This window comes from Amphiura filiformis, chromosome 16 (genome assembly GCF_039555335.1).
Source record: "Amphiura filiformis chromosome 16, Afil_fr2py, whole genome shotgun sequence".
Lineage (NCBI taxonomy): Eukaryota > Metazoa > Echinodermata > Ophiuroidea > Amphilepidida > Amphiuridae > Amphiura > Amphiura filiformis.
In genome coordinates this window covers 54113620-54257798 of record NC_092643.1, presented here as the reverse complement: position 1 = coordinate 54257798, position 144179 = coordinate 54113620, and the positions used below count along the sequence as shown (strand labels likewise).

At 37.8% G+C, this 144179-nt stretch overlaps 4 protein-coding genes across 9 annotated transcripts; 2 read left to right on the top strand and 2 right to left on the bottom strand.

The window, feature by feature from the left end:
- The first annotated feature begins 1131 nt into the window (after positions 1–1131).
- Positions 1132–47393, top strand: LOC140172746 (VPS9 domain-containing protein 1-like). Its single transcript, XM_072195877.1, has 14 exons — positions 1132–1417; positions 3909–3981; positions 9372–9470; positions 17087–17555; positions 18769–18937; positions 26736–26798; positions 31018–31158; positions 33249–33480; positions 35044–36258; positions 39929–40058; positions 42241–42464; positions 43687–43771; positions 46244–46348; positions 47269–47393. Exons 1-14 carry the CDS (start codon positions 1313–1315, stop codon positions 47348–47350), a joined length of 3192 nt encoding a protein of 1063 aa, XP_072051978.1. The 5' UTR covers positions 1132–1312; the 3' UTR covers positions 47351–47393.
- Positions 47394–52048: 4655 nt separating this feature from the next.
- On the bottom strand, positions 52049–67400 carry LOC140136196 (histamine N-methyltransferase-like). 6 transcript variants are annotated; one of them, XR_011856626.1, is made up of 5 exons: positions 67297–67400; positions 60555–60773; positions 59170–59499; positions 54968–55378; positions 52335–52469 (listed from the first exon to the last, which is right to left on the bottom strand). XR_011856626.1 is itself a non-coding variant. In XM_072157906.1 (5 exons), exons 2-4 carry the CDS (start codon positions 60760–60762, stop codon positions 56827–56829), a joined length of 894 nt encoding a protein of 297 aa, XP_072014007.1. In that variant the 5' UTR covers positions 60763–60773; positions 67297–67400; the 3' UTR covers positions 55266–55378; positions 56808–56826. The 6 variants fall into 6 exon arrangements, 5 of the variants coding, with proteins under 5 accessions (XP_072014003.1, XP_072014004.1, XP_072014008.1 ...); XM_072157906.1 differs by lacking the exon at positions 52335–52469 and adding an exon at positions 56808–57182 and having other exon boundaries at positions 55266–55378; XM_072157902.1 differs by lacking the exon at positions 54968–55378 and having other exon boundaries at positions 52049–52469.
- Positions 67401–85274: 17874 nt separating this feature from the next.
- LOC140136195 (carnitine O-acetyltransferase-like) lies at positions 85275–88530 on the bottom strand. Its single transcript, XM_072157901.1, has 2 exons — positions 88454–88530; positions 85275–87633 (listed from the first exon to the last, which is right to left on the bottom strand). Exon 2 carries the CDS (start codon positions 87407–87409, stop codon positions 85841–85843), a length of 1569 nt encoding a protein of 522 aa, XP_072014002.1. The 5' UTR covers positions 87410–87633; positions 88454–88530; the 3' UTR covers positions 85275–85840.
- Positions 88531–94795: 6265 nt separating this feature from the next.
- On the top strand, positions 94796–116489 carry LOC140172745 (uncharacterized; the record flags this gene model as incomplete). Its single annotated transcript, XM_072195875.1, has 13 exons — positions 94796–95775; positions 96476–96796; positions 102895–102979; positions 103644–104142; positions 104669–104730; positions 105960–106047; positions 107237–107384; positions 108033–108170; positions 108828–108981; positions 109955–110069; positions 110583–110821; positions 113511–113719; positions 115611–116489. Coding segments are annotated over 12 exons (3033 nt in total), but the record flags the coding sequence as incomplete, so codon positions are not given.
- Between the last annotated feature and the right edge of the window lie 27690 nt (positions 116490–144179).

The following is a 144179-nucleotide window of genomic DNA, read 5'->3' as shown; positions in this document are numbered from 1 at the left end:
AGCCATTGTTTCTTTCTCAAAATTGAGTTTTTATGATATGTTTGTACCTTGTTATGTTTTTTATAAATACAAGGAATGAAAATCCAGATTTGTAAACTCCAACTGCAATATTTTAAGGATTTTATTTCACGATTCCACTCGTGTTTGAAATTGAAAAGGAAAGAAAATCTTTGTTGTACCAGCAAGGTACACGCGCGCAACAACTCATCGCATTGCGTATCGCGCAATTTGTTAACGCACAAATAGGGGACGCATACGCGACGCTTATCTGCATGCGCGGCGCATCGTATGGAAACATCACGGAAGCACTGATTTCACAAAAACCTAGTGGTCAAATGGCTCCGTTTTAGCTGATAAAATGTGGGTTTTTTCTTTTTCTTTCCCCCGATTTAAATATCAAGTTATGAATGGATTTCGCTCAAACTTCTCAAGGGGCTGTGGATTTACCCGATGTTCACGTAATATAAGTTACAAAAACGAAAACTGTCGATTCTCCTGTGAGATTCGATGAAAGTGCAAAATGTGACCACTTTAAACTTCAACGGCCATTATTTCAATGTTCATTTTCTCGGTAAAATGACGATTTAGGTACTACGATAACTCAATAAATACAGCATCTATAGGTAAGCAAATATGATCATCGTAAAAAGCATGATCGACTCAAGAAACGGTTTTCTCATTTTTTTATATTTTGGTCTATTTCCGATTTTGGGCATCATTTTGTGCAAATAGGCGCTTTTGAATTTTAAAAAGTTCATTTTGAAGCCTTATATGGTCAATATCTCAAAAAATAAGGCCAATATCAAAAAAATAAAAAACCGCTTTTGGAATGGAGCCTCAAGATTGAGCTAAAAACAAAATAAAATATTTTGGAAAGAGTGTTTTTTGTTATGATGTACCTAACAAATATTGCCAAAAACTCACTTTTTGTGATTTTCTTCAAAATTGTTGTTTTTACCCCAAATCTGTATTTATATTAAGATTTATTGATGTCTTGCCTTCATAAAATGTATACTTTTATATGTTTTTGCGAATAATTACAAAGTTATTGCACTTTTACTACATGCATGTCTGAGAGTACACAGCCACCTTAAATTGAGAACAAAAGGTCATGAAATACAGAGGGCGCCCTATATGTACACAAAGTGACCAAAAATCTTATGACCACCAATCATGCTAAACACCTAAATTTCATGAAAATAAGGTTCAAGAAATGTTTTTCGACTCACAGGGAGATGTGAAATAATCAAAGGGACGATTCTATCCTTTTTTGTGGCATTTCATTGACCTAGTGACGAAGAGACAGTAAAACATGGCAGCAGCTGGTGCAAGTGTTGGGTTGTTGGACAGGGAGCTGATAGCTTCAATGAAGGGAGTGAGAGAAGCCATCAAGCTGGATTCTGATGGGAAACAGAGAGTGAGTAAATTCACAACATGATACAGTGCCATATTGTCACTTGTTTATTTCCATTAAAAATAAAGTATTAAAAGATTTGTGGTCACTTTAACACTAGTCTTCTATAGTGAATTTGGTTTGTGTAAAAAATAAGTTGGGACCAGTGGCAGTGCCAGTGGCAGTGCAGTGTTCGAAATATGCCTCAAAAGGTTACAGGCAACGTTCGAAATAGGGCCGGTCAGCCGGCCATTGGCCTGTAACCTTTTGGTCTGGCCGGTAACTTTTCTGACTGGCATCTATTTGCCGGCCCGGCTGGCCGGTAACTTTTTAAGGTCAAGCCCGGCTGGCCTGTAACTTTTTGAGGCATATTTCGGTTATTCCTTCATGTAATTTTACACGAAATTAGGGTTAGGGTTAGGGTTAAGGTTAGGGTTAGTTTAGGGTTAGGATTAGGGTTAGGATTAGGGTTAGGGTTAGGGTTAGGATTAGGGTTAGGATTAGGGTTAGTGTTAGGGTTAGGATTAGGGTTAGGGTTAGGATTAGCTTACACGAAATAATTACATGAAGGATCGACCCATATTTCGAACACTGGTTACAGGTCAGCCGGCGAAACTCTAAAAAGTTGCAGGCCCGGGTAAAAAGTTACCGGCCAAAACTTTTTAGAGCTTTGAAATAGGAAGTTACAAGCTGGGACACATATCAACATAATTATTTCCGTCAAGTTACAGCAAGTTCAGTACACAACAAACACAAAACGTTTTTTAAACGTTTTAAACATGTTATATTTTGTGTTTTGGATTTTGGTAAAAACGTTTTAATAACATTAAATGTTGGGTTATATAAAGTTCATGAAAACGTTTTAAAACGTTTTGTATGAAAAACACACAACAAAAATATTTTTAAAATGTTTTCAAAATGTTATTGGAAATATTTTCTGCAAACAAGTTATCAAAATATGTTTATGAATGTCATGAAAAGAGTTTATACCCTTTATATAACCCAAAATTTAAACGGTTTCTGGCAACCTATTCTAACCTTTTGCGAATGATGTCAAAAAAACGTTTTGTGTTTGCTGGGTAGTGACGTTTTAAACCAAGGAATTATTTGTCATGATATTTAAAATGAATTGTATAATTATAATTCTGAATACATGTAGGTACTTTAGGGACGTGTAGGCTACTACGTGTAGTTTGGGAGTCTGAACTTTAACATGGTTCCCAATTTGAGAAAAAAATCCCTAAACATGCAGGGTCCTGATTTGAAAAAAAATTGTCAAAAACTGTTTAATTATCCATTTTTTAGGTTAAAAAAATCAAACATGGGTCCAGATTTGGGAAATAAGATGGTCAAAAACGGTCGAATCAGCTGCATTTTTTAGGTTGAAAAATCCGTAAATACGGGTAGAAGTTTCAGATTCCCAGCGGCATACCCTGTCAAAATGTAATTTATGTCTATAGCTATTAACTTAAAAACAGCAAATGGACGTAAACTTGCGAAAAATCATAAAAAGCGCCCTCATGCTCAATTTTGACCCAAAATGCCCATTTTTAAGGAAACGCAATGTCCAATTTTCATGCAACTTTCAAAATTAGGTATTTTGAGCTCATTTACATATATTTAGACACCAAAATCATAGCAACATGCCAGAAAAGGACTTGAAGGATTTTGTACTCAAATCCACTCCCTCCACTATAATAAGGTATGGTGACACAAGAGGGCGCTGCACACTTTTTTCTCGGACACCAGGCCAAAAATTTTGTCATTTCATGTTGAGAGTACTTGCTATATATATATATGTATAGAACATAAAAAAACAAAAATAACCAAAAAAGTCATTGGCTTCGCTATAGCCCACTGGTACTTTGAGTGGCCTATTTTGAACATTCTAAAGTTGAGTTGAAGTGCAATTTAAGCAGCATGTGATGTGATTACCCATCATAATCAGCTGCATTTTTTGGCAGGCCAATGGAGGGGCAAGCATTTCTTGTCGTGCAGCCCTCGAATTAAGGATCTGAAGGGGCACGGCAACTTTTTTAGGGTAAGTTGAAAATTGCCTTGGATTTTCACTGAAAAGGCGAGGCAGCACAGCAGCTTGTAATATTTCAAGAGGGCATCATGGCAACTGTTGAAAATTTGAGAAGGGCACCAAGGCAATTTCTCAAAAGTGAAGAAAACACACAAACATAGATAGATGATTTTTTAATGAAGGGGCAGGGCTGGGGCACCACGGCAACTTCATTAGAGGGCACGACAAGTGACTGCCTTGGGTAAAGGACATATTTTGTGGGCATGGCAGTGGGGATGGGCACCCACGGCAAAATGCCATGGGTGCCATGGGTTAATTCGAGGGCTGTTGTCGTGCCATTTGGGGGCTTATAGTTATTGTACAGCCCCCTATCATTGAGCAAATTCAAAGCTGGACTTCTCGAGTTAACTTGTTGGTTGAAATCTGTACAAAATATTTGTACAATGTACTTTGCAATTAATGCATAAATTTACATTTTGTTTCCAGGAAGCATATCTTCAGTATCTCAGCTGTATCCAGTACATATCACACTCTCTTCTGGAAGATGCTAAGCTCAAAGGTATACAGTTAAACACATTTAAGGTGGTACACCTCCTGATCAATTTTTTGACTTATTTTGCATTTTCTCACAAAATTACTACACACTGGTAACAAAAGTTTAAAATGTATATTATAGGGGCAAGGAATCCAGTTACTGCACTGGAATTTCAGTGACTCAAGACAAGCTGTACATTATTTAGGATAAGAAAAGAGGTACAGCTAGAATAATATACCTCATTTCTTAACATATCATAATGAAACACTTGTCTTGAATCACTGAAATTTCAGTAAAGTAATTGGATTCTTTTAATTGCCTCTATAATATACCTGTTGTTACCAGTTATTTTTTGAGAAAAATGCAAAATTAGTCACAAAATTTATCAGGGGTGTATGTAATTGTAGTACCACCTTAAATACGCACATTAATTTATCCTTTTATAGGTGACATGAATTCTGTAATCTCATTGGTCAAACACCATCTGTATTACCTGCATACTCCTAATGACGCAACTCTGGCAGGTAATATATTTGGTGCAGTGTTCCATTCAGCCAACAGCCTTTGGCTTCATGGAATACAGACCATAGATATTTTTCTGTATTTCGCTGGAGTAACAAATATTATAACCCTAGAGTAAATCCCAGAGGGGCCACTTGCATATCAATCATGTAGTAAAAAGTCTCATTTAAAGAAGTATTTCGTGATCCTAGCATCCTCTTTTTATGATATTTTTCAGTAGATATCCACGAAAAAAATCATATTTTCAAAATTTCAGTTGATACGATTCTGCGTTTGTGAGTTACGCATGATTATGTGTATTACACTGCTCCATAGATAGACCACTGTTGAATTACGTTCTGGTATACCAGAACAAAATTCAAATTTGACGATATCTTTGTTAAACGAATTAATCTACAAGAAATATTTTGTACATAAACATAATACATTATGTAGCCAGAGGTTTCCAACATTTGGTATAAAAATCTCAATTTTTTTTTGAGAAAAATGGGGGATGAGGCTGTGGATCACAAAATTCCTTTTTAAGGTACCGGTATCAAATGAAACAGCCAAAATAAAAAAAAAGCTTACTTTGCACACTCACATGCATGTAGTAGCAAGACTGTGGATCCAAAATGAAAAAAAAAAAAAGAAGTTGAAATGAAGGTCAAATTCTTCTCAAAAAACTCCTCAAAATGTGCTTTTTCAATGGTTTTGCTTGTTTTCAGATTCAGATTCAGATTAAATCTATTTCAAATTCGTGGCCCGTAGGTCAAATTACATGAAATATTACATATAAAATAAACATAAAACACCATAAAATTACTCAAAGAAATTAATTGCACTTGTTGAGGCAAAATCTCACACTCACACTCATACATCTCACACACCCATACATCTCCACCCCCACCTTACATACACACACCCCAACTATCAGCCCTCCATATACACACACCCACACACACCACAGATGCTCTAAATAATTATGTTATTTATTTATTTATAAATTAGGCTAATAAAGTTAATTGTCTGCATGTAAATCCAAGTCCATTTATATACAGAATGATATAATTTTTCATGTATATTAAAATTCCACCCACACACTTAGAACGGGAAATAATAATCAGGCAAATGATCTGCTGTAGGAAATTCAATTATTTCATATTTTGACAGTCTGTAGATACATGCAGGTTATTGAGTAGTCTTTCACCAAGGCATTTCTTGTCTTGTGTTGCCCCTATAAGGGGAATTACAGCCAGCAGGGAAAATAGCTGGGTTGTAACTGGACTCTACTTTTGTGAATAGTAGTATATGGGAGCCCAGTTGAAGTTGATTTTGTGTTGTGTGAACCAGGAGCTACTTGCACACAATCAACACTGCTACACGTATATGTATTCTGCCATGCGAAATTGAGGTATTGAAACTTTTCACCATAGGAAAGAGTTTCAGTTTAAAAAGTAGCTCCTGGTCATGTTATACAAGAGATTAACTGATGGAAGTTATTTGATAGGCAAATAGGGCCTAGTTTTTCCCTTAATCACAACATTAAATTGGCCTCTGGTCACAGCTAGCCGCAGTCTGTGGCGCTCACAGACTTAGCGAGCGCGTAGGGCGAGGCGTTGACGCAACCTCTCTGGATAGTATATATATAAAAGCAACAGAGCCCGAAAGTAGTGCTAGTCGCAGCTAGCTTTGTGCTCAGTCTTGCTTGTATTTTGATGATGTGTAGAAACATAAACCAGAAGGGAAGCTCACTACATGATCAACTGACAGAAGACAAGGCCACCTCATTCTTTAAAATTGACAGAAATCAAACAGGGCCTAATAATTGAAGAGAGCATTCACATCTCAAGACATAACACAGTGCTGCATCATGTATTTTGTGACTGTGCAGTTACCTGGAGGATTAGTCATATAGGCCTACATTGTATGCTGTTAAGATTCAAATACCATGTACATTGCACAACTTCAGATAGAACCATGCAAGTAGTGCTAGTGAATGAAGTCTCAAAAAAGCACTGTAAACAAGTATTTGCAACAACTGCATGATCATGAAAACAGACCCTTTTATGTGAATCTTTGGTTACGCATATGATACCCCTACAATGTAGCTTGTCAATGACAAGTGACCCCCCCCTCCCGGACATATTAGCTTGTACAGTGGTCATGGATATGGACACGTGTAGCATGTGTGTGCACAATATTTGATCCAAGGGTAGACATTGATGATTCAAGATAGTGCACACTGCTGTAGACTAAATGATAATTGGTAATAATTGGTTTGATATTTATTATAACAAGTTTACCTTTCACATGTTTCAATCCAATTCTTCAAAAAAAACTTGCTAATGGGTTAAATTGGTTGTAGCTACCCTGGTTGGTGCATAGCCGGTTGGATGTAACCAGTACTGATGCTGGGAGGAAAATAAAAGTTTAATGTTTTAGTTTTGAAGCTAATGATTTTTCATCATAAAAAGGCAACCCCCCCAATTTTTAGGGATAATACCCTGTAGCCTATTCCCACATCCCTCACGTACACTTCACCTTAAAAATTGTGGCCCAAGCCACGATCTAATTGGATAGTAAAACTATCTTTAACTTGGGCTAGTTAGCTACAAACCTGTTCTTGGTTCTATATATTTTGCATGGGGAGTATGCAATATGTAACATGATCTGGTCCACGGGGGCCAAAAGCGGCAAATTTGAAAGCGGGATAAAGGCAAAAATATGGAGTAAAAAAACAAATAAAATACATTAAAAAAAATAGACCTCACAAAATGTCAGAACTAACTTAAAAGAACCAAGTATGCTAGACCTTTGGTGCTTTCAGTATATGATAGCCTAATGTTTGTGTAAGGGGCCGTCCATAATTTTGGTTATTTTTACTTACGTACAAAGCGCACGTAAGGGGAGGAGGGGTAAAATCCTAGGCATGTGTACGTATAAGAAAATGGCGATTTGTTTGAGTAATAAAAAAATGAAAGTGACAAATTATGGTATTTTATGGGTTTTTAATTATGTATTTCCAAACCTAAAATTGTTCATTTTGTTTTAACAATTTCTATATAACATGCCATCTCTTTAATTTTGAGTCTAATATGCACAGTAGTCCTATTTTACATTATGCTTAATACCAAAATGCATTTTAAAAACTATTTTCTATCTGCTTTTGGACCAATGGCAGCAAAGATATATGATCTGATCCCGGGGGTTCTTTAGTGGAAAAGAGAGTATTGGATGTTCAGCAGATTTTGGGGTGCATTAGTCATTTAATTTAGATTCGGGCTGCATCTTAAGTTTTCATGAAAATATGGTTTAAAAAGAAAGGTTTTTTTTTTCAGTATTTCTCAACTTATCTGTAAAAACATTAATCCAGAACAAACTGTACTCCTGGAACACTAATATAGCCCTAACCCTACTCGAACCTTTAACCTAAACTATAGCCACAACCCCAACCCAACATCTCAATTTTGCTATTAGTAGTACTCGTGGAAATCCTTCACCATTTTATTTGTACGTAACTCGAGGGAGGGAGGGGGTAAAAAGTTACACGCTTTGTAACGTAAGTGAAAATGGCGAAAATTATGGAATGGCCCCTAAGGTACCGGGTGTCCCAAAAGTTACTTAACATTGTGAATTTGCCATAACTTGAGTTGGGTTAATAGTGTTGTTACAAAAATTGCACAGTATGTAAATAATTCTTTTAGAAATGTTATGATACCAAACATGTGGTCATGACCCTTTGGCATGAAATTAACGGATATCTACCGTACCCTAAAACCCACTGTTATAAACGCAAAACAAGTCTCGTCATTTGAGACGTGATAACACGATATAACGTTTTGTCGTTTTGAAATCTGTTTTGTTTAATTTTGCTGTGTTTGTTTGATTCTTTGTTTGTTTGTTTTCAATGCGTAATCTTCATTTTCTTTTTATCTGGATTTATATGGAAAGCGGCTTAAGATCTTTTCTGAGGATTCGATGAACAGTTGTACGCGGTACGTTGTTCTCCATTGAAAGTTGACATACTGATCGTCTTGGGCTTTTCGCCACCACTCTTCGTATGACATCGATGTTTGTAGCCGATCTTCCTGTTCGTCCACGTCCTGCCCGAGATAGATCATGAACAGATCCAGTTGATAATAATTTCTACACTAGTTGCTGGATTGTATTTCGGCTGGGTGCATAATTTACATTAAAATGTTCCTTAAACTTTGCTTGAGTGAGTTTGTCCGACTCTGTCTCGGCAAAAAAACCATACCATCTGAATTTGTTGATCTATAGGAAATTCATCTTCACTTAAACGGTTTTAAAGTAAAGTTTAATATTGTCAATATATCCTAATTATAATCTCAAACAGCAGTCTCGCTTACGCTAGGCCATGTAATCCATGAATGTTCTTACCTAAATGTAGCGTGTGCAGTGAGTGAACCAACTCTATCATTCATGTGCTTGAACAAAGAATATATGAGCTTGCTTTTAGGAGTTTGATACACACATGTGTACAGTCGCACAGTAAGGTCAAGGGGTCATCAATAATGCTGTTTTTGGTATCATAATAATTCTAAAAGATCAATCTATGTGAATATATGTTCTCCATTTTGGTATGAAGTAGGAAATATTTGAGATATGGCAAATTCACAATGTTAAGTTACTTTTGGGACACGCTGTAATAATTATTGTACTCAATTTTCAAAAATGCCTCCTTTGGCCCCCAGGAGCAGATTGTGTCACATATTATGGAAAGAATGGTTGGGATTAGAAGCCATGGATGAAACTTCAATAGCCAGATTGATAAGGGATACTTTTACACTTTTAAGTTTCCTGCATGTGTTTCATATCTTAAAATCCAACAGTGCTGCAAATTACCATATTTCAGAAATATGAAATATTTTCTTTTTTATATTACATAGCTTCCACAGGTAACACTGTGCAGTCAAGTGCTGCCCAAAAGATGGTCCGTTTGGTGCAACAGTGTACAGAGAGATCTGCTGCTCTGTTTGAAACTATCGGTAAGTATTCCTAGGTGTTTCTGATTTAGGGAAGGTAGAATGAATAATTACGGGATGGATCAGTGCCTATAATACATTGAGAACTTGTACATCTTAAAACACACATAAATTAGGGGTAGGTGGACTGGATAACACAAGAAGGGCCACTGGTCATTGACAAGGGGGTATCATATGTGACCACAAAGTCTCAAAAATACACCCTAAACAAGTACCGTATTTCGTCAAATAAACGCCCCCCAAGAAGGGCGTTTATTCAAGGTCAATTTTAGAACGATAATTCCGTTAAAATCATTAGGTAAACTTAAAACTCACGCTAAAATGACGAACTATGAACTAGAAACACTGACTTCTGGTTCACTTCCAGGTTTCCAATCCAGATTTCCGCCAAAAAGTGACGCTATTATCGACCATGTTTGCAACTTGGTAAGCTTACTACACAAGATAGCATGGAAATATCGGCATTTTTTAAACATCTTGGTTGAAAAAAGTGGTGGGGGCGTTTATTTGAGGGGGGGGCGACTATTTGACGAAATACGGTATTTGTAAGGTGTGAAGATGCACCCCTAAACATGTAATGCACATGTGCAATTTCTTGAGGACATAAAATTCCTCAACCACAAAGCACAGTGGCACAAACATGGAGTAAAAAAAGGCCATACATGTATGGGTTGAGTGCTCAGTCAGAAACAATCGTGATCGACACATGCTTGGGACAGAACAATCAGAACTTTTCCTCGCCAAATGATGTTGTACATGTAAGGTGATGTCACACACCAACTGGAAGTTACCAGTCTTCAAGCTGTTTAACTTCACATCCCAGTTTAAGGTCAGTAGTTTGGTCAGTGGTACTGACCACGAGGTTGGTTGTTCCAAGTATGTTGAAAATCTGGTATCTAGACAATAAGAATTAATTCACTCTCTCAATAAACAGAGAACTGAATAATAAAGTACATTGAAAAGAAACACCTTGTACAAGGGGGACAGTTGAATATTAAAGTGCTACACCTGCTCTTTAACCAACCCTCAAACCAGACCATAAATTGCGTAACTAATAAAGGTAGCAAATTTTTGAGGGTCAAAAAAGAGAGTCCAAAAGTGTTGATCAGCCAAAAATGGGCTCCTAAATGGCAACATGGCCAAAATGGACCTGGCGTCAACACTAATTGCTCAAAATCTGACTATTTGTCTATGTTTTTATTATACAAGGATGCATGGCTCAAAGTTGAGTTACTGACCACATGATCGTTACCAAAACCACCTAAAAAGGGGTCAATTTGAGGAATCATCCACTGACAAAATTGTCCGCGAAATTGGAAAATTAGGGGTAACAATTGTCCTCGATATGGATAAAAAGGGGTCATGAATTTGGCTGGTACCACAGAATTCTATATAATATTAAAAATACTGTGACTTGTGCATGTGTGTTGAAGCCTTTATGCTTGAAATGTTAAAATAGGGGCAAATTTGCAAAAGTGTCCTTGGAATTATAAAAATAGGGGCATTTCAAAGTACCATGTGTCCCTGTTTTGGAGTCAAAAAGGGGGTAAAATTTCATGAAATGTCCTTGTGATCAACAGCGAAAGGGGGTATTTTGAACTTTTGGTAATGGTCATGGGTGTCACCCTCTGCAGGGGAGTGTCCCCACCAGGTGACCACCCCCCAGTGTGTATCCAGCCCTCAAATTAACCCACGGCACCCATTGCATTTTGCCGTGGGTGCCCACCCCCACTGTCGTAATGCCCTCAAAATAGGTCCTTTACCCAAGGCAGTCACTTGCCGTGCCCTCTAATGAAGTTGCCGTCGGTGCCCTAGCCCTGCTTCTTCATTATAAAATTATCTATCTAGATGTTTGTGTGTGTTTTCTTCACTTTTGAGAAATTGCCTTGGTGCCCTTCTCAAATTTTCAACAGTTGCCATGATGCCCTCTTAAACTGCTGTGCTGCCTTGCCTTTTCAATGAAAATCCAAGGCAATTATCAACTTGCCCTAAAAAAAGTTGCCATGCCCTTCAGATTCTTAATTCGAGAGCTGTGTGTATCGTCATTTGATCAAGTGTTGTCCAATTTTATTTCAATTAACCAGGAGGATAAAGATCTTGACCTGTTTATTTATATTGATATATTTTCATCAAGGCTTGTTAAACTACATCTGCAATCCAGACAGTCTCTGTACAATATTACCAACTATAGGCAAAGTATCAAATTCTCGATCATGAGAGCCAACTTGGATACGCACAGGTATTTGTGTCGAGTGTACTACGCAAAGCCCGGTGCTTACGGCGCAAATGCAGCTTATGAAAAATGACCAATCACACGGTCGTTGGTAGGCAAGGTTGAGGTTCGGTCATGTTGGTCGCAGAAGGTACAACCTCTCATGATCGAGAATTAGTTATTTTGCCTACATTCTGGCGAGTTCATTATACTCTTGCATCCCTCATCCAAAATTAGGAAACTAAAAAATGAAAGGAAAGTGGTTGCCAGTTGCACTTTACATGTACATGTGTATGCATTTACAAATTGTAGTATCGGTAATTAACCTGTAAATTGCGGCAATCTAGAATTAATGGTACCTCACAATGGTAAAATGTAAAGTGTGCTATATGTGCTCAGGCTTGTGGATCAACGTCTAGGCATTGTGCCTGTGAGTAGTGCAGCGCACTATAAATCACCATGCTTTTTTTTAAATCATGGTCATCTAAACAATCTCATCCATATCTGTGTAAACTATGTTAATGATTAGTTTCATTGAAACTTGAAATGAAACAGCATTTCCTGGAATAAAGCTTTGCATGCTTGTGGCGATGTTGCTTTTTTTATACATGTATGGGGCTTCAAGGTGTAAAAAGGAAGTAGGTCTCTAAAATGTGACAACATTTCTTGGAATAAAGTCTTCGCTGTTGGAACATTTTAATAGACTTTAAGTAATTAGCTGTAACAAGGCTCCAAGTCATTCTTTTCTTTTTTAAAGTTCTTTTTAAAAATACTAAATGAGGCAATATTTCCTGGAATTGCACCTTAGCAGTTACAGGACCTTCAAGAGGAAACTGTACTTTGTAAGCCTAAGTTGAACTATAATTAGACATTCTGTCAGTTTTGGACAAGGGGACAAGTTCTTGATGAGTAGCTATACAGTATGTACACTATACAGTGTCAATCTTTCCTGCTGTTCTTCTCTCATATCTACTTCTTGGCAACAGTGGCAGAACTAGACATTTCATTTGGGGGGAGGGGCAAGGGGGGAAACATAATAAATGAGGGGGCAGGTATCGTTCATAAGTGTGTCAACACCCTCGGCGCACTGGGGGACACGGGGGTTCTGAGGAGTCCTTGGATCTGCTTGGAATGTGTCCCCGGAACAGTGGCGTAGATTTCTTTTTGACATTGGGGGCATGGGGTTGGAAGTATTGTCTTGAAGTATAGTGAATCCAGCACATTTTGGCGACTAAAGAAGTTTATGGTACAAATGTGTGCAAAGCGTGCAGAAAATGTTGGTATATTGAAGCTGAACTGGTGACATATGGTACAAAAGTGGAATAAATGCAGGGTTTTTAGGGTAAAGTGACCAAATATGAGGTTTTAAGAATTCCACAGCCTACTTTACCTTTTTCATTTGGGGGTGCAAGTAGGGGGCAAGGGATCAAATCGGGCATTGCCCACGTACAAATTGAAATAATTTGTACATTGGGGGGCATTGGGTCTGATTGTTATGTTATTTTCTACGTGCCCCCTACACCCCTCCCCGTGCCCCCTATGACACTGCGCCACTGCCACTAACAACACTTACGACAACTACACGTTATTTTAGTACTTGAGTTTCTAATTGTAGCAGGGTGGGTATGATAAGCAGGACCAATTGAGGTAATATCAACATGATAGTGGCTATTGAACAATTAACCAATCAATGACCTCCTTCCTTTGACGACATATCTTTGATAAATACGCCATAATAACAACCTGCAAAGCTGATTCCAATTTGTGGGTTCTGCCTTGTACGTCAAGTGTTTCTGTTATCAGGATCATAACATTGCGCTTTATTATGTCGTTGGGCAGGAAAACCTCGTATGTGCCTCTGGCCCCTGAACATGTTTAAAACAAAACTGCCAACAGGTTACATAAGAGGTATTGCTTTAAACATGTTCAGGGGCCAGAGGTTTTTCCTGCCCAACGACGATTTTATTATGAACACTCGTTTAGTTTTGCAAAAAAATCTTCCAAAAACTTTGAATTAAGAGGAATATGAATTTATTTCATTTCAATTAAAACATGAAAACAACAAGTTCCTCATTTGTAAACAAAATCAAATAAAAAGATTTATAATCAGCAGAAGAAACCACTAAATGCTCCTTTAATCTGGTGGATCCACCTTAAACTTCCCCAGGTTGTTTGCTAGTTATAAACCACTCCGGGAAACCACTACCAATTATCAAGTTGCCTCTGATGGGTTTATTTTGGGATATTTTTTGAAATGTCGATCACCATCTGGGCTCTGGTCAATAACATTGGATCACCAAAACAGATAGTTTGTCAATTAATGGTGGTTTGACCCTAACTGAACCAGCAAAATTTTGGTCTCCGTCTTTGACCGCTGTCTCTGAAGGAATTAATTAATACTGGTCAAACTATTGATGATTGAGTGGACAATTATGTTAAAGTCAAACATATGGTGGCTATAGTTTTATTTCTATCTGCAGTGTTTCTGACTGTTTTCAGATACAAATCTGTGACGTGTGTTGCATTGATAAAAGTCTGTATTATCTTTTTAATGTGCCTATTTCTAGCAATATCTGATGGTACAAATTGTATTTATGTCCTGATTGAAAGCAATAAGAAACCATAGTGAGGGACACAAATTATAAACAAAGAACAGAATTTCTGTTTTTGCATTTGATAGTACAGGAGCAACTTATAGGCAAGTGATTATCACCTCATAATCCTATTACTTAGATAATCCTATCAGTAGGGGGGTGTGATAATTCAAAAATTTTATGAATTGCTGCTGAAAATATGGTATCGACTATACTAAACAAGAATATGATCATTAAAAATAAATTTAAGTAGATGAACCCCCCTGTACATGCCCCCTGAAGATTTGGTAACAAGGTTGCGAATTCGGCAGCCTTGCACATGCTTAATGTAGTAGATTATCATAGAAACTGAAAGAAATTGTGATTCTTGAGCCTGTTTAATAATTATTTTGTATTGTAAATGCTGAGTTTGATACAATATGTTGACAATATCATAAACAGCTTATCAGCTGGAGGATAATTATCACTTTTTATTTGTCTAGAAGAGAGTGCAATGCTTCATTGAAGTCCGTTAATCCAGCCGCAGTCTGCCTTAGACATCACATTCCTCAAATAGAGGTTCAGATCAGATTTTCGGCATTATATTTCACACACAGTTTTCTATGATCTTTTAATTGCAAACATCACTTGATTTAAGAAGTGAAAGACTTGTGTCCCTTGCATATCTTCAAGATACAGCTGCAAGGTTTTGGATCGGTGGCTTGTCAGGCTTCTCTGGATCCATGGAAGATAGGCCTATGGCATACTCACCTGTAAGATCACATTCCCCAAAGGTAAAACTGTCTCCCTTCTGCTTCTGAAACCCGGAACAAGACATGATCGATCATCTTTATCTTTGTGGCTTCATATATGAGAAAGATTCTGCTGTACTTTAAATGAGTAGGCCTGTCACAAATGTCATTATCATACATGTACTTGATTTGCTGGAGTCTGTCCATTGACACAAAGGAGAATGCTAGAATGTTGATGATCATTGCGCAATTAGTCATCATAAAGTTCATAAAAGGCTGGTATCAGTTTTTGAGTAGGTTGTAACTGTTGAAGTTTAGTTAGTGAAAAATATGGCTCTATAATTATGATGTAAATTAATCAGAGCTCCTGTATAGTAAGACTATATGGTTTCAGGAGTCCAGATCCCAGAAGCACTGACAATGCATGCAAGTATGTGTTTATATCGGGCCTACTTTTGAAGATCTTCTAGATAGCTAGAGTTATATCCTATAGGCCTATGTTAAGTCATTAAAGCGTTTGTCCTTCAGGCTCACTGGGAAATGTGGATGTCAATTCACTGGACTTTCCTTGTTCCATGATTTATTAACTTTGTATGCAGCCAAGTGCCTGTTGAGTCAAACTGCTCGACGATGAGGCAGTAGTTGAGTAGAATTATTCTTGGGTATTATTTGGGTCTACCTATTCTGTTCCCAATTACGTGCTTGGTAAGACTCTTAGGTCCGTATGCACAAATGAGTTAGACCGGGTCTAAAGTTAGACTTGGTCCCAGAACAAGGGACATTGTCCTTTACATTTTCTTAAGCTATTTATTTTGTCTTATTTTTGGACTTTGCATGTAAATCTTTAGAATTTGCTAGCTACTCTATGAAGTAAATAAGAGTAAAAGAGCATTCCTGATGGAACTCAATTCCACTTTTGTGCATACGGACCTTAGGGCCTACACCTAGAAAAGATGGTCAGACATAAACCCAGAATCCATCATCAATAAGACTTTCTACACCTTCACTATGAGCTGTTTGATCTGTAATGACAAAGTCTATCTTTTCATTTTAAAGTGTTTTAGCTCCACTTGCTGCTTCTAAGATCACGAAGATAGGCCTGCTCACTTTTTACACCACACCAACCTATAGGCCTAAATGTCCAAAATTGCTCAAATGTCATCATATGGAACTAATTTCACACTAGCTAATCAAGAAGACCACATACACAACCCATAGTTTTAGCGAAAAGCACTTTAATCAAGTGTTTACAGCCAAGTTTCAACTTCCATTAATGTCGTCTGCTACACAAGCCCGCCGAATTCGGAAACCTTGTTTCAAAATTTTCAAGGGGCATGTACAGGGGGTTAGAAATCATTTTGAATAAAATTCTTTCATATTCTTGATTTCCAATGTTGATACCATATTTTGAACTGCAATTCATATTAAAAAGTTGAAATTTGCAAAATAACACACCCCCCTACTATCAGATAATCCTATTTAAACCAACTTTAATCAGTAACTTTTATCAGTCATAACCTTATAATTCTAATCCTTACCCTACAACTAATCTAACCCTGAAACCCAAACTTAATCGCAACCCACGAATGTAACCCTACACCTAACCCTATTCCTAGCCCTAACCCAAAGCTAGAACCTCTTGGGTGGCACCAGGTATAAAAGTGTGCATGGTCTAAGTGCCTGTCAACTTTTCTGAATTGCTTGATGTGAGATATATTGTCAAACAGAGTGTACCGGGACGGACAGAGTGGACCCCTGATTTTTGCCGCCAGAGCGGCCGGACACCTGATTTTTGTCACCAGAGCACTCAACATTCTAAAAAGTGTGGGGGGATAATGCCGTGAGCATGTGCCCATATCATGCATGCGACTCATGCCGAATGTGTGAGAATTGACAGCCCTAATGCCTAGGAATTTGCACCTGGACTATGCAGTGTGAACTATGTGTGAACTTTAGTAAAATCATTCCAATGTAACTCCACCCTGGGAAATTAACGTCACATACTGAAATAGAAATATTGTACATTTATATCAAGAATTCATCCCTTAATTATTATTTTCTTCTTTATTTTGCTACTGACAGATGAATCTCAACCAGCGGTGTCCTTGCCAAAGTTGATGCCATCAAGCACCACTGTCTCACCAGTAACTCGTTCACAAACACCGCCACCACCAACATCTCAGGCATCCTCGTCATCAAGCGAACATTCCCAAGGCCACACCACCCTGCCATCCCAAGTCCCCACCCTACCAACTAGCTCAGTACCCCCCGATCCCATGGTACCACCCACCAGCTTCACTGCTATGTTTCCGCCACCACCAGCACCTCCCCCACCAAGTTACGAGTTCCCCCCGGTACCATCAACTTCGCCAATGCAAATGCCTGCCAACTCACCGGTTCGAATCCCGTCTGGAGGAACAAGCCCCCAAGGAGGACACATCGGTGATCAGCCACCAGCTTACAGTCCTAAGCATCGGGTGTCTGCTGGTGGTGCAACTGCAGCAACTGGTCATTCCACCAATTCACCAGCAAAGACAGGATCACCAGTTCGGTTAGTATGTCGTCTGTGGTGTTGCTTTATTAAAAAGAGATGTTGAGAGATCTGTTGGGGACCAACAAAAATCTGTAAAATTTTCAAATGCATAAAAATGGTTGATAAATTGGGGAAATAGCATTTTCTTTTCAGCAATATCTACAAAATGTGGTAAATGTCTCATTTAAGACAAACCATCGTGATATGCTAATTAGGGTCAGGGGTTACTAACCCTAAGCATGTGAGCATAATGTGAAATGTACGATATTACTACTTTTTAACATTTTGATTATTTCAAGCGTCTACTTTTAATAGACACATAAATTGCTGAATAGAAAGTTTGTAATCTATGCCCAATACAATTTACCTACTCAACGTTTTCCTGATGCTAAATTTGCAATCAACATCCGTCACTATGTAAAACACCCTGCGTTTGACATCCGTCACTATGTAATGCACCCGACGATATGAAGTTGATGAGATAGGTAATCTTTGATTGAAGATTCTACCTTCCCCCTTCCCCTAGCAAAACAAATTTCAAAATAGCCATGCGTGATACAATGTGTTTATTTACATTGAAGCACCCGTACACTATGGACCACAATGGCCTCATCCCAATGGCATAGTTCAATAACCCCATTAAATCAATCATAGTGCAAAATTTGACCTCAAATTGCAGAGTATGAATTTTTGTACCCACATTTTCAAAGGTCATTCAATGAATGTGCACATGTATTGCGGTTAAAGAACTCTGCCCTCGTAGATGAGCATGTTGTGGATCCTATGGGTAAGAAGGATAATGAACTCCCTAATTAACACTTTAACCTTTGCTTAATTCACCTATTTCCCCTCCTCGGGCAATTGCAAAGAAAACACACACACAATTGATAGTACTACAGTAGTACTTGTTCCGCAGGATGTACGTACATTCTCGCATTGTATAACTGCGAAGGCCTTGCCAAATTAGAGTAACAGTATAGCAGTCTGGCAACCTCGATTCCAGCCTACTGCCACCTACATTTTGTAGGTTATATCATATCTGTCAGTTGAGAGTAAGTTGAGAATTTCCTTTTTAACTCTGTGACGTGTGGCACACACTTGCAGTAACACCTACACACGCAAGAGTGGATCAGTAAAAGCAGTACTTGCTTTAATATGGCCGGCCGGATGGATGGTCAAACTAGTACTTCACCTTAACTAAAGTCAACTTATTTAATGTTTCACCGTAACTGTTCACACACAATATCATGCAGATCTTACAATTTTTCTCAAAATTCTGGCGCAACAGGAAAGACCAAGGGAGTCCACTGGAGGTTGCTTACAGAGAGAATAAAAAGTTGATGGCGGCCTATCGAGCCCGGTTGGCACGGATGCAGAGCAAGAAGAACAGAGCGGCAATGGTGAGTCAACTAACATGGGGGAGCCATGCATGGGGCATTTCAGTTCAAAGTCTGTATGCATGTGTAGGAGGGTATGTACTTGGAATGGGATACAGTGAATGTGGTCAAATGGGAAGAGTTTAATTTTGATTTCTTTGAAAATAGAACTATTAACATTTACAAAATATATACTTTTGGAATGTGGCATTGTTTCATTGTTCATTGTGTGACTGTACTTCATGCTGCATGTATTTCCAAGAATATATCTTTTATTATGCAGATATGGACAGTGGCGGTGCCATGAATTTTTTGCGGGGGACATGGGGGTGGGCAAAGTGAATTTCAAGGGAGGGGAAAAATCAACAAATTTTGGGCAAAATTGCTTCAAAAAGTGGACATTTTAGTAATTTGGGGTTTTTACTGGGGGCAACAGGGGGAAAGAGTTCTGACTGGGGGTAATTTCCCCCATGATCCCCCTTCCATGGCACACCCCCTTCCATTCGGGGGAAATCAGTCATTCGGGGGAAATTAGAAGGTCCCATAGAAGGAAAAATCTCTGAGAAATTCAAGGAAATCAAGAAGAACATCAAAATTGGCCGTTTAAAGCGCTAAAACCCCAGAGCTTCGGGGCTCATTATTGTTGAGGTAAGAATACCTTTATACTGGTACAGCAGATGGGCATGGGGTGAGAAGAGTGAATTTACACTCTTTTAGGCATGATATTCACTCTTTTGGAGTGATTTGCGCTGATGAGTGAGTTTTTCATTCTTATTTTCATTCATACATTCTTGTTAATGGCAACTGTCCGCACCCACCTCACTTAAATTCGGGGGGGATGAAGTGCATTTAAAATTTTGGCATATATTGAAGCTAAAATTGTAAATACGGTGCAAAGTGGAACAAATTTGCATCAAGAGTGCAAAAAATGGCACTTTTTAGGCTAAAATAGCCAAATATAAGGTTATGAAACCCACATCCAGGCATTAACATTGGGAGATGATTGTATGGACCATCCCCCTTATCAAAATATTGGGGTGATTCATTCCCCTACCCTGGGATCTACACCTATGCATCAAAGTGTTTCTGGTGTACTCAGAGTGAAGATTTTAGTTCTGTTCAAATGAGTTAGATAATTTGAACTTGGTGGCAAGATGCTGAGATTTTGTCACAAAAAGTGGTTCGTTTTGACAAGTAGGTCTAGTGGCAGGTAGCCATGTCTGGAAAATGTTCAATTTGAAGGGATATTTTGCTTCCCCAATGAAAACACGTACTTGAAATAATGGGGATAATTGCTCCTTCTCTGGATACATTCAACTTAGTTCAACACCTCAAACCAAAACTATAATTGCTCTGCCATCCAACCGCTGCGCAAGTTGGTGTGATGTATCTTCGAGATATTTTTGCCAGCAGCGACTTCAGATTCAGATACATAAAAGTGACAGAGCTCATAAGTAGTGCTAGTCAACTTTAATATGCATGCTCATCATTGGGAAGTTTGTAAATATTTTCAAAACTTAAATCCAGGTCTGATTTATTGTCAGATTAATTTCATATGGTTCTTAAAACCCTAGCAAGTAGTCCCACAGGGTTTTGAACCAATTATCTCATGCATGTTTGCTATTGACAAAGCACGCTAACCCACTGCCCCATACTATTCTATTTATATCATTTCACTTCGGCTCTCTAGAAATGAACATGTAACATGCACTAAAAATACATTTTGTTAATTTGTTGTGGTCATATTAATCATCAATCTGTTATGTACACCTTAACTATGGCACAAACAAAATGACTTAGTGAATCTCTAGCCTATTGCTTCTTACTATGTCATTACATTATAAGGTAACACCACAAAAGTTCTCTTGTTGACCTTGCCCACTTGGCCCTATTTTAGCAAAATCTTTGGTCAGCATATTGAAGTTAGAAAATACAGCAAAAAAAATCGAAAAAAAGTCTAGAATCAAGGAAGAATAATTTTTCTGGCTGTTATTTGTAGAAAAATATTCACCCTGGATAGAAAATACAGCCAACAATGTCTTTTTCTCCAATTTACAAAGACAAAACACAAACAAACAATGAAATGACCACCCAACCCAATCCAAAATTTCCACACAACAATATTTTGTTGGCATAATCCAGTGATAGGCAACTTAAAACTGGTTTGAAATTATCTGTCAATATAGTGAGAGAGTCTCAAATCGTTCTTTTCTTGGTATTTTTTTTTTATTCACCTATTTTTTCCACCATACAATGGGCGTAATGGAGTCTTCTTTCCAAGTGTGGACTGACCAAACACCCCCAATTGCGGTCATTGCTTATAATGCTTTTCAGAGGGGTTCCTCTTGAGTTCACAGGTCATCTAGGGAGGGAAATTTAAATGATTTTCTCAAGTGGATAACAAATAATATAGCAAGTAGATAAACAATTGCTGAACAATTCTGGGCAGCTCAGAACATGTTTGATCAAGAAAAATTCTGTGTACAATTCAGAAACACCGTTCTGGAAATGCGGACATCCACGTTTTTCCTGTGTTTACAAAAGCACACACACCCTAAAAATTAAGGAAATTAAATTATAAAACAAAAACAGAACAAAAAGGATACACAGTCAAACACTTTTCGATGAAATATGATGGCACTCCACTTTTCTTGTTGTAAGTAAATTCTTTTGAATAAGCCTCTGTTATCCTTGATTTGAAGTTCTTTCACCACTCCATAGTCTATGATTGTACAATGTACATGGCTTAAATTTGGAGTCTTAGAATTTCAAAAGTCCCCCAGAGACGTGTCATGAAGTTTAACAGTGGAAATCTTCTAAAATAGGAAATTCAGTATTGATTACTTGCACTTTGTAGTTGATTTTTATATTATCATCTTTGAAATGGGAATAATTGTCAGAACCTTATATGTAGACACTAATACCAGACCTGCCAACTGTCCCTCATTTGGGGTTTACCAAAGTGAAAATGAGTCCTGTTTTCTGAAAATTTCAGTGATGGCACATTTAAATGTAAGAACAGCAGAAAATTATGAAAATGTCTCTTTAAAATTTGCTATAGTATTCTCTTAAAGTCTATTGTGATAAATTCAGACCTGCAAAACCTTCTCTGAATTCTAAAAATATTGCACAACTTAAGTCTTTGAATCTGTCGGTACCTGGTTTGTGTACCTGTACAAGGTTTTGGTCTCAATGTCCCTCATTCTGACTTCGGTAGGTTGGCAGGTCTGTAATACATGTAGCAAAATGTGCTTGCACTTGGAACAGCGCATTAATCCAAAGGACCATTTTCCGGAGAGGGTTAAAGTTGGAGTTTAGGGCATTTGTGGTTAGGGTTGTTAGGGTTACATGATAGGGTCAGAGTTAGGATCAGAGTCAGGATTATGGTTAGGATTTGAACTTAGGTACCCAGTAATGGGTTAGTGTTAGACAAGGTTTTATTTAGGTTTAGGATAATGATTTAGGTTTATAACTAAGTTTCTGGTTTTTTTGGACTAATGACCTTTCAGACTAGAGTCAGGGTTATGGTAAGGATTAAAACTTAGGTAATAGGTTATAAATTAGTGTTAGGGCAAAGTTTAGGGTTAGGGTAACGATAAAGGTTAGGTATATAAAATAAGTTTCTGAGTTTTTGGACTAATGACCTTTCAGACTAGAGTCGGGGTTATGGTTAGGATTAAAGCTTAGGTAATATGTTAGTGTTAGGGCAAAGTTTAGAGTTAGGGTAATGATTAAGGTTAGGTTTATAAATAAGTTTCTGAGTTTTTGGACTAGTGACCATTTGGACTGTGACCATTTGGACTATCCCCAGGGGACTATTGATTGACCTGTTACCTAAATGATAACTGGAGTTGATTCACATCATTGACCTACTAAATAAAATTAGTTAATTTGCACCGTACCTTGTACTTGAAATATGTCAAAATGATAACCTTATTGCAATTATTTAGAGATTAGAAAATGTAAAGATTCTTTCACTTAGTTCCTAAAAGAACTTTATGGGCCATGGTTAGTGTTATTACACAATCATACATGTATGTATGCAGTCTAGTTATAACCCTGCAGGAAATCCCCATTCAGTCAGCTTCCTCAGCTTCTGCATATTTCAGAGCCACCAATTTTTCATAGGGCATACAATCTGCAGGGATTATATAATAAATCGGAATCAATGTGATACTTCTGTATTATATTATATTGCCGAAGTACCGTAAAAACTCCATAGTTAGCACATGTGCTTACTATTGAGCGCTTTTAAAACATGCAAACATGAAAAGCCTCATCCACAAAAGGGTTTTGAGAAAATCATTGATACACACAGTTATTTACGAACAAGTTAACCTGCAAATGTGTGTCTCAGCCCCATTAGCTCAGTTAGTAAAGCGCCAGACTTTGGTACAACTTTATGTTTTCAAAAGTGCTCAATAGTAAGCACATATGCTAACTATCGAGTTTTTACGGTATTTCTGGGGTGGGTGGGTTGGTATATGGGCTATGCCTCACCCAATTATTTTCATTTTCTGCCTCAGCCACATTATTTGGGTGCTGAGCTGGGGGAGGGGTTCTCAAGTTTGATTTGGGTAGGGAGGTGTTGGTGAGATTTAGACCATTGTGATACCAAAAGTCAAGATTTTTTGGCAACTTAAAAAACAATTATCCATCCATATACCAAAATTAGTTTAGAAAAAGGGGTTGATATGCCAAATGGCCCATGTTTGCTGCACATCCCCAGTTGTATTGAGTGCCCCCTATCCATGGATTTGGGTGTAAGAATTACCTAATTTTGTAAGTTGTATTAAGTAGTATCTGACCAACTTTGGACTGCATGGTGTCAACAGCCTGTTGTCATTTTCTTAAAATAGCAGATTTGTCATTAAATATAAATCAATTATTGATAAACCCAGAGGTATTATATCATCATGTTGTATATAAAGACTCATTCTTGTTTTGATGTAAGATTATTTCCTTTATTGCAAGATGTGTATCCGCAGTATTAATCTAATTGAAAATCTTATCTGATCGGTTTTGCTGTACATAAGGCTGCGATCACATAGATGTATACTATTCGGGTATACGGTGCACGTTTTGCAGGTGCACGCATATAGCTTAAATCAAGCAAGGCAATTTCATTATACCGGGTCACATAAGGCTACGATCACATAGAAGTAAACTATTCGGGTATACGGTGCACGTTTTGCAGGTGTACGCGTATAGCTTAAATCAAGCAAGGTAATTTCATATAAGAGGGCACTATTCGAAAAGGCAGTATACCTGCATATAGTATAGTATAGTATAGTATAGTATAGTATAGTATAGACCACTTGGCATGTGACGTCATTGCCCGGCAGTATGCGCGCGCATTATGGCAATTTCCATTGTTCTTTGCCCTGCAGTGTGCGTCACGCATCGTAGTCTGCTAAGGGCACATGCATTTTAAATCGCCCGCCACATTCAATATAGTACAGGAAAGCCATTGAACAGTGTAGCGGCTCGTTCGGGCATATCGATAGACGAGTCCCTCGCCTTTGTTGATAAACAGTGATGTCAAGTGATCTATAGTATAGTGGGAATTGTGCGTGTTCGATTTTAGTGCAGCGTTTACCGTCCTAATTTTAAAACTAAACCATATGTGGGTAAATTCATTTGTTTTAATAGATGCACTATATAATTCTGCACATTATGACACCTCATTGAATGCAATGTGACCTCAAGAAGTAAAGTTACAAGCATTTGATGAGACTAAGAAAATTGGTAAACTGACCTATACTCGCTATTCACTATACGAAATACGCTCATTCGATCAGTCTGAGTTATGAACTCAGCCTGATCGAATGAGCGTATTTCGTATAGCGAATACCGTATACTGTATACTTCTATGTGATCGCAGCCTAAAGGAAGATATTGTGAACTTCAGATAACCTTAAAAACTGTTTTTATTGGGGGTGTTGAGAAGCAACATTGGCCTTCATAGTCATGCCGCTGCCGCTTTGCGGCGTCCCGCTCCGCTTGTAGAAAGGTACAAGCAGCATAATGAAGCGTCACACCAATGAAGCGTCATGTTGCTCAGCAGCAGCAAGCTAGCACTTGTTCAGTGCCTGTATGAGACCATGACAACCCCTCTCTGACATTACAAAATCCACCAGTCCTCGGCGCTGCGCGCCTCGCTGCTCGGCGCTACGTACCTCGATCCCAGCTGAGGGCGCTGTGCGCATCGCTTCTCGGCGCTACGCGCCTCGATCCCAGCCGAGGAACTAGAGCTATAGTTCTACAGCAAGCGGCAGAAAGTACAAAACCAGTATAAGATGATCAATAAAAGATCATGGAATAAAGCTCACAAACCCACGATCATGGAATAAAGCTCATAATATCCCTCAATGAAATCTATAGCCCACTTATCCCCATATTGTTTGTTTGCTTGTATTGTGTTGGTTACCGTTGGTTTACTTGTGAGTAATTCATCCTGCAGAGAGGGCATACATAAGTAAGAATTCGTCACCCTGCTGCGATAAATGCCTAGTTTTGAGAACAAAGTAGAAAATATGGTTCAAGCATGCATTCAAACATATTTATTCACCAATCTTTACACAAAAACAAATGATAATGATAAAAATTAAAGGGTGATTACGTAACTGATGCATGCTTGAACCACATTTTGTACTTTGTTCTTAAAATTACAAAAAATGGCTTTGGCAACTATCGTAGCAGGGTGACGATTTGGAGATATATAATGGTAAGCAAATGTCATTGGAGTAAGACAACATTTAGAGATTGCTGTGTGAGCTATTTTACTGGCACATTGTGAAATTTCATTGTCAAAGTGTCCAACATCAGATGACCAAAACAAAAACAAAATATTTACCTTCTTAATTTTCAGCTGTTCCTACTGCAGCCTTTTTCAGTGAAATGACTCACTGATCGTTCACTGTTGAAGTGTGAGGTACTAATTGGGTCATTACCTTTGGTAACTTGTAGTGCAGGGGTGTCTATTCTTCCGTTATTCGCCCCCAAAGGGGAGGGAACAATTTTACCCCTTTGGGGAAGAATTTTGTGATTTGAAAAGAAGAAGGGGTATAAAGAGGAAAAACCACATACAAAAAGGCTGAATTATCAGAGTTTATAAATAATAAATAGCCTAGAGAAATGTTTTACAGTTCTGAATCTATTTTCCCTTCGAACCATTAGTCTTTCCCTTGATTTAATGGTCCAGTGTTACTCTCTAGACTGACCATCTAGGGAAGAATTTGAGGTTTGTATGGAAAACAGAATAAAACGAACTAGTCATTAAAGGAGTAGATCAAGTTATTGTAAGTTATGAACCAACATTTTCCCTTTTGTCCATCTCTGTGGGATTCAGTGTAAGGAGGAATCTGGGGAAGGATGTAGCCACAGTATGGTAGCGCGAGGGAATAATTAAAATTTTCTGGAAGAATAGACACCCCTGTTGTAGCGCCTTCCATCCACATTTTAGATAGGGAGCTCCCGATGGTCCGAGAGAGGAGTTACGGTAGACATCTACATCAGAGCCAAACTAACTATCTCTGAACAAGGATAGAGAACGCTATAAGTTAACCAAAGGCCTATAATCAGATTATTACGTCACACTTAGAGAGAACACGATAAGGTCATTCTGCCGACGAAGGCTGTAGTAGTAACAGCTTAAAATTACGGAGGTAAATATTGAGATCAAGAGTTAAAATCTTTCTATAATAGGTCCAATATAGAAGGCAAAGTTTGACTATAACCCCTATGGGTGCATGTACATAAGACTGCTTGGCAAGTCAAATGCTTTTAAATTTATATACATTTTTGTCTTGTTTATTTTCAGAGTCTAACTCTACAGCGTCGCCTAATGGAGAACATGGCCATAGCTAAAGCAAGAGAAGCTGCTGTATCCTTTGATATTAAATGATCTGGAAATGTGTAGATTATAAATAAACCATAAGCTGTTTTTGTTTCTGATGCTAACATGCATGCCTGATTCGTAGCCAAGTACGAGTTAAATATGATCAGTAAGATATAGTGCCAAAAAAAATAAATCATGTCAAAATTATCCTATGCATGGTGTATGTTTAAGGGTACTATAGAAAGTATGATTTCCTATTTTGCTGCTTCATTGCCTACATGCGTTCTGCTGAAGTCGGGCTTAAGATCGTTGTTGAAAATAAACATGGCAACTGAAAACTTAATTGGAAGGGGCATTTTGTGATCCACAGCCTCATCTCCCACTTTTCTCAAAACAAGTTGAGATTTTTATACAACAGGAAAGCTCTGGCTATATAATGCTTATATATGTGAAATTTTGGAAATAGGCATTTTCATGGATATCTACTGAAAAATGTCATAAAAAGTGGATGCTAGGATCACAAAATACTTTTTTAACCCTAACCATGCCAAATCCAACATAATCCAACACGGTTGGCAACACGCAGCCCCCTTTGCTTAAACCACCCTGAGGGGTTAGGATTAAGAAGGTCTATATTGTCAAAAGTAACCACCAGAAATTTGGCCAAAAGACACCATATGGAATGTTTGTAGGCTACAAGGTTTTTGCGCTATATTTGTGACGATATTTGGATGATCCCAGAAGTATATTCACCCACCTTCCCATGCCATAACTGTCAACCACCAACCCTACCCGGGCCCACAGCACCAGCCGGCCCCCTCAGCATGCCTGCCACATGCATGTGCACCCTCGCTTTTTTGCCCCTTGCCACACCATGCTGCACCATTCACCCTCCGCTTCAACATGCTCATTAACCCTAACTCTACCAAATCCATCCATCATACAACCCCGCCAGATACCTCCCCTTCAGCGACACAGGGGAGGGCAGCACATACCTCCACTCAAATGCATCAATATACCCTTCAGTAATGATCCTGGGAAATACTAGTTCTGTTAAACTTAATTTAAATTAGAATTTTCACTCATGTAATGTTGCCCATAAATCTCCTGTAAACATTACCATTTGTGAATATAGCTTCTTCAAAATGGTTGATGCATGATGTATGCAGTGTGAAAAGTGCAACCTGCCATCCGTTCCTTAACAGCAGCAGGTATGGTGCCTGGGACTTTTGCTGTTAGGGAAATTAGTCTAACTGTAAATATTAGCACCATGCACCCTTTTTAAGTGACAAGGTTCACCGTCGAGCTTGAATAGCTTAAGTATTTCCTAACAAGCGAAGCCTGTAATCATGAATTTCCACAAGAAGTGTTTTTATCAATCGAATTAATGCCTCTAAAACTTTTGACATGTACAGGACATTAATGTACATAATGTTACAGAACTTGTCATAACATTCAGCTATTTATGGTAGGTGGATAGAATCCAAGCTATTTTAAGCTTTGGCAACAAACCGCTGTTTTAGTTGATATCTTGGCTTGGGTGTATAATTAACATTGATGTAGAGTTACAGTGATATCATTGGCTCTGGCTTGGCTTTGGCTTGCGTTTAGCATAATGAAATATAACTCATAAGACTTAAAAACCGAAATGATGTAACTACATTGGCTCTGATTGTTGAAATCACAATCTTTAAGATCCATGTCAAATCGGACTAAAATGGATTATGTAGCTTGTTTACATGACACCAGTCTAACAGCTGGTGACAGCTAGAGTACATGTATGCCAAACTTTGAAGTAATGGCACACTGACTTGAAAGAGCTTTAAAAGACAGATTAGTGTTGGCTTATTGGCAATATTAAAGAAATGCTTACAATAGTATAAGAAAGAAGTGCATGGTGCCATTGTGATTTAAAAATTTGTGTTCGTTTCAGTACAGTCTTCTTGCCGCGACTTGATTTGTGATATTTTTGCAATTCTCATTTACCAAACCAAATTTTTGACATTCTTGACATGACAGGTTTGTATGTCATGGTCAACATATTTCTTCAGAGTAATTGCACAGCAGCTGAAGGGAGTATCCCATTATGCTTTGCGGTACCATGATAGAACTGAATGTGTCATAGAAAATGTACACAAAATCCCTCACTTCAACTTTAAATAACTCTCTTAAATCAGGGAAGCTTAGACTTTTGTTTGCAAAAATATGACCCCTGAAGTATTGTGAAACTATCCATACCTCTCAATATCTAAGTGGCTCTTGTTTATATTTTGTATACATTTGCTATGGGGCATGTAGATATACTGCAATGCATGATGGGATACTCCTTTCAGCTGCTGTAGAGTAATTGCATGATTTCAAATCAATTTCAATCCAAATTGATTCTCAGATGAGACATGATATTTATCCCACCACATTATAGGTGTGTCTTAAAGCCCGTCTTAAAGGTGTGTGTCAGATATTTTTCTTAAAATATACCGTGTTTGTATATATCTCATATTATGCATTGAGGCCTGTACCAAAATAATCTGCTTCGCAAGTTTTGTGTTAACTTGCACTCGCGGTTTTGATTTTGAAACGTATTTCGCTCTTTCATTCTAAACAGAATATATTTCAGGACTAAAATTTCACTGGAAAAATATGAGCTTTTGATAGCTAGGATAAAGTAAGGTTGTTGATCTGGCTGCACCCCTTTAAACAAAGCCAGAGCTGTTTTCTTATTGAGAATTCAGTTTTATTGTAGAAAGAAGTTCACAGTGCTGTTTACAGGGATACACATGTACCCAAACAAGTGGCCCAAATAGGGTTCAAAAACTCAAAACGTTGGAACACAAGATTACCCCAGAAAAAGGCAGAACATGTAATTTACTAGAAATAAGGTCCTGTTCCAAAAAGGTTGAGAACCAATGCATTCAGATATTGTAAGTTTGGTGCTTCAGTGTTAAGCAGATGCAAACGGATGTCAAATAAAGTTGACGGCTTGTACTGTATGGAATTAGAAGATTTGTACCGGCAGATCACGTTACACATAATTAAGCTATTCCAGTTGAAATAATCCATACACTCCCTTAATCGTCTATACTGGGAGGGTGAATTTCAAATGGGGTTATCTGAATGGGTGACTCCATTTGATATCTACACCCCCTTGTGTGGGAGGTTAAGGTCATATCTTCCATAGGGGTGTGTGGATTTTAATTGGAATAGCCAATTTTCAAATGGAGCTGAGTCACATATCACTTCTGCTTTCCCTGTGATTTCATATTCTATTATTACTGCTGTGCTAGATGAATCACAGGTTTGGATTTGATAAAAAGTGTGCTATAGTATTTTGCGTGTTTCCTTTTACAAATTATGCTTACTGTTTAGCATACTGCTAAGCCCGCATATTATTTTCCACAAAGTCCTATGCACACGCTTGACATCGCGCACATATACACAATGGTTAACAAAGCAAAGGAACCTTGCAACATATTATAGGTTGTATATAGAGGAACCCTTTGATTAACTTTGATACACAACCAGTCAGTGTACCATATCATGATATAAATTACTATCAAGCTCCTGATCAATAATCAAGTATACTGTAAAAGTGGTAATTTCTGTGTCTAATTTTTCGGATTTTGAGTACTTTGCTTCTTTGCCTTTTGAATTTTTGTAATAAGACCTATGCATTTAAGAACATATTCGCACATATTTATTTTTGTGGTAGCTGCGTTGAACACGAAAAGTGAAAATTAATGTTCCGCAAAAATGTCGTAAAAGTAGAACTTGCATAATAGAAATGTCACAGTTTTTGGGTTAATTTATACAAGGGAAACAGACTAGTTTGCTCAATATCGTGGGCAGATAATTAACACCCTGATTGATAATGAGCATATGGATGTAAATCGGGAGGAGGGGTAACTCACGTTTGGTGTAGGTACAAAAAAATGTAGGGTGGTGCTGCTGAGTGCTGAGAATCTGAAGGTGAACCCATGGTTATACTCTTGTATATACCTATTTTCCAAGAAATATGGACCTATCGGTGTACCAAAAGTCCACATTTTGACCTAATTGCAATTGTTTTTCCCAAATTTGTTGAAAATTATGACAAAATTACTCATTCTCATACTAAAAATTTGGCTTAGAAAATGCAGTCATTGATATACCAAATAGTTGAAAATGCAATGTTTGCAGCACATCTCCATATTGTACTAAGTAAGCCCCCTCCTCCCTAATGAAAGTGGCCAGTAATTTCCTTAACTACGTACCTTCCTTCTATCAGCTTGCCAAGAAGATACAAGAGAGACAACAGAGATTACAGGAAGAAGCTGCCAGAAGATTCTCAACTACTGGAGAACCAACAGTACAAGAACTAGAACTCAGAAAAGTCTACGCCAGCACCATGGAATTTGAAAATCAAGTGGTAAATATGAGATGACTGTATATTTTAATTTGTCTAATAAGTCCTGCGCATTGTTACTGCGCACGTCACAACTTTGAAGTGCGCAGTAGTATGTTCACTAAATGACTAACGCATCGCCGTGACTTCAAATGCCATCAAAACCTCCTGGTAGAGATATCTACAGGTTTGCCGGTATAATAGAGGCTGTAGTTCCCCCTAATACTTTTTAAAATAAGTCAAAAAATATTTTACGGAATGTAAAAATGTAAAAAGATATGTATTTGTTTTACCCCTGTGGACCAATTTATAGCGTCACACATCATTGCGTTCAGTCACAATGGTTAATTGTGTAAGAAAAGAGGCCCTTTTAAAAGTTGCACCTCAGTCCATAGCAGTCAGGTTTCCATTAACAAACACATAAATAGGCCTGGTCTACTGTATTGTTTGATGATTGACTCCTATGGACTCAGATGCAACTTTTAACATTGTTTAAAACAGTCTCTTTTTTTTACATAATGAGCCATTGTGACTGAACGCAATGACGTGTGACGCTATAATTTAGTCCGTATGTGTAAAACAAATACGGCTGCACATATCTTTTTACACATTTTCATTTTGTCAAATATTTTACGATTTATTTTTAAAAGTATGTAGGGGGAAACTTATAAGTTGTGGACCCTATAGGAATATAATTCAGGCAGATGGGGCAAGCAACTTTCTTCTTCATCAAAGAAATAGATGTTTCTGTCACATGCAACACGTGACATCTGGGATGGGACTTTTCACTGCAATTAACTTAATTTCCTATAATTATTGTCATTTGATTTGTGTAGTCATTGACATTTGTGTGAATTAAGTTTCATTGCGTCATAAACATTTACAATTTCCAGATATAGTGAACATAATGTGACCATCCAGCACAACTGAGCCCTGAAGTCACCAATCATCATTTTTGAGATATTCAACCAAAATATTCTGCTTGAAATTAGCTTTAAAATGATGTATATCATGTCTATAGTACTTGACATTTAAGTAGTGAAAAATCAATAAAACAGTCAATAAATCCTTTGTTTCCTATTGTTTATTGTTAAGTTCAATGGAAAATATCTCAATAGTGGCACTGGCGACATCCGGGCTCAGTTGTGGTGGATGGTCACATATGTGATCTTTAACTACACAAAGCTTCACATGCAATAGCCTCAAGTGTGTGTGAAACTCTATGGGAGGCTGAAAACAAAAAAATATGTTAGTCTCTTGTAGGCCACACGCATGTCATTTTGGGAAGCAGTTTTACTGCTTTTCAATTTTTTTGTTGTTTTACAATATGAAATCAATAATTCCTGTGAAAATTAGTCTATAATTTTCCTTACCATTTTCATATCTAGCCTACTCTAGCCCTGCACTGATTTGATTTTTAAATGTTTGTGATTTGAGGCATTTGTTTACCATAAAACTCAGCTCAAAAAACAAAATTAGCATGTTTATTTTCCCAATTATTTATTGAAGATTGTTTTATTCGATGTAACCATCAAAAGCTCTGTCGAGAGATTTTGTACTAGGTTAGAAAGCATGTACAGTATGTGTTTGTCAACTTAGCAATGGGCTATTCCAATTGAAATTCACACTACCCCAGTGGAAGATTTTGGAAATATCTTCCACAGGGGGAGTATGTTTTTCAATTGTAATTGGTCAGAGTTAATCATTTTGAAACCCATACTCCCCCTGTACTATGGCTTTGCCTTATCTTCCACGGCTGGACTGAGTATTTCAAATGGAAGTTACCCAACTCTATTCTATTCAAAATTCATACTCCCTCTGGGGAAGACTTTAGCTAAATCTTCAACAGGGGTAGTGTGGATTTTAAATGGAATAGCCCAATGGAGCAATCCAGTATTTTAAATAGGTTTCTTTAGATGGTTCAGATAGTACAAATCATGTTTCGCTATTTCTATCTACACAAAATCTACATGTATATACAGATCTCTCAAATTATTTTCCCTAAAAGTATGGTACAATAAATTTGATATGAGTTCAATGCTACTTTGGTGTGGAACAGCATCATACTTTCAGTTTTAACATGTATACCACATTCTTCTTATTTCTTACCACAGAACTGGTTACAAGAATGGCGGATCAAACTGCAAGAATCTCCACGTAACTTACAACTCATCCACGACCTGATAACTCTCATCCTTACATGTAAAGAACACCCGTTAACCCAGCAACTTCAAAGATACCAGTTTGCTGTCTACAAACTTATCTATCCACTGATACAGAAACACATAGAGAAGATTCAACAGAACTGTGTGCCATTCCACAATGTCAAACCTTTGGAACTTTCAGGTATGGATTCTATATCAGGGACATGGTTTTGTTTGTAGCTTTTTGGTACTGAAAGGTGTCTCCTTCAATTTCAGTAGATAGACAATTATGGTAATTGCAGGGAAGTATTAATTGGAGTGAAGGAATGATGAGCTACTAACTGAACTACGTCTAGCCAAAGTGGTCTGTATGGAATCTGATTTGTTCCCCTGAAATTGACTAAAGAAATTAAAAAATACAAAAAATGACTTGAGCAGTATTTGCTGTTACCAAGTAAACTATTAAGGAAGCTAGGACATTATTAAACGCTAAGATATTTAAGACCCAAAATATTCTAAATCATATGTCCGTACCTCAAGTCAAGACAAGCATTATATAAATTGCACTCAATTTAATTAAAAACTAAGTATTTAAACATTGAGAACTTGGTGATCCTGGCTGTGGTGGTTTATTGTTTGGGGTGTGTGCAGCTGCAAGTCCCCAATTGTTCAGTTGTTTAATGGTTTATATTGTGTGTCTTGGGGCGCAGTAGTCAGTGACTTCATATAGAGTATGCTGAGTCTTGTTGGTTTATACCTGTGTATAGCACACTATAATTATAAATCACTGCATTTAAAAACATTTAAACCAAACTTTTATAGAACTTATTTAAAATCAAATTTCAACTAAAGCTAAGTATCCAGATGAATGTCATCCATAACACTTGATAAATGCTGCCATGGATTGGATTATATTGGATTTCGGGAATTCCCGCCTATTTTCAGGTGCACCACTACTGCTCAGCAGTGTACTTTGCACGTGATGTCATGTCTTTTACTGATAACAATTTCGAGCATGACCTCACATTGTCTTGGTCAGGTGACATGTGCCATTCATTGGCCCTGACATTTTCTCTGATTAAGTGAAGGATTGTTTATAATGCTTAGCTATTCTTCAAGGTGCAATTCTGGGAAGTAATAGGTTAATTACAAGCCGATGTCATATTGCCGATCACATTGTCTTGGTCAGAAGACATGTGCCATTCATTAGCGCTGATATGTTCTCTGATTGACAGGTGAAGGATTGTTTATTATGCTTAGCTATTCTTCAAGGTGCAGTAATGGGTAGTAATAGCTTTTGTCATTTGTGATGCGGTCAAGCTCAATGAGTCGGATGTTGATCAAAATCAAAATTCAGTTTTCAATCTCACTACATGAGCTATCCTCCGAGTTTTATTTTGTTGAAAACCCCATCATAATTAGACTTTATGGCTCCAGAGTTATGGCCATTTTAGTATTTCTCAGAACAATAAAATACAAAGGAAGTTGAATACTTTTATTGCTTATATCTCAAAATCAATATCCACAACATCCGACTCATTTTGCTTGATTGCATCAGATTTTATACGCATTCATCATTTAAATGTGGATTGTGTTTGACAAATTTATTAATTCGATTGAAGGATCTGCTTCTTGGGGATTAGATTGTGCCAAGGGCTAATACATAAAACACACCACTGAAAATGGGATTAACCACCTTCTGTCAAATTGAATTAAGACTGCGGTAGATAATAATCTTTCCTTTCTATCCTTACATATTTTACAGCTGGTGTTGAGCCAAGAGTTATCCCTACAGATGGCTTTGTGACCCCAGATGACCCTTCCAAGACAATAGACGAAGATCTAATGAAGAGACTTCAGGCTCTTAGGGAATCAGGACCACTCGGAGTAAGAAATCCATCATCCAAGAGCTATGCTAGCAGTACTGACTCAGCTGAATCCATGTATGAAGATGACGACTTTGATGATCTGTTATCCGATGATGCATTAGTGGATGATGTTATACCAGAGGAGGAATCGGTTGAAGATGCGGAAAGAAATAATGGATCCAGTGATGACAGTAAAGATTCACAAGATGCTACAAAAGACATTGACAATAGTGATGAAGTCACCAAAGAACCATCAACAACTCAAAATGAAAATAATACACAAAGTGAAGAAAACAGTACTAAAGAAATTTGCCAGGATAGTTGTGTTCATAATGATGAGCAAATCTCGCAGGATGATGTGGTGACTGATGAAGATGGTAATATCGACAATATTGTCAGTGCAATGAGAGAGGAACTTGACGAAGCCTTGAATGAAGGCGATCAAGTACAACATAGCCTTGAGGAACAAATCAAGAGAGATATGGATATTGGAGAAGGCAAGGATACATCTTATCTTGGAGCAAATCCAGGACAGGATGATGAAGATGTTGATAGGAGGAGTAGCGCTGACTCTGGTGTACAGGAGGATAGGACTGACGGTGATGAATCTTCAGGAACCCACAGTGCCATCAGCCCTGTGGCTGAAGATATCAAACCTGATGTATCAAATGATCTCACTATTGATGAGAACATTGGAAGTGAGACACTAACAGATGGATGCGATGTGAATAATGTATCGGAAAGTAAAGATGTACAAGACAATGTTGATTCATTAAAGAGAACTGATGAGTACTTAGATGAATGTGATGATGTAAGAACTTCAGATCAAAATGCAAATGATGATGAGTTTGTTACAAAGGAAGATGGGATGATCACTAATGTATTGGAGAAGGCAGGCGGTGATGAAGTAAATCAAGAGGATAGTGAGGAGAATCTAAGTGTATCTGAAACTAATGAAAGAACTGTAGAACTGGAATTGACTGATGGGGAGAGCAGAGGGGATGTAGATGGTGCCTTAGAAGAGACGGAAGAAGAGAGAATTACAAGATTACAAGAGGAAGCCCTGGCTAGGCATCTCAAGACAATATCAAAAGATGTGCTGACATATATGGGTAGGTAGTTCTTGTTGAAAAGGTTTCCATAAAATCTTAGAACTTTTTTGCTGCTAAAAATTATAAGCATTCCAAGCCATTGCACTGTAGATTTGGATGGTTTTACATTCAACTGATAAGGATAGAATTTAATTAAGTACCATACATATAGCTTAATTCAAATGTGATTATGGGCATTAATCCCAGGGGGATATCCCCCCACCTTCGGCAGAATGACCCACTTTTTGACCATACAGGCCAATTGCCCCCCCCCCCCCCCCACACACACACACATTTCTGAAGCTGAATTGGCACTAATGAATGCGATTATGAATAATCTCTGCTTAAGTAAGAAATTGAAAAGTGGAAATGTACTTTGAAAGCAGCAGATTATGTTCAATTAAATTAATTACTAATTGCTTCGAGTTACTTGGAAATGACATTTGGATTGAACATTTGATGTGTATACAATTGTACTATATATAGGCCTTCAAATTTGAAGGCCTATGATTGTACCATTATATATATTGGTACAGTGTCAAGGAAAATATCAACAGTACCATATACAAACATAGGTGTTTTTGGGGGGGAGGGGGGAGCAAGAAAAGAAGGTCTATATCTGCTAGTAAGGTTCACTAGTCCTGAAGGATGCTAGTGTCCAAACCCTACAAACCTACATGTAACTCTAACTTCCAGACTAGCGAATCCTTTTTATTTTTCACACTATAGCCAACTTTTTTTGACTAGCAAGCCATAGGACTAGCTGTTAGTCTCCAAAAAGAATGAGATATGGAAAAGTGCTTTTTCTCAGGCTTAAGTAATGACTTTCTGAAAAAATATGATTTGCAGGTTAGTCACAGTGAATTCCTGATCAATGGTATATGACATTGGAATGAATCAGCCTCTCAGTTGGGCAGGTATGAAACTATCAGTCTTTCATCAGGTTCAAATTTTTACAGGATAAAAAGTTCAAAAATGAGTCAGGTTTATCTATTAGCACTATCTGTTTTATGCCCAGATCACTATAATCATCATGGCTTGCTTGAGGGTTCTGTAACCCACCTTTGCATAGTATTTTTGTGGGACCTGAGAGCACATCAGATACACCAAATTACATTCTGTATACGAGGAATATCCTTCTGATATCAATTTTTTTTTTTTTTATAACTCGCGATATATAATACAAATTTTATGGCAAATTATTAAAAATTGACATTTTGTAATTTAACAGTCTCCGAAATAAAAAATCTAATGATAAGTGTTTTATGCTGGGAGGAAAAGTCGACCATCATATGAAAATTTTAACCTTTCGTATTGAAGATATACATGGAAGTTTCCCAAAAGACTGTCAAGCTTTCGTTAGGAGTAGCTCTGACTTCTTCAGGACAAAGTACCTAAGAATGAGACATGTAGACCGCCCCTTGCCTACTGATGACTCTGAAAAGAGCCCTTCACTGATGACTGCCCCTTGTCAACAGAGAACAAGCAGATCTCACCTATCTGCTAATATAAAGATTTTGGTGGCTCTGAAAGAGCCGTTCACTGAAGACTGCCCCTTGTCTACTGCTTGTTCTCTGTTGACAAGGGGCAGTCATCAGTGAACGGCTCTTTCAGAGTCATCAGTAGGCAAGGGCGGTCTACATGTCTCATTCTTAGGTACTTTGTCCTGAAGAAGTCAGAGCTACTCCTGATGAAAGCTTGACAGTTCTAAACTTGTCCGACGGCGAACCCGCTACAAACCCACTAATTGTTATGAATTCCCGTTGTAAAAGCCTATCCCACAAAGTGGGTGCCCAAGCTCTTGAAGAAAAGAAATGGGGGATGGGAAGGGGAAATGCAGATGTGTATGAGTTACCAATGCACTTACCAGTAATACTTATTATGAGTGGTGTTGACTGACTGCTTTAATATAATATGCCAACAGCCCGGGGGTACTCAAGTTTGATTTTGGTAGGGACGTGCCACTGAGAATTTGAAAGTGGACCCATAAATATACCAATTTTTCAAGAAATGTGGACCCATTGATATACCAAAAGTCAAAATTTTCGGTCAAATTGAACCCAAATTGTCTTAGTTTTTAAACATTTTTCCAATTTTTTTTGGAAAATTTCGAAATTTTTGCTAGATTGAGGCAAAATTGGGTTATTTTACGAAAAAATTGAAACATTTTTGGAAAAAGGACCCATTCATATACCAAAATTGGCTTAGAAAAAGGGGTCATTGATATACCAAAAGGTCGAAAATGCTACCCATATTAGCGGCACGTCCCCGTATGGCCATTTGTACTAAGTACCCCCCTGGGGCCAACAGTCAGCATTCTGCAACACCTTGCCAATAAACCTTAAAACTGTGGGATTATTTATGTATATTAGCACCTCCCACACTGTGAATCAGTTGGCATGTATGCATGCACTTATATTTGGGTGAAGAAGTGAAGGGCCTTGCCAGAGTGCATAGCAGGATGGTGCAACCAGGACCCAAACCTGCAACCTTGTGATCATGAGTTGAACCTGTACCCGGTGCCCCTGTCACATTGACTTGCCTGTGGTATTTCTAGGGTGGTATTGAAAATAGTTTATTTGCACTTTAATGCCAGACTATTTATGTATGCTTATCTGGTTATTACAGACCTGTAGTTACATAACATTTACACTGCATGATAAACATCAGTATGAAGCTGGATTAGATATGTCAACCATACAGTACTCACCCAGCCACCTTTGCAGACATATTATCATGTAATCAGGGACCGTGATGTAATCAATTATAGACGTTCAGATTTTCAGGAAGTTTTTGAATTCAGTGCTAAATTTATTCTCACCATTAAAGTTATATTTGTCATAAGTCATATATACTGCGCACAGTATATTTCTTGTTCTTGTCAGGCAAGGAAATTAAAAGACTGAATTCAGATGCACGGTTTAGTAAAATTTATGCATTGTTATTAAACTTTTCTGAAGAGCTGTTTTATCAGTCCAATCAGATCATTACCAAATAATAATGTATAGATGAGTGCTGTATAGAGGCCGTCAGCGTGACGTCATATGCCGCCATCTTGTGGGTACACGTTGCGATGGTTGTTCAATCTCCATGCGTGAACAGCAAAATCACCGTGTTGATGCGTGATTACAGCGCCCTGCGCATGGTGTCCAAGGCATGAATACGTGTATCATTTGTACCCACAAAATGGCGAAAGGCTTACGGCCTCTATTGATAACAGGGCTGTCAACTTTTTGGAATTGCTAGGCGTGAGACACTGTCGTACCGGGGCGGAATTATTTTTTGCCGACTACAATTTTCATTTTGACCCATGATTATTTGAGCCACGGCGCTTGAGAATCTAAAAAGTGGGGGGGTAGGGACAACAAATCATTTTTACGATGCATGAGATTTTACTCATTTGACAGCTCTTTGTGTGATATTTACTACGTGAGACCGTGAGAAAATGACCAAATGCATGAGACTCACAGGCTCACAGCCAATGCGTGAGAGTTGACAGCCCTGTTGATAATGAGTTTTATTAGACATTAATGTTGCAAATAAACTTGCTGTTTTCTTTTTGGGTGAAAAACCAGATGTCATGTCGCTAAATTGTTGCTATGATATCGCTTCATACTTGTTTAGTTGACATTTTACAGTACTTTGCCTCTTGCTAACAAACTTTGTTTTCCTTCATTCTCTCCACCATCAGATAAACTACTTTCTATGTTGGTAGCTGTGTATGATGAGCTAGACAGTGCTGGTGCTAAGGAACAATGTATTTCAGTGATTGAGGACCACTTCTTCAAAATCATTTGGCAACCCCTGTTAACACTATTCAGGTACATATGAAGATCTTAAACATGCTCATAGTTCAGAAATATCTTAAAGAAACCCATCTACAAGCATATGCCTCTAAATGGGTGTTTTTGTTTTTAACGAAAGAGACGAAATGCAGACACCCTCCACAACAACATTATTTGGAATTTGAGCAACTAATACTGATACAGGTGTCTGTACAAACGCATATTGTAAGACCAATATAAACTGCTCAAATAAAGAAAGTCCGCAGTCATGTAAGCCGTCCTACATCAAAACCTGATCTTGTTATGAAAATTTGATTGATACGGTTGTGTGCAGAATCTTGTTAGCTCTAATTTGATACCAAATTTGATACCAAACACTCAAAAGTGACAAAGACTGATACCACTGTATGGCATTTGGTGCATTTTCAAAAGTTGCAAATCAAAAGCGATAACGCAGGTCGAAATTGCTTAAGCGTGGCAATGTGGTCAAGCTTGCTTGCCCACGATGAACCCATGTCGACTACCCCAAGTGCGCGCTTTATTCAATTGTTAATTTAAAACGCATGGATTGCTACAGTGCTTTGCTGATGAATACTAGGGCACGATGCGATCGATATGACCTAGCGGTTGTTTCGGGCTATGTCAATGGTCGCGCTGTGTCATTCACCTCTACAGCTCCGCGTGGTTCATTTTTAATTTGCAACTTTTGAAAATGCACCAAATTTCATATACTGGTCTCAATCTCTCTGAATTTAGAGTTTTTGGTGGCAAATTTGGTATCAAGTTGGAGCTAACAAGATTCTACACACGACTTTATCAATTACATGTTCATAACACGATCAGGTTTTGGTGTAGGACGGGTTACATGACTGCGGACTTACTTTATTTGAGCAGTTTATTGTAATATTAATGTAGAGGGTGTCTGCCTTGTCTTTTTCATAAAGAAAAATATCATTTAGAGGCATACAGTATATAAGCGTAGATAGAATTCTATTGTAGTTCTTAACCCCCAATATGTTTGTACACTCAATGAATGACCTATGATGGTGTTGGTGGGTACAACAACTCATGTTCACTCACTTGAGGTCAAAATTTGCACTTTACTTGTATAGTGGGGTGGTTGAGCTATGCCATTGGGAATGAGATCAGAACCCCCACTGTAAAAATCGGACCAGCCAAATTTGCACGCTACAGAAAATTGACACACATATGGGAGCTGCCATGGGGTGCTAACGGCAATGCGGGGGGTCGCCGGGGTGCTAACGAACGCATCGCCAGCACACGCGTCCTACACGATCAATAACGCGTATAGGCTGCATTCAAGTGTGCCGTAAGCGACTGGTAGTTCCTGATACGTGATGACAGGGTTAATGGCCGCTTCCACGCAGTAACATACTTCTGAACTTGCTGTCAGGGTCCTGATGAGATCATTATGGCTCATAGTGATATTGAGGGTGTAGTGCAAGAAAGGCCTATCTGTAATAGCTGTCATATGTGTAATGTATAGAATGCATGTGTACAATATGGAATGCAGAAATGGTCAAAATGTCTATAGGGTAGCTATTGCAGATAGAAATATTTTTTCACAATCCAGTAGATCTTGTTGATACATATTGGGGTTTTGGAGCATCAAAGGCCTATCTTCAGTAGCTGCCAGATGTCATATGTGTACAATATAGAATGTAGAAATGGTCACATGTCTATAAGGCAGCTATTGCAGATAGGCCTTTCTTGCACCAAGTCCCCCGATATGAATCCACTTTGAAATTGAAAGTCATATCCCAGTAGTATTGGAAACATTTAAAAATAGAAGAAGAGAAAACCACAGACAAAATTGGTAATAAAACCAAGGATTTTGAATAGTTCAAAAATGATTATTCCATTTTCATGCAATGTATATCATGTTGAATGTATTTTAACTACCTTTGTAAAGCAGTCTTGATTCAAAATTGCAACAAAAAAAATAGTGATTTTTGTAGTTTTGGGTATTTGTATTTTTAACACAACAAAATTACAGCACAGTGGCCTATGGAGCCTATCTAATCCACACTATCTAATCATTCATAATAGCAACTCCCAAATGCAAAATCATAATCAAGTGAAATTTTAAGAAGTAAGCTTTTCCTGAAAAGTGGATATTAGAAGCACAAAATACTCTGAGCAATAGCGAGTGTTTATAGTGATGTCACACTAACATTTTTGTTCTCTAATATCGTAGGAGAGTGAATGTCAGAAAAGAAGCTACGGCTGCTACAGCCATGACCAAATATCAGTATGCTGTCCCTGAGCATATTGGTGTCATCAAGAAACTCAGTCTTGCTCAACCTGAGGGCAGTGTTCTAAATGGTGGCAATGATGATAAATATCCATACTGCGAGGCGGTACAGGAATTGAGAAAGCTAACACAGTACTATTCCCCACTGGATAAGCTGGAATGTATAGGTGAGATATATTTCTTTGTAGTGGCAGTGCCATGGAGGGAAAATGTCCCCCAGTCATAACTCTTGTCCCCCCTTCCCCCAGTAAACAACAAAATTGCGAAAAGTTCCACTTTCTGCAGCAATCCTGGCACCGCCACTGTTCTTTGTCATATAAACTTGGAAACAACACTAGTCCCTAACCACAATAGCGAGTGAAATACCCATACTCATGCTGCTCACCAGCCTGATCATATATACGTTGCTGTGGGATGGAATTCCATTCTTCAACCAGGATTTGTCACAGGTCATTCAATCATTCAATGTGGTTGCATTGGCTACTCTGGCACAGACAGCACAACCAAGCTGGTCCCACGAGTGTTCAACGGGTTGAGGTCTGGGCTGATGACAGGCCATTACACTCTCTCTACTCCCATATTCTGTAGGTAGTTGTTGATTACCCTGGCTTTGTGGGGGCGAGCATTGTCCTCTTGGAGGATTGCATTAGGTCCGAGATTGTGAAGATATGGGATTGTAGCTGGCACAGAATAATGGTCAATGTACATTCTCTTTGAGACCCCACTACATTCACAAGACCTGTACTGTGAAAAAGGTGATTGTAAAGTCATTGTAAAGGGGAATAAATTAGATGTCCATTGATATGCAACATGAAACTTGTTGTTGGGCAAATGCTCTTGTATCTTGCTAGGTAAATTGCATTTTTGGCTATTTCATTGCTGTATTATTTTCATATCTTCATTTTTGTATTATAGTATTCTTTGTATTTTTTGTTTTGTAATTATTGTCTGATCTGGTCCTCTTGGGAGATCAGTACTTATGTATTGAAAGAGCTTACCAGAATAAAGATAGAATGAATGAATGAATGAACATGATATGAACGTGTCACAAATCAATCTGAAATATAGATTCTTGAAAAAACTTTCCAAACTTTTTTGAGGAGTTTAGAATAACTTGACTGTTCTTTGCCACCATATTGATATAATGTTTTGCAAGCTATTAACTTAATGGATAATAAAATAAATAAATATTTTTATCCTATAACCAGACGTTTATATGGGTGTGGAATGGTAAAAATTGTTGCCAAAATCTTCAGAAGTCACCCAATTAATTATGAAACCACAGATTTGATAACCCTGAATAGGAAAGTTGCCAGTTGACTATTGCCCAAGACACTTTATAAAGCAGCCCAGTTGCCCAGTTTATTTTTTGCTTTACTTTTTTTACAGTGCGTTCATCCCGCATCATTATCCAGTGCGTAGGAGACTATTATGAACAACAAGGAAAACCAAGACGGAGCTCTGAAACAGCCATGTAAGTAAACACCAGTACTATAATCAGGGGTGCGATTGGTGCTTTAAGAAAAAAAAACCAAGGCAATGAAATTGCGGAGTGAGCGGAGCTCTCGCCTGTTGGCCAGAGAGGTTTTACACACTTGAGCACCACTGGAGATGCAATTTCATGGGGTAAAATGCAAAAATGAGAAACTGTTAAAATACTTCACTTTATAGTATAAAAACATTTATTATCTGTGAATACATACTTCCAGTATCATATCATTCACATACACATGAGAAATTGCATCACCATTTTTGCACAGTACAGTGTGTCTATAAATCATCCAGTCAGGGTTCTAAGGAATTTTCATTTTAAAATTGGAGATTTTCTCATATCCGGAAACTGAAAAATCCGGAAATGTGACATCTCTGTTAAGCATTTAGCTCTTGGTCCAGGGCCACTCCAAAAGCGATTTTTTTTTTTTTTTTTTTAATCCCAAAAATCCGGAAATCCGGAAAAATCACACCCCTGTATAATGCTGGTTTCATACTTTCCTGCCGCTTGTCGCTTTGCCACTCTGACAACGATTTTGCTTCACTGCGCAGTCGGACCAGAAACAACAGATATCGATCACTCCTCCGCTTTGCCCAAGCGGCAGCATTGCTAGGAGTTCAATTCGGGAGCGGTGCCGCTCTGATGTATGAGAACATGATACGATTTTTGGTAATGCTGAGCGGCAACACCCGGGCGGCAACATTGGCTTTCATAGTCATGCTGCTCAGTGGTGTACCGCTCTGCATGCAGAAAAGAACAAGCAGCATGATGAAGCATCATACCACTCAGCGGCAAGCGGCACAAAGTATGAAACCAGCATATTTAAGTGAAAACGATTCTGAAAAGAAAGTTTCATTTACATTGACCTCTGTACAAAATGTTTAACAAAATTGTGCAATATTGCTGAAAAGTAGAATTTTTTGTAATTTGGGTTTTTACTGGGGCAACTGGGGGAGCAAGAGTTCTGCTATCCCTCCTGGTGCTACCACAGCCCATTTTTGAGTGGTTTTCGAAACATGGACCCATCTGACATTTGGTTACGCTTCGCTATCTCTAAGGTTCGCTATCTCTAAGGTTCGCTATCTCTAAGGTTCGTTATCACTAATTACGAAAAAGGTTCGCTATACCTAAGGTTCGATATCACTAATTTTGAAAAAGGTTCGGTATTTCTAAGGTTCGATATCACTAATTTTAAATAAGGTTCGTTATCTCTAATTTTAAATAAGGTCCGCTATCACTAATTTATTGAAGGTTCGCTATCTCTAAGGTTCGCTATCACTAATTTAAAATAAGGTCCGCTATCTCTAATTTTAACAATCCCGGTATCCCTAAGGTTCGCTATCTCTAATTTTAAATAAGGTCCGCTATCTATAAGGTTCGCTATCTCTAAGGTTCGCTATCTCTAAGGTTCGCTATCACTAATTTCAAATAAGGTTTGCTATCTCTAATTTTAAATAAGGTTCGCTATCTCTAATTTTAAATAAGGTTCACTATCTCTAATTTCAAATAAGGTTCGCTATAGCGGTCCTTATTTAAAATTAGAGATAGCGGACCTTATTTGAAATTAGAGATAGCGGACCTTATTTAAAATTAGAGATAGTGGACCTTATTTAAGATTAGTGATAACGAACCTTAGGTATAGCGAACCTTAATCGAAATTAGTGATACGAACCTTAGAGATAGCGAACCTTAATTAATTAGGGATAGCGAACCTGAAACAAAATTAGTGATAGCGAACCTTAGGTATAGCGGACCTTTATTGGAATTAGTGATAACGAACCTTAGTGATAGCGAACCTTCAATAAATTAGTGATAGCGGACCTTATTCAAAATTAGTGATAGCGAACCTTATTTTAAATTAGTGATAGCGAACCTTATTTATAATTAGTGATATCGAACCTTAGAACTAGCGAACCTTATTCTAAATTAGTGATATCGAACCTTAGAAGTAGCGGACCTTTTTTTAGGTATAGCGAACCCTTTTCTCTATTAGAGATAGCGGGATTCTGATCTCCATAGACCTTACACGTTAGTGATAGCGAACCTTAGAGATAGCGAACCTTAGAGATAGCGGGATGTCACCCTGACATTTTTCTGTGAAAAACAGAATGTCTAGAGATTTGTTATGAAATACAGATCAATACTTCAACATGGAATTCATATATATGTGACATGATAAAGGGGAATGAGTCACATGTCGGCCCTGGTCGAAAATGAGTTTTACTCATGTTTCTAATGAGGACATTTAGAGCTTTCAGAAACTGAAAACCCCATGTTGATACGAATTTCTTTTTGTGAATTTACGTCCATTTATCAATCGCTGAAAACAATATAAAACAAAAGAATTTTAACACTTCCTTTGCCAATATCACAAAATCAATATTAGCGACATCCGACTCATTTCCCTTGATCGTGTCACATATATAATATGTTTCTTGTTTTCTGTGATTACAGTGGTTGTGATGACCTGCTACCAATCTTAAGCTATGTTATCATCAAGTCAGCCATGCCTCAGATTGTATCAGAATGTAGTGCTATGGAAGAATTTATACATGAGGGGTGAGTGCAGTGTAAAGATTCAGAAATTTTCACCTACACTACAAGATCCCTATTGGGGCCACCTGCACAGGTATACCATCGCCAAGGTACTGCCTGGTACACACAGAGTACCTACACAGTACCAATGCTGCTACATGTACTGGACAGTACCCACCATTAGTGGTAGTGCACTACACTGGTATTTCCCTGGTACTGCAAAGTACCAGCTAAGTACCTTGGTGATGGTGTACCTGTGTGTGCACACATTAATTAAATTAGAGTTTTAAGCTTAAATGTAATAGCCAGAGTATGCACAATTGGCAAGTGGACTACGGAGAAGTCTATGCAGGCGGCCGCAACAGGAATCTGGTAGTGTAACTAGGCCATGGTAAAACCGGGGGAAATAAAATCTAGCCTATTTCTTTTTAATTTGGACCAGAATTTCCCAAAACATACAAACGTTTTTAGAAAAATCTGTGTTTAATTTCAGGGCCTCAGGTATACAAATGGTTCCCGTTTTTGGCAAAAGTTTGTATAAATATGGGTCCACTTCCAGACTCTCAGCAGCACATCCCTGTCCAAACCAAACGTGGTTCCTAGGGAAAAGCAAGTTCCCCCCAACACAATCCAAAGCCCCACCCAGTTTGTTTTTTTTTGCTATCAGGAGGGAAAGAATGAATAAAAAAGGAGCGTAGATGAACAAAGAAGTCAGGTACCCCCCAGGATTCAAACGAACGTGTGCGTTTATGACTCGGACTATTGTCATAGCATCACATGGGATGCATGCATGAGCAGTGGTTTTCCTTGTATAATTTTGTTAAATTTTTTTGTTAGGTTTAATAGATTGTATAAAAAAACCATGTAAGTTTCTATTTACTTCTTTATCAATTTCAGCAATTTACAATAAAGATGTTTTGTATAATGTTTTTTCATATTTACAGGTACCTGTTCGGTGAAGAAGGTTACTGCTTGACAACTCTACAAACAGCTCTTGGATACGTCTTAAAGTTGGCCAATGATTAAGATAAAGTACATCTCAAGAGGTCTCTTGAGTCACAACATCCAAGACTGAATCACATTGATTCAAGATGCAAGTTTACAGAAAAAAATATTGAGTTTGGTAACACTACTTATCAAAGGGTGTGACTCTTGGGCCAAATAAGAAGTAACAGCGGGCCATTTAGAATAAAGTAGTCCCTCCATGGTCACTGATTGAACTCAGTACAACAAAAAGATGATGTCTTAGCGGCAGACAGACGTAACTCCATCACCTGAAGAGTGTATGATTGACTGAGTTCAGGTGCATGCCCTATACATTTTTTAGTATGGATATATACCATGCATAAGTGATTTCATGCATATCACCAAGAAGTTGATGACACAGCGGCAGAAAGATGCATCTCCATCATCTGATGTGTGTATGATTGACTGAGTTCAGGTGCATGCCCTATACAGTTTATAATAATATTATGGCCATATATCGTGCATGAGTGATTTTATGCATATCACAGGCAAATTGGCAATCCTACACATGGATATTATCATTCCAATCCAGGGTTGGAGATTTTTTTTTTTAATCAAAAAAATTGATTTATTTTATTTAAATCTTTTTTTTTTAATTTAAATCAATATTTTTGATTTTAGTTTTTATTCCAAGAACTGCTATCTCCCATGATAAAGTCAAAAGAGACCAGTGGAATGCTATACATATGCGCAATCCTATCAGATATTTACAACATGTTTTTACATTTGAAAATTTCAAAGAAAAAATCTGGTAAAATACACAGGAAGATGAATTTTTAGCAATAGATAAAATTACATCATACAGGGTATTTTAATTGTATCCAAAAGGTGTTGAAGCATTTGGAATGAAGTAAAACAATCAATTTAAAACAGAAATTAACTTACACATGAAAAAGTTGATTTTAATTAGTGATTAAAAACAATCATTTGATTAAATTCATATCAGTCCTGATTATCATTCCAATGCTGAACCATCAAATCACTCCTAAAATTTGGCAAATATCTTAAGCACAACAAGCGCATGATGTCATTTGTAGTCAAAAGGCATGTGATTTTGTATCACAGCTCATTCAAGACTTTTTTGTTTTTGTTTGCTACTCTATTGAAAATTGGGATTTTTCTGCTGTCAGAACATATTAACCCTAACCGCCTAAGGGCTTTTTGGCGACGGGAAGGGAAAGAAGGAAGGAATAAAGAGAGAAAAGAAGGAAAGAAGTTGTTTGCTCTGGGTGGGATTCGAACCCGAGACCCCTCGCATGCCAGGCACTGGGTCGGCGACACTTTGCCACGGGTCTTGGGCTTCGCTGGCCAGCGAAACCGTGCCTATATATCACTTAGGGCGATTGCGTCATCACACCACGTGGGATGCGTGCACGAACAGCGCATATATCAAGTAGTATTTTGTAGTATACCGTCCTGTTAGGGTTAAGGAAGCCTATATTGAGTTTCGATAATGGTAACCTAACCCTAACCGCCTAAGGGCTTTTTGGTGACGGGAAGGGAAAGAAGGAAGGAATAAAGAGAGAAAAGAAGGAAAGAAGTTGTTTGCTCTGGGTGGGATTCGAACCCGAGACCCCTCGCATGCCAGGCACTGGGTCAGCGACACTTTGCCACGGGTCTTGGGCTTCTGGCTGGCCAGCTTAAACTGCGTGCCTATATATCACTTAGGGCGATTGCGTCATCACACCACGTGGGATGCATGCACTAACAGCGCATATATCAAGTAGTATTTTGTAGTATACCGTCCTGTTAGGGTTAAGTAAATGGATTCCTTGTACTAGATTTAACCTTACCATTGGGCATAGGCATAATAATTTTGTCAGTTGCTATTTTTAAAGTACGGTACATTATTTTGTTGTGCACTTAACTACAACTGTAGAACTATGGTTAATTGAAAAAATTATCAATTTTAAGCCTGTTTTATTTGTTCACAGAGACTGTTGATGCTGTGCTATTGTAATATGCTGCAAGGATTTTGAAAAAGATAGTATATAAATTCATTCATTAAGCTACAATTATTCTGGGCAATTATTAACATAATCATCAGTATAGTATATTCAATACTAATCCTGGTTCGATGATATAAATATCTACCAATTATCACATGGCAATTTGGAAACTGTTCAATGAAAATCTTCATCATGCCAGACTGTTTCTAGTGATGAAAATGAAAATAATCTCTGGTCCAGTCTTATGTGCACATGACAAAGGTGGATCCAGTGGGCCTGCCCTCCCAAAAGAAAAAAGGGAAGACTAAATGTTTCTTTGGGCCATTTTGACCTCTATTTTTGACATATTTTCTGGCTCTGAAGGGAGTCGTGCACAGGAACATTTGTAGTGAGTGTGACCCCTTTCAAAAACCTGGATCCACATGGCACATGATATGTGATATTTAAGGAGTTCAGTAATTGACATAGTGAATTAAGCTTTCAAAGCATATTAAGACACAAACACATAATATGTTTTATGAATATTAGGACTAGATATTGAAGAGATACCAGTTTCAAATTGTTTGGTTTTAGATGATATCTTGTATTTGTGACTTGTTTGAATAATGGGGGAGATTGATGATTATGGTACTTTTATAAAATGAGGAATGAAATCGTCATCTGCATCACATACTGTCGTATCTCAAAACGGTGCCTTGTAACTTTTTTTATTAGTGTCATCTAATTGTGATGAGCACTGTAAAATTAACTTGATAGATTAATTTTGAGATATTATCACATTATTACAATATCGTATTCATGAAATATAAAACAAGGCATCCTTTTGAGATACAATAGTATCTGATGCAGATTACAAACTTAAATGATTATCATTACCTTATTTAAAACTGGCCACTTGGACTGAGGTGGTTATTTCCTAGGGGTACTCAAGCTTGGTTTGTGTAGGGACTGCAGGTGATGCTGGGAATCTGAAAGTGGCCCCATCACAATACCATAATTCAATTCAAGAAATTTGGAACCATCAATATACCAAAAGTCAGTAAAAATTGTTGGCAAAATTTAACAAAAATTGTCAGTTTTTACCACTGTTTCCCAAATTGTTGGTAAATTCCTATCCATGCCAAAATTGGAATAGAAAAGGGGGGTCCTTGATAAACCAAAAGGTTGAAATTGTGACTCGAGTGTGCGGCACATCCCCGTATGGTCATTTGTACTAAGTACCCTAGGATTTGGACTGATACTTCTTCCCATTTTAGTTACTGATCTTAATACAAAAGCACTTATCCAGCATCAGGATTAGCTGGATCAGTATGAACTGATCTGTTATTGTTAACAGCCAGGATGACATTTTTTAATGTATCTCCCCCTCCTCCTCCTCCTTGCCCTCCCATTTCTCTCCCACACAGCAAAGGTTTTCAGCTATAATTAGGTACATATAGTTTGATCAGTCCATAATAGGCGGGAAATGTTAGGCTTTTGACCGCTATGCCGAAAAGTAGACCCACGTTAAGACTGCTATTAGTTGACCTGTCTGGTCTTCATTTTATGTGTTAATAGGACTAATTTGTGATGATTCTGGCAAGATGTCACAAGAAAATTCTCAAAATAAAATATTTTGATATTAATGATAATAATATACTGAAAAAGTATGGCCTGCCGATTACGAGCTGATCAAAGTATAGTCTTGATTATATCTGTCATGAAATAGGGATATTACAGTGTGCAACACTTGCCAATATAATAATGAATAAAAACTGAAATGTTATTCATAAATGTATAAGAAGCGCTTTTATTTGTAAATATACAGCGGTTATATTATAAAACTTACAACAGAGGTTATAAAAATGTGCTTAATTATGTATAATTGGCTGTCAAAGAGGACAAACAAAAAGATAGATGATGTTCTGTAAACATAACTAATTTTTGTTTTATAGCTGACCACTAAGTCCTTAGTCTTAAGTAGCAGAAACGTAATTGACCCCCTCCCCCTCCCTCCCAAATGAAACTAGTTTTGTTTATAGAATGTCATCAATCTTATGGTTTATTCCCTAAAGTAAGATTTTTATTTATGAATAAAGGATATAATAAAAGATTTGTTCTATTCTATATATAATATAAAATATAGATACTGCTAATCACTGCTATAGATATGTTTTTTCTGGAGTTGTGTTGTATGAAATGCTTGTAGTATAGTTGCAATGCGTTTGCTTTATTTGCCATGAAACTACCAAATACAAAAAAAATATTCGTAAAACCTGGCATTTTGTAAAATTAAAGGCCCAATCAGTGATTTGCTCAGCGGGACGATCGTAAAAATAATCAAAATTCAGATTTTGGTATCTTTCTCATTGTCATAGATGTGCTTACATAGCCTTCTAGTGGTTCAGCCGAAAGCTGCGTATTTAAGACAAAATAATGCATTTTACATGAATCTGTCATTTATAGAAGTCAATACGCCTAAAGGTCCAAGTTGTCACTGGAGTTGGAACAGATAATATCACCCATGGCTTTTGTCACCGGGCTTTTATCTTATCAATACTTTTATGGGGTGCTTACAATGAATAGCATTCAAAGCATTTTTTGTGAAATCATGTTGAAAAGCAGAATACTAAAACTGTAGCAACTCGGCAACAAAACGAGACCGAAGCCAGGCACTCATTTTGTCTTTTCCCTATGATTTCATTGTTACCCATTGAAATGTCACAAGAGCAAGGGGATTCTTAAAACAACGCTTGAGAGGAGCGTTGGGGTTACTAAATCATTTGTAAATAGTTTAGCAGAATAAAGTAGTTTTTCGTAGCGATATAATTACTGAACAACTGTGACACCCCAGTCACCCCTGAAATACCGTCGACCATCATCTCGTTTCTCGGTACATTTATCGCTCCCAAGAAACTTGAGAAACCTGTCTCCAAGTTGGTCATCGCTATTCTTCCTGAAATCAATGCAGTGTGCTGCAAAATCTATTAACAAATCTGCCTCAGGTGAAGGATTATCGGCAAAGCAGTCGGTCATCTCGACACGGATTGGAATCAAACTGTCGCAGTGAGCTATTCCAGCATCATCAAAATGCCGTCGCACATGGCTGATATCAACGTCCGAAAAACCAAAATTCGACTTGGAGCCAAGTTTAGGGAACTCTCTCATGATGTTACCAAGGCCGCTTGTATCTAGGATAAAATAGTGTGATTATTTTTTAAATATACAGCTAAACTTTCAACTGTAATTGCGAAACGTGATTTTTCTCCAACTGAAAACCTGGTACGATTGAAAGCCCTTAAGCATGACTTCTCAAACGGAAAAACAACTAGGTTTCTCGATATTAAAAGCCAATTTTTAATTGGTTTCTCAGTTAAGAAACCATTTCATGTAAAACCATTGATTTCTCCTATCGATAAACCTGGTTTTTTAATTCAGAAAACTTGTTTTTTCAAAGTCGATAAAGAAAGGTTTTCAAAACTTTTCCAAAATGATGAACTGGTTTGTCGATTTCTGAATAGGCCTATGATTATTTTAAACCATAATACCTTTAGGTATTATGGTCTCAGTTTTAAGGTTTTTTTACCTCTGTAATAAAACTAAGGAGTAAAACAATAATAAGTGGATTTGTTTCTATATTTCAAAAAGTATTTCATTAATTGAAAAGATTTTTGGCATTCATCATCGATAGACTCATAGCATCAAAGATACCGATTTCATACCTGTAATTTACTTCGTGCTTTTATGAGCACGCATTAAATGAAAAAATGAAAGAATTTAAAAGTTGCAACAACTTCTCGATAATACAAGTGCGATATAATCACTGAACAACTGTTTCACCCCAGTCACCCTTGTATTACCGTCGACTATCGTCTCGTTTCTCCGTACATTTATCGCTCCTAAGAAACTTGAGAAACCTGTGTTCGAGTTGGTCATCGCTATACTTCCCGAAATCAATGCACTGGACTGTAAAATCTCAAAGCAAATCAGCCTCAGATGAAGGATTCTCGGCAAAGCAGTCGGTAATCGCCACGCGGATCGGGAATACATTGTCGTAGTGAGCTATGGTAGCTTATGGTGGTTATACCGGCCTCATCAAAATGAGCTAAAATGACGCCCCCCCCCCTTCATCACCCCCGCTGCGGGCTTGGAGATTATTGAACCGTTGTAGTTGGGTATCTTGGTATCTTGGTGTAGTGTGAACTCACTAGTAGGCTTACTCATGTTTGGTTATGACAGTTATGTTATTATTATTTATACTGTGAGCACCTGACCGTTCAGCATGGATTATGTTGCTCTTTCAAGCCTATGTTTAGCAGCTTTTAGTATCACGACTCAACTGCTTGGAACTTCGTGATCTTGAAAAACGTCGGGGGAGGGGATGTATAGAAAGCAACAATGAAGATACAAGAAAGGCAATGAAAACAAACACACAGACACATAATATTTTGGCAACGTATTTACATGTTAATTAAAGACAATCTATAGTAACATGCATTACACTTTAGGAGGGAAAGTTATGGCGGTGGCGGGATAGCTTTGTGCCGAGTTTAGTTCTGGTGGGATGTCCAATCCAGGACTATTATAGGTCCTACTATTTTGCTTTGTGCAGGGTCGGGTGCGTGGGTGTGCGCCCATTACCCAGGCCCAATCACCCATTTCGCAGGGTATAACCCCACATTACAATAATTGTTCCCCCTTATACTCATTTGTAACGCTATGATGGCTGCACATCAACTGTTCAGTGCCAGAAGTGGTTAAGTGCAATAGCTGTCATGTATATGAGTACACTATAAAGTGCCAAATGTTCATAGGGAAGCTATTGCACTTACCCACTTCTGGCACTGAGCAGCCGATGTACTTGCATGCATATCCAGAAAATATACTCAAGTTAAAAGTTTATGTATTGTAAGACGTTCTTCGCCTGTAAATCACTCGCCGAATTCGGAGTTCATAGTCAAGGAAATGAACTGATTTTGTATTCAAACTTTTTTTAAAGTTAACATGGTCAAGATAATAAAATTACCATTTTGTCACAACATACTTTCAACGACTCTGTTACTGTGTTTTTGAAGAAGCGAACCCTTCTTTGGCGCGGTTCCCTGTTAGATACGGAAGGCTTTGCATCAGATACAATGATTTTAATCCCTTACCTTGAAGATGAGTGGTCAAAAATTTCATTGCCATCCTCAATACTCAGAATCAGATTTTAGTTGCCCAGGAATAACTTTGAAATATTATGGCGATCGAACGATCAAAACTTCAATTGAGATTATCGTGCCCACACAATCATGGTATATAATTCGTTGGCATTGATATTGCTGCGACGATTGTGTACGACGATGTTGGTGCAGAAAGGTAGTTTTTCGTCTAACTTGGGTCAATTAAGACATCTTTTAGTCTAGCCTATATGATAGGTTACTGGGTCTAAGCTGTGCAATTGTGTTCGTATCTAAAGGGGAACCTCGCCTTAGTTCCGTTTTTTTTTAAATATATTATAATGTTAAATATTCGGACAATCTTGCGTGCGATTTTCCGTTGCTCACGTACGTACACGTGCAAATGATTAGCTTTCTTTCGGGTTTTGTTTTTCTTATGTTACGCATGTCCCATCGCGATGCATCGGTAAACCGCACGCAAAACGTCGGTCTATTATACTGGCCCCGGTTTACTGGTCCTTATGCATTACCAAATAACAGTTGAGGTAGTGTCCAATTAAACGAACCAAAGCAGTTCCGAAGATTTTATTTTGGTACCACAGTTACTCCCCAATCACCATTGTAGAAAAATCTGTCACCATCCTGCTTGAAGTCGCTCCGTAGAAATGCCATCATCTTGGCGTTAAGTTCAGGTGAGGCATTTTGACGAAAATTGATTGTGTGCGTGACAAAGTCAACCAAAAGATAGCTTTCTTCAGAGGGTTCCGTTGCAAAAACCTTGGTCATGTCGTACGGAACATCCAAATTGATATCTTGGTAGGGAATGCCGTGTTTGTCAAAGTGGCTGCTTATGTGAGCTGATGTAGCGCCAGAAAATGGAAACTTATCTGAGTGACCCAAATCAGGAAAAGCCTTCCATGTGCGAGCCAAAGAACTGTTGTCTGTATGAATTAAAGTATATAGTAATAAAGTGAACATGATTCAGTTTCATGACTGATGGGATGTATTAAATTTGGGTATGACGCATTTTTTTTTAACTTCAAAAGCCTGGTGGTGTATAGTATTGAGATCAGATTCTCATGGTTTAAAATAAAAGTGCGTGATTCGGAGATGCGACAATTGACGAAAATTCCTTATTTGTCATTTTAAAAGGTGTAGATATGCCCATATATTCAAATTTACGGCTCCACAAATATCGCAAGGACACGTGATTGCGGTCATGGGAACGCCAGACGCAGCAAATTGCCAGGAAACCCTATAATTGGGGCTGGGGGTGCTACTGGAATTGAAAATTTAAACACCGTGTTTAAACAAGCTTTCAAGAACAATTCTCGAACCTATCTCGGATCTAGAACCTCAAAAATACTCGGCGCCTGCGACTGCATAAGTAACGTATGTTACGGAATAATAAACATGCTATTATTATATACACAGTACCAAAAATGTCAGTGTTTATTTTTGTGGAACTGTAAAGGTGCATGAATGAATATCTTTAAGCATGATACTGGCGGTGGCAGCATACGTTCAAGGAAGCAAAGCTGGGCGAAACAATTCGAGTTGCAGATGGATGTGCAAACTATTAAATGCACGATGAAGCAGAATTTGCCGTTAAATGCCAATGGTCGCACGGTAGGGCCTGAGACGAATATGTAGGTATATTCGTCTCAGGGTAGGGCGGGGTGTGCAAATTTTCAAACTGACAAATCTAGTTGAAGCATAAATAAGCAACATATGTCATCGATAGCTATACCTGTATACCATGTATACGACTATGTAGTTCGCTTATACTCTTAGAAAACAGTTAAGCTAAAAAGGTTCTCAAGCTGTCCTGTACAGCGGCGGCGTAGCGTCATAGGGGCACGGGGAGCACGCGTGTGTTCTCCCAATAGATTTGGATATCGATATCAATCGATCAAAACTTTAAGTGAGAATCGCGTGCCCACCCAAACATGATATAATAATTGCGATGATTGCGTACGCCGATGTTTGTGCAGAAAGGCAGTTTTGCGTCTGACTTGGGTCAATCAAAACATCTTTTAGTCTAGCCTAGCTATGATATGTAACTAAGCTGTGCAATTGTGTTCGTATCTAAAGTGGAACAGTGCCATTGTTTTTTATATTATTATATGGTTGGACATTCTTGCGTGCGATTTTCCGTTGCTCACGTACATGTTTCTAAGTTCGGCTCCACTGCGATTTTCCGATCAAATGATTACTTTTTTAGTAGCTTTCTTTGGGGCCAGTTTTTCTTCTGTTACGCGTGTCCCAACGGTAAACCGCACGCAAAACGTCGATCTATTATACTGGCCCGGTATACGGGTCCTTATGATGTATTGCCAAAGAGTTACGGTAGTGTCCAATTAAACGAACCAAAGCAGTTCCGAAGATTTTATTTTGGTACCACAGTTACTCCCCAATCACCATTGTAGAAAAATCGGTCACCATCCTGCTTGAACTCGTTCCGTAGAAATGCCATCATTTTGGCGTTAAGTTCTGCTGAGGCATTTTGACGAAAATTGATTATGTGCGTGACAAAGTCAACCAAAAGATCGCCTTCTTCAGAGGGTTCCGTTGCAAAAACCTTGGTCATGTCGTATGGAACATCCAAATTGATATCTTGGTAGGGAATGCCGCGTTTGTCAAAGTGGCTGCTTATGTGAGCTGATGTAGCGCCAGAGAATGGAAACTTATCTGAGTGACCCAAACCAGGGAATGCCTTCCATGTGCGAGCCATAGAACTGTTGTCTGTATGAATTAAAGTGGTAATAAAATGATTCAGTTTCGTCTCCACAGATCTCGCAAGGACACGTGATATCGCGGTCATAAGAACGCCAGGCGCAGCAAATTGACAGGAAACACTCCCTATAAATGGGGGTGCTTGGAATGGAAAGTTTAACACCGGGTTTAAACAATCTTTCAAGAACCAAAACCTCTAAAATACTCGGCGCCTCCGACTGCATCGTATGTTTATATGGATTAATAAACATGCTAGTATTAGATACACATTGCCAAAAAGTGTTTATTTTTGTGGAACTAAAGGTGCATGAATGAATATGTGAAGACCTGAGCGCAAGAAGACCGTAAGTCCACTTGGCCCCTCAACATGTATACACTAATTGCGTATAGTTTCGTATAGTTTGGTAATGTTTTATACATGTTCAGGGGCCAACACAAATCTTTCACAACCTTTCATGATGTTTTCACCCTGGAACATACATTAAACATTATAAAACCCTCAGAAACTATACGTAACTTTAGTATATACATGTTGAGGGGCAAAGTGGACTTACGGTCTTCTTGCGCTCAGGTCTTCATGTATACAAGCAGGTGATACTTGGGCGCTGCATACGGAAGCATAAGGAAGCAAAGCTGGGCGAAACAATTCGAGTTGCAGATGTGCAATCTACTAGTAATATTACAGTCATGCATGATGATGTAAATTGCCGCATGGTATAGGGTGTGCAATTTTTCAAGCTGACAAATCCAGTTGAAGCACAAATAAGCAAAGTATGGCAACGATAGCTATGCATGTATAAGCCTATGTAGCTCGCTTACACTCTTAGAAAAAAGTTTCCAAGTAGGGTCTCAAGCTGTCCTGTACAGTGGCGTAGCTTCATACGAGCAAGGGGCGAACGTGCCCACCAACAATCGATTTGGAAATTTAGAAAATCAGGCCCGGTGCACCCCCCCCCCCCTCCCTCCAATAATGGTCGATTCCCCCCTAGGATGACTCACGCCACGCCACTGGTCCTGTATAGAACTTTTCAAGGAACATAAAGGCTCTATAATGGCAAGAAAGAACTTACCTGTGAAAAAGGGTTTTGATAAAATTAAGCCAGAATGAACCATTTTGGGACCATTCTTGCAATTTCCTAGATTCCTAGCAGTCCTGTATGATATAGAACCCCTTGAACCCTTTTATCTAAAGAGTATGCAGTGAGATAAAGATGCGTCTGCCGCCACGTATCTTATCAATTGAATACATGAATACAAAAGCCACCTAAGTCCATAGGAAGTGATTTTGAGAGAAAAACCTGTGTGTCATTTTAATTCCTTCAGTTAGATTTACCTGGTTAATATGGTAAGTTTTACGTGCAAATGAGTGGATTAACCTGTAGGCCTATTAGGTATGACGATTAGCATTTCAGGGACTTCGTGGGGTTCATTTTAAATTTTGGACTTAGGTGGTTTTTTGAATCATATACAAAGACAACAATGTTAGAATGAGATTAGTAAGATAATACAAAATAAAGCACACAGGTATGTATAATGTTGATAAGCATTCTGCCATGTAATATAAACCACACACTTTCCTTTATTAAACCCATTTTTTGTTCAAAAGTCACTCTAGCAATGAATGTGTTACAAGTGGACTTTTATACATACTGGATTTCAATCAATGTGTTACAAGACTCAAATCATGGAATTGGGTGATTCTTTCATACATGCTATTTTTCACATGCTTAATAGACACAGAGAATGAATTTGAGTTGTTCTTTCATGCATATGACAGGCCTATGTATAGCAACAATACCCATGCTTAACTCAATTTGGCCGAAGTATGGACTTAGGTGGCTTTTGTATTCATATATTCAATTATACATCTCTTTACGTGATTTGTCAACTTTGAAAAAATCTTATTTCTTTAGCAGATGGCGGATGGGATTTTTCTTCTAAATTTAAAATTAAAATTCTAACGTGAAAAACTATATTTCTGTCGTTAATTTCTTACCCGATGTTAACATCACCACCAGCAACCCGCCTTCATCTAGCAGTCCATACAAGTAATCCAGCCACTTGCCTAGATCGTTGAAGTAATACAAGGAATGAACGGCACTGATAAAATGAAACTTGGACGTATCTCCATCTTTCTCACGTTTCTGTTGATACTCTTCTAGCAGTAGTTGCTCCCAGTGGTAGTCGATCCCTTTCAAATCTGCGGTATTTGCTGAGACGTATTCCTTGTATTTGCCGGAAAGCTCAGCCGATGGTTCGACCACGTGATTATCGATGCGCGGGAACTTTTGAAGGAGTTGTTTGAGAATGTGACTCTCCAATTCACCTGTGATATAATAAATAATTGATAAGTTAATTACAATCCCTTTCAGCACTGTTACGGGCAAAATGTATTGACACTATCTATTATTAATATATTCGCTGACGTATTGCACGTTAGTATCCATTGGTTACTGGTTCAAGCCTAGGCTCATACACCTATTCCGAATTATGATATACCATAGGCTTTGTGTTGTGGTCATTTCGATCAGTGGTTCATAACAAAGAAAGCATGTGCATATCCCAAATTTGGAATACGACCAAATATTTTGGAATAATGGTCATTCTTTAAGGGATCCAAAATGAGCGTTTATTGAGTTTCGACAGTATTTTTTGTGGGACATGAGAGCACCTCAGACCTATCGAATTGCATTCTGAATACGAAGCATGTCTTTCTGATATCAAATAATTTTCATTTTTTAAAATCACAATATAATACAAATTTTATGACAAATTATAAAAATTTGATATTTTTCAAATTTTTGATATATAACAGTCCTCGAAGTAAATTATATAAATCGAATGATATATTCTTAAAGTGTATGTAGCTGGGAGGAAAAGCCGACGGTCAATTGAAAATTTTGACCTTTCATATTGAAGATATGGATTTTTTCACAAAAAGACCTAATTTGTTTTGGTGTTTTGGGAAAAAATCCATATCTTCAATACGAAAGGTCAAAATTTTCAATTGATCGTCGGCTTTTCATCCCACCTACATACACTTTAAGTATAAATCATCAGATTTATAAAGTTTACTTCAAGTACTGTTAAATATCAAAAATATCAATTTTAATGATTTGCCATAAAATGTGTATTAAATTGCGAATTTCAAAAATCAAAATTATTTGATATCAGAATGACATTCTTCGCATTCAGAATGCAATTCGATATGTCTGATGTGCTCTAATGTCCCAAAATAAATACTGTCCAAACGTTCATACCCCAGCCCTTAAGGGGATAATTAGGTGTCAAGTATCCTCACAACCCTGGAACTTGCTTGGTTACCCGGGCACTTGTACAAGTTGACCCCCCCAGCTGGATATGATATAACACCGGAAATACCTGAGCCGCTGCCAACACCCAGAGTACGTAGCGGCTGTTCCTCTGAAATCTTCACTTTCAGCTTTGGCATGATATCTGTGGTAAACCCAGATTTACACCATCTCTCCATCGTACCAATCCTGTCACCTAGCTTGTCATACAATAGGAAGGCTTTGTTGTAGTGTTCATTGTCTTCGTAAATGTTTCGGAGTTGTCCACCATCCGCCATGATGATAACTTCTGCTGGGAAAGAATGGGTTTACCCGTGAAAAGAGATAATGATATCTATAATAAACGTGTGTGATGATAAAGCTAAATACTTAATCGTGAGATAGGTCAACCTAAACCTATAGTGTAATGAAATGTACTACTAAAGGAAAATGTTAAAATTGCTTTATTAGCTTCGGGCTTTGGGTTGTTTTTTTTATTTCAAAAATGTAATATATTATAAGGAACAACCTTTCACAATTGTAATTTGTTTGGGTTTTTTTTCGGGTAAGATTTTTTTTTTCTTATGGGTTAGAAATGTAATAAAATAAGTATATGATAAATAAGTAATATGATAACCTCTGCTGGTATAAGAATGGGTTTACCAAAAGAGATAACGATAACTATAATAAACGTGTGTGATGATAAAGCTAAATACTTAATCGTGAGATAGGTCAACCTAAACATATAGTGTAATTAAATGTACTACTAAAGGAAATTGTTAAAATTGCTTTATTTAGCTTCGGATTTTTTTGAGTTTTTTTTTTCAAAATTGTAATATATTATAAGGAACAACCTTTCACATTTATAACACAATTGTAATTTGTTTGGGGTTTTTTTCTATTTTTTTCTTATGGGTTAGAAATGTAATAAAATAAGTCATTATGTACAAAATTCATTCATGGACCTATTTATCAAATTTCTAACCTGCAAGAAAAAACTGTGTTTTGAATTTGAAAACTTTGTGAAATGTTTCTCTTGTAAAAATAAAATGAGGTAAAACATTAGGAAGCCACGTTAATGCATAATATCACTAAAATATGTCAACCCTGTTGTGGGGGAGGGTAAACGTTAGGCTGGGTTGGAGTTGTATAATTAATTAGCGTAAAAGGAGGGAATAGGTTAGAGTTTGCAATAGTTCGCAATTAAAGTATTTGAAGTTTGAGAGTACCATGGGTACAGGGGTGTACGGTGGCGGAAGTGGCGCCGGCGGAAGCGGCGCCGGCGGAAGCGGCGCTGCATAAATGTATATACATACAGTTTACAGTAATGCATCACTGATGACTCACCATACAGACTACGGTCTTTTCAATATCACAAAACACTTAATAACAACTGCGTCACTTGCTTGCTTACAGTTACACTACATAATTATCCTATCATGGATGTGTCTAAGCCATCAAAACATGTGGAAATGCCAAAATGTGATATCTGCGACAAGGCATTCACCAAGAAGAACTCTTTAAACCGGCATACAAAATCTGCTCATGGTGATGGATCCAGGTTCATCTGCTATGTTTGTGGAGCAAGCTTTACCCGAATGGACGGGCTTCTTAAGCATGAAAGGAAGCATGCGCCAACCATCTTGAAGTGCAGTAAATGTGACAAGGTATTTTCTCAGAAGGATAATTTGACACGCCATGAGAAAATGCATAGTACATGTAAAGAGCTATTTATATGCACATTTTGTGGAAAGACATTTTCTCGAAAAGATTCCTTGATAAAGCATGGAGATATATGCAGTAAACAGTGTCAACCTTCCTCAAGGTCCAAATATAAGGATCCTAAGTCCCACGGTCGGTGTAGAAATCAATTGGAGTGCTGCATCTGTGCTGAAGTGTTTACCAGAAAGAATTCCCTTAAGCGACATGTTGAGTCTCATGAAAAGAAGAGATATTCCTGTGAACAATGTGGGAAAGAATGGACTAGGAAAGATAAAGTCAAAAGTCATTCCTGTCCAAAAAAGCCATCTTCAACATCTTCAGCAGCTGCGCCTGGAAGAAGCAATAACATAAATCCTGATATGGGCCTCTAAATTTGCGATTTATTCCGTGTTCGTTCACATGATCGAGATTTTAGGCCATGGAAATTTAAGTGATCTGAAGACAATTTACTAAATCGCTTTTTCATTAACTACTGTTAATGTTGTGTACATGCATGGAATAATTTTCCGACACACTAGGGGCACCTTGCTTCTGTAAATATCACAAAGATGGAAAATATGTTAAATTTGAAGAGTATCGTTTCGACGAATTTTATTGAACCTCAATTGCCTTATGGCGAATCTTACAGGGGCCCCCATCAAGATCTGGTACTAGGACAAACCCAACCTCTTTTGTGTTTAGTATCGTTAATTAAGTAGTCAATACAATTGCCCGGTACAATTGAGAATACAATTACGCTTAATTAGAGTTACATGTTGTTGTTTTTCTTTCTCTTTCCCCCTTATTTCATTTTCGCTTTTGCTCGGGGCCCCTAAACCCTCGGGGCCCATGGACTTCGTCCACCCTGTCCTCCCGCTTGCTACGCCCCTGGTGGAAGTCTGTACGTGATGCTTAATAGGTCATCAGCAACATGTCTCAAGCGCTTAGCTGAATCTGTTGGTTGGTCATTTGTAATACAAGATTGGTGTGAACCCCTTCCTGTGGGAGGCTGCACTTCTGTACGCGCCATCTACTTCGTTTTTATCCCAACTCAACATAGAAACGGCGGTTATGTGGCGTAGGTTTTGCAAAAGGTCTGAAGTGAATTTGTAAAAGAAAGAGTACAATCATGTACTGTTTTACCCAAGGCACACCAAAGGAAAGGAAAGTCTTAAAATCTTACATGCCTTATTGCTTGGGCAAAGCTCCAAGCTGATCATGCATCATCAACAAAAATATTTGCGCAAACAAATATATAATAGATAACAAAAAGTGCTACCTTCCGGCGTTACAAGGCTTTGAAAGGCCAGTTATAAGGCCAAAACTTAATGCAATGCTGCCGCAAACTTTCAGTTAAATTGGTGCAAAAATTATGTTTCGTGGCATTGAATATGTTTCAGAAGCAAACACAACTGTTCGCATACATTATGGTGTCGAGTTACAACATGACGAAAGAAACTCTTTGCTCAAAGGAAGAAGAAAATTCTCATTTTCACAAACCTGAATGTTTGAAACCGGTATCAGAGGTGTGAGAGACCAGATATTTATTTGTTTCCAGATATTAGATATATTTTTTTCAACTTCCAGATATTTTTCCACACTTTTTGTGTACAAAAGTATGTATGGTTTAAATAATTTCAGTGTTGGTGGCAGCCTGGCGGGCCGTTTTAGTACTGACTTTTCCTAAAGTGTATGACTTCCCACCATCCATATACTAATGTACAATCGCAGTATGTTTCAAGAGTCAGCTGAAGACTCACTTTGTTCACTAACGATTAAAGTCTCATTCAGTGATCCCAGCACAAGTGTAAAAAATTGAAATTGTTTATAAATTGCTTAAAAGTGAAGGGTATGTCATTCAAATTGTCATTTGGTATTTTGGAAATGAAACATTTGGCAAAAACAAAGAAAACAGCAGTATTAACGAAGTTGAAGTCCCATTCAAATACATATAGCTAATTTATATAGGCCTACTGTCAGTATATAAATTACAGATTTATGTAAATGCCTTATTTTGTCTTAAATACATGGCATTTGGCTGAACTACTAGCAGGCTATGTTAGCACATCTATGACGATGACAAAGGTACCAAAATCTGAATGTTGATGATTTTTACGATCGACCGGATGAGCAATGTATTTCTCTTGTTTTTTGTGTCTCATCTAGTTTTGACATTTTGTAAAATGCTTTGTTCATTATTTGTTTAGTTTATAATAGCGCTATATAACTACGTGATGTTTTATATAAAAGTATGTGCAAGAATATTGTTGTTATTCTTTCACAGGTTTTCACTTATGTACCTGATGAAAGTAAATACAACTCTAAACGATATCGGACTTCCTGGTCCTTTGATCAATTTTTACAAATGAGGCGTCAATACATCTCCCGTAACAAAATGTAGATTTGGATATTGATGATTTTTACGATCGACCGGATGAGCAATGTATTTCTCTTGTTTTTTGTGTCTCATCTAGTTTTGACATTTTGTAAAATGCTTTGTTCATTATTTGTTTAGTTTATAATAGCGCTATATAACTACGTGATGTTTTATATAAAAGTATGTGCAAGAATATTGTTGTTATTCTTTCACAGGTTTTCACTTATGTACCTGATGAAAGTAAATACAACTCTAAACGATATCGGACTTCCTGGTCCTTTGATCAATTTTTACAAATGAGGCGTCAATACATCTCCCGTAACAAAATGTAGATTTGGATATTTATTTCATTGATCGACTTACGAACATTGCGGCTTATTACAGAGTAGTTACTTTTTGTGCTTTAGGCATGTTAGGTGTATACATGAAATGGGAGTCAAACACACACAAATTCGCACGAGTATAGAGTTTCATTTCATCAGCTGTCGAGTGTAGATCCGTCGGAACACGCTTTTCAATACAGAATAAATGCTAACCTCATCGACGTCATCGTGACATCATCCAAGCAGCAAAGTTCATTTCCCATTGAAAAAGCGTTATCCGACGGACCTGCAGTCGACCATTCTGCTAGGTATAAGTGAAAAGCTGCGAATTTATGTGTGTTTGACTCTATTCTTTCATGCTACACCTAAAGCACAAAAAGTTCGTAATATGCCGCAATTGTTCGTAAGTCGATCAATAAAATAAATATCCAAATCTACATTTTGTTACAGAAGATGTCTTGGTACCTCATTTGTAAAAATTGATCAAAAATTGAATTAGGGCCAGGAAGTCCGATGTAAAGCAAAGGTTGCACTTGACGAGACATGTCTACTCAGCAAACACACAAAAAATGGTTTTAACGTTATAAACATTGCGATAAAAATGAACACGTTTATAAATACGTTTTGGTTTTGGTCAACACTTATTGAAATTAAAAGTCGGATTATATAGGCCTAAAGGTCATGAAAACGTTTTATATGAAAAACACTACAACAAGATTTTTAAAAATGATGTCAAATGTTATTGCAAAATATTTTATTGCCAAACATTTACGCGAAACATTTTGTCAAGAAATAATAACATTATGTTAGAATGTTTTTCAACAAATTTTCAAAAATGTTTCTGAATACTAATAACGTTCTAGAACCCGACATAAATGTTTTCTCTTTAACGTTTTGTGTTTGCTGGGTAAATTTAGCTATATATAAAACTGATATAGCCCGGGTATTTACTTTTTGTACCGGTGTGTAATTTGCCTATAGATAAAGCATGCATATCTATTATGTTAGTGCTCACAGTTCACAACGTAATGAACGCCTGAACGATATACACAATTTCATAGTGCATTTCGAGATATGAAAAGGACCCATATGATTATTGACCCAGGTCTTTATAAAAAATGATGAGTGTCACCTCCGGGTAGAACAATATTTTTATAGCTTTTTTATTATACATTGTATTCTTTTTTCTTTCATTTTACACCATACGGGTGTTTAAAGCAATATTATAACATTTTCAAACAAAATAGATTAGCATTTCTTTGCCATAATATGTTAGCTTTTACTGTCAGATATATCCCCTTTTATTTTGAGTCGAACTACTACGGCAAAGCAAAGAAAATTGAATTTACTACCAGCGCACATGTCGCCAATACGTACCACTCCTTCGGTCATGTTGTGGTACGACCCTTTGTTGTGTATATCACCGTCCCGCACGCCGTGACGTACTGTGTGTTATGAACATCGTGTATGCGTTCGACTAATAATTCCATCGTAATAATAAAGCGCTGAATCAGCCTTTAATTCAAAATCACGGATTTTGACAAAACTACAGCACTTAGAGTCTTGATTTTTGCAGGGTATATTGGTTTAATAAAGTACAATTTAATCGTGTAAAAAAAGGATTTTTAAAAATTCAGTGAGGGCGTCTTCCTCAGCAAATGTGGTTATAATATGGCTTTATTTAATTCTTGGCATTTAAAGACCAAAAAGCGAGTGAGTTAAAGGCCCACTCAGTGATTTGCTCATCCAGACGCTCGTAAAAATCATCAAAATTCAGATTTTGGTACCTTTGTCATTGTCATACAATATGTATACATAGCCTGCTAGTGGTTCAGCCGATATCCGTGTATTTAAGACAAAAGGCAAATACATGAATCTGTATTACTGACAGTATATAAATTAGCTGAATGAGGCTTCATCTTCGTCAATACTGCTATTTTCTTCATTTTTTGCCAAAGTTTTCATTTCAAAAATACCAAATGACAATTTAAATGACTTATCCTCCACTTTTAAGCAATTTAGGCCTATAAACATTTTAAAAAGTTTTTTAAAGTATAAAGTAATATATAGGCTGATACCATTTCATGGTTCAGCAACCTTTTGTAGAGAACTAGCTGGCAGGTGATAATCAATGTCCGGGGTTCATGTTTGCTACCTGCAGGCAGAGCTATAGCTACAAGCATGGATGCAGATCTACTACAATACTACTGGTATTCAATTTGTAACATGTGCAACTACATGTATATAATCTTTTGCACTGCACTGGTGGTGTTGAAAATCCATTCACATATTTTATTCCGGGTTTTAACATCAGTAACACAATAACATTGGAGTTTAATATGGTTCAGTTTAGGGTACACTCAGGACCGTAAGGTTATGCTTGAACATTTTTTTAGTTACACATTAAGTTCGAAAATAATAATATTACTTACGCGGTTTTCCTCCAATTGCTTGTATAGCTCTGTATTATGAACTTGAAAGACGAACGCAGCTTCAGTTACTGGACCGGAGTACGAGTGTGGTGTCGACCCGTATTTACGTAGTCTGACCTGGTGCAATGAATATAAACTAGACATTTTGTGTTCACAGAACAAACACCCAGTCGTGTCGTTTCGTGCATGAGCTAAGAAATTGAGCTTGCATGGTCGTCTATTCAGAGGAGGGGTAGGTACGGTGTACCATGAGGGACATGCAAACTTCAAATCAGTTTTTGCAAACTTCAATCACTTTTTGCTATCACTTTTTGCTAACTTCAGTTTTTGCAAAAATCAGTTTTTGCAAACTTAATCAGTTTTTGCAAACTTCAATCAGTTTTTGCAAACTTCAATCAGTTTTTGCAAACTTCAATCAGTTTTTGCAAACTTCAATCAGTTTTTGCAAACTTCAATCAGTTTTTGCAAACTTCAATCAGTTTTTGCAAACTTCAATCATCGTTTTGTTTTTGCAAACTTCAATCGTTTTTGCAAACTTCAATCAGTTTTTTCAAACTTCAATCGTTTTTGCTAACTTCAAACACTTTTCCGCTAACTTCAATTGTTTTCGCAAACTTCAAACACTTTTCGCAAACTATAATTGTTTTCGCTAACTTCAAACATGGTGGGGGCATCAGGGGGGGCATGGCTTCTGGAAGTTCTGAGTGGAGGGAATTCCCCTTTCAGGTTATGCCACTGCTGGTTCTAGGGTCCAGTGGCGTAAGGGGTAATGTGGTGGGGGCCAAGAGCCAGGCCTGTAGCCCCCCCCCCCCGTCGCCCTCCCATGCCAAAGGCCCAAAAAGTCCCCTTTTGTACAGCGTATTATATATATTCTCTCCTTCACCAGTGTTCACGGGTTCGATTCTAGGAGCTCCTTCTGAGTCGGCCGAGGCATGAGTATTACAAACATTGTTTACAGGTTCACAAAAGCGTTTTGAAGTTGGCAAAACGTGTTTTGAAGTTAGCAAAAAGTGTTTTGAAGTTTGCAAAAAGTCTATTGAAGTTTGCAAAAAGTCTATTGAAGTTAGCAGAAAGTGTTTGAAGTTAGCAAAAAGCCATGCGTCCATGAGAGACAGTAGTCTCTACCACAGACCGATTCTAATTCCATGGAAAGGACCGGGGCGCGCTGCAGTACACTATGCAGGCACATGTAAATCGATACCCATGGTCTGGGAAGCTACACTCAACTGGGGTTACCTTTTCCATCTAACCCAAATGACTCACGCTCAGAGTGACCTCCACTGTCCTTGTACTGGGATGACATGGTTTTATATTTAATCCACAACATGCTCATCTATCAGGGAAACAGTTCTTAAACCCTAACACATTTGTACATTCATTGAATGACCTTTGAAGATTTGGGTACAAAATCTCATACTTTGCAACTTAAAGTCAAATTTTGCACTATGATTATGTAATTGAGGTTATTGGATTATGCCATTGGGATGAGGCTCTTGTGGTTCATAGTGATATCCTACCTAGGGATAGCCTTGGGGTTGTTGCCATACCATTTGTCTTTGAAAGGGTGTGAAAAGTTAGCAAAAACAGGGTTTGAAGCCGGTTTGAAGTTAACATAAACAGGGTTTGAAGTTAGCATAAAAAGGGTTTGACAAAAACAGGGTTTGAAGTTAGCAAAAACAGGGTTTGAAGTTAACAAAAACAGGGTTTGAACTTAGCAAAAACAGGGTTTGAAAGTTAACATAAACAGAGTTTGAAGTTAGCATAAACAAGAAATGTCTTTAAAAAGACAACGCCATGGATGAAGAGCATGTTTCATAATTTTGCATTGCAAGTACTTGGCCAGCTAGTAAATTTTAATGTTTGGCACAACTAACTGGGTGCGAAATATTGGCATTTATTGGTAAATACCACCAATGACATACTAGGAAATACTCAAAATGTTCATGTCGAAAGCTGAATTGGAAAATGTGTGCTAAATTGGTCTACATTTAATTCATACTTGTAACAAACGGCTCAATGGAAATCACATCCTCCGAGTTTTACAACAATCCAACAATCTATATTCAGATAACCTTAAGAATGTTTGCTGCTAAAGAGATTTCATATCAACCAAATTTCATGACAATCCAACTATCTATTATCAGTAACTGTTAACCTTGATATGACCTTGATGGTTTTGACCCTTAGGGCCTAATTGTGATTACATGCACCACGTTTTATGAAAATCAGACTATCGATGCGCTGTTGACATCAAATGCGCTTGACACCACTTTGAACATTCTGACAATCCAACACAATATATACTTAGTCGACCTCAAATGACCTTTAACAATTTTGGGCAGAATTGTTATCCACAATCTGACAATCTATACTCAATTCACCTCGGGTCACCTTGACCTGCATGACCTTCAACATTTTCCGCTTACTAACCCACCATGTCCATAACAATCTAACTCCTTCGAATTCCTCTCAAATCTTTTATTCATCTAAACTCCAAATTTCTGTCCTTTATTACCTTTTCTGTGTTTTACTATTTACCAATATTTAGTATAAAATCCATTAAAAGCATGGTAATTAATTTTAGATAAAAAAGGGTTTGAAGTTAACAAAAACAGGGTTTGAAGTTAGCAAAAAAGGGTTGAAGTTAGCAAAAAACAGGGTTTGAGGTTAGTAAAAAAGGGTTGAAGTTATCGAAAACGATTCAGGTTAGCGAAAAGTGTTTGAAGTTTATAGCGAAAAGTGTTTGAAGTTAGCGAAAATGATTGAAGTTAGTAAAAAGTGTTGAAGTTTGCAAAAAGTGATTGAAGTTTGCAAAAAGTGACTGAAGTTTGCAAAAAGTGATTGAAGTTTGCAAAAAGTGATTGAAGTTTGCGTTTTTACCAGGGAGGGGGTGGGGGCAGTGGGCATATGTCCCCCAGTCGAAAGCCCCTGATTCCCCCAAATGCAACCAGGTAAAGTACAGGTTCAATGTAGAGTATGTAGTTTCTGCCCCCATGTCAGTGCTCTCGGCCCCCACCCCCTACATACCCCTTTGAACTGCAATCCTTTGAATATGAAAAGTCAGCCGGCCGGGTTGACAGCTGTTGACACCAGGCCCCGGGCACCAGGCTCATTCAAAAAAGTTCTACCTTTATATCTCTGTTATTTTACGTGTCAGGAAATTGAAATAACCCATGATTATACTTTTAAATTCTGGCTACAAAATAAATGTTATTTGATTGAAGTGTGATTTTTGGTTGTTCTGCTGTGTTGGTTAAAGCTTACTTCATTTTTTTACACAAGATCACTAATGAGTATATCATTTACATAACGTTTTAAAACCTAGAAAATTTTACCTGGTTTTAAAATAAAAATGGATTCCTCGCCCTATTTCACTTTTTTGACTCACCCTGTATATTACAGGTGTTAGTAATGTGCCGTATCGAAGAAAAAATGCCTATTGTGATGTGCCCTGAGTAATTTAATTTAATTTGATGATTTATCTTTGTTTACAAAGTTACATGAGTGATGACATTTTAGGGGAATTCCCCTCTCAAATTGAGCAAAACAAGTTGAATCATATCTAATTTGGAATATTTGGAAGCCCCCCTTCAGATTGTAAAGAGATGACATCATGTATGGGATTCCCCTCAGGAAGTGATGTAATGGGATTTCCCCTCAGGAAGTGATGTCATGTGAAAGGTTAATGTTATAATTAAGACTTTGGAATTTCCCAGATTGAGCATAATGTGAAGGTAGTAAATGGCCCATAATAGAATGGGGTTTTTCCCATGCTTGATATATAAGAAATGTAAACACAATTATTGTCACAGTTGATAGTGTTGATCTGGGCTATGCTTACAGTCCAATTCCTTGAAAGAAAGGAAATTACAAACCAGAAATATTTTATGTAGTCAAAGTACTACTATTTACCAGTGTTGTCGGAGAAGATCTAGAATACGTCAAAGAACGTTATTCTTCCAAGAAAGGAAATATATTCTTCTGTCGACTTGCTGAAGTCTGGTATTTTGATTCAACGCAACTGTCAAAATAAGTGGGGACAACTGCATCGCAGTCCTGCTTCCTGAAGATATTGTGTGAAAGGTGGAAATAGCACCAAGTTTGGAGAAAGCAGCGCAAGGAGTTAAATTTGGAGAACTGCGCAAGGAGTTTAGCATAGGAGAACGGCGCAAGGAGTTTAGCATAGGAGGACGGCGCAAGGAGTTTAGTATAGGAGAATTGCGCAAGGAGTTGTAAACGTGTTTGGAGAACACCATTTTCGTGTAAGGATTTTATACGCATAGGAGTTATCAATGCAAGTGTACAAAGGACTTCGCTGATTGTCGCAGGACAAGTGAATAGGGATATATTACATCAGTCGTCCAGAACATTACAAGAACTTTATGATCACCAAGAAGAAGAATGCTGGCTAAGTACAAAATAGATAAAGAGTGATTATATTTGATTAATGTATATGTGCATTTGTAGTCATTATATTGTACCAAACGAAACTTGCTTTCAATTAAAGACTTAGATTTTGTTAGCTTAAACGAACAGTGTATTTGTGTTGTGCATTCGTGTGAGTTCGGGTAAAAGGTGATTTTGGCCTTGAGTCAAGTACGACTCGTAACAAAATTGGGGGCTCGTCGTCCGGGAAATACACTGTAAAAAAAGTTGGCATTTATATACTGAGTCTTGAAAGTGAAAGTACAGTATGGCAGAGTTTAAAGCAGAAGAGTTTCTTGAAACTATAGATTGGGAGAAGTTTGATAAGTTGAAGAAACCTGATTTATTAGCATTTGCAAAATACTATGAATTGGATGTAAAGCAAGCCAACAGAAAACAAATAATCAAAAATGCCTTGATTGAAGTTTTGGTTGATGAAGAGTATTTTGAGGAATCCATTTTGGACAAGAGAAAAGAGGTCAAAACTGAAATCGGGGATGCAGTTAAGTTGAAAGAACTAGAAGTTCAGGTGGAAATGGAAAAATGAAAATGCAATTGCAGTTGGACATGCAAAAGCTAGATATGCAAAATAAAGAAAAACAAGAAAGATTAGATATGGAAAATAAAGAGAAACAAGAACGGCTAGACATTGAAAAACAAAAACTAGCAATGGAAGAAAAAGCACGCCAAGAAAAGATGGCGCTTGAGCACCACAAATTAGAAATGGAAGAAAAGGAAAAACTAGCAAAAATTCAAATGGAAGCACATTTGAAAGAAAAAGAAATTGAGTTTGAACAAGAGAAGTTGGCTAAGCTACAATGCTGGCCATAAGTGTTGGGACGGTTTGATAGGGTAATGTAAATAAGCCCCCCACTCCCCCCGATCAATGTTGAATCCTACTTTTTTGGTCACACGCGCCTAGTGGCACCCAACATTGATTGGTGGGGAAGGGGGAGGATTGGGGTGTTAGGAAAGGCTTTAGGCTTGTCACCAAAGAAACCTCCATTTTATCACGCTAACAATAACGGAAATAAGGCCATAATATAGTGTACGTTTTCCGTAAGTGTCCCAACACATTTTGGCCATGGTTGTATTTGAAAAAAAAAAAAAAAATCATCTAATTTCAGTTTTTTGCTTATAACTCAAAAAGTAATTATGATATTGACACCAAATTTGGAGCAGTAAGAGATCCTATAATTATGCTTGACCACAAAAAATATAAATGGCTACATTTTAAATTTAGGGACTGGTCACTTAAAAAGTCTTAAAGCCATATTTTTGGCCATGTTGAAGTTCACTATTCGTCACTTTAACTGTCATCAAAAAGTTAGGTTTTAAAATGACAAATTATTGTTTCCACCAATTAAAATCTTATATTAAAGTTATAGAAGAAAATAAAAGTTATCACAACATCTCGTGATCAAAAAACAAATAAAGGAATCGAACCCATGCACACTTGTTTTTCCAATTTAATGCTGTCTACCTCAATTGAAGTAACGGAGTAAATCAACTTGTTAGCATTAATTTAGACTACATACAATAATGGATGAACAAGTACAGTGTGTTAGCTCAGTTGATGCTCTGCTTTTATTTGTGATCTTATTTATGAAAAAAAAAATCCTACACATTTTCATTTCAACAGAAATTCAGTGATATGAGAAATTATTTATTTTAAAAAGAAAGCAAAAAAAAAAATAAAAAATTAAATAGTTAGGAATTGAACTCGGACTTTTTGAGTACAAGACAGACAACTTATCAACTGAGCTAACATGTTCAAGTGACTCGTAAACTGAATCAAGAGATAGTAGTGATTCTCTTTTATTATAGTACATACCGTGACATGAACTCAAGCATGACCGCATTCATTCTCGTTCCTAAAGTAAGACTAATCATGAAATTTAAATATATTGTATGGACTTTGTATTAAGGATGCGACGGTAAACCAACGAAACACCATCATGACCATACACACATGAATGCATCCCATCGATAAACCATTGCTATAAAGTCTGATCATAGTCAATTGCTTTTATTCTAAGAATACGGTGGTATATCGTGGATTCATGGCGTTATGTTTTACAAATCGACACAATATTTTCACAACAATATCATGGATTACCGATATGATCATTTCAGAAATTCAACTTATTTAGCACAATATTGTCAATTTAAATATCATGATTAATTTGACACTTGTCAATAAACAAAACCATACGAACACCAGTGGTCTCCGATAGCTCAATTGGTTAGCGCGCTGGTCATCTCCAATAGACAGCGCGGGTTCGACTCCATCCAATTTTTTTTTGTTATAATTATTTCGTGACAATTTTCTTTCAAATTACTTTGCAGACGAACAAACTCCTTTTTTCAAATAAAATGCAAAATGTCACTATTATGTGCATTTATTGTGGCTTCTTAGTATTATATACTGCGTTTGTTGTGTTATATAGGTAATGTTGTATCATGAAGATCATTCACCTTTTGTTGTAACTTATCTCTAAATCATGAACTATTATATTTACTAGTATTCATCCTTAAAATCGAGCATGACCTATGCTGAATCCATGAATCACGGATACCAAAAATAATGTATATGCTTTGACCTGCTAATTTGCATCAAACAAAATGACCACAAAAATAATTAGAGTTTTACATACTAATTTAATGATTTTGGTGGTTATTTTGTTTTTATGCAAATTAGAATGTCAAAACATTACAATTATTTATGGTATCCATGATTGTTGGATTCAGCATACTCAAATTGACTTTAAAAACATAGATACCGTTTTAAACTAAAAAATGCACCTAAGACTTCTATTTCTCAGCAGGAAGTCGACTAGTCTAATAGGATATGAAGGTGAATAGTCAATGATGTTTGCTATCTTCTGAAGATGAAATTCTGATTTAGGAATTATGTGTAATGTTATAATAATTACTCTTTTTATGTGCTATGTTATTTTTCAAACGTAAGTTTCTTTGAAAGCGCTTTAATAGATTTCAGTCATAAAACGTAATTTAAGCCCACTCCTGCCGACTATAATTATATTTACACGATATACTTGTTGCAAATACCACATGCGTTTTTGATGCAAACGATGACAATTATTAAAGTTTGTTATTTTGTCTAAAAATTAGCTTTTTTTAATTTAAGTATTATTTTTTGTCCAAAGTCACTCTTCTAAAAGACTTCAATCAATTCCTGTCAACAAATATTATGTATTTCTGGCGACTAAATCACTACTCTTTCAAAATAAAACGTCATTTTATTCAAAATACGTAGTTCACGTAGGCTAATAATGTACAGCACGCCCTGTAAAATACATGATATTGCATATAAAAAGTGACCGTATTGTTATATCACGTGAGGAAAATCCAATAGTTTTTATATAAGTGAAAAAATAAACAGTTTCTCCATTTTCATGTAAAATTTGATGAAAATCCAAGCTATGGTTGAGGAGATATGGGCCAAAACACACATTTTAAAATTGGATTTTTTGTAGCCATAAGTGTTGGGACGGTTTGATAGGGTAATGTAAATAAGCCCCCACTCCCCCGATCAATGTTGAATCCTACTTTTTGGTCACACGCGCCTAGTGGCACCCAACATTGATTGGTGGGGAAGGGGGAGGATTGGGGTGTTAGGAAAGGCTTTAGGCTTGTCACCAAAGAAACCTCCATTTTATCACGCTAACAATAACGGAAATAAGGCCATAATATAGTGTACGTTTTCCGTAAGTGTCCCAACACATTTTGGCCATGGTTGTAGGTGACAAATACTCATCAAGTTTCTCCTCAAAGTCAAAGTCAGGCTTTGATGTTACAAAGTATGTAAAGCTTGTGCCTAAATTTAGCACTGGCTTCTGTGCTGTACTCTGATACCTGTATGATGATTTTCCAACTGTAGGATAGTAGCTGATAGTTCTGTACTCTGATACCTGCTACGCTCGGTGCTCCCTTCGGTCGCTATTCGAGAGGCGTTGCGGTTTGTGGAACGGGGCTAGTTCTACCTAAATTCAAAGAGAAAGAAGTTGACGAGTACTTTCAACATTTTGAAAAGGTAGCTACAAATTTGAAATGGCCTCCAGAGCATTGGACCCTACTGTTACAATGTAGTTTTGTGGGGAAGGCCAGGGAAACTTACTCAGCTCTACCAATAGAGAAGTGTAATGATTATGAAGAAGTCAAACAAGCAGTCCTTAAGGCCTATGTACTGGTGCCTGAAGCATGCAGACAAAAGTTCAGAGATTCAAGAAAGCAAGCAGATCAAACGCATGTAGAATTTGCTAGAGTAAAAGAACAAATGTTTGACAGGTGGCTTGGGTCAAAAGAAGTCAAAGATGATTTCGGCCAACTTAAGCAATTGGTTCTTATAGAAGAGTTCAAGAAATGTGTCCACGTTGACATTAAAACCCATTTGGATGAAAGCGCTAGCAAAATTAAGACGCTAAACGAAGCGGCGACAATGGCGGACGACTATGGCTTAACTCACAAATTGAATGCGAGTAGATTTAGTCATAACAGAAGTTATTCAAACAGGTTCAGCCATAACCAACCTAGAGCAAATCAGGGTGGTACACAAGAAGGGAGATCTCAGTCTAATCACAGCTCCTGGTCTAATTCACAGCATAGTGCTGGTGGTAGAGGGACCCCATGGAGTTCAGGTACCAGACCAACAGGTGGGACTGAATTTAAATCCCAATTAGTTTGCAATTTCTGTAAGAAACCAGGACATACAGTGACCACGTGTCGGAGCTTAAAAGCCAAACAAGATGCACAAAAACAGCAGCAAACTGCTAGTAATACTGTAGGATGTGCAGTGTCACTTGAGTCAAAGAAACAAGTCAGTCAAATCAAGAAACAAGAATTCCCACAAAAGGGAGGTGAGACAGACAAGGTGTGTGAAGAATTTGAACCATTTGTGTTAGAGGGAGTGGTATCACTTGGTGATAATGGTAGTCCAAAGCCCATTAAGATTGTGCGAGATACGTGTTGTGCACGGTCTATGATTCTGGAAGGAACTTTGCCCTTTAATGAGGATAGTTCAGCAGGTAATGCTTTGATCCAGGGTATTGGGATGGAAATACTGAATGTACCTCTCCACAAAATTAACTTGACATCTGACTTAGTTTCTGGTCCTGTAACCATAGGAGTTAGACATGAATTGCCAGTCAAAGGAGTGTCCATGTTGCTAGGAAATGATTTGGCAGGGGGGAAGGTTTTTCCTGACCCAATAGTCACAGATAAGCCCTGTTTACAGGATGATAATAGTGAGGAAGAGGAGATATTTCCTGCATGTGCAGTGACACGGGCAATGAGTAAGAAGGCCTCATTAGAAACAATTGAGGACAACCAAATTGATGACTTAGGCTACAATTTGGAAGACACATTTGTGTCAAAGTTGAATGAGAAAGAAGATAAACTTCCTTCTCCAGGGGATAAAAATACCCCTACAAATGACACAGCCTCTGAGCATGAACACATTGGGGAAACCATGAAAGACCCATTAAGTCATGACAAGCTAATTCTGGAGCAACAAAATGACCCAGAACTCAAAGAGATCAATCAAAGGGCATTGACCCTAGAAGAAGCAGAACAAAATTCTGTCTGTTTTTACAAACAAGATGATGTGCTAATGAGAAAATGGCGCCCCCTGATGTACCTGCCGATGAAGAGTGGAAGGTAGTGCACCAAATTGTGGTACCAAAAGTCTACCACACTGAAGTTATTAACATAGCACATGATAGTCCCATGGCAGGGCATTTGGGTGTTAAGAAAACTCATGAAAGAATTCTGAGACATTTCTGGTGGCCCACTCTCAGAAAAGATGTTTCTGAATATTGCAAAACATGTCACATATGCCAAGTAGTAGGGAAGCCAAATCAGAAAATACCTCCTGCTCCATTAAAGCCAATTCCAGCCTTTGATGAACCATTTAGTAGGGTTATTATTGATTGTGTAGGCCCCCTACCAAAGACTAAGTCAGGTAATCAATACCTTCTGACAATTATGTGCGCGTCAACACGCTTTCCTGAAGCCTTACCCTTGAGAAATATTAAAGCAGTGACCATAGTGAAAGCTTTAACCAAGTTCTTCACATTTGTGGGGCTCCCCAAGTCCATACAGTCAGATCAAGGATCAAACTTTACTTCTGGAGTGTTTCAGCAGGTCATGTATCAATTAGGTATAGAACAGTATACCTCAAGTGCTTACCATCCAGAATCACAAGGTGCACTAGAAAGGTTCCACCAAACATTGAAAAACATGATCAGAACATACTGTTTGGAATTTCAGAGGGACTGGGATGAGGGAGTACACTTGTTGTTGTTTGCTGCTAGGGAAGCTGTTCAGGAAACTTTAGGATTTAGTCCTTTTGAGTTAGTGTTTGGACACACAGTGCAGGCCCTTAAAGTTGTTGAAAGAAAAGTGGCTCAATGAGAAATCAGATATCAATTTGTTGGATTATGTCTCCAATTTTAAGCATAGGCTTAACAGAGTAACTGATATTGCCAAAGAAAACTTGAAACAGGGTCAGGCCAAAATGAAACAATGGTACGATAAACATGCCAAAGAGAGAGTGTTCAAACCAGGTGCCAAAGTTCTAGTACTGTTTCCAATTCCAGAACACCCATTACAAGCCAGATATCATGGCCCATGTGAGGTAGAGTCAAAAGTGGGTGAAGTTAATTATATTATCAAGACTCCTGGTAGACGCAAGAGCAGGCAGTTATGCCACATAAATATGCTCAAAGAGTATGTTGAAAGAAGTGACAGTGGCATTCCAAAACCTGTGTGTACAGTAAAACATGCTGATAATGTAGACAAACATGCCGATGTAGACAAAATCGCCAATGTAGACAAGAGTAAAGATGACAATTCTGATGTCACATTTGACCTGGATAAAGAGCTGGAGCACAAAGAGTATAATGTAAAATTGAACAATTCTGATGTGCTCACTAATTTGGACTCAAAGTTAGGTCATCTTTCTCAAGATCAACAAAGTCAAATTGCAAATTTGATTCACAAATTTGACAATATATTTCCTGATACGCCAAGTAGAACAAATGCTGCATTTTCATGATGTAGATGTTGGTGATACAAAACCAATCAAGCAGCATCCTTATAGAGTCAATCCATTGAAAATGGAACATCTCAAAAATGAGATCAATTATATGCTAGACAATGATATCATAGAACCAAGTAGTAGTGAGTGGAGTTCACCATGCATTCTTGTTCCCAAGCCTGATGGTTCATACCGATTGGTCGCAGACATGAGAGCTGCAAATGTTCATTCAAAGACAGACTCGTACCCAATTCCAAGAATTGATGATTGCATAGACAAAATTGGGAATGCAAAATTTGTTAGCAAATTTGATCTTTTGAAAGGGTACTGGCAGGTTCCACTCACAGACCGTGCCAAAGAGATTTCTGCTTTTTGTACACCATTTGGTCTTTACCAATACAAAGTTATGCCATTTGGGTTGAAAAACGCACCCGCAACATTTCAGAGAATGGTAAATCAAATTGTGGCAGACATAGAGGGATGTGAAGCGTATGTAGATGATTTGATTGTTTACAGTCAAACTTGGGAACAACACATGGAACAACTCCATCAATTGTTTAAGAAGCTGTCTGAAGTACAGTTGACAGTCAATCTGGTAAAAAGTGAGTTTTGCCATGCCACAGTCACATACTTAGGATATGTTGTAGGTCAAGGTCAGGTGAAACCTATCAAAGCCAAAGTTGAAGCAATTGAGCAATACCCCACACCTGTAAACAAGAAGGCACTCATGAGATTTCTAGGAATGGTTGGCTATTATAGAAAGTTCTGTCCAAACTTTTCAGAGATAGCAAGTCCTTTGACTGATTTGTTGAAGAAAGATGCAAAATTCATTTGGTCAGAACAGTGTGAAAATGCTTTTCACAAAGTCAAATCAATACTCATGAGTTCACCAGTACTTACTGCACCTGATTTTCAGAAGCAGTTCAAGTTGACTGTTGATGCCAGTGACATAGGCTGTGGAGGTGTTGTGATGCAAGAGGGTGAAGATCAAATAGATCACCCCATTTGTTACTTTTCAAGGAAATTCAACAAGCACCAGAGAAATTACTCCACAATTGAGAAGGAGTGTCTAGCATTGCTATTAGCATTGCTACATTTTGATGTGTATTTGGGTACCACAGTATACCCTGTGCTTGTTTTCACAGATCACAATACCCTCACCTTCATCAACAGGATGAAGAACAAAAACCAAAGACTGGTGAGGTGGAGTTTAACCTTGCAAGAGTACAATCTGGACATCAAACATATTAAGGGAAAAGACAATGTAATGGCTGATGCCCTGTCCAGAATTGCATAAAAAGGGCTGATAAACAAAAATTCCTTTTAATAGGGAACTTGTGTGACAAGTAGTCACTGTGTATGATGAGTTAAATACTCAGAGTTAATAATATGTTGAAGTTGATGTAAAAGAGGAAAACATTAAAGAAAGTTTTCATTACATTCGAACTTTCTTCTTTTAAGGAGGAGGGTATGATGTGCCCTGAGTAATTTGATTTAATTTAATTATTTAACTTTGTTTACAAGCTTAAAGTATTTCATGAGAGGGGAAACCCCCTTGTACGTGCAAGATAATGGTGTGGAAAGTCATTTTGGAATTCCCCAAATTATTGTAAACAAAGTCAGATCTATGTTTGGAACTTGGAAAGCCCCAGTTCATTATTGCACCATCAGGAAAACCCCCCAGGAAGTGATGTAATGTGAAAGGTGAATGTGTATAATTAATCTTGGGAAATCCCAAGATTGCAGCAATGTTGTGAAAATGTGATTGAAGTAATGGTTTATTAATAGATGATGGGTTTTTGCATGAGTACTGATATAAAAAGTTGAAGGCTTTTGTTGGGACTTTACAGAATGTCATGTGAGATTGAAAACTCCACATGTGTGTGATGGTCTTCGTGCTTCAAAAAAAGAAGTACATTTTAACCACTTTATATAGCCAATAATTGAGCTTATTTTAATACAGCAACGAAGAAGACAGCGAACACACAAAAGTGCTCTTCCTCATCAAAGGATTAAAAGTTCTTCTGTCAAATTGCTGGAGTTTGCTGGGTTTGTGAAGGCAACGCATCTGTCAAAAAACAGTGGAGCTGTGTTAAAGAAACCTGTTCCCTGTAAAAGGAGTGGTTGGTGAAAGAAACACCATTTTTGGAGAAAGCAGCGCAAGGAGATATATTTGTGGAGAAAGCAGCGCAAGGAGATATTGTGGAGATATCAGCGCAAAGGAGATTGGAGGAAGCATCATCATTTTCGTATGAGGATTTTATGTGCAAGGATTTATAAATGCAAGAGTACGATGGACTTCGCTGATTTTCGCAGAACAAGTGAATAAGGATATATTACATCAGTCGTCCAGAACACTGCAAGAACTCTAGAATCACCAACAAGAAGACCGCTGGTTAAGTACCGATATAATAAAACTGATTGTGTGATTTTATTGTAATTGTTGTTATATGTACCAAGCATACTCTATTTTCAATTAAAGACTTATATTATGTTAGCTTAATCAAACAGTGTATTTGTGTTGTGCATTCGTGTGAGTTCGGGTAAAAGGTGATTTTGGCCTTGAGTCAAGTACGACTCGTAACACTATCCTTAAGCTTAAAAGGACTACTAGAACAAGGAACAAGAGTTGGATTAACTTACCCAACAAACTGCAACATTGCAAAAAAATCCAACCTCACCTCTCTTGAGAACTGGAAATTTACTGATACACACTGGCTGAGCGAAAGCGTGAAAGTGAGAGCATAAAACGCCTTCACTGTGTAGGCCTACCCCAAATGATACGCCTGACTAAACCGATCCGAATCACTGCGATATTGTTAACCAAATCGCAAACAACATTACTGCTCTATTCTTCAGCGAATAGCTTCGTAAGAAAAAGTATTCGCTATTAAAATGCGCGTTTCTTAAGGGTTCTGACATTAACGTTTAGTGACGTTTTCACGTATTTTTTGTATGGAATTGCGTTCTGAATACGTGGAATGTCCTTTTGATATCAAATAAATCATACAAATTTTATGACAAATTATTAAAATTTGATATTTTAAATTTTTTGGATATTTAACAGTCCTCGAAGTAAACTTTATAAATCCAATGATATGTGCTTAAAGTGTATGTAGCTGGGATGAAAAGCCGACGATCAATTGAAAATTTTGACCTTTCATATTGAAGATATACATTTTTTTCCCAAAAAGTTTTTGGTGTTTTGGGGAAAAATTCTTGTTATTATCTAATGAAGGACCGAATGAACACAAAGCAGACAATAAAAATTCCCTTTAAAAGGGAAGGCCAGCCTCAATGCAGAAGAGGTCTTGTAAATAGTTTGGGTCACCGTGAAAGGCATTTTAGGATCACGCTTACATCCATGTTACATGACAGTTCACCAAACCATCAATGGTGAGAACATGCACACTGTAACAGCAAACAACATTAACTCCTATAATTCCTGTCAACTCTTTAATTCATTACTCCAAATTGTTCTGTATTTTTGTCTTTACTGCTTTTTACCCATGCTTATTATTAAAATCAAGAAATACACTGCAGTTGTTAGTTAATTCGCTATGTTAACTCAACTTACATGCACATTTTATTTTAAAATAATTTTATATTATTTCGCAATGTATAGTTTACTATAAAGTAGATAGTGGCAAGCACATGATAAAGGACTGATCATTCACTACAATCTTTACTTTTAAACTGTATTTTTTGAATGTGTTGATTGTTTGTCCGAAACTCCTGCAAAGCTATGGACATGGCATCTTACCTACTCCATTCTGTAATAGTCTGCATTGTGTGTTTTCTCAGTCTTCAATCATTTTGTTGAATGTAATTTTATGAATCAAATAAAAAAGATAGAAATTGGCCTCACTTTAGTTATGTGTCATTTTACAGTATTTATAATTTATAAAGTAAGACAATAAGTTATTTATTTTCTATAAGTGCATGTCAAAATATGGGATATATTGTTCAATATTATAGCTAGCCCCTAAAAACTTTATTTTCAATCGGATTTTTCCGTTGAAAAGACAAAACTGATGTTAAAGATAGCAATAATATCATCAATAACATTTTGAGTCAATTTTATCCATAAAACGATACAGGATAGGATAGATAATTACTTTGACTTCAATGTGGTCCATATAATGAAGATTTTGATTCTACAACATTATTAGATCTGTTATCAACATATCAATTATGCACTCACAGGCAACCAAACATCATGCTATGCTCAGTAGTCCACTGATATGACCTCGTGATCATTCCCCGCTTTGACCATGTCATTTTTTTGATATGCTGATTGCTGAACAAGTTTATGTTTATATGTGTAGGCCTAACCTATGATAACTTTTTAAGTCATAATTAATTCAAACATAACTTTGGCAATACTCAATCGTTTTCGTTCGTTGAAACGGCAAAACATACTTTCTTTTCCTTGCAAATCGAATTAGACAAAACATTTCCACCACGAGAAGTAAAAAAAATAATTCATACCAATAGAAGAAGGTTATAATCTTAGCTAATCTTTAGTGTACACAAACCCCATCTCAGAATTAGGTACCAGCCCTATGGGCTGGCGAAAAGCTCTCTCCATGCCGAACTCTCTGAAGCGTCCTTTGCAGACGACATTCTGTGACCGACCTTGTTGGTATCCAAAATAAACGCACCGCATCCCGTACTACTTGCATCACTAAAAATAAAACACGAGGAATAGTATAGCTAATTAATTGACGTTTGACTGGATCTACCAACTTAATCTTCCAAAAGAATAGCTCATTGATAGCTGAGCTACCAGATGATATATTGAAAACGCTATCCTAACTACAACGATTAACAATTATATGATGTAAAAACCGTGTCATAAGTCTCGCAATAAGCCTGCAATAGGTCCAACTACGGGCATTAAGGAGATAATCTTCCCTGTAAATGAAGCCATCATCTTCCTGGCGGTAGTCCGAGGCAAGGAGTCTACAACGCAGGTGATAAACTCTAGTATCCCCGATACTGTATGTTACGCCAAAGATACTAAAAATTTATTTTTATTTCTTTGGTTTACATCCAGGAACCCTTCAGCGGCGTCTCAAACAAATCCAAGCTATTGGGACTCCAAATGGATTTCTCGCAATTCGGCACCAACTCCGCACTGAGGTCCGATTTAACTCTCCTGGCAATCGAGGTAGCAGACCGTATCCGAAGCCCTACACCAACTGTCATCCAGATTATAGCACAAGAAATAAATCCTAAAGATCTCCAATACTTGAACAAAGAACAAAGAACTTTTGTAAACACACATGGTGCCGAAGGCAATCCGAATGGAAGTACGGTGAAAAAAACCCAATCAATTCCGTTAAATTGCCAGAAAAAAAACCAAGAAACTGTTGATGTGGCGGGAATATATCAATGTTGTGGTATTAAACCGACTGCAAGTTAAATGAGATCTAAAGGATGTCTCTGGCAATCACAACATCATGCCTTATATGTTAGAAAAATAATTATCAAGCACGAATTACAGGCTAATTACGTGGTTTTATTTAAAATAAACTCATATTGACCATAAAAAGGAATAAAAACAATCGGCTCTCAACACACGATATTCAAATTTCCCGCGCCGAAATTGTCTAGTGCAATGACGTCATGGTTATTTGTGCTCAATTGATTTCAGCATTCATTCTTTTGCTGGGAAGTCATTGCATTGGACAATTTCGGCGCACGGGAATTTTGAATATCGCGTGTTGAGAGACGGCTGTATTATTTTATGGTCAATATAAGTTTGTTTAAAATAAAACCACGCAATTTGTGCTTGATAATTAATTTTCTAACATATAAGGCATAAATGTTGTGATTGCCGGAGACATCCTTTTAAAAAAACCCACCTTTGCAAAGTAATCTAAAGCATGCCGCCAATCTCAACTTTTCATATTTACGTGCCTAAGATCAAGAATGAGACTTCTGAATCTGAATTTATGGCAGTTGGCTTTTCTGACACTTGCACTATCAAGCCTTTTTAAGGGGACAGGCAGAACCACTCAAAGTGGGAAATTTTAGACATTGTGTGTATTGTATCTTTAAATGTAATGATGGTAAGTACATAAAAGTATACATTTTCAGAAAGGAAATGATGCAAGGATTCCAACTAGCACGGCGGATTTCTGCAACAATGTGCAATGTTTGAGAAATCGCCAAAATTGATTTATTTTTCGGTCCACCATAACAAATTGCCCTAAATATCCAAATTGACAAAAATGGCATATTTGTGTTCTAAAGACACAAAACTAGAACCAGTTTTCTCAAATTGTTTAATTATTTCGTCGTTTTAAAAATATGTGTCAAAAAGGATCAAATTTTGACTTTTTTTTTTTTTCAATTTTGACCAAAATATTTGATATTTAAAGGTATATTTTTAAAACATACTCTGACATTGCAAACCTTTGTTCAGAAGTGTGATGACCAGGGAATGCGTGCATTTAGAACACCATTCACCTGACTATCCTGTTGCAAGGACATTAATGATGAAGTCTCTCCATGCTTGCACTACACTGCAAAAACTCGGGTGTTTAAAGTAACCGGTTGGAGTTAATAGAGGACCAAACCCAGGGGTGTTATTTTTAACACTTTTGGCCAGTTTTTGGGTGTTATTTTTACACTCTTGGTGTCATTTTTAACACCTGGAAGGTATACGTTCAATAACACCAAAAGTGCAGTGTTAAAAAGCAAAACCCCTGGGTGCGGCTCTCTATTGACTTCAACCCGTGATACTTTTAACACCCGAGTTTTTGCAGTTTAGTTCTGCTGGTACATTGTCCATTCCAGACGCCTCCCCTACCTGTTTCTTTTATTGCCGTTTGAACTAAGTAAGAGGCAGTCAACCTCAACAGTGGTGGGAGCAGTTTAATACTGCTGGATCTCCATGGCTCTAATGGTTGTAAAGCTCTCAATTATATTCTGTCCATCTGCTGTGAATCTCCTGTTCTTCAGTGCGACACTTCCCATTGGATTGAGGTAGATCTTCCCGTTTTATCTGTTGTTTATATAGGTCTTATGCCTTTTTGCTCTTATTCTTGGTCAGGATCCCCTCAATCTCTTCACACTGCTCATATCAAGCAGGCTACTTTCTAATGCAGCTGTATAAGTGTCTGCGAGAACGCCATTGGAAGGTTTGTACGTGGACACAGTGAAGAACAAATGATTGTCTTGGACATTGTAGTACACACCATAAGCATTTTCCATTTTGGGTGCAGCAAAGGTTCCACAAACTTGGTTTAAGGTAATCTGACTTGAAATGGTCTTGAACTGTTGTGTTTTGATGTACGCGGGATCCTGAAAGAACTGTGGTACGGGCTGGCCATTTTCTATAGCCATGAGCTTGAGTGCGCTAAGGTGGCGGTCTATTCCGTTACCAGTTTTGGTGAAGTTGGTGTATTGTCTGTGTGTCTTTATTGCATCGGTGAGAAATTGCAAAGTTGTCATATTATTGGGTGATACCATCATTGAGCGCACAAATCTATCGCTGGCTTCCGAGACTGCACGAATAAAGTCTGTTCGTCCATATCTGAACTGCCTAAGTGAAGCAGTTTCTCTTGAGGGCATTGCTCGTCCAAAGAGTCTAAAGTTTGTTAACTGTATTGCCATCTGGATAAAGCCATCTGGGCTTATACCATTAACTTTCAGGAAGTTTTTACCGTAGTTCTCAAACCGGAGGGTTGACAACTGAACATCTTTACAGTACATGTCAATGTGACTACCCGCAGACGCAATGGCTGCGTGTGACACGCTGTCAATCTGGAATGTTAATTTTGTTGGCTTTGCTGCATCTTCCAAGTGCTCTGCGTTTGGATTGAACGAGCAATGTTTTTTGGCATGGGTGAACGCGTGAGTAAGCATACGGCCTCTAGGGCCACCATCGGTGATTGTGTGATCGTATACCGCACCAACTTTACCATCACTTCCAACGAATAATTGGATTGTCTTGTAGAACCACCTGTTGCCACTGTTGTATGCACTACCTCCTCCTAACAGAGCATTTTGTGCTGGGTGTATGGCTGCATTGATAATGGGAGCGCTGTCGAGACACAAAAGAAATATTGCACTATTTATGGCATCAAAAGTTTTCTGGTTCGTTGGATTAGCTCTCAGTCTGCCATATTCTCTTCCGCAAGTGTCTCTATTCTCAGTGGTAAGAAGACCAACCGGGCTATCGGGTAGTTTGGTTGCTTGGTTGACATACTCCAGATGGTTGTACAGGGCATCAACAGGTATGGGAATTTCGTAGTCATTCAGAACGTTGACTTGGTAGAAGTGGTTGTTTGAAACTACAACGATATGACGCGACCGCGTTTGTGCGATTGTATCTTTTGTGACACCTGGGATACGACAGGTGCCAAAGAGTCCGTCATATTGCTTCATACACAGTGGTTGTCCTTTAATTGTATCTTGTGACAATGCTCCAGTATTAATCATATGATTGAAGTCAAGAGCACCAGCTGTAAGTGCAGCGGCGAATTTTATTTGGTCGGCATCCATCTCCTCTGAAAGACTGGTTTGGGCAGATTGCACAAGCACTATGAAATATGTATGGTCGGCGATCTTCAAGGTATAGACTCTGCACGAAATGGTCGATCCACCTGTCATCATTCATTTTATGTTCTACGATCTGCTGTAGACGCTCTCCAACTTCTCCTGGTCTGCCGAACTGCAGCGTGACTTTTCTGGTCGCATCAAATTCCTCGCGTGTGACGAGAGGCGCAATTGACAAAAGATACCTTTGGAGAGATTGATGTAGTGGTGGTGCCACAAGTTTGGAGAGTTGGGGTGCCATCTTGAGTGTTCTGGTCGCCATAGCAACAGCTACTGTGCGTCTTTAGGAAAGAGCAAAGAGGAAGGTGGCATTAGGTATCAATATGAAATGGTAATGGGCCATTATCTTAAAGAAGTGTCGTCCCTGATAGAGGATAAAGGGCTACTTGGCTGAATTTTTGTCATTTGTCCCAGTAAATAGATATCCAATTGTTCTTGTTCATCAACAAGTGGATAAAATTACATTGAAATTACGACTTATTGTCAAGTGTTTTCATCTCGAAACCCGACGCTATAAGGGGGACGGCACTTATTATATAAAAACAAGTCTTCATTGCCTCACTAATAAAAATAGAAAACTCTTAATTTGAGACTTTTTGTGTGTTTTTATCTTTATGTGTGACTTCAGGTTAAACTAAGTGACTTTTAATCATTTGTATTTTAAGAGAATGTAAAACAACCTCAATATTTTTCTCTGTCGATCATGGGATTGGGCTGCAATCTACAGCTGATCCATGTCGTGCAAAAAATGTTTTAAAAAATTGAAGATGTGTTTTTATGTGCATTTTTAAACTCGGTGCGGTTTTTAAAAACTCGATGCGTTTTTAAAAACTCGATGCAATTTGGAGGGTGGGGCGTGCCACAGTACAAAATGATGCACAACACACACACATGGGCTTGGGTTTGCATATACAAGCAACACCGTCCATTTTGTTTTTCACTGCGCTCATTTGTTGTAATGTATAATATAACATTCAATGTTTTTTATACCCAGTGGTGTTTTGCATTATTTTTTGCGATTTAATTCGCAAAATTAGCCGTCAAAAACGAAATGCGCGCGCTACGGGAAACAAACTTGTTTTTTTTTTAATTTGGTCTTACCTTTATCCTGTAAATCTTCTAGAAGAAAATCAAACAGCACTACCACTTGTCTCACAAATCTCAAAAATACATCCATAGTGGCTTCGAGTCAAAACAGCTACTGAGCTGAGCTGATTTTGTGATTTGCCGTATAGAATATGAGGGAGAACTGGTTGGAACCAGTTTAATTTAATAAATAGGTCAATAGCAGACGTTTTGCACGTGAATAACGCCTTCCGTGCAGCATGCAATTGTGTAACACCTATTCGTTCGATGGTTTGCAGGACGCAGAATCTAAAAAGTGCGGGGAGGGGGCCATAGGGGTGTCTATTCTTCCATTATTCGTCCTCAAACAGGCCAAAGGGGAGGGAATAATTTTAGCCTATTTATGGGGACGTGTTTTGTGTTTTGAAAACTGAAAAGAAGGGGAAAATAAAGAAAACACCCCACCCACCCAGAAAAGAAGAAGATCCAACAGGTTTCAATTAAGGCTGTCATGAAACATGTAATACTGACTTCTCAGCTTATAATTTATACCCAGCAAACACAAAACGTTTTCGACTTCATTCGCAAAAGGTTATAAAAGGTTGTCAGAAAACGTTTAAATGTTGGGTTATATAAAGGATATATTAAGGGTATAAAACGTTTTCATAACATTAAAAATCATTTTTTGATAATCTACTGCTCCTCAAACAAAAATGTTTTACAGAAAACGTTTAAATGTCGGGTTATATAAAGGGTATAAAAACGTTTTAATAACATTCCAAAAACATTTTTGAAAACTTGATACAAAACATTCTAAACAGAATGTTATTTTAGTTGAAAAACATTTTGCGAAAAATGTTTGCCCAAAATATTTGCAATAACGTTTTAAAAACGTTTTCATGACCTTTATATAACCCGACATTTAAATGTTATTAAAACGTTTTGAAAAAAAACATTTTAAGAACATTTCTGTGTTTGCTGGGTGCAAATATTTTAACATAATGTTATTTAAGTGTTGACAAAATATTTGGCAAATAATGTTTGCAAAAATAGTTTACAATAACATTTTTGAAAACATTTTAAAAATATTGTTGTAGTGTGTTTTCATACAAAACGTTTTAAAACGTTTTCATGACCTTTATATAACCCGACATTTTAATGTTATTAAAACGTTTTTATGTAAACCAAAAGCCAAAATATAACTTATTAAAAACGTTTTTAAAACGTTTTTGTGTTTGCTGGGTAAATAGCAAATGTGTTGCAGGTTCCGGAATTCGACTTTCCTTTGAACCAATTATGGTGAGACAACGCAGCCGAGTTTAAAATCTTTTAAATCTATTCATTTTTTAAAGTCTTACTTCTAACTAATAACATGAATAATAATAATATAAATAATAATTAATAATAATGCGAGTGCTTAATGCAATAGATTTAAACATGGGTGTCCAAGTCGTTTTAAAGACTGGTCATGCACTTCTGGGGGTCCTACCATCTTTTGCTATCTTCTGAAGATAGCTGGTTAATATCAGTTGCACGTACATGACGTATAGCTTCGGTTCAGGACACAATACTGCCTGTCGCGCTACTAGTTTAACCCAGTTTTCACTGTGCATCATATGGTATAATGCTTGACAACATTAATGAATTGGTGAGTTTTTATTAGTCTATTTACGACAAGCTGGTGAGCTGTTATCCCCATGTCCTTTTAGTCAGTTCACATAATGTGGTTTGTTCATTCATCACCTATTATATACTGCCATAAATAATTGTAGAGGGTGTATCAAAATAAAGTGAACAGTTTGAAACATGAAGTAGGCCTGACTACTATCCACCATCCAGTACCATTATGTTGCATTCAATCATTGAAGAAACACTCTTAAAATTATTTTACTCAACTTCAGTAAAAAGGTCACAACTCATGAGTAAAAATTACTCAAATTGAGGAAATAATACCCAACATTGAGCAGTTGAGCTCATATTGATAAAGGGTACTCAACATTGAGGTATTATTTATTAACGTGAGCTCAATGTTGGGTATTATTTACTCAATCTGAGTAATTTGCTACTGAATTTGCTGATTTGTGACCTTTTTACTCCAGTTGCGTGAAATTTAAAAAGAGTGAAGATAATTCTATTCAGTAAATGACCTCAGTGAATGACCTCGACATGTCATTTTGATTTGTCATTTTGAATAGAGACCTGGTAAGTAGTCTCTTTTCAAATTGCCAAATTTGACAAGTGTCTGATTCAAAAAATGAGTACCGGTAGATCGTTTTAGAGTGTAAGAACTGCTATATTATATTCAGTCTCAACATTATTTTGTACATCCCTATGGTGGGTATTTAAAAACAAAATCAAGAAACAAATTTATAAATACAAATTTACTATAAACTTTGTTTACACTTTCTACTAGCCTATTAAAGGAGTATTTCGTGATCCTAACATTGATATTTTTTCAGTAGCCTAAATATCCACGAAAAAAGCTTATTCCCAAAATTTCAGTTGATTCCGATTTTGCGTTTCGAGTTATGCATGATTATGTGTATTTCACTGCTCCATAGACAAAAACAGCACGAAATTAAAATTTCACAATATTTTTGCAAGAAATACTTCAAAAATGTTAGCTCATTGCCAGAGGTTTTAGTGGTAGGCTACGCCCGGAGCTGCCCCGTACTGTATTAAATCTCAACTTTGTTTGAGAAAAGCCTGTGGGGGATGGTGCTGTGGATCTCGAAATTCCTTTTAACAGTGTCATCTTTTACAAAGCTCTACAATTCTAGGCCAGCTCTTTCGTTCAAAACACCAAGTAAATCTTTTTGTGAAAATGTGACAAATTTTCTTTATTCACCGCGTTGTCTTTTTTAAAGACATTTCTTGTTAAGATATCCGATTTCGCGGCATTGTGGGTAATTCACAAAATCCAACATGGAGGCCGATTCACTCGGAAAACGTTTGGAAAATTCACGCCTCGAAGAGGACGGCAATTCAAGTGGGTGAGTATTAACAATGATTCTCTCTCATAGAAGAAAGGTGGATTTTCTTCAAACTTTGTTCAGATGAAATGTAACCGCAGTTTTATGCGGTGAAATGCATCTATTTGCAACGTGGTTTTGTCGTCGACATTGAAAAAGGTTCCGAATTTGGCACCCGACCACAAACGCATGAACAATATTAAATTTACATATTTGTACATTGACTTTAATTTAGCATTATTAGCAATATAATAATTATGTGATTTGCATAAAGAATAGATTTCTATTTCAATGTTTGTTTTACTGCTCAATTGTCGCCCTAGTTTTATTATTTTCGAGCCAAGCAAACAAAACAAGTCAAAGTCATGAAAGTTGAACGAAGAAACGGAAGAAAGTGCATTTCCATTTCAAACCGGGCATTTCAGTTCATTTCTATTCGTGCATTCACAACACAGGTACAGGGCGTTAGTCCGACACGCCGCTGGTCCGAAATGCCGCTAGTCCGAATTTGAAATCACAATCAAACTTGCCAACCGAATTTCATAGTAGGCCTACTGCATCGTAAGTTCACAAATAGTACAATGTATACCTTCTGACATGATTTTGCAAAATATTATGATTTTGATCTTCTTGAGAGCGGATGTCAATTGATGAATTTTGAAGACATGACGGCAAGCAGGGTTGTCACTATGTTTAGCGAGGTCACGCCACACTCGTGTGACGCGCCCTGAACTCCCAATAACTTTCGTAGCGACAGACAAATTGCAGGAAAGCGTGCCAATTTTAATTTAAGCTTCCTGTAATATCTATTGCACATAACGTACGAAGTCACAAACTTACAAACTTCAATATGCACTTCAAATACTGCAGACCAGCTGTTAATTATTACCGATCCAGTAGAATAACTTACATAATCTTCAATTTCATGGAACTCGCTGCTCAGAATTGCAAATGTCATTTTTATCTGTCAAATCCGCTGTGTATGTGCTCAGAGATTTTATGATATGCTCCATAAATCACAGCTGTGAAACTGACTTTATACCACTCGCCGCTTTTAAAGCTAGCAGAAAAGCGAAGCCTCCGGCTACCTCGTGGCATGACGTCACACAAAATTTCCGATGGCCGCCTTATTTATTTGTAACCCGATTTGTGATTGGTTGCAAACACCATTCATCGCAATCATTAGCCAATCAATGAAGGCGACGGCCTTTTACGGTATGAATTAATGTGACCCGCCAGTAAAGTACGTCTAACCTGATTGGTTTACCAAAATAATTGGATATTTGCTAAGCCAGTCAGCGTGCTCGATGCTTAACAACCTGGTCGAGAGTTTTTTTTTTTTTTAATAAGTTTAATTCACATGGTGATCCAGCGATCGAGTATAAATTCAGCATGACTTCTGCTGTAACAGGTGCAATAACAATACGTCGACACAATCAGTGACATTTACACAATACAATAATGAATTATTTATGACATGCATGGGCTGGATTTTGCGATCGAGGTAAGGTTTTCGGCCTGTCCCTGCGTGAATATTGTGACTTTTCAGCATCAAAGATACTTGCGATGACCAGTTTTTTGCGGACACTTTGATAACAGGTAACTTTTATAGGTCATAGGGTAGAAACGATAGTTGTACAATTGTACGAAAATATACATTTTGTTATAGGCCTAAAATGTTTACAAAAATATATTGGTCCGTGACGTTGCCAGCATGTATTCAGTTGTTCGACGATAGGTTGTCACTAGACTGGTCAGTGCCGGTCGGTAGTAACCAGCACTCAGGCAGACCAACCGGCACTCAAGGGAATATGAGGACTTGCCAACCGGCACTAAAGTAGAGAAATTGTACTTTTTACCCTAAAAAACAGCTGGAAAGTGACGCATGAGAGTATTTTGGACAAATATCATGGAAATTTAGCCGGCACTAAATTCAGTCTAGTGACAACCCTGACGGCAAGGTAAATTCTGCAGAAATTAGACACGCGAGCACCATCTCTTCCACAGCTTTCATTTGCTGGAAGTGTAACTGGAAGTCAAAGGTAGCGAATTGGCAATACACATGCAGAAACAGGCAAATCTGGTGTATACACGATGATCGTACTATACCACAAAATCTGACAATACGAGTGTGGGTCTGTACTGCTAGTCCGAAACTGGAAACCAGGTGAAAGTTTGAAATACGACCCAATGTAAAGTTCAATGACCTTTCCCCCCACCCATGGGACAATATTTTGTTTTGGGAACAACAAAATTTGTGTACTAGGGCTTTAAGGATTACGAAGAAATAGGATAGAAAAATAAAGCATTCAGGTGTGCGCATGGCACTTTCCGGATCTTCATAAAAGTTTGTTTTCAAATCGGGCTTTTTCCGATGATGTCGAATCTGGTCATGTGCTGGGCTCATATTAAAATAAATAATTAGGTGGACTGGCTGGTTTCAATTGGGCTACCAGGAACCATATGTAATATGGTTCCTGGTAGCTTCTTATGAAATTCCTTCAGCGGCAATGAGGCATGTGTGATTGTGGTCTGACTGACATGCCGCTACTCTAGTCCGAATCTAAAATACACTCTGCCAGGGTAATAGGATTCTCGGGCGGGACTCAAATTCCCGGGACTCACTCCTACCCTTAACTACTACCATTACCTACCCTCCTCAAGCCTCAACGTTTTATCAACATTGATTTGATGCCAATGTTTAAGGTGATAAAGTCATACAGGTTGTTGAAGTGAAGTTCAGGTAACATGTTTTGCCCTCAATTTATGATGCATGACAAAAATCCAGTTTCTTCTGGTGTGTCATGTGTCACTCCATCCTCACATAAGCTTTGTGTGGATAGCCAGTGGCATCGTCAAGCTTGCAGCTGAAGAGACAAATGATATCTTGTGAGACTACAATATACACTGTGTCTATAAACTAATCTCAAACTCTGTTTCTGCAACAACATGTTTAACATTAACAAGGCTTAGGTTGTTACAAGCTAGCTTGAAAGATACTCTAAATGTCTTAAATTGGAAAAATCATACTTCTTTTAATACCCTGGTTGAATGGGGAATTAGGTTTGGCTGACAATAGAAAACACTCAAAAGAAGGACCAAAATAAGCTCAAAGTAAGACCAAAATAAGCTCAAAGTTGGATGAATGCACTTGAATGTTGGATTAGTCAATACAGTCACAATAGGAAGAAGTACTTCACTCAAGAGGGCACTCAAGTGAAGTGGATGGAGTCAATTTGGGTTGAATAAGGATGATTTTTCCAATTTAAGACACTGTGTGTTAGCAGTGAAACATCTCTAAAATGACCTTTCCCATGCGTGAAACTAACAGATCAGTTTAATTTTTTTTTCAATATGCAGGCCTAGTGATTCAGATGATTCTATTGAAGCATTGGAGTTTTAATTTTTTACAGGAACTGCATCCAGCACAAAACCTGATGCAAACATTAGCACCGAGAAAGGAGAGGAGAGCCAGAGCAAAAAGAAACATAGTAAAAAGAAAAAGCGCCACCGTCATCACCGACATCACCATAGTAAAAAAAGCAAACATCACAAGCATTCTTCAGACAAAGATGAATCCCATAAACACAGACACAAGCATCGGCATAAAAAACACAAGAAACACAAGAGTTCATCTTCATCAGCAGCAGCACCAGCAGCCTCAACCGCAACTCCTGCTACACAACCTCCTTCACACTCTCAACCACCTCCACCTCCTTTACCTCCTTCTCCACCGCCTTCCCTACCTTCCCTTCCACCATACAGACTTCCTCCATTGCCTCCTATGGAGGTCCCAAGAGAGGAGGATGAGGAATCGGACATTTCGCTTCCTTTGGAAGACGACTTCAATCTTATGGAATTGGAAAAACAGAAGGAGCTTCTGCAGAAAGAACTTGCCCACGATTTAGGTTTAGAAGATGAAGGTGAACTGAAATTACAATCTGGTATGAGCCTGATTAGCAAAGGCTATGCCGGATCTGATGAAGAGGTTATATTGCTTGACAGTGATGGAGAAGCAGCTCCAAAGCCTGTCCCCAAAAAAGTTGAACCCGATATAGAGATCATAAACTCACATTCCAGTAAATCGAGTAAACGAAGTGCCGATGATAGGACTTCCAGACGAAGACATATCCGTTCACGAAGCAGTCGAAGCAGAAGTCGTGATCGTCATAAAGGAACGGCCAGGAGCAGGTCTCCTGGATCAAGGGTTAGTAGAGCAGATAGTCCAGAAATTATTGATGTAAAGAAAGCCACCAAAGACAGAAGTTTATCTAGGAGAAATAGAAGTCGCTCAAGGTCACCTCACAGGTCAAGACGTCCCAGGAGTCCTGATGCTGGTAGACCTGAAAGGAAGACTGAAGGTGACAGAGATAAAGGCAAAATCAAGTAAGTTGATTATATTTATATGGTTCTATCTCTAATCAGCAAGATCACAAGTAAAACACTGTCACTATTATATGTCAGACATGGGCAACCTACGGGCCGACAAAGTTTGTGCAACCCCAAAGACTTGGATTAAAAAGGGAAATTTAAACCTCTAGCCTGTAATCAGTAATGCAATTGTACATGTATGTCTTTTATACAAAATTGCTGAAATAGTTAGCTTGACCATGTTGATAGTGAGTCTTTAGTGACGGCTTTCAGAACTTTTGTACACATACAAAATTACAAAACGGTTTAGATGTTTCAAAATTACTCATGTTACGGGCACGCCAAAAAGCTGTCATTGTAAACTTGGTCAAGCAAATTATTTGGGCTTATTAGACTTTCGCAAGAATTACACAATTAGATGGAAAGCTTGAAAAAAACACACCAGAAAATGTCTTTTTTCTTCAATAATTCAAAATTTTGTGGGCTCTTGATGAACAAGCCCTAAATCATGCACCTTACCTGAACTGGACAAAAAAGTAGGCCTCTATTTAGGCGATCACTAGATTAACTACATGTATCCAACAAATCGCCATCGCCAATTGCCAGCATTCCTTAAAATATTCCTGTGTAAAGTGAAAATAGGACTGCTACAAGATATTTGTACAAAAGTTATATTTATTAGCTTACAAATTTGTTATCGTAATTTTTTTGACAGGAAAGTCATCACACTGGAAAGTTTACGCCGTCCAAGCCCCTCTGGTGGTCAGCGCGGTCCTGCATCTCGGGATGTTGGTAGAAGCGCCTCCCGAATAGGCCTCTATCTAGGCGATCACCAGATAGACTACGCAACAGATCGCCTAATCGCCTGCCGCCACTCGCCACCATTCCGCCGAGGTGGTAGGATGATGGGGCATAGAAATAGGAGTAGGTCTCCAAGGAGGAGGAGAAGGAGGAGTAGAACTCCGCCCGAGGACAAGTTTAAAGGAAGTCTTTCTGAGGGTTTGGCACTTAACAAGGAATCATCTTCTGATGAAGAGTAAGTACAGTGCACAGATTTGGGTACAGTGTTCGATTTACCTGGATTCGCATCGCAAAATGCGAGTCATTTTTGGCTCCAGCGAAGCTTAGGAGTCATCGTCATCAGAACCGTAGGGTTACACAATACAGTGTTGGTTTTTATGCTAAGGAATTTTTTGTGCTTGGCTTTAGGTTTTCAAATTGGTTTCTAAGTTTTGCTAAATTATTTTTTCATCGATTGCACTCGATAGAGTTGAAATTCAGTTGAGAAAATGTGATTTTTGGTTAAAAAGCCACCATAACGAAAGTTATTACTTGGTTCCCCAGTGTGCTAGAGATTATTTTGGTCTGTATAATTTAACCTTACGTGACAATGGCGCAAACCAACGGAAGTTTAACATTAAAATGTCTTAATTAAAGAAATGGAGCTCATTAAAATGTCTTATTAGATTTTAGTACTCTCAGGTTCAGATTCAAAAGTTATTTTGACTTTCTTAACTTTTCTTAACTATTTCTTTTCAATATAAATAAAGAAATAGTTAAGGAATATCAAAAAAATAGTCATGAAAATTGTCGAATCTTGAATAAATCGGAACAAAATGAATTTCCTAGTGGACTATTTTCCTTGCGCAAGTGCAAATTTTTGCTTTTTCGGTAACGCGGTTATCTCCCAATGATGTAATGCGTAATTATCCAATCAGTGCTGTCCTTAGAAATTAGCCCCAAAATGAACCAATCACAGACATCGTAATGAACAGTCTTTGGCAGTGGAACAAGTCAACAAACAACCAAGATGTCTGCCCCCACGGCCACATGAACACACATGACAGATGTCGCCGGCGAAATTGCACCACGATATTAAGTCGTAAACATGGTTAAAACAAATGAAATTAAATATGTCAAAGGACAGATTGTTACTCTATTTGGTAAAAATATCCCAAAGAGAGATCGCAAGGTGTCTGGGAGACTAGGAGTAGGAGCAGTACTACCTCTACGATCGATGCAACTTTCAAAGTCGGAAACCACTCAGTCATCATCATGGCATATGCTCATGCACATGATGCACTCATGGACTACATAGCACTGGTACATCATGGGTACATGTACATGTACGTAAACCCGGACGTAAACATGGTAAAGTCATAGTATTACTACTAGCCACTGAGTGAATTCAATCACCAAACCAAACATCCTTTTTCAACTGGCTTTTCAACAACAAAAAATAGATAATTACGATGGCCCAAATATTTTCTCAAACATAAAAATAATGCCCAAAGACAAGTAATAATAATATAATATTGAATAAATTATGCCCACATTACGCAACATCTATCTGTCTGTCAGTTTACTCCAGAACTCTACTTTCGAATTAGCCTCAAACATCATGGCCCTGTTCCTTCCTCACTAGGGCCCTGAATGCCATACGTACGTAAAAACGGGGCACCGTGAAGTCACGTCGCGGTGATGACGTCACACTGACGGCATCTATTTATAGGAAGAATTCAAAACACGGCGACGATAACAGTCACAAGTCTGGTCTTTTACATCATCAAATGTGCTCAAAATTTATGAACATGCACCAAATATGTTTTGTTTAAGTCACATCGTGAGGAATGGTCGGAAGTGTATTTATGAGAAAAAGTGGTATTTTATGTGTACCCTGGACCAGATATGCTCAGAAGTCTCAGACCTTCGTACGTAGAAGGACAGTGGAAATCGTAGTGACGGAGGTGTGAGTACCTCAGGCTAGTTTCGAATTTGTACACGTTCTTACGCATTCCATGCTAGAGTGCTTTGTTATCGTTTTTCAGGCAGACGACAGTGCAATTTTTTGCAGTTTGCACCGGAGGTTCATTCTGTTAATGTTGAAATTTGGATGAAAGTTATTTCGATGAGTCAACTGCATCTTTTGAGCAAGATTTGCCTTTTTTTGCCGAAGAGTGAAATGTAATTTTAGCAACATTTTTGATGCAATCGCCTGTTGTGATCGGCTGTGTTTACTTCTGAACTTCCATTACACGGTGTCATTCTTCAGCAAATCCGACTAGATTTTGAATGCAATGTAGAATGTGAAGCTATCGGTGAGCAAATTCTTATTTTTTCGGAGACTAGGGTCGCGTGTTCCTCAAACTTGGTGGGTGGGTGCATCTTGACCCGAGACAGAACAAGTTTGTTTTGGCAAGTGGGTCAAGGTCACCCGAGGTCATTTGAGGTCAAATTAGTAAAATTGTCATGGCAAGAATTAGAAACTTGGTGGGTACAGTCAACATTTAGAGCCAAATTTTTGGAAGGTCATTTCGGGGCACCAGAGGGCATCTGAGGTCAAATTAGAAAAAACTGTCCTATGGGCATGAAACTTGGTAGGTACAGTCAACATTTAGAGCCAAATTTTTAGAAGGTCATTTTAGGGTCACCAGAGGTCACACGAGGTCAAATTAGTAAAAACTTTTGGGCGGGCATGAAATTTGGTGGGTACAGTCAATATATACAGTAGAGCCAAATTTTTGGAAGGTCATTTCGGGGTCAACAGGTCATCTGAGGTCAAATTAATAAAAAGTGTTGGACGGGCATGGCAGGTACAGTCAATATTTGAGTCATATTTTTGGAAGGTCATTTTGGGGTCACCAGGGGTCATCTGAGGTCAAATGAGTAAAAAGTGTTGGATGGGCATGAAACTTGGTGGGTATAGTCAACATTTAAAGGCAAATTTTTGGAAAGTCATTTCGGGGTCACCAGAGGTCATCTGAGGTCAAATTAGTAAAAACTGTTGTATGGGCATGAACATTGGTGGATACAGTCAACATTTATAGCCAAATTTTGGAAAGGTCATTTCAGGGTCACCAGGGGTCATCTTGAGGTCAAATAAGTAAAAACTGTCAATGGGTGTGAAGCTAGGTGGGTATCGTCAACATTTGGGAGTCAAATTTTTGGAAAGACATTTCGGGGGGTCAACAGGGGTCATCTGAGGTCAATGTAGTATAAACTCTCGGACAGGCATGAAACTTGGTGGGTAAGTCAACATTTAGAGCCAACTTTTTGGAAGGTCATTTTAGGGTCAACAAGGGTCATCTAAAGTCAAATGAGTAAAAACGGTCGGACAGGCATGAAACTTGGTGGGTACAATCAACATTTAGAGCCAACTTTTTGGAAGGTCATTTTGAGGTCATCTGAGGTCAAATTAGTAAAAACTGTCATATGGGCTTAAATAGGTGGATACAGCCAACATTTATAGCCAAAATTTTGGGAAGGTCATATCTGGGTCACCAGGGGTCATCTGAGGTCAAATTAGTCAGAACTGTCTTATGGGCTTGAAACTTGGTGGGTACAGTCAACATTTGGAGTCAAATTTTTGGAAGGTCATTTTGGGGTCACCAGGGGTCATCTGAGGTCAAATTAGTAAAAACTGACGGATGGGCATGAAACTTGTTAGGTATAGTCACTTTTTAGAGTCAAATTTTGGGAATGTCATTTCAGAGTCACCAGGGTCATCTGAGGTCAAATTAGTATTAACTGTCATGAAACTTGGTGGTACAGTCACCATTTAGAGCCAAAGCCTTATTCAGACTAACACTATTCTTGACATAGGCCTACTCGCCTGTATATAATTATATTTTGATGTGTTTTGGCCCATTTGGACTCATTTCCACCCGTTTCGATCCATGTCGCTAATTCCCTAAATTGATTGATGTATCATTGTATGCTCTGCAAATGAGATAGCTACCAACAGTGTTCGAAATAAGCACTTATCCTCTTGTCCTCTTGCCCAAAAATCACTGGGGACAACCATATTGAGATATGAACTTATCCTCTAGACAACCACTATATTTTACCTCTTTAATATGACACATTTTGGGGACAACCAAAATGTTTTGAGGACAAGCAGAATTTATGCTTTCGTTGTCCTCGGGACAACGTCCATATTTTCCTTATTTCGGACACTGGCTACCAACCTACCAGATGTACCTGTTGGGGGAATGTGATCTGTCACATACTCAAATGATTTCACTTGTTGCCCATGCGACTCCAAGAACAATTACTTTCACTGTCACCAAAAAGCGCAGAGCCACAGCGCCATTGGTGCTCTTGTTTACAAACTGCTACTCAACTACACAGACCAGTAGCAAAAAAAGCGATCCAAAAAAAATCGGGGGAAAATGCCTACTTGCGACCGTGAACCACGCTGATATACCATTATTTGCAAGTTAACATTTGTCGAAGTCAAAAATGTTTCCATAAATTTCATTTCCAAGAAAATCATCCACAAAAATATGACCCAAAAGCCCCCAGATCGTGCTGTTTACGCCATTAAACTAAATACAGTATCCTCCCTTGTATGCAAATTTTTTTTTCATGACGTGTTGTGTTATACACTTCCATATATTACCAGATAACAAAAAAACATGCATATTCATTTATGACGTCATAGAAGTAGCAATGTTTATATGGGTGTATAGTTCAGTGGTGAGACGGAAATATCTTGTGTCCTTGGTGACAATCTTCCAAAATTACACAAGATTTTTAGGATTTCATAGGTTCCTCACATTATTTTAATGCTTCAGCTAGTAAATAAGTGAGTTTCCTCTACTCAAAAATGTAGGATTTTTCTGAATACTGAAGGAAAAATTTGCGTCTAGAAAGGGCACATGATAATCAGCTTAGGAAGTTTAGGTGCCGAATTTTGAACCACATTCGTTCTGCAACACTGCAATTGCATAACGTTGCCCCGGGACGTTGCCTCTTTACTATGTTAACCGTGCATATGGTAAAGTTTCACATCATCTAGTAAATTTCCTTCCAAATGACAAAATGACCCAGTAATATTAAGCTTAACTAATGTTACAGTTTCCCATGCATGGGTGGAGTATGTGGTAATTATTATTGCAATTTCAAAACATGATCATCTATCAGATGCATGGATCGGAAGGGCAATGCAGAATAAGGTGGATTTTCCCAGAAGGTGAGGCCTTTCTCTTTTCCAATAGGGGTCTAAAGATGGTACCGATGCAGTGTTTGATTTTTGTCGATTTTTTAAGCATAGTACCGGCATGTGAGAAGACAAGTATACAAAAAAATCGATAAAATATGGTGAAAACAAACTGCTACTCAAAATTTTGGAATTGCTACTCAAATCTGAAAGTGAGTAGCAATTTTTGCTACACAAAAAATTGATGAAAATCGAACACTGTTTGGGTATCCTCAGCTGAGAATTACACTATTTCATAAGGGATTTTTCCCAGTCTCATTTGGCTCTCATTTATGTGGTTACTCTATGTGAGTGTGACGCAGTCAAGTTATATCAGTCTATATGCCATCTTCTGATACAGTTTAGATTCTTTATAAACTTTGGCTTGATAATTTAGGAATAGGATTGGGAGGAATCTGTGTGAAATAAAGTGGGAAATGTAATGTGAATTGTCCTTTTTGCATAGTAATCAACATATTTTGCAAGTACTAAAATTGCCTTGAAATACCAGATGATAGCAAATAAATTGTCAAAATTACGAGGGTATGCTGCCTCCTGAACTACGCCAAGAGCCCCCAACCCCTGTGAACGCATCACCTTTGGCTTGGGACATAGCCTTCGGCTAAGTATTTTCAAAATTCAGTGTTTTTGATGAAAGAACATTCTCAAGCCAGTTTAATAGATTATTGGTTACTGAGAAAGGATAACTTTCATTAGATAACAATATTTTGTTCCATGGGTTGATAGGATGAACAAGTTTTAATCTTTACCCAGAGCAGCCAGCGTAAGTAAATGTGACAACTTCCATGTTTCTTTAAAGAGGAAGCCCTACCAGAGCAGCTGTTTTTCTGGGGTGAACTAAACCTGCCTGGTTATCAAATTAATCAGTGACAAGGTTATCTCTGAATTTGACAGATGCTAATTGATGCAATAACATTAAAACATCAATTACAGTCAAATTCAGAGGTAAACTTGTCACTGATTAATTTGATAACCAGACAGCTTTGGTTTACCCCAGAAGAACTGCTCAATAAAAAAAAAAACTCCATAAAATTCAAACATGTTTTCATCTGTATGTTACATTACATTTTGTCATTCTGCTTGATTGAATACTTGGTGTCAGTTGTTTATGTTTTCTCTCTATCTATTTGCAGGCTTGCCGATTATGAAATTGATGAAGAGGAAGATGAGGAAGCTCTGATTGAAAGAAGGCGTAAACAGAGAGAAGCATTGCTCCAGGTCAGTGGCATTGATTTCTTTTTGACATGAGGGAGGGGATATGGTTGGGAAAAGTTTCTTGAAGTATAGTGAATCCAGCACCTTTAGGTGACAATAAGTTTATGGTACAAATGTGAGTGATTATTTTTGCATATTGAAGCTGAAATGGTGAGATGGTGCAAAAGTGGAACAAAATGGCACTGCATAGGCCAATGTGGCCAAATACGAGGTAAATTTGGTCAGATACCAAGGGTGGTGGTTCTGCACCCATTCCCCCGTGATCTATGCTCCAGGTAAACAACAACGAGATGATGTAATGATTACAATTCCAAATGATGCAGTTCATTAACCTATATTATATTTAAAATATGACATCAAGTTCAAAGGTCATGCTGTAAGTAATAAGCATGTCCGAGATGTTAGTGCAAGTACCATTTACAGATCAAAGTACAGTTCTTGACCTATGCAGACCTACACAGTAATTGTAGATAATGTACCGGTATACTGAATTTTGCTGCTGTGCTTATCGCCTTTATGTCCGGAACCCTTCCATGTGGCTTTTTTTGATGGAATATATTTTGTTCCGATATAATCAATTGCATCAAAACGGTATACAAGCTAGTCATAACATGTAAATGTAATTTACAATCAGCTTTTGTGATTCTGTCCTTGCTTCCACATGCAGAAATTGAAAGCTGAGAGCGCCCCAGCAACTCCAGAACAATCCGCAGCAAACTCAGCCCCACAGTCGCCGATATTTAAACCAGAAGAGGAAGAAGAAAAAGAGAAAGCTGGTGAAGAAGTGGAGGACAAAGCTGAGGAACAGGAGGCAAGAAGATCCACTGCCAACAGCTCACCTCTCAGTAGAAAATCAAGCAGTGACAGTAGCGAATCATCCTCGTCATCTTCCTCCTCCTCCTCATCGTCGGACAGTGATAGTGACAGCGAGGATGAGGAGGACAGGAAACCTAGGAAGAGGAGGAGAGAAGAAGTACCAGACAAGAGGAGGCGAGAAGAAGTACTACCAGACAAGGTAACAAGAGATGAGCAAGTAGCAGAAAGGGTCACTCAGGTAGCAACTGAGGCTAGTAAACCAGGAAGAGAACCAGAGAAAGCAGCGGAGGAAAGTGGAGGAAGAGAGGAGATTGATGAGGAGAAAACGGAGCAAAAAGAGAAAGAAAAAGGCAAGTGAAGCGTTAATGAATAAATTTGCTGTAAACCTTTTGACAAAAGCGTACTTGACTATGTACAATGCATATTTACTGTAAAAACGAACTTGTCACTGATTGGTTGCTGACGCGATCTGCTGTTGTCAAGTCACTGAACTACATGTCGAATGCGTTGTTAGTTCTGCCTTGTCAATATCGCAGCTATTGATATTGGTCATGCTACGGTATGGTTCTTTAATGTGTGTATGACTGTCCCGCACGCCATGTACGTACTGTGTTATGAACATCGCGTATGCGTTTGACTAATATTTCCATCGTAATAATTAAGCATCGGTTCCTACGCTTTATTCAGAACCTCAGATTTTGACAAAACTACAGCACCTAAAGGGTACTGGTATGTTAATTTCATAAAGTACATTACAATCGGGTAAAAAACATAATTTTGAAAAATATTGAGGGCGTCCTCAGCAAATGTTACAATATGGCTTTCATATGAAGTACTTTACTAATTTTATTTGTATGTTCTTTTCCATTGTAACAGGCTCTGCTAAAAATGGAATGGATATGTTCAGCGAAGTTGACATGTTTGGTGATAAATATAGTGTAAGTAGTAGGGATTAGCTTTGTGATTTACTGTTCTCCTGAAGTTTTGTGGTCGCATGTCACAAGTTCGTACCCTAAAAAGGTGGAGGTGTTACATTTTTCTAAATGGGGCGAAATGAAAAATGTTATACTGCAACAACCCTGTGTCCTATAGAGCTAGGCGAGGTCTCATTTTAAAGCTGAAGGATGGGTAAAAATTGTGGAAAATATCAATGAAACAGAAGTTTAAACAAAAAAATGGCAGCAGTTTACATTTGAAATTGCGGGGGTGGAGGAGCAGGTGGGTCAGGAGCAGGTGGGTCAGGAGGAGGTTGAGTGTGCTGAGTGAATGGGAATATTTTTTTTTGTCATACCCAGACATGTTTTGCAATGAATATCTTTTAAACAATACATAATAAGGAGCTGTTTTAAGTATTTAATTGTGAGTAACACATCAGAGTATTGTTCTGAAACATTTAAACATTTTCAGTATCAGGACTTGTAAAGTGGTACGCTAATTTGCATGGAATGCACTTGTAATTCCTTATGTATTCTATTGTTTTCTAATATCGAATTTGAAAAAAACAGCATTTTGCCATACTTGGACGCTTTGAAGTGTTAACAAGTTGTCCTTAAAAATTAAAAAAAATAATTAATTAATTTGACATACTTTTTATGCACCTTTTATTGAAAGAGTCATTTATTGACTCCAAGATGTTCAAAATCATGTTTGGAACATATTCTGATACAAAATATTCCAAACATTCTATTTCAATGATGTGCAATCATGTACATTAATTAGGCGGAAACTGTCCGTTTTCGCAAAAACGGAACATATTTTTTCTTCAAAAGTCATGTTGATTAATAAAAAGGGTCAAAACCTTTAAAATATCAAAAAATAATTTGTTGGTAAGTTTGTGGCCTGTAACGCAAAATGGACCACCTTCTGACATGCGACCTTGTTTAATTTTTTCTTATAAAACCTTGCCTTCAATTCATGATCATTTTTGTTTTTAAAGTGGTGTTAATCGGTGGAAACTAAAATTGGCCCAAAAAGATGAGCATTGCATTTTTGGGTGTATATTTTGGGAAAGTTTCTCCCTTTTTCAGTCGGTACACCACCGTTTCCCACATGTTGTGCATGGGATACACTAGATAATCTGAGTAATTTGATGTGGCAGATAAGTGGGGAACGCACATGTATATTAAAGCTTACTCTACAGCACTGCTTTCTTGTTTCCTCTTTGCAGAGTCCAACTGTGCGAGAAGGTTTGGGTCAGACCACCCACGAGAATCCCAACCTGACTGATAACTGGGATGATGCAGAGGGATACTATCGTAAGTCTAACTTGTATTGTGGTGCAATAAATTAATTCCTTAACCGTGACCATGTCCAGTCAAGCAGGGGGGGGGGGCAATGCCAGCAAAACTCTAGGGCCCCGTATGCACGAAACAAATTTGACCAGGTCTAACTTTAAACCTGGTCTAAACAACAATAGTTTAGTGTACCTCTGGATTAATCATTATGCACCAGGGCAAAATAATCCGGAGGTTCTGGTTCTGGTTCTGGTTCTGGTTGAGTCGGCATTGCCAGACATGCTGTACTTCACCAACTTCGCGGTCAAAGGTCTATGCGCATTTAATGGCGTCGCGTCGCGAAAAGAGCTAATTAATGAAGTTTAGGTGCACTATTTTGCACTCCAAGAGTGAAAACAAACATGGTGAAGTGGGTACTCTTTGTTTTACCTCATTGTTTAGATCAGGTCTAAAGTTAGGCTAAGGTAATAAGGAGTTAGGGTTATGGTTGTACTCTGGTGATGAACACAAGAGGTTCGGCCAACAAATGCCATAAAAAGCATGGTCTAGTTCTACGGCCTCTATAAACAACACTTGCAAGACAACATTTAAAAATATCTGGAAAGGCCGCCATGATGCCATTTGTCCTCATTGTGACAGAAGTGACAACCAGTAATCGTCTCCCAAGATCTGTACTCCCTCCAATTTTGCTCCTTGTTCAGGAATGAGAGAGGAGCACCACAATCCAACTAAATCTAACACCCATAGAGCTCCCATTGATCAAGATAGGCACAGACTTGGGCAACACATAGCTAAACCACCGGTATGGTATAAAGGCTAATCAAAAAACTTTAGAGGGGGCTTGTGGTATTTATACAGTAAGACCAAAATATTTGGGAAGTGAACAAGCTGTAAATCCATGGATTGTAGAAAATATTAATTTTCAGCCAAATCTGTTTCAGAATCAAAATTTATGTATTATGTACCATAATGCATAAAATAGTAAATTACTATGGTGGGTTGGCCCAAATTTAAAGTTTGGCCACCCTGAATAAAGCAATAACGTGCAGAAACAAGGACATTAGTAAGACCAGGCTGTGTTTGTGTGTGGGTGTGTGTTTTTGTACAGCCACTTCAACCATCAAATTTGGAATAGTTATGTATCATGAAAATACTGGAGTTTGAAAAAAGTGATTTATTAGTTTTTACATGTGTATTTTCTTGTACACAGGTGTTCGTATTGGTGAGACTTTGGACAAGCGTTATGCCGTCTACGGCTATACAGGACACGGTGTATTCAGTAATGTGGTGAGAGCCAGGGACAGTGCCCGGGCTCAACATGATGTCGCTATCAAAATTATTAGGAACAATGAACTCATGTAAGTATTACAGTAGCTGCACAGCCCAGATATTTGGGAGTTGGTGTAAACAGTTTTGTTTCATCCAGGAATTGGAATCTGTTGGAGATTCTTGGCCATGATGTGATTTTGTACATAAAAGTCCTACCTAGAACCTGTTTACCCACCCATATTGCAAAGGGAGGTTGTGAAACAGCTGACTCAATGCGCCGAGGCTGCTGTTTCAGGGTGAAAAATTGTATCTATAGATAGTGTTGTTATAGTATTATGCCGACAGGACAAATGTCCTGATATATGGCGACATAAATTTGGAGATGTTGACATAAAAACACAAAATTAAGGATTACCAAAAAATCTCGGGTTGAAGTACTGGATTGAAATTTTACCAATGTTACTGCTACTGATCGCCCGAATGAGTGGTATGTGAATTCCCAACCAAGGGCTTTGAATATTCAATCAAATTAGGGTAGGTTTCATTATCTTTAGCCAACACATTTCGATGACACCTGGCACTACCCATCCTGAATTTATATAGACATCAGGATTTTGAATTATTCAGCCATGTCTTCATCAAAAGAAAAGTAGTTCAAGGATAATGATGTTCTCTGAGAAGTTGTAAATTCTGATGCATTCTAAATTAACTGTCTGCGTGTTTCTTTCTTCCAACAGGCACAAGACAGGTTTGAAGGAACTGGAGTACCTCAAGCGTCTTAACGATGCCGATCGAGATGACAAATTTCACTGTGTTAGACTATTCAGACATTTCTTTCACAGAAACCATCTCTGTTTAGTTTTTGAACCACTCAGGTAAGGTCTAACATGCTTTTCTTCCATACTCACACAGCTCTGCTTGATAGGATTGGTGCTTTAAATTGGCATTATTGTTGAAAACTTATAGTAATATTGTATATAAATAGGCCCGGCAAAAAACACAATTTTTAAAAGCAAAAAAACAAGATCAATAATCATAAAAAGAGAGATTTCCCTGTAAAATGACCAACCCCCTAAAAATAGAGGGCAGTATTTTTTGTCCAAGCAATCCAATGTAAACATGGCACCTAGAGATTGTGAATCGACACTAGAGGGAAAATGGAAACAGTTCAATTATTTCCACCTCGTAGCATTTTTTGCCGGGGCGTATATATAGATTAATAAATGTGTATCACCTATTGAGAAAAATTGGACTCAATAATGAAGGCACGCTGAGATATTGATGCATTCAAAGCACGCAATTATCTATTAAAGAGTTTAAAATGCATTCTAGTCAAATCTTGTGTATGATCATTTATTTGCAGAAGGTCTTGATTAATTATAGCATAATTGAAGTACTAAAGATATTGATTCTTACAATTATTTAGAAATGGTATTGGTTATTAAGTTATCATGACTGTCAATTTTCTGTCGTTATTTACTAGAAATTAATATGATTGTATATAGATTTTGATACGATTCTTTATTCTTCAGCATGAATTTACGTGAAGTTTTGAAGCGTTACGGCAAAGACGTTGGCTTGCACATCAAGGCTGTCAGATCCTACACCCAACAGATGTTCTTATCATTAAAACTACTCAGAAGGGCTAATATCCTACATGCTGATATCAAGCCAGATAATATTTTGGTAAGGTTTCCTCAATATATTAGTGATAATAATGAAATCAAAATGTCATGTTTTGTGGGGTTATGTCTATTTTTATTCAAGCAATGCATGCCTGCTTTCAATATTTAGTCTTCCCACACATTGGTCATATGCACGTATTAGGCCCAAAAAAAATTGTTGTGTTGCCCTCAAGTGGGAAAATGGGAAAGTTGGGTAGGACGGTCGGATTTAGATTTTTTTTGTTTTTTGGTTTTTTAAACCTTCAGTTTTTAAAAATCCCCTCAAATATTAAATAATACTTCTTCAATTAGGAGACATTTGTCAATTTTGACTTCTGGATACCTGTTAGACATCAATTAAAGACTAGTCTCTCAATAAAATATTAATTTAAAGTGAAAAACTTTGATTTTTTTGAACAAATCTGTAAAAATCATCGTTCAAAAAAAAAAAAAAAAAAAAAAAAAATTGCTCCCCTGATTTTCCAGGATTTAGGGTCGGGCGGTTGAGGGCAACACAACAATTTTTTTTTTTGGCCTTATTGATGGCTCTGTACCACTGAAAATGTTCCACTGAAATTGCTATACAACATAGGTTGGTTTGTTGCTGATGACACAGCTTGGTTTATGTTTTGTAAACACATTCTACACTTACTGGCAGAGAAGAACGGCACTTGCTTACATTTTAAGAGTGTAAACATGTAAGTAGGGTTGTGATTGGCCGATTACGCATCAAAGGGTTGCTGAACGCAAAGCGGCCCTCATGAAGGGAACACAAAGCCCACCATATGTCGCTTTAATATTAACACGCTCACATCGATCATGCAGAGCAAGATGGTGTCATTCTTTTCTGAAAGACAGTATAGTTATTGGTGTCATTGTTGATGTTGTAGTCATCGTTGGTTGTTGATGTTGTCATTATTGATGTTTTTGTTGTTGTCATTGTTGATGCTTTTCCTTTGTGAGCACATTTTGAAATCAATACTGTTCCCTTTCAGGTGAATGAATCCAAGACAATTCTAAAGCTGTGTGATTTTGGCTCAGCAAGTCATGTGGCAGATGCAGACATCACTCCATATCTAGTCAGTCGTTTCTACCGTGCTCCAGAAATTGGTAAGGACTGTCAATATAACAATCATAATCAATAAATTGACTATCCAATGATTTTGATATCGCCGATTTAACTTTCTGAAAAGAAAATCGATATATCCAAGTTGCCAATAATGAAAAAATTAATGTATGTAAAAATCAGGCATATGCAGTGTGTTTGCCTCTGCTGTTAGAACAGACTCATTTTGAAATGTCAAAACCTTTGGAATCAAATAACTTTTGCTTTACTTTGCTGCAGTTGAAAGTTTATATTCCATAATTCTACTTTTTGAAGCTTTTAGTGACTTGGAATTTTCATAATTTCCTTCCTGTATAAAAGAATAGGGCACTGAGAATTTCAAGACATTTGTTAATATTTTGAAAGTTTTGAGTGATTGTGTATTCTTGTCCTGGATATTTTGAAATTTGGGATGCAGTTTTTTGTACGCTGAGTTCCATTATGAATTGAAATACGTTATAGTTACCACCAATAACATGAAATATGAATGCCTAATCATTTCATGATTACCTCCCCAGTTATTGGCGTCCCGTACGACTACGGCATAGACCTATGGAGTACCGCCTGTACCATCTATGAACTCTACACAGGCAAAATCCTCTTCCCCGGCAAGACCAATAACCACATGTTGAAACTGTTCATGGATACTAAAGGGAAGATACCCAATAGGATCATCAGGAAAGGCATGCTCAAAGACAGCCATTTTGACTCCAACTGCAACTTTAAGTTCATCGAGGTAGACAAGGTCACAGAGAGGGTAAGTGGTCAATAATTTTCTTACTCATTTCTAGAAATCCCGGAATTTGTCCAAATTTTATAGGTGTGTATATAATGATTAAGACATTTTAAGCTTTGAAACTGGCATCAAATTTGCTTTTATAGCATGTACTTTTTAAAAATATGATACAGTTTGTCAACTTCAGATATTATTGTTAATGCCAGTTCTGAGAAACGCACCAATAAATGATGTTTTTTGGATACACTTAACTGAATTGGGACTAGTAAAAGTCAACAACCAACTATTTATTAAATATTCAACAACTCTCCCTATACCTTTATACAGGAACCAACTGTTAAATGGTGAGGAATCCATACTTTTCAGTGACATATATATATGAACGCAAATTAACGGAAGTGCACATAAACGCATAGTTTAGGTGGAAGAAGGGCCTAAAATCAACTTCTAATCAATGTCTGTTGATCAGAAAATGGGTAGAAAAGCGATAAACTATGTTAACATATTCAAAAAATGTCCCTAGTGGTCTGTAGTATTTCATACCACCTAATTCATAAAAATGTTCTGTTTTCAGATAATGTAATCATGTGGTAAAGCTAAGCGTTCATTTATACTCCATTGTGCAAAGTTAATTTCATCATGTTGAGACCATGTGCAATTATACTGGCCATATTATTGGTCTCAAGACCTATCTGAGTTGGTTATAAAGAGTGGGTATCATGCATTAAGCCACTCAGAGATATGGTAAGAATAGTCAGTAGGGCTAAGTTTAAAATTACTGTGAGATCTAAAAAGCTCTATTTTTGATCGGTTACTCTGATGAGTTCTGTAGTGCCCATGGAGTTAAGGGATCCAAAATGAGCGTTTATTGCGTTTCGACAGTATTTTTTGTGGGACATGAGAGCACCTCAGACCTATCGAATTGCATTCTGAATACTGAAGCATGTCTTTCTGATATCAAATAATTTTCATTTTTTAAATCACAATATAATACAAATTTTATGACAAATTATAAAAATTTGATATTTTTCAAATTTTTGATATATAACAGTCCTCGAAGTAAATTATATAAATCTAATGATATATTCTTAAAGTGTATGTAGCAGGGAGGAAAAGCCGACGGTCAATTGAAAATTTTGACCTTTCATATTGAAGACATGGATTTTTTCCCAAAAGACCTAATTTTTTTTGGTGTTTTGGGAAAAAAATCCATATCTTCAATACGAAAGGTCAAAATGTTCAATTGATCGTCGGCTTTTCATCCCACCTGCATACACTTTAAGTATAAATCATCAGATTTATAAAGTTTACTTCAAGTACTGTTAAATATCAAAAATATAAATTTTAATGATTTGCCATAAAATGTGTATTAAATTGCTAATTTCAAAAATCAAAATTATTTGATATCAGAATGACATTCTTCGTATTCAGAATGCAATTCGATATGTCTGATGTGCTCTAATGTCCCAAAATAAATACTGTCCAAACGCTCATATTCCAGCCCTTAAGGATTCTCCAGTTAAATTGGGTCATGAAAGAAAAACCTTAAATAATCTCATTTATCCATGGATTCATCACATGATTTGCTGTAATTGAATAATATGCCAAATACAATGCAAGAATAAAGACCAATCAGTCAGTTCTTGGAAACTTGGTGGAACATAGAATCTGTTTGTCTTCAGGATGTTTGTCTTCAGGATGTTAATCATAAAGATTCTTGTCATTTGATTGGCCAATTACAATTTTTGCTATTTTTAGCAAAAAGGCTATTGCACTCATGTGCAGCTACATGATAATGCTGACAAACAAGAGCGTGCTGCGCTCTCTGCGACCACCTCGACTTGCCAATTATAGGTTTGTGTGTGTGTGTATGTTGCTTCTAAAATAAATATAGATATTTTGTGATTTATTCTGTTTTCCTGGTGATTTCTAAAATTAAGTGGAACAAAAAGACTGATCCATTCCTCTCAGGCTGAAGTCATGTTTTTTCAAAATTGAGATATTATCAGGTTTTTAAAAAGTAACAAATTCCCATTCTATCAGTCCAAACCCCATGTTTGTAACTGATTTGGTTGCAAAGTTACAATATTTTTAACTATGGCTAAGTATAACCCAAACCTATTTCTGGCTAAATCTCAGTTCTGTATCTGCCAAAATTAGCCTGAGGGGACTAAATCGGGTCACATATAGAACAGTAAAAATGGCATTCTGCATGGAATGTGCTACATTTTGTTTCTGTAAGATCTGTGCTACATGGAATTGGAGTGTGCTTGAGTTTTGATAATAAGTAGCGAACTTTTTTTTTTAAAGATTAAAAGGTACAAAAAATGAGCTGATCAGATAGGACTGAGAAAGCAGATTTCCAAGACAATTTGTTTTTCTTGGCCTTCTATTTCAAACCAAAGAGAGTACTCATATTGACCTTTTACACAGTCATCTCAAAATGGGGTTCTACCCACAATTGCAAGTTGTGTGTGTGTACACCTTTCAAACGCATGCATTAAATATCGGGTATGGTTTGCCAAGTCTTCTGACCAATTCCTTGAAGAGTGCAAATAACAAAAATGCACTTTCAGCTCATGCACTTTCAGCTCATGCAATTGCAGGGAGAACCTCATTTTGGTAACAAGATGACGGATCCGTGCAAAGGGTCAATACTCATCAACAATTGATGTTAACAACTTTTCTTTTTCCCCCTTCTGACAACCAGGAAAAGGTCACCATCATGTCTGTGATCAACCCGTCCAAGGATCTGATGGCGGATCTGATCGGCTACCAACGTCTACCCGAGAACCAGATGCGTAAGGTGACCCAACTAAAAGACCTGCTGGACAAGTGCCTTATGCTGGATCCGTCCAAGAGGATATCCATCAGTGAAGCTTTGAAACATCCATTTATACAGGAGAAAATATGAATAGGGTACCTACCTATGTACATGTATATATAAAATTGTGTACTTATTGCTTACTAGACACTGACAAACATTGGTTCTTGTGAGGCGACGACAATCACGATTTCATGATACAAATTCAAGTAGCAGATCCAAACACAAATTTACTTACATATTTAAATCTATGGATGAAAGTCTCTTAACTTTGTTTAGTTGTACCCATTTGACCTTTAACCTGGTAACAAAAGACTTGTAGCAGAGAAGATGAGAAATGTACAAGTTGAAAACTGGTCGTGTCTTGGAAGCAAAATCTCTAAATCTTAATATTGTAAGATGATGATCCCATCATTCCAAAATGTATTAGTATATTTGCTCTGGAGCTGCCATTTGAAACTTTGATCATAATTGTACCAGCACATATTGACGACACGGTATAGGAGACATGACTTGTACAATGTATACTTATAATCTTTAGCGATAGTATTGTTGATAATTCTTTATAATGGAACACTGATTGTTTTGCACTGTACAAAACATTATTTGATGGAGATTGCTTACAAAGACAATCTAGTCGTGGATAGTAAAAGTAAAAAATGATGTTGTTTGAAAACGTATCTGTTCTAAGAAAGAGAAAGGAAATTTTGCTATCCAAGGTAAGTTGGCTTAAATTTGTAAATACCCAAGATAAGGTGAGTAATTCAAGTTTCAGACAGATTTTGATATAAGATTTTTATTGCAGTTGTACAACTGTCAAAGTTATTCCAATCAAGTGAACTCTGTCATGCGTAATACAGAGAAAAGAAATGTTACATTATGCTGAATGTGCTTTTGTTTTTTGGATCAAGTGCTAAAACAGGGTTTGTTTTGGAAGCAAATGGAAACCCCTAAGTGGCATGTACTTTATTTTGCTGTTCTAAAAGGCTATGCTTGAAATGGTAATATTAATTTTTTATTCCATTTACAAATTTTTTATTTTTATTTTTTTTGCCAAAACATCAAAAAAAAAAAAAAGAAATGCGCTAGATGGTGAACTTAACTTTAAAAGCTACATGTGCGCTCTTCTGAGACAAATCCAGCCCAAGCTTGGGATGGGTCTGGAGACTTGGCAATTTTTTGTGTGTCTTTCAGAAATCAAACCTAGATGATTTTAATGATCTGTGTTCTCATGCAAAATAAATTTATGAAAAATGTTTTAAATAAAATGTTTGTTGTTTAATTATGTAGCATTGGTAAGATATATTCTGCTCAAGTTTGTTCAGCTTATAATTGGCGACAAAAATGAGAATTATAACATTGCGTATTGTTATAGAATGGCATACACACAGAGTACTGATGCTAGTTTGCATTGCGTAATGCATGACTGGCGTGTGCTTCTGTGAATTTAGGCAAGTGTAAGTTGGTAGTATTTACACACACAGTAACATAAACCAAATATTTTTGTCAATTATAATCCGAACAAACCATAAAACTAAGTTATTTTATTCATAAGTTTGCAATATGTTTTGGACTTGATTCATCAGGATTGTAAAAAGTCGTTAAGTTTACAATTTATGTAGACAAATCCAATTTCTACTCACTGTTTAGATAGTTTTGTCACCCAGGTCGGTGACTTCTTCATTAATGCGATGATCCAAAGACTTTCCCGCAAAATTTCTCATTCCTCGTGAGCACAGTTCTTTACAGCAAATCATACATGTAATTAAAGAATATATTATGCCTTTTTCACGGGTGATAGTTTCAGTGACCCTCTTTCTGATCCAAAGTGCTTCACCGGACATGATTGACAAAACTATCTAAACAATGAGTGGAAATTTTATTTGTCTACATTAATTGTAAACTTTTTTGCAATATGTTGCCTGTAATTAGCCATATGTAAACTAACATCATCTTTTCTGGATACCACTTTTATTGTTGCTATAGCGATGTGTGGAAATCAGAGGAGTGGTTGTTGAGCCGAGTACCTTAAAGTGATAAGGACCATAGCTAGGTGTAGCTGCACTCCAATGATCATCAATGACAAGTCAGCTTGGATTATCCAGTTGCAGGCCAGGTTCATATGGTACATGGTATTTTTATAGGTATTGTTTTGTTATTTCATACATTTCATTTACTCCGTGGTTAATGATATTTTGTAATTGAATTTTGATGCTGAAATGTTAATATTGATGTTAACGAAAGAATGCATTTTACTCACCGAAATTGTTCTGTACTGAGTCCGACTTGGAATTCTGATGTCACCTCAGCGCATTATTCTACCAACATATAATTTGAGGGGGGAAAGGGATTTGGTCTGTGTTGCCCTATCTGTTGCCTACCCCCACTTTATTAACCCTAACCCCCTAAGGGCTTTTCGGTGACGGGAAGGGAAAGAAGGAAAGAATAAAGAGAGAAAAGAAGGAAAGAAGTTGTTTGCTCTGGGTGGGATTGAACCGAGACCCCTCGCATGCCAAGCACTCGGTCGGCGACACTTTGCCACGGGTCTTGGGCTTCGCTGGCCAGCTGAAACCGTGCCTATATATCACTTAGGGCGATTGCGTCATCACACCACGTGGGATGCATGCACGAACAGCGCATATATCAAGTAGTATTTTGTAGTATTCAGGCGGGTTAGGGTTAAGGGGAGGAACCCAGCTTCAACCTGTAGGTTTTGTAGCATCCCTAAGGCACCAGAAACAAATTTGTTGGATTGACCATCGATGCTGCTTCGATGCTTGTTATTAATGAAGTAACAACTAATTAATGAGAATTAATGCTAAATTGGTATTGATCAATATCAATACATACTAAGATTCATATGTTAAGGGGTACTACACCCTGGCCAATTTGTGCCTATTTTTGCATTTTCTCAAAAACTATAAGCGCATTGGTGACAAGTAAGATATGTTTATTATAGGGGCAAGGACTACAACTACTGCACAAAAAATTCAGCAACTCAAGGCAAGTAGTTATTGATTTATTGATCAAATATTGGTTTTCCCTCATTTTTGACTGTAACTCCACAACTGTTGTCTGTGAAATAAAATTTCCAGTGCAGTAGTTGTAGTCCTTGCCCCTATAATATACATATCTTACTTGTCACCAATGCGCTATAATTTTGAGAAAATGCAAAAATAGGCACAAAATTCGCAGGGGTGTAGTGTAGTACCCCCTTAATACAATTAATAATGGTCAATTAATTGATTTCATAACTGTTAAGGATCGACCAAGCATCGATGGTCGATCGAAAGATCAATATACATTCGGCTTGCATGGTATGCATAGAAAAAGATGACCAAATTGTCCCTTGTCTACTCCAGTTATTTGAAAATTTCCCCATGTAAGATTTTGATCTGTTCAATCATTCTGATCAATGCAATTGGTATAGAATGGTATGTGCCTCGAAATTTGTTTCAGTCAGAAATCATGATATTTTCCAGTGTTATACAATGTAGCTGTATATAGTTAAAAATGAAACATGTAGTCATGGTATTACAAGGTAAATATTTTTGCTTACGATTAATTTGTACATTACATGTATGTACCATATTCAACTAATATTTGGTATAAATAGTTATGTTTGTTGGACTTTACTGATAATTACTATATTCTGTTGGTCAAAGGTAAAATGTCTTTGCCAAAGCATAAAACAATGTTATTTTCAGCTCGTAGGTTTGCCGGTAGACCCGAGTATATGGAGATAGTTTGCTACTATGTATAATGAATTAAGATGTTGGGTGGTTATAGTGAAATAGTGATTCATATTATTAGTTTTGATAGCCAAGTTTAACGGCAATGTAGGCGAAATTTAGTGGAATGAGTTCAAGGGCTTAAAACTTATTTTTTCATGTTCTCAATGAGTAATTTTTGCAAACACTTCATCAATTTAAAGTAGAAAAGAACGCAAATATCTAAGAAAATGTCAAAGTTGATAAAAGAAAGTGTTTCTTGACAAAGATATCCTATGGTATTTCATGTATATAAAAAAAACTTAGTTGCTCATGTAAATAGTAAATTGTGTTAATTGATAATACACTGTATGTAGTAGTGTAATGTGTAAGTTGCCAAGATTAGTGAAAAAAACCATGAAAGTCGGGTCCATAACCAGCGTTATTTTAACAGAGGTGCATGTTTTCAAATACATTTTTGAGGGGTATGTCATTTTACATATAATAAACTGGCCTCAAAAAGAAACTTATAATTTTTCACAAGGTCATATCTTAAAATCCTCTCCATAAAAATTAACAAAAATTGCACACAGGATTACTTCAATACTCTACTCTAAACACATGTCAGTAACCAAGCAGTTGTCCAACTGACACAACAGCAAAATGCACTGACATGGAACACCTTCCTGGACCAAAATTCACATCCCAACAGATTTCTTTTGTTGGGTTCTAATTATTCGCCTGTACATGAACAAAAACTACACACGGGATAACTTCAATACTCTACTCTAAACACATGTCAGTAACCAAGCAGTTGTCCAAATGACACTACAGCAAAATGCACTGACACAGAGTTTCTTTTTGAGGCCAGTTTATATAGAGAACTAGAAATTTACTGTTGGTCGAATTATTTTGGTTTATAATTTGTGGCCTTTCAGTGCACCCTTGGTTGTGACCTTGCTCATAATAGCAAGGGAAAAAGTTATGTTAGGCATTTTTGTATCATGCATCAAGAAAATTGTGGACGTCTTTTAGAATACTGTACCTCGGTACCTGTAGGTTTTCAATAGGGAAATTTTAAAGAATGATGCATTCATATCGTTATGAATACGGCAGACGGCCGAATCCGGATTCGGCTTTTGGTAAATTCATTTTACGCATGCATTACATTTGAATTAGAGAACAAGGGATCAATGCTATACCTATAGAGGGCAGCATATCGATTTTTTAACGGTTACCGTCGGTGACCGTACTGCGATGCATCGTCAGCTAACCCTGTATGCCGCCCTCTTTTGATTACTTATTATGCTGTTATCATCTGATCTCCGTTAAAAAATTGATATGCTGCCCTCTATTATGTACAGCATTGATCCCTTGTTCTCTAATTCAAAAGTAATGCATGCGTAAAATTAATTTACCAAAAGCCGAATCCGGATTCGGCCGTCTGCCGTATTCATAACGATATATACATTTGTAAATGATATATGGCCAGGTAATGTAACATATAGCCCAAATGACCTTTGATAAAATTTATATATCCATAGTGTTTGAAATATATCCAATGTGTGTTATCTTTGAATTGGGTATCTTTATAGACCACTTGACATTGTTTATCAACAAAGGTGAGGGACTGGTCTATCGATATGCTTGAATGAACCGCTACACAGTTCAATGGCTTGCTTGTACTATATGAAATGTGGTGGGCGATTTAAAATGCACATGCCCTGAGCAAACTATGATGCGTATGCACACTCCAGGGCAAAGAACAATATAGAAATTGCCATAATTTGTGCGCATACTGCCGGGCAATGACGTCACATGTCAAGTGGTCTGTAGGTATGCTTGTGATCAACTCTATTGACATTCTTCAGTCTTGCCGTAAACTATAATTATATGTAGCACAAAAAACTGAAAATACTGTTTTAACAATTATGTTGGCTGTAGCTATCGTCATACATGTATAAATAAATATTGGTTTTTGGTACAAATTAAGAAATGTGTTTTATGGCATCTTTTATCCATTTTATTGTGTTTCTATTGATAAGAGATGACTTGGAACCACTTGAAATATTAGGAACAAAAATGTATTCTTGGTTTTGTGAGAATTGCCCATAAATATACAATGTGGTTTTGACCTCATAGTTAGAATCATTGATAACGTTTTTCAAGTTGTTCCATGTTATCTCTTTTTAGCATTTGAATTATGTTGACTAACTTGTTGGCTATTTTTGCTTATTCCTTACACAGGACTACACAAGCAAGTTTATACTGCAACAGCTAGCCTGATACTCTTTGTATGCCTAGCTTATATCAGCTTCAATACATGTGTGTGTGTACAGGCATCTAAAGGTAGTGCTATTGTGAAGAGTGACTCACCAATAATAGTTATGATTTGGTTTAATTAGACCATAAATATGTTATAAATCTGCATGTAATAGATTATTGGGGGTTGTGGCAGTGGCATAGCTAGGATTTTTGCAGAGGGAGGGTGAAAGATGATTTTAGCAGGGACAGCATTTTGCGAAGATTGATAAAATGATCAAAAGAAGGCTAAAATAACATCATGGAGGCCAGCATCCCACATGGAACAACTTGGCATGATGTTCCACAGGGGAAAATGCCCCCTGGCTATGACACTGGGTTGTGGGGATCGAATAAGCAATTGCATCCAAATTTACTTTTGTAGTTAACGGCTAGAATTTCCCTGGGATGATTTTAAAACAAAGCAAGTTTTGCTGTAAAGAATGAATTGGATGGGGACAGAAGTGTGGGTTTGGTTTTTGTTTGTGGGGTGTGGAACAGGAGTATTGATATTCTCAATTAAGTTTTATTATATTTTACCCCAATCCACAATTACAAATGGGTTTTCTATCATTGCAAAATCAAATTTGTGGTCCTTCAATATGTTTACCATTAATATATTGAATCCTTGGAACACAAAAAGATTACCTACATTGGCAGACTGGTGGACAAAAAGTTTTAACTGGTCAGGTTAAACAAAGATGGTAATCCTTTTGTGCTGCATGTAGATAATGCAGCTAGCCTTTTTTGTGTTCCAAAGAATCAAAATTTTGGTGCACTTTGTGTTGACCTACTTAAAGTTAATACTTATTATATAAAGCTGATATGGGTCGCTAACTGCAAACTGATGCATCAGTCATGTGACTATCAAATTGAAAGTTCCTGTGTTCTTGCGTTGCTTATAAATGAGGAAAAATGTTATTAAAGCCATAATGTACAATTTTCTTCAAATTTTAGATTTGTTATTCTATACTCAAAATGCTGATATTATACTATTTTGCCTGAAGGCTTTCTGTCCATTTTAAGCTTAAATAACAAGAGAAAGTGAAAGAAACCCCACTGGCTATGTCAAAATTGCTTTGTTGACCTACAGACACAACAAATTTGGCTGATTCCATTTTGGTGTAAGTTGGGACATGTGCAAACATTACAAATATGCCAAAAACATTATTTAGTATGGCTTTTAGAACCCAATAAGCTACATGAAGTATGTATTCTCTGGATCTTGCTGGTTTTCATGGGCTAGAGGAGATGAAATTCCAACCCATGTTCAATTAAATCAGCATTTTAAATCCAGGTCAGTTTTTTGAGACCTGTTCACTTCAATTCTGTTCTTAGTTGAAAGATCCTTGTTAGATAAATTATTTAATCTATCTCTCAACAGAGCAGTTCAGCACCAGGAAACCATCATAAGGCATGCACTCCATGCTCTGCATTTGAGAGACGCAGGTGAACACCATGCACCACCAAGTAGGATAGCATCTCAAGCCCGCCTGCAGAGTAGCTCCCTTCAGGTAACAAGGTTAACATTTCAAAGTCACAAAAAAAATATGTTTCAACTGACCGCTACCAGAAGACCAAGTGGACCTGCAGATTTGAGCCTGATTTTTTTTGATGAAGTGGCAACTGTTTATGCTGTCAACTAATTTTAGTAATTTTTTATTGTTAAAAAATATGGGTGATGTGCCCTTCTTATCTCAAAGGTAAAAGTTACACAGAATTCCTGCTGGGAAACGTGTACATCACGAAAATGGTCGCTCATTATCTGAGGAAAAGAAAAAGTCACTGAAATGATGCAAATACACTCTTTATGATTGTAAGAGGAAAAAAAGACAAACATTGTAGTTAGTCATCATGAGGTGTAAAAGACAGAATTTTGCACATACGGCAATGAGATGAAAAAAATCCTCTTCTATGGGCAGATAGACTTTCCAAGTGGAGGCTAAATGACCCCAAAAGGCTTGAAAAATCTTTTTTGCAAACATTTGAAAATTTTCTGAATTTCAGTCAAAAGCAAAGTACGTCTGCCCAAAAAACGGCTGTTTTACTTGCATAGCGCTATAAAAAATCACCAAATGCAAAATACAGGTCGATCGGGCCCGCAGAACAGGGTTTTGTTTTTTCGTCGCCTAAGTCTATATTTTACAAGGAAAATGTGTCTTGTTACGAGGGGAAATTAACGTAGATCACATCTAGCAGCCTGCTCTACTATTGACAGTAAAACATGTAGATACAGACGGTGAAAAAGAAATAGTTTTTTTTGTTATAAACATCCATAGCATGGTGAAAAAAATAAGGTAAGTTTATTTCAATGGTTGTAAAAGCATGATTTCACTCACACTGTTTGATGATTGGTTATGAATTGGATGTTGTGAATTTCCATGGACTAGAAAATGGTTAATCTGCTTCAAACAGGTGTACATGTGTGGAATTGGGCTATTTAAAAGCCACACTCCCCCTGTGAAAGATTTTGGAAATATCTTCCACAGAGGGAATATGAATTTCAAATGGAATTTGAAACTCATTCTCCCTTTATTGAAGATTCAGGTTGAATCCTTCTCAAAGGGTGTATGAAATTCAAATGGAGTTGCCTAATGTGTTCGTTCCATTTGAAATTCATACTCCCCCTGTGGAAGATTTTTCCAAAAGCTACATGTACCACAGGGGTAGCATGGATTTTAAATGGAATAGCCCATTGAGGATGCTAGATCTAAAAGCGGGTCAAGTCACATTAAGTGCATTTCGAGACAAATGGCAAAAAAGTTGGTTATCTACATGTAATGTCAGTACAAGGTGGATATGTTCATCCAGTTTCAATGCGCTACTACATTTCACTATGAAACTTGCACCTAGGCTGTAGCAGAAACTGACTTAAGCTTCATTTTCATGATTTTGTGACTTCACCCCTTATAGATCTAGAGTCCTCAATTGCAACAGCCAAAAAGGTAATAAATTGCTTTGTTGAATGAAGATTGCAAATGAGTGAATGCACATCTCTTCATTCAGTTTTCATCAAATAATCTTCATTCAATGAAGTGATTTTGTAATGAAGGCACACTTCATTTTTGATTAAAGCTGCGATATATGATATAATTATGCAAGTTTTGAAGAATTCCATTTTCCAAATGTATCAGACCATCTTCCTTTAAGGGACATGTGAGGCTGCAGTATGGCTTAAAAGTTTGCTGTAACCGACCAGCTCTTCAAAAACTTATTGGATTATTATCGCGTCGGAAAGGTTTAAATCAACATTATTATAGAGTAGGAAAGGTAACATTTTTATTAAAAGCAGACCCTTCTTTGTTTTAATGTTTAGTACGGCAAACAAACATGTATTTAAGCCTTAAGAATAAAACCAAGATCGGTGCAAGTGCAGTAGCATGCAATACCTGTTATGTCCACAATTTCAACAAACAAATTACCTTGTTCAATAACAATGAACTAACAGAACTCACTACGACCAATGTGTTTAGGATAGCTTCTCGTCAGACACAGATTGTCAAAACCCATACAAAACTCAATTTGAGGTACAATTACCGTATAGGGTGCAAGTTTCTAGACTTGAGTCCAGTCCTCGTTTACAGGGTTGGGGTAGGGCAGTCTTGTAATAAGACTAGTAGAGTTGCACCCTATTTGGCAATGGCTCTCAATTTAATATTTATAAGGCAAAAAAAAAAAAGGTTTGTCTCAAAGCTCTCACGCGCATTTGTAAAATCACCCGATTTGACAAAAAAGAAATGCGGAAATTTTTTAAATTTTAGTTTTTTCCAGAAAAATTGGGTGAAAATCAGACTTTTTTCTCAAAATACCATAAAAAAAAGTCGGGAATAAAAAAAAAAAAAAATCGCATTTCACATTTGTTTTCAAACCACTCGTGAGCTTTGAGACAAACCTTCTTTTTTTTTTTTTCCTAATGAAGAATTTTTTTGGGGGAAAATAGAGGACATTAGGCTGTTATTGCATTCCATTGCCTTTCATTCTTGCCTTTCTCACTATAAAGTGGGCTTGATCTATTTATCTTGAATATCTGTACTGCTACTTGACCTTTTCATATCACCTCAAAGTCCTTTACTTTTCTTCTGCTAGCTTCTCTGATGAAGTTTGAATCACTCTACTATATTCCTAACAAATGAAAAAAGTTTTATTTGGGTATAAAAGCCAACAATTAATTGCAACAGAATCAAACTCCCCTTGTTCTAAAATATCTGTGTGTGCACAAAATGGTCCATTTATCAATGATCAATAATAATACCGCTTTCGCTACTCCAGTTCTCAGATCTACTGTTTGCATTTGTGCTGGCTGTGTGGGAAGATGGTTTCTGATTATTTCTTCCAATTTCTCAAAGAAAAAAGTTTTGTCATTTATCATGGCCAAACCGCCACGACATTGCACTTCAACCCATGTATGTGTGTACTGTGTAGCTCAATCGTGTGTCTTTGTTGCTACCCTCAGTCGTGTTTGCTAACACTTGTCTCATTTCTGGGTTTTCAGCTTTTTTAGCTACGTTTCTAGGCATTTTGAAAAACAACGTAACCTGCAGCATATCGCAATGCATTTTGTTCTTTGGCTGGCAGTCTTGCATGTTGTGGTTCTGGTTCAACTCTTGTTTTCATGCCTAATAACTCAAAACAGTGCCGTTAAATACATTTGCATAAACATATGGGGCACTGTAGACAACATTGAGAGTCCCTTGAAGAAAGTTTCCACCTGGTTGTGGAAAGAAACTGTTATCCTCAGTTGGTGAAATGCCTGTAGATCACGTCTATTTTGTCCCGTAATAAACTTTTTAGGCTGCGTCTTAAATGCAGCGCCTCAAGCGGTGACCTGTTTTTAATTTAAAATCGTAGCGGCTCTGTCATTGGTTATTATCAAACAAAGCTATCACCTCAATTCTATACAAACCACGATTAGGGGCACACTTAGAAACTTGCTTGACAAAACTTGAAATTCTTTTGATATGGTAATCTACAGAAGATCTTATCTGATAACACATAGGCCTACATGATTCTACTATACTATGTTAAATTTTATAAGACGGATTCAATTATTATTTCTTCTTCACGAAAGAAAAAGAAAATTATCTGAATTAAAATTCTGACGGGGTTCGAACCCACAACCTCCGGTTTCACAGTTGAGCTCTTACACAACTGCGCTAGCAGTTCTGTCAGAAATTATTTTGTTCATTAGCTCTTATTGATTACGAAATTAAGCGCGTATACACTTGAAATGCTATTACCGCACTTGTCTCTTTATAGCCTACTGAATCTCCAATCAATAATGAACCTTGCCTCTGACTATGCGGTTCCTATGCTTATCAGTAAAAAATTTCGGAAGTGGCAAATGCATTATACTCACGGGGAAGGGCACTTAACACAAATGACCATACGGGTATGCTCCCCGGAAAGACCCCCCCTTTTGGATTTCGCAGCTCGAAAGACCCCTATATTTGACCAAAATAGAACTCCGAAAGACCCTTGATTTTGATAAATAAATATTTAGCTCTAAAAGACCCCCAAATTGTTCATTCCTCATATTTCTGGGATTTTCAAGCAACAAGCCAAGAAAGACCCTTGATTTTGACGTCCCCATATTTTCCTTGTTCGCAGCTCCAAAAGACCCCTTTTACTGGTACGCCCGCATCTCCCAAAGAACCACCACCTAAACATTCCGGGGAACATACCCACCAAATATTGTTGATGTGCCTAGGCTACTGCTGACATTTTAATTAACATTGAATTATAACAATATAGGCCTACTATTGACTTGGTGATAGTAATACTAGTAAATTCAGTACTTATAATATATCAACAAAAATAATAGTCAATCTTTCTAATATTAATAATACAGATGATATTAATATATAAAGACTTTTGTTGCAAAAGCCCTTTATACATCTACTTTTTGACTTTTTGAGAAAAACAGCTTTTTCAAAAATTGTTCAATTATTACTAGTTCGATTTGATTCATTTTGGTTTTGAATAAAGTGTTGATAAATAGAAACTAAAAGAATAGGTTTGGTACAATTTTCAAGCCTTCCTATTTATTTTATTATTTCGTTTATATCGTGCCTTTTGTGGATGTAAGGGCTTTTGCAACAAAATTAATTTACCCCTTTTCTAGAAACCATCTTTGCAATCAAATTCGAACCCATATTTTGCACTACTTTATGAAACTTGACTAATGTTTTCAAGAGAAAAATTGACATATCTCATTTACTTTTATTAAATTCGGCAAAATGGCATTTTTTTAGTATTTCCAAAGCTACAACTTTTGTTAATCAAAACGATCTTTTTCAAACATAGTGACCCAAAGACAGTTTCTTTTTGGTTTTAATACTAGGTAAAGATTATCATGGCTAGGCCTATACATCAAAATATTTTGACATGCCAAAAATATTCCCTTTATAGGCCTACCATTTGAATTTAGGCCTATCCTGACATGTTTCTACTACTATATCGAAACGGTGCAAATACCTATACCTGTGCCAATATTGGCTCCCCCCCTTGTCCCGCCAAAAAAAAGCTTCCCCCTATAATTCAACACCCTGGGATAAGTATTGAATCACATCACCCCCTCCCCTGCACCTCATCTTGGTGCGGCACTCTTTTTTTTGGTCTTTTGGTGACAGATCGAATGGAAAAATAGGGTGTCTTTGGGTGACAGAGCATGTGCTCGTAAAAAATATAGGGTCTGTGGGTGACAGCGACGCTGAAAAGGGGGGTCTTAACAGCCCTACATACTAGTACGCGTCACCTCCAAAGTGGGAGTGTCCCCCCCCCCCCGAATCAGTCTGACTAAACTTCTTTGATTGATGCAACGACCGGCTGTGACCCAAGTTATGTAATCACTTCGATGTCGAATAAACAAAATACAACACTGTATTGTATATGTATAAACCTATATAAGGGACGCACCATTAGATATCAAGGTGGGGGGGCTTGGTAGTATTTTGGAAAAGAAGTTTTCACGCCATCTAAAAAAAAAAAAATGCTTCACCTCAGAGCCCCCCAAAAAAAAAAACCAACAACAACAACATTGCACCACCTCGGACCTGAAAAAAAAATTGGTGGCAAGGGTGCTCCAGTTTTCATCAAGTATATTAATTTTATTTTAGCTTCAAACTGGCAAGTATTTTGTTCGCATTTGTTTGTGAAAGGTTATTCTGTGAGTGAATACACTTGATTCACTCCACTTCAAAGATTTTCCCCAGAGTCCATGCCACGTGATGATGGGAGCCATATGTGGGGTCAGTGGATGGATCAGAGTATGGTTTTGGTGAGATATCCTCACATGAACCTATATTTTGAAGAAAATAATCACAAGACATGGATCTCCTTTGAAAACATTCATGAAAAAAACATGCTAAAACTCACCATTTGAACCAGAAGCGTGTACCGGTACTAACCAGCGGGGGCAGAGTGCTCCCTGAAAAGAGTGCCCGCATAACAAAAAATGAAAGAAATCGGGAAGGCATAGGAAAAGAAAGGGGCAAGGAGCCTGTTTCCCACCAAAATTAACCCGATCATGCACCAAAATGAATGTAAAATACCAAATTTTTGCGCGCTTGCGCGTGGCATTGTCTCAATAAAGACATTTTGGACCGGTTTTTGGAGGCTCGAAAACTTAACAGTTTATATGTAGGCCCTACAGTCTCGCTAAAAAAACCCAGTTTATGTACATATCGCATTAATAATACCGGTTCAAATTGATGATTATTTTGTATTTTCCCCAAAACCTTTATTTTTCCCTCTGATCACGAAAGCTGACTACGCTCCTGATATGAACTCATTTTAACATAAGAAGAACGTTTTTTAGGTACTTTCTGTGAAATTTAGGTGCTACAAAATGTAAACTGTTTGCTTCATCGAGACGCTAAAATTGCTTCACCGAGGTAGGCCTACTAAAAATTGTCACGACTCAGCCCCCCCACCTTGATATCAAACGGTGCGTCCCTATATTGTACCATACCTGCCATGTATGCATGCATGCAGGGACCGTCTTTAAAATAAATTATATCAAGTTGGCAAGTTACTATTTTTGGTGAATATTTTGTATTGAACCATGATCTTTCTGACATAAACATTCAGAGAACACCTCAAGGAAATATGAAATGTCCCATATATATCTTTACTTTAAAGTCGAAGCTGCAAGATAGCCTGAATAAAATTTAAATTTGCCGGCCAAAAATGTGATATTTTGAACTTTTTCTTGACCACTTTCATGGAAACAAAAACTTACAAGAAACCTCGGTAAAACTGACGATTTACAAGGAATTTCAAGTCTCAAAAGAAAATCTATCCGTGTTATTTTGCACACAAAATAGTTCTTGTCTCAAAAATCCAAAAGAAGAATGTGTTTTATCTGTACTTTTTATAATAAAGCTTGGGACTTTAGGTCTCGAATTTCGTACTACGACAAAAGAAGTACAGTACATACATCTGACACAAAGCATACATCCTTTTGGCCTGATATGGAAACGTAATTAGAAGGTAGCTATTGTATTCTAACAATAAGATCGGGGTCAAATAGCTTACAAAAGGCTCCTCCGATTTATAGTGATCTACAATCAATCGGCAAGCTGCGAGTTATTGATTTTTAATCAATCACGTATTGCACTCCCAACGGTAACAGAAGGGTTTAGCCCAGGTTGAAATCTCATCTCCTCCCAGTCGTCATAAGCGAATTATAAGTATGAATTGAAACCCTCTAGAAGTGACCAAAGTATACCGCACATGGCGCTATTTATAAACCTGAAAGATTTCTAGCACAGGTTGAATGCGAAAAAGACGGATGTGAGATATGCCTCACTTCTTACTGGACCTGTGGAGTGTTTGTTTGCAGCTTCTATAACTGGTCACATGAACTTCAAAATTACTTCGAAGTTCATTTAGTTGGCTGCATTCTCCTGAAGCATCTGCTTACATCTATCAGCAAACTCCTTAACTGCTGGTATTTTTCAAATGATGGTTTGTTCGCAAAGGGATCATTATTGATGGTGTTAGTTGTCTCTGCAAGTGTGGCTGCCTCCTCTTTAATTGCTGCTTCTAAAGTGTACTTGGACTTTGGCCGGGGAATTTCTGAAAAAGAAAGAATGCAGACTTAATATGTGATGCGATCAAGCAAAATCAGTCGGAACTCGGAAATCCAAGCAAAGTAGAACACAGTCAGTGGCTCAATCATATCTAAGATTTTTGTTGGTAACATAACATGAAGAAAGCTCTCAAGAGGCACCTTGAAGTCAACACCAAATAGTTGTGTTATTTCTTGTAGATAGTCTTTTAGGTCAGGAGAGTATTGGAAGTCCCTATAATCATCACAAAGATGTTCAACATGATTATCAAAACTATTGTGAATATGGTGACAAATGTCCCCTTCAATATCAAGAAGATTTGATTGCCTTAGCCGAGTCTCAAATCCTGTTAATTTTCCTCTTGTAAAAGCAGCAGAGTCACTCAAGCACAAAACAATATTTTCTACAGGAATTTCATCCTCATTCAGTTCAGGGACTGTTTTTTGGAATTTGCAGGAGAGCATTGAATAACTCTTCACAATTGAACAGTCATGTATGCATACTATGCAATCCAGGGACTACTCCCATCTGTTTTGCTTATTGAAATTTTCGCGCCAAACTGACCGACAGGCTCAATTGGCTACTACATGTACTGCTCGCCTGTGCAAAAACCGAAACACGAAAACATTACCCAACATCTATTACCAACATGGCCAACTTTCTTTGTGCCCAATTCTCCATATCTTACCTCCTATAACTCCTGATTGCTGGCTACTACAGGCTGGCCTGGTCTCTACCAGATTGTGTAAAGTTGGGGCAGTTCCTACGCCAGTGCCCTACTTTCCCGCAAGTAAATCAGAAGTCGGAGGGTCTTGGGTTACCAGCGCCTATAGCTTGGTATAGCTACCCCACTGATTATAGCGGTGAAAATTGCTACGCCCATAACCACCCGAAAGAGTCTGGATTCAGGTGAGTCTCATTAGGTCGTCTTTACTCTCTGTACGAATTGTATGGCTGGAACCTCCCTTTTTTCTGTTTAGCTGATTTCGCCTGTTGCTGCCTTGCCCCAGGCCTCTTGATGGCAGCCCAAATCTTTTTTTCGTTGTCACTGTCATCTGCAAGTTTTTCAGCCTTGTATTTGTTGATGACTTTCCATCCAAAGTCACTTTTGTCTGCAAGTTTGATATGTTTGTTTATGGTATTTATTTATTTATTTCACTGCCGCCTCCAGCTTGGCCACTGCGGAAACTCCTTTTTTTTTAAATTTTTGGCGATAGCTTTGTCTTTAAGATCCTTGACTCCTACATTAAACTTGAATTGTATCTTGAGTTTCCTTTGTACTTGCATCTTGTTTCCTTTGTACTTAATTTCAGTTTTGGTACTTTCCAGCACTTGCTTTTTAGTAGACACAAGCGCCTCGTCTATGTATTCTTTAACGCTACCAACAGTGTCCTTAATTATTGCTGATATGTTCGTCAGTGTCAGCCCAGACTTGCCTGCAGGCTGCTGCTGAACTTGTTGCTGTTGAAGAACAGGAACAGCAATTCCTTCCTCTCCAGCTCCAACTACCACCTCTTGTTGGACTGGTATGGACATTAAAAAAAAGCAGCTGAAACCCGTCCACGCAGGCCGATGTGAAAACGGTCAATGGCTCACCTGTGGCACCCTTCGCCCCACCCTTTTCCATCCCTCCTTTGCAAACTGGCAACCCAACCATTCACAACCAATAGGAAACAATAAATATATATGTTTAAATTATGGTACCTGGCTTAGGCCCGGTCCACGCACTCCGTGCATCCGCGGGTATTCATGCTTGTCGAAAATTTTGCGAAATAAGGGGGTTGAAGAAATGCGATTCGCGAAACACACAAAAAAAGGGGTGTTTTTTTTCAAACCACATGTTCACGAAATTGAAAAAAAAGGGTATTTTCATCGAAATATCACTTCTCTTGCTTTCAATATTATTACAGGTCCTCCTACTTCCAGGTCCTATTCAATTTTGATTTTAATATGATACAGTCTGCAGAGTAAATTATTATTATATGATACTACATACTATGATACTACATACATGTAGGCCTACACTATCGAGTGTGGGGCAAGGGTAGGGTGTGTTAGGCGAGGGGTTCTCAAGTATATTCCCCGATGGCCCATGCATGCCATGAAGGGACCAAATTTAGACAGTTAATACCTATATTTTATATCTCAAAAGATTTGAGCATTTACATAGATTTGGCATTTTCCTCCTATCTTCAACTTCATTTTGGTAGTGTTCTTCAGTTCTTACAGCTGAAAGGAAGTCAGAGCTCAGCTTCACACCACGCTCAGCACAATTGTTGATAAGCACTGATGTTGGTAAGAGTGCTCTGATAGGCAGCCAAAAACTTAAGTGGGCTGAGCTAGAAAATCATGGTCTATCTGTATCTATCTGTAAGATGGACAATAATGTATGTGTACCATGTCAAATTCTCAGAAACTAATGAGGATGGTATTCTATGTTATGTCAACAGGAAATTTGGGCTTTCCAAAGTCTTTTCCAAAGCAGTTTTTTGGGCATGCATTTCATCTTCCGGTTTTACTCTCAGAAGACTACCAGCTAGAACCTGTTGCTCTTCTGTGGGTACATGGTTGCTGAAGAGCCTCTCTGAAACACAAGGACTCACAGCCTTGTAGGCCTACTTCAATAACTGGTGGTTTGGATTCAAATCATTCCATGGGGCATCAGCTGCAGAATTGCAAGTCAGTCACCACGAACTGTACACAAGTGTTGCAAAGTTAACAAAGTATCTCAGTTTTTCCAGCTGGTGCTTTGGTTCCTTTTGGTAACTGCTTGATCTTACACTAGGAACCCCCAAAGTCCGGAAAGTACCCTTTTTTATCCGGAAGAGGCGAGGTTGGTCCGTAATAGTTCGCACAAGTCCAGAAAGCCATTACCTAAAAGATAATTCAATTAACTCTGGTGCAGAGTTTGGTCACTTTGTCCGCAAAAAGTCCAGAAGAGTCCCACCATTGGACTCAACACCTTCTACAAATTCCTTTGCACTTTCAATGTTGTGTCCTTCATTTAAGTAGATTCGCACATGATTCTTGATATTGGCAGCTCTTCTGTCGCAAGCCCCTTTTCCTCCTTGGGGATCCCTGAAGTCTATCTGCTTAATTTGAACTCCATAGCTGCTTGAATTGTGGAAGCTGAATGGTAACATCCTGCATTATCGCTACGCTAATATTCACTTTGAAGCTTAGGTAGGTGCTGCCTAAGTATGCTGACTGTGTGCTTCATGACAGATATAACTGTACTGCTATCTTGTATACATTTGTCAAAAACGTGAACAATTGTTAATAATAATAATAATGATAAAACAGCATTTATCCACGCTTTCTGAATACTCAAATTCCTCAAAGCGTGCCACGGGTCGATATTCAATTTTTTGACCCGGGCCACGACCAAGCGATATTAATGTAAACTAAGTCTTAATAAGCCCCTAAATATGGCTCAAGGTGATCATTCACCAGTACATATTTCTTGTCCTGCTCCGGAATAATGTTTCCATTTTTGTCCACTTGAATTTCTGCATTAAACACCCACACATCATCGCCTCCCGGCTGTTTTCTAATCAGCAATACCGGCTTCACGGTCTTAACCCTGCATTTACTGGTGAGCGAGTGAGCATATTGTGGCAGATCCTCTGTATTGTGCCCTGTCACCCACAAACCTTTTACACCCTTAGCGTGTTTAATAACGTTTTATGGTGGCAGATCCTCTGTATTGTGCCCTGTCACCCACAAACCTTTTACACCCTTAGCGTGTTTAATAACGTTTTATGGTGGCAGATCCTCTGTATTGTGCCCTGTCACCCACAAACCTTTTACACCCTTAGCATGTTTAATAACGTTTTATGCAGAGACATGTCTTTATTTGAACAGAATATGTTGCTCTTAATTGCTTGTGCTTCATCAACGTTTCACCTCTCTAGTCCCTCATGATCACCGAAGGTCTCCTCATCATCCAAATCAGTTTCCACATCACATATACATCTTATGCAGAGACATGTCTTCATATGAACAGAATACGTTGCTCTTAACTGCTTGCGCTTAGTCGACGTTTCGCCTGCCTAGTCCGTCATGATCACCGAAGGTCTCCTCATCATCCGAATCAGTTTCCACATCGCATATACGTCTTATGCAGAGAGATGTCTTCATATGAACAGAATACGTTGCTCTTAACTGCTTGCGCTTCGTCGACGTTTCGCCTCCCTAGTCCGTCATGATCACTGATGGTCTCATCATCTGAATCAGTTTTCACCTCGCATATAGTTGTACGCTTCATGCGCGCCTCAAAAATTACTCCTCTCATCGACTTGTCGTTCACCAGGGCAACTACTCTACCCTGGTTACACTTTCACAAGGGTTGTTTTTCATTGGAGTAAAATGCTGTGCTATATTGCTTGCTTGGCCGTTGCATAGTTGCTGCCATTGTCAGTATTTGGCAAGGTGTCAAAAATACCCTACACTGACTTGTCCCAGATTGTTAGCTTACCATTAAAAACCAACGAGGGCACACCGTCGACGTCCTATACGATAAATATAAATTTAATACTCCGTTGGTGAGCGACGGGCGAGTGGTAGTGAGCGACAGGCGAGTGGTATTTCACTGAACGCAAGAAAAGGAGTTCTATCTGATTGGCTAGCAATCGATCGCTTAGGTCGCTCAGTAGTCAACTACAAACTCATGCATTCAATTCGATTGAAATCGATTATTCTATTATTGACGAAGATAAAGAGCGTGATAGTGTGTCAATAATGTACATTGTATTGCACCTGGTTTTACCAGCATTCCTTTATAAAATAATTTTCTCAAAGAGTTGAATATTATCAAAATTTTTACAGCGGATTTCAAATGTTTTACATCAAAATTGCAGTTAAACATATCCACAGCAATTAGTACATTTAATTTCCAGTTAGTACATTTAAACGAAACCTGTGATTTACGTGACAACAAATAAAATTTTCTTACAATAGAAATATCATATGGGATACTGATATGGTAGGTCGCAACCGCCACTAACGTGGAGCTGCTACGCCGTAGCTGACTTTTTGTTCCGTGGAGCCAAATTGACCAATCATGTTAGAGTTTTTCATTACTCGGAGGTAAAACTGACCAATCAAGTACAACTTACTCATTACGTGAAGCGAATTTAGTCATTAAGAATTTGCCAGACGAGCTTCACGTAGTTGCAAGATATCCTCGGTCACGATAGTTATGATTCAAAAAGTAATTTATGAAAAGTACGAACCGACTTATTATTAAGATGGACATGCACTCACAAGAAACTCATACAGTATTGTACACAACTATATAGCTAGGCAGAGTGGTGGTAAACACAATTCTGCGATCTGCAGTGTACGCCGGGAGCTGATTTGTACATCTTGCGCGGCGTGGCCTGCGGAATTCGACCTTCAGCAAACCAGTTCGGATTTACTTTATATACTGAGTAGTAGGCCATACATACTGTAGTTACGGTACTGCCCGCTTTTCCTATACACAATACTCAGTGCGCTCACCATTGACGCGTGACCTAGTGTATGTTAGAAGTATTATGCCATTGCCTATATAGACGTCACTGTGTAAAAAATAACCAGTCAATATTTAAAGTATTCTCTGAAATTCTAGAAAATATAGTTTTGTAACATTTCCTAAATTTTTAGCTAATTTAGGTGTTTGGAAATATTGGTACTTTTGTGTTTTAGGAAGGATATGTAAACGACAGATAACACCAAAAAATATGAACAAATTATTTCTAAACCGTGTTAAGTCTGCAAACCATTATGCTTCTCATTTTCAAGAACGCTGGTTAACAATAAGCAGACTATTGTCTCATTTAAGTAAACAAAAGCCCAGACAGTATTGTTACCTTTCGTTAAGCTTTATAATCATTCACCCAACTGAAACTATAATACCAGCTCATTGTTCATTGCACAGGTAAAACAGACACAAGTGCAGTGTGTATTTAACCAGAGAAGATCTGATGTAACATAGTTGAGCTGTTTTCATTGAGTGTTATTTTGGTTTAATAGCTTTTAATGGGGTTTAAGTCCTTCAAAGGTCGTGGTGAATTCTACTGTAGACATGACTGCATCATGATTATTTTAAAGTCAACAACATTCAACAATATGATCACAGTGATAGTATGACAGTATCAGTACCGTGGGTGTCAGTGATCCTGGCCTGACACAGTAGACAAACAAACAAACACGCCACACACATGGCACATGCATGCAAGGTAACATTGACTATACACTAATCAAACAATGGTATTGATCCTGTACAACTGTTTGTGGTTTATTTACATTCGATTCATTTAAAATCCACATAGTAAACATTAATTTTGGCAAGAGTTTTTCTCTCTGGAACGATGATGCATCAACTGGCTCCGCGTAATGAAAAGATCTAACATGATTGGTCAATTTAGCTCCGCGAAGCGAAAAGTAAGCTACGCGTAGCAGCTCCACGTTGTGGCGATTACGGCCAGCCATATACTGATCATGCGAAAATCGTAAAACATAGAATAGAAACAGTGTGGCCGGCTCTCAAAATCTCAAATTGTATGCATAGCCTGAGTCGCATCGGCCTATCTCGAACAAAATAGCTCAAAATCACCATGCGTAGTTGTTGAAAAACGTGAGGATTTATCGTACTACCACGGCAATTTTTAACACGAAGATATAGGGATGATGACGGTGTGCGAGGTAGATAAAGGCCAAAAAAACCAGTTTGTCTCAAAGCTCACGAGTGGTTTGAAAACAAATGTGAAATGTTATGGTGTGTCAAATTCTATCAACTTACCGTTTCCTTCAGCTACAAGTAAACTGGTCCCAAAAAGTAACTTACCAGGTAAGAAATTCGTCTGTCAAGTTCGAACGACAAATCGTATTATACTGAATAGCATATGAGTGGAAGCGGTGTACATTTACGTGAGTTTGACACCTCATTTGTCATAAACAGATCAAAACTTTTGAAGTTATGCTCATTTGAACAAGCCTACTATCAAATTTGAAAGTTGCAGGTCCGCCCCAATGAATTCACACAATAAACAGACACATGAAAGGATGTTCAGAACTTTTATTCTTTGTCAACTCACACTTTCCTGCATATTGCTTGGTCTTGTCAGGTCTTGACCACATGAACGCAATACTCTGGACACACCCAAGGTCCCCTAAATCCCTGGTCATCATATTGATTCTTTCATTCGACTTAATTTCTTCAGATGATTGAATAAGGACAATTGTCATTGAACTTTGATCATTCTTCATCCTCACAAGAAGCAATAGGAAAGTTAGTCATGCAAAGAAGAAGAGGAGAGCACTGATTACACCTGTATACTGCCAACCATCTCAAGTGGTATGAGTGCAACTTTCATTCCAGTGGATAGGTTCGGTTAAATAAGCATAACTTCAAAAATACTCATCCGTTTGCAACAAATGAGGTGTAAAAATTCGTGTCAATTAACACTGCTTCCACTCATATCCCATTTAGTGTAACACAATTTGTCGTTTGAATTTGACAGACAAATTTCTTACCTGGTAAGTTTCTTTTTTGGAGCAGTTTACAACCTCCTTGGGTGTGAAACAAAACCCATTCTGTCCAATGAAACTTCATACAGGAGAAAAGATCCGCATACCTCAACCCATAAAAACCATGATTCCTGAATGTATTGTTAGCCTCTACCTTCACTACTGTACAGAAATCAGCTTTAAACTCCTTGTGTAGGCCTACTTGTGTAGTTGTGGTTGCAGTTCTGCTTGTGCAACATCTTGACGGCTAACTGCCTCTGAAATTGTGAAAAATGAAGAAGATGCAGAACACTGAGGATTCCACAAAATGTGATACAGCATCTCCAAATGATTGTAACTTGTCAGTAATGTTTTGTTGAAATTATTATCTGCTTCAATACTAGCAATTGCCATATAATTTGTATGCTTTTGGAATCTTACTAATAACATGAACAAAAAATGAAAATTAGTACCAATCATTTTGATACCACCTGTAATCCTGTTTCATATACTCCTAGATGGTGCGAACCAATCAGCAAACGTTAGTAAATTACTAGCCGTGCATAAATATTGTATAATTGCATGGGCGCGCACTCCGCGTAGTGCTTTCGGACGTGTTCATTTTTCTTGCGGGTGGATGATTTTAATATGCTTGCATTTCCAACAATTTTAGTGACAATTTTGTTATAAAAATAGCAAAAATCATGGGATATTTTTCGTGTATGAAATAGGTTAATAAATGCGCAACACTTGTTGCTCGAGAAATAGTATAAAATAATGCACTTGTACTGAGATGTTGATGCGTCTAATGCACCCCCCCCCCCCTTCGGGGTTCATGAATTAGATGCATCAACATCTCAGTACGTGTGCATTTATTTTGTACAATTTAACTCTCAACAAGTGATGCGCATTAATTAACCTATAAATAGTATCATTATAAAGGTGAGTTATATGCATTGTAGGATCTGTTGGAAATTTTCAATATATATTGTCACTTCACTAGTAGGTAGTAATTAAAAGCTTCTTGGCAAGATGTGTATTCTCATCTGTGATGTGGGTGTCCCTGTGTTGGTTTGTTTCTTTGCTACTCCCTCCATCTGTCCAATGCTATAGCCATGCTTCCTATAGTGTCCACTGCAGCTTCTGAGTCTGCTTACACTTGATGCAGTCAACAGAACCCCATGTGTCAATATCAGGAACAGGAAGTGTTATACTTGAGAGATGGACCATCTGGATACCAGGTTTTGTCTTGTTGGGCATCCTGACATACATTGTGGGGACAGTTTGGTTGATAACAAGCATGCAGAGCAAATATATGTACTGTTCAGGCAGACCCTTGAGCATGTGTCGTTCCCTGACATCCATGACACGTTTGAGATATTCATATTGCTCTGGTTTCTATTGCTTGAGTTCATTCTTTGCTCAATTAGATTGAATGTGATCAAATCTGTCCTCCTTGAGTGGTACTTTACAGCGGTGGCATCTTGGCAACCTTTGATGGCATTAAGCTTAGTCCCCATACAGATTGAGTCCTGGATTTTGTCAATGTACACATCACATGCAGTGCTCAGATTTGTTCTTAGTTAATCTTCATTTAAGGCCAGAGTAATGGAAGACACATTCGTCTACGACCGAATTTGAGATTTTTTGATATTTATCAACACTAAGATGTATTCTTTAACTTGAAACTGATAAATTACAACTTGCTAATATTTATGCGTATTTTTGCTTGATTTATTTCACTCTTTTCAACTCTAAAAAGTCACATGGCTCAAGACAGCTTAGTAAATTGGCGGGAAATAATGAGTCAGAAATGCGAGAATGCGAAAATATTGTGATTCTGGCATGATTCGCGTCGCGTGACGCCTTGGCATAACTCTGCTTGGCGTATGTCCAACGCATAATCAAGGCGCATTCGGTATGTTGTTCACGCCAGCAAATGTGGTGTAAACAAAACAAAAATTTGCAGTCAAAATGCCACTTAGATTTTTTAATTATTTTGAATTTTGACGCACTGAAAGCAGACATTATAGATTCATTGGTGCAAATAGATGCATATTTAGACCATGCACCAGATACAGCTTTTACAAGTGTGAAAGTCTTACCGTTTTAAAATTTAAGGACGTTTTGTGCATAATTTTGACATTTTTTACTAAAACGTCGATTTCTCAGAGTTCACTTTTGACAATATTTGCGATTTTTGTGACAAGATAACTCGAAAAATATGCAAGCAAAGGGTAAACTTTTTGCACTATCCTTTAGAGTACATCAAAGTCTAGGGAAGGTTTTTTTTTTTTTTTCAAAATATTTGTTTTAAACAAAAATACACACCATTATGTGCAATTTTTAGCTTAATAGAGTGACAAAATGGCTTTTTTCACATGTTTTTTTTCAATATTTGAAAAAGAGACGAATTTCAAAAAATAAAAAACCTTCCCTAAGTTCATGTCTCTTCTTCATGAAAAGCTAACTGATTTTTTTTACTCGAACGGATTTTTTTCTAAGTTGTCACAAAAAAATGGGGGTAAAAAAGTGAATTTCTGTGATTTTTTCAAAAACTTGAGATTTTTGAACAAATCTGACGTCACCATGGGATTTCTTGACTCATTTCCTTTCCAAAAATGTATAGTTTTATATACTTTGGACATATATAATTCAGAAATAATGAAGCTCGAAAAGGTCCATGTTCTCTCCCATTACTCTGCCCTTAAGCCATCCTCCCTTGCTGCCTTGTAAGGTTGATGGTATTCGCCACTTGCACGGTTCCGCCATTATGCACTATATGCGGGGAGAGCCTCGAACTGGCAGCATACATGAAAGGAAGAATTACGTAACCTTACACAGAATGTTATGACTGGTTCAATTCCCATTCATGTATGCTGCCAGTTCGAGGCTCTCCCACATTATAGTGCATAATGGCGGAACCTGCAAGTGGCTTAATAAGGCAATTACTTTGCATGGGCCTGAGCAATACAACCGTTCATTAACTCAACTTTTTTCAGTTAACTGCTGCCACTGTGCCGAGTTGTGACTAGGGTCAGGTGGTTCCCCTGCAACAGATGCCTTTATGTCCAATGAAATTGTACTTCGGTATGGTTAGGCCCTTCGTCACTAGCCCCATCCACTCTTATACACTCAATCGGTTTATTGCAGTCAACAAGGTGTGAATTTGTCAAATCTGCTGCATGTTTGTGCTTGATTCTTTGGAAACACAAAGTGAGGCTTACCACACCTAAACAAGTTGCTGGATTGTTGTTGATGGTCTCCATGAAAAGGTATGATGTAGTCTGGAGAATGCTAGGATATGGATTGACGAAATCAGTGCGAATAGTTGATTTTCTTCAGAAGGCAGTGTCGTGCCTGTTCTTTGCTAACCTTCTCTGTGCTTTTCGCTTGATATACAGCTGTTTCTTTGCTATGTTACTCTTTACATTTCTTACTTATGGCATTTGACAGTGACCTAAATATGTCTTGTTCAGCAGCCATGAGGTCTTCGTTATCAAATAAAATTTCAGAAAGAGTGTTACTTTCTGACTCGTCACTATCATCACCGAAGTCCGACCTCCACTCACAAGCATCGTCCATTTCTTCCTCCAGATTAAACTTCTCTTCATCTGATTCTTCCATGATACCAAATGCAGCTAGCATAGCTGCATCCTCTGTAGTTGCCAAAACATTGACTACATCTTTCAGTTCACCGAGCTGGAGTAGCGATTCGTTTCTGACAGCTTGTTTTGGGCTGAAGTTGTCAAAGCCAAAGTCTTTTTATGCTTTCTTGGATCCTTTTCCAGATGCAGCACGTGTTGTGTACTTAATCAGCGTGGTGTGTTTCTGGCTGGATGCCAACCTGCAGATGGCTCTCAGAGAATCCTTGTTGATTCCATTTTCTATGCTCTGTGCCATGAATTGCTGCATGCTTTTGCACAGCTTAACATAATCTATATTTCCTTCGCCACAACATATAACTTTTGTTTTCCAACATATCCAACTGTAATGATAACAAGCGGCATTCCCATCAGAAGACATACTGCTTTTTTTATTTGTAATGTTTGTATAAAAGTGATATATATATATTCTCACTTCACTGGTAGGTAGTAAAAGCATCTTGACAAGATCTGTAACCTCTATGTGCAATGCACATTGTGCATTAGCAATTTCACCTTTGTGATAAATGTTAGCATTGTCATTCTCCAAGTCATCACAAACTATAGCTAATTCATTGACTTCTGCAACATCATCATCTGATACCATAGTATTTCTGCCTTCACCTCCAAGATCACTGTTTGAACTGTGTCCAACGTACTGTCTCACAAAGAATGTCCCATACAGCTGTATAATCTGAATATATAGAATATCTGTGCTGAAACTGGTCAAAAGAGAAGACAAAATGCGCTTCTGCTACTATTTTATCTATTGTCTCTGATGGGATCCCAGATACAATATCTAATTCCCCCTGCTAAAAAATGGAAGCATGTGATCAGCTGATCATGGTCATTTGCGACAGTCAAAGTATGTTTAGCTTTTCATTCAGTTCACAAATCATTTCCATGTTTACAGTCCATCTAGGCAGGTTGTCTAAATCTACATTGGAATCCAGATCAAGTGCCCTAAGTTGCACTTCTGCTAGAAATGGGGTGCAGTCTCCATTATCACAACATTAACAAGTGCAATTCGATCCACAGATGTCACAACAAACATGTATGTGATGGTGTCATTAATTGAGCATCAAACTCATGTCCAAAATGTTTCAGGACCATCCTCCTCCTACAAACACGTTTGTTCGCCACATATTCCTTCATAGGCTTGCTCACATGCTATCTTGATATATACCTGGATAAGTGAGAAGTATGGAGACACTGTGCTTGCCATCCCGGGCTGCCCTACCACTCTCCTGCAGGAATGAAGCAGGTTCACCAGGTACACCAAGATGTATTATAGTGTTCACATGCTTCACGTCAACCCCCATACCAAAGGCTACCGTTAAGAATAACACTTTTGCCATCCCGGTCTGCCCTACCACTCTCCTGCAGGAATGAAGCAGGTTCACCAGACACACCAAGATGTATTATGGTGTTCACATGCTTCACGTCAACCCCCATACCAAAGGCTACCGTTAATAATAACACTTTTTGCCATCCCGGTCTGCCCTACCACTCTCCTGCAGGAATGAAGCAGGTTCACCAGACACACCAAGATGTATTATGGTGTTCACATGCTTCACATCAACCCCCATACCAAAGGCTACCGTTAATAATAACACTTTTGCCATCCCGGTCTGCCCTACCACTCTCCTGCAGTAATGAAGCAGGTTCACCAGGTACACCAATATGTATTATGGTGTTCACATGCTTCACGTCAACCCCCATACCAAAGGCTACCGTTGAGAATAACACTTTTGCCATCCCGGTCTGCCCTACCACTCTCCTGCAGGAATGAAGCAGGTTCACCAGACACACCAAGATGTATTATGGTGTTCACATGCTTCACGTCAACCCCCATACCAAAGGCTACCGTTGAGAATAACACTTTTGCCATCCCAGTCTGCCCTACCAAAGAGTGTACTCTCCTGCAGGAATGAAGCAGGTTCACCAGACACACCAAGATGTATTATGGTGTTCACATGCTTCACGTCAACCCCCATACCAAAGGCTACCGTTAAGAATAACACTTTTGCCATCCCAGTCTGCCCTACCACTCTCCTGCAGGAATGAAGCAGGTTCACCAGACACACCAAGATGTATTATGGTGTTCACATGCTTCACGTCAACCCCCATACCAAAGGCTACCGTTAAGAATAACACTTTTGCCATCCCGGGCTGCCCTACCACTCTCCTGCAGGAATGAAGCAGGTTCACCAGACACACCAAGATGTATTATGGTGTTCACATGCTTCACGTCAACCCCCATACCAAAGGCTACCATTAAGAATAACACTTTTGCCATCCCAGTCTGCCCTACCACTCTCCTGCAGGAATGAAGCAGGTTCACCAGACACACCAAGATGTATTATGGTGTTCACATGCTTCACGTCAACCCCCATACCAAAGGCTACCGTTAAGAATAACACTTTTGCCATCCCAGTCTGCCCTACCACTCTCCTGCAGGAATGAAGCAGGTTCACCAGACACACCAAGATGTATTATGGTGTTCACATGCTTCACATCAACCCCCATACCAAAGGCTACCGTTAAGAATAACACTTGCCATCCCGGTCTGCCCTACCACTCTCCTGCAGGAATGAAGCAGGTTCACCAGACACACCAAGATGTATTATGGTGTTCACATGCTTCACGTCAACCCCCATACCAAAGGCTACCGTTAATAATAACACTTTTGCCATCCCGGTCTGCCCTACCACTCTCCTGCAGGAATGAAGCAGGTTCACCAGACACACCAAGATGTATTATGGTGTTCACATGCTTCACGTCAACCCCCATACCAAAGGCTACCGTTAATAATAACACTTTTGCCATCCCAGTCTGCCCTACCACTCTCCTGCAGGAATGAAGCAGGTTCACCAGACACACCAAGATGTATTATGGTGTTCACATGCTTCACGTCAACCCCCATACCAAAGGCTACCGTTAATAATAACACTTTTGCCATCCCGGGCTGCCCTACCACTCTCCTGCAGGAATGAAGCAGGTTCACCAGACACACCAAGATGTATTATGGTGTTCACATGCTTCACGTCAACCCCAATACCAAAGGCTACCATTAATAATAACACTTTTGCCATCCCAGTCTGCCCTACCACTCTCCTGCAGGAATGAAGCAGGTTCACCAGACACACCAAGATGTATTATGGTGTTCACATGCTTCACGTCAACCCCCATACCAAAGGCTACCGTTAATAATAACACTTTTGCCATCCCGGTCTGCCCTACCACTCTCCTGCAGGAATGAAGCAGGTTCACCAGGTACACCAAGATGTATTATGGTATTTTCATGCTTCATGTCGACCCCTATACCAAAGGCTACCGTTGAGAATAACACTTTTATATGTCCATCTTCCTTGGTGAATGCATTCACTACACCTTCTTGTACATCAGGTGGAGATTCGCTGTGATACATTGCAAATGGAAATTATTTGTCACTTTTCTTAATATATCTGATTTCCACATCTCATACAATGGTCATACAATTATTCCTGTCCCATCCATAAAATACCTTGGTGTTACACTAGACCAACATCTATCTGGGGAAGTTATGGTTGATTCTCTTGTTAAGAAAGCTATTGGCAGGCTCAAATTTTTATAGACACACACAATATTTCAACCTAAAGCTTCGAAAAAATCTCTGCTCTGCATTATTGCAGTGTCATTTAGATTATTGTAGCACCTCCTGGTTTACTGGTTTATCAAAGGAAAGTCAACGTAAGCTTCAAATCACTCAAAACAAAAAGGTTCGTTTTATTTTGAACTTATCCTCGAGAGATCATGTTGGTCAAATCAATTTGGACACTGTCAAACTGCTTGATACCCAAAACAGGGCTAGACAATTAAGGCTTAATCATATGTTTAATATTTTTCACTCACTGGCCCCGTCTTATCTTGATCAATTCTTTACAAAAATATCTCATGTTCATAATTATTCCACAAGGTCAAGTGCTTCAAATTTCCATGTCCCGAGAGTAGGATCTTACACCAAAAGTCTTTTTTCTATCAATCCACACTTGATTGGAATAATTTACCATCCCAAATCAAAGCTATTATTGACAAAAATACTTTTAAATATGCCATAAAAAACACCTTGCCAGAAGTGCGTTAACCCAGGAGTCAGCTGCATTTGTGTAACCTGTTCCTTTCTGTCCTTTTGCTTGTTTTGTCCTCCGTCCCAGGCACCGTCTTGTCTTTATGTTGGACCCCATTGGAAATAAGTTTACACATTTGCAGCTAGACTTTATGGGTTATCCTGGCATTTCGGCTTTTTGGTGTCTTTGCTTGTATCCATGTATTTCATATATGCTAAATTTGTGATAA

Excerpts from the sequence above, each read along its gene's own strand:
- LOC140172746 (XM_072195877.1), top strand. The coding sequence starts at position 1,313 with ATGGCAGCAGCTGGTGCAAGTGTTGGGTTGTTGGACAGGGAGCTGATA. Across the intron at positions 3,982-9,371 it reads GGAAGATGCTAAGCTCAAAG|CTTCCACAGGTAACACTGTG; the intron begins GTATACAGTTAA and ends TATATTACATAG. Across the intron at positions 36,259-39,928 it reads AGATGTGCTGACATATATGG|ATAAACTACTTTCTATGTTG; the intron begins GTAGGTAGTTCT and ends CTCCACCATCAG.
- LOC140136196 (XM_072157902.1), bottom strand. The coding sequence starts at position 60,762 with ATGGCGGATGGTGGACAACTCCGAAACATTTACGAAGACAATGAACAC. Across the intron at positions 59,500-60,554 it reads GGGTGTTGGCAGCGGCTCAG|GTGAATTGGAGAGTCACATT; the intron begins GTATTTCCGGTG and ends ATTATATCACAG. Across the intron at positions 52,470-59,169 it reads GGTGGTGATGTTAACATCGG|ATACAAGCGGCCTTGGTAAC; the intron begins GTAAGAAATTAA and ends ATTTTATCCTAG.
- LOC140136195 (XM_072157901.1), bottom strand. The coding sequence starts at position 87,409 with ATGATGACAGGTGGATCGACCATTTCGTGCAGAGTCTATACCTTGAAG.